The following is a 107,403-nucleotide window of genomic DNA, read 5'->3' on the forward strand; positions in this document are numbered from 1 at the left end:
CAAGAATAAATGAAAAGATAAAAATACTTGTTTCACTGAGAAACTGATTGGATTAATGAATTTCTCTCTGTGTTAGTTCTAGCTCAGGTGTATTTGATTCTTTTCCTTCCTTTTTTTTTTTAAACGAAGCCACATTTTAATAAATGAGCAGTTGGTAGTATAGGACCAGCAAGCTGCCATAACTTCCTTGTGATTTCTCTGATTCATTGCAACATCCTTCTACTACAAGTTATCACAATTCGTTATTATGGGGGAGGCCCTGCTCTTCCGCAGGGAATGCTAATTCTTTCAATGAAGTAGGAAGTAGCGAAGAATTTTTAAAAGTTTTTTTCTCTTTCCTCTTGGTGTCCAATCTTGTTTTCAAAGCAAGTTTTTATGAATTTCTTTTGGTTTTTAATATTAATTTTACATTTAAACCTTCGTGAAGGGAGAGACTTTGTATGTTTTGTTCACTTGTATTCCCAGGCTATATAGCAGGCATTCAATAATTACATGTTGAGTGAATTAATGAGTGATTGTATAAATAAGCAGCATTTTGGCACCAATAGAGAAAATGCTAATCTAATTTTATACTTTAGTGCTAGAGTAGAAAACGTCAAGCCACAACAGTGAAAAAAATAATAAGGATACTCCAAGAGATAGAGAGTATGAAGACACTGGGTAGAGCTGTTTTTTTAAAAAGAAAAAAAACAACACTAATTACATAAAATAGAAGAGCATCTATAGAAGCACTTCAAAACTATTAAGTGATATAACTATATTAGTAATACAATGTTTACATATGCACTTTTGCATCATATTGTTTATTGTTCGCAGGTGATTTTGTGCCTGAAGCCCCATGCCATGAGTGAAGGTCACGGGTGACATTTTTGAGTCTGTTAAGTAGGTGAAATTTCCGTAAATGTCGAGGTCTCCAATGTTTTCGGAAGAGGCAGAAGGTCGGTCACTGCGATAACGCAAACGGAGACTTTCACTGGTGGAGAGCCCCCCGGTGTGGGACCCCAGCAGGCGCAGAGCCGGCCTTGGGAACACGGCGGGACGCGCTCGCTCGTCCGTTTGGAGGGACTCAACAATCCAAGGGGGAGCTACGCAAGTAAAAACGTTTGATGTCCATCCAAGAAAGTGTCGTTTGAATGCTCTGTCCACTGGGAAAGGGAGAAGTCCCTGGGACTGCCCAACTTCCATGACAAAGCAGAGCCCGGAGAATTCCCGTCACCTCGGAAGAGGAGCCCCTTTGTGCTGAGCCGTCTGTCTGCGGGTCTCCTGGGTGTAAAAAGAGCTGGAAAGGTCATCAGATACTTAGGTAGATGAGCTGTGATCACCACAAGCGAGTCGAAGTACGGGGCAGAAAGCAAAAAGCTGTCTAGGGATAAAACTGGCCTGGTTTGTGGGTCTTTGATTTCAATGATTAATTCTTTTTTAATCCACCTATTAAAGTGCGGATAAATCCCAGCATTCTGCCATGCCTGGTCCTCGAAGCTCCAAATGCCTGATAGAGGAACAGCTGTAGCGTGAATCAGTTGTTCTGAGCTTTTGGGCTGCTTCCAACTTCGCTATTGCTCATGCCCCACAGGTCAGGCAAAGAAGTGATGTAATGCACTTAGCTGGGCCACTTTAATTACAAAGGAATGGAGAGGGGGAGGGGCTACAGGCGGTGACAAGTTTAGCACATGACTTGCCCTAGGGATGCAGGAAACAAAAACATCGACAGCCATTGGCTGCGCACACTTCCGACCCGGGTATCTAGCTCCCAGTCTGGAACCTTGAAACGCTCATTTCCTGGGAAGAGGGGTGGCGCTAGCCTACGGAGCGTCTACCATAAACACGCTCGGCGCACTCACTCCACCCGCCTTTGGAGGCTGGCAGTGGCGTCCTCCCAGCTGGGATGGGCGTGGGGCCGAGGGTTTGCCACTCGGTCCCCAGGAGGTTCCTCCAAAGCCAGCCGCAGCGGCAAGTCGCGGCGCGCAGAACCCACGGAGGACCCGCGCCCGAGGAAACTGGTGCCACCCCGGCTCGCTCCAAGTGAACCGCGCTGTCGCCATTCATTCGCAGTGTCCGGGGCGTCCTTCCAGCGAGGAGCTGGGCTTCGCCGCGGGTGCGAGTGGCCCCGACACGGAGTGTTAACGCTCAGTGGGCTCCGGGGCTCTGGGCTGCTCGGGACCGAGGCGGCCCGGAGCTTCGGTCGGTGCCGCGGGAGCAGCCGCGCCCCGGCCCAGCTCGGCCCACACCGCGGCGCCGAAGCAGTTCGCGCGGCCCGCAGCCCTGCCCGCCGCCCAGCCGGACTCCGGGACTGAGCCACACCGCTTCCCCCTCCTCCCGCCGCCCTGGGCCGCAGCAGCCGGGCTGCTGCCGGCGGGCCTGGGCGTCTGCGGCTGCGGGCTCGCGGGGGGAGGCGGCGGTGCGCGGGGAGGATGCTGCTCACGGTGCCCGCGCCCTCGCCGTCCACCTCGGCCGCCCGCGGGGGCTTTGTTGTGGCTGGGGCGCTGCGGCCCACCCGCTGCTGAGGTCCCTTTCCGCCGCCGCACCCAGCGGGCAGGCAGGCGAGCGTGTGCCGGGGGTGCGCGCCCGTGCGCGCAGGTGTGTGCAGGAGCCGACCCGCCACCCCATTGTGCGTCCGCCCGCGGCGCCCGGGAACATGTGGGTGAACCCGGAGGAGGTGCTGCTGGCCAACGCGCTGTGGATCACCGAGAGGGCTAACCCCTACTTCATCCTGCAGCGAAGGAAGGGGCACGCAGACGACGGAGGAGGCGGCGGCGGTGGCGGCGGACTGGCGGGTAAGGACCTGCGGCTGGTCCCTGCGGGAACCGTGGGGGACCCAGAGCGTTGCGGGGGGGGCAAGGCCCCGGCCTGCGGGCACCCCAGACGCTGCTGCCGGGTCCCCCGGGGCTCGGCCCCCCGCTCCACTTCGGTGCTGGGAAGGCATCCGGAGTCGTGATTTTCAGACTGTGCAAGAGCTGCTTATTTCCCGACCCTGCCAGGCTGTGGGCCCTTCGTGTACTGGGGCCTCCGAAGTGGGTGGTGTTGACGGGAATGGAAGTGAGTGGGTCCTGGGCGGGGGGTGTATCAGCCCTGATGAACTAAATGCGGTACTTCCTCCTGCCCGCTCCCCCCAGTAGAAAACAATATCGGTTTATATGTGGGCAAGAAAGGTGGAGCGCAGTTCATTTTTACTTCATTCTCGTCACTGGTAATGGCAGGATCGGGTATTAAATGCCCTTTTGTTTTAGCGGAGCCGTCAGTAAGGACCCGGTGTGGTCATTTCCTATAGCAGTTACCGCCTAAGAGAATGAATAAGGAAAAAGGAATTTTTGTTGTTGTTGTTGCACCAGATTGGACATAGGAAAGCCAGTTATGTGGTTGTAAAAGGAATTAGCAGTACAACTGCATTTTAACTGTTTTTAACTCAATCACTTCTTCCCGAACCCTCTCACAAGGTGTGATTAATATAGTACCCATTACTAAAACCATGCCGTATCACCCAGGATCACAAAATCAGACCTGTGTCCCAGTGCGGGCCATATCAGAAAGGTCTTCATTAACGAGCAAGTTTGCTTGGTGATAGGTTATACTTAATCTTAAACTCCTGCCGTACTAGAGGAAGGACTGCCATAGCTCTTCCTGTTGGTTAGAATGAACAGAACTGGATACTTTTACAATACAAGGAAAAAGTTAGCAGAAGAAGCAGGAGAGGTTCAACCAGGAAAGAGACTCCAGAAAAGGAAGACCCTTGGCCTTATCGGACTATGTTACCCTCCAGGAGCTTGCGCACAAGGTAGATTGTTGCTTTTAAGATACCCCTGGAAGGAATCTTTCCTGATACAGGAGGTATTTGGTTGTGATTACAATTTGTAAACTAGTTTCCTCAAGATTAAAATTCCGGTGTCACATGGTATGGCATACACTGGTGTGGCAGATCTTGGTTAGTGCATCAGAACGCCTGTAAGCCATCTGATTTTTCTGTACTTTTCCTCCCATAAAAGAAGAGAATCTGCAGAGTTGCAGACCCCGCTCAGGAAATGCTGATGAGTGGCCTAGAAGCAGAATTTTCCAGTTCGTTTTGCAGAAGTTATCTCACTGTGTCCATTAGTATGTAACTTAGCCTAATATTGGGATCGGCCCAGATGGTCTTTCACTCTAAGACAACAATGAGGAGTTGATAGTCCATTGGTGCTGGGAAGACATGGGAAGTTGTGCCTTCATTTCCTGCCTGTGGTTAACCCTCCTGATGCTTAGTAACAACTTAGTAGCACCCTATAACAACTCAGTAATTATTTCCTAGAGTTACCCGTCATAGGTTATGCAAAACTCAGAGACACAGAGCCTTCTTTACCCAGTGAATGTTTTTATTGCATTCTTGCCGACTCTTAGAGCTGTACCTGACTGCAGTACACATGGAATTCCATCACTGATGACTTATTTCAGGTAAAGTTATGTCTTTTGAATTGAGAAATCATAGCTTTTACATTTATTGCTAGAATAGTTGAAATTATTGTCATGAGTAAAATATTCCTGCCAACAAAGGCTGTTTTCAACCCACACAGGAAAAAAATGTTTGCTCTGATAGGCTGGTGGCACATCAAATGTAGCAGGGACATTTCAGGAGTCCTCGTTACTAGGTATAGTATATTCTGATTCGAATGCAAATGCATTCATGCATTTATTAACTCACTAAATCATTTTACAAATATTGGTTGGCACTTTCTGAAGGACCTGTGTCACAACGCTCACAGGCTAGTGGAAGAAGGCAAATGTTGATAAAAATAATCATACAAATAAAATGATATAAAATTGCCACTCTGCAGGGTCTCAGCAGAAAACAGAATCCAGCCTAGTTCCAGTGAAGGGAGTTTCGTGGGAGAATGGCTTAGATTCCTAGGGGCAAGGTTCCTGGAGCCAGGGAAGGGCACAGCTGGGGCATGGTCACCGCCCTGGGCGGCAGGACTGATGGAGCTGGGGGCCGTGTGGGCTGGAGCCGGGAAGGATGGGCGTGGGCCTCCGGAGAAGCAGCCACCCCTAGAAACACAGACCACAGCAAAACAGGAGTGAGGAGGGCGTGCTGGGCTTCTCTTCTCCCTCTCTCCAGCTTCTGCCACTGCCTCCCATCAGCGACACCCAACAGGTCAGCTGGGCAGGGTGTCCCGGTGATCTGGTCCCCAGGGATCAGCCTCCGAGCAGGGATCTGGCAGGTGGGGCCTGAAGGAGAATGACCAGCACTAACTCAAAAGGAGAGGCCCATGATGCTGGTCACCCCAGAGGAGGGGTGAGCGTGGGAATGGGGACAGGGAACGATGCCCTGAAAAAGTGACAGTTGCGTTGACAACAGAACAAAGAAAAGATCAACCTGTGAGGAGTGAAGGGAGGAGCAAGTGTTGGGTACCAGTGGCTGGAGGTTTTCTGGAAGATCTCAGGGCCTTTCTATAATGTGCATCACGTGGGCCAGGGCACCACGGTCTGCTCGTGAAGTGGATGAGCTGGCCAGCAGTGCTCCGTGACCCACGGTGCTTGGTAACACGTCAGTGCAAAAGCTGTCAAAAATGATGGGCCACAGTGAGGCCGCTTGCCGTTTTTTCTTTTTAATTAAGTCATTCTCTTCCCATTTTCCAGGCAGTATACATAGGTCCTGGTGGACACAATGATGTATTTTATCGTAGATGCATTTGATTTATTATTTAACCCCCTTTAACTGAGTTTTCATATTTATACGGAAAAGTTCACAAAATAAAGACGCATGTACAGTGAGTTATCACAGTGACACCTCGAAACCGAACACAACAGAGTATCGCCAACGCCCCAGAAGGCCCCTCTTCTAATCACTACTCACCCTCCCCTGAAGGTGAAAAAGAAACTCCTGATTTTTTTTTGTAAATACTTTCTTGATGTTCTTTATAGATTTTCAGCCAAAGAACTAACCCCTACACACAATATTTTGGTTTTGACTTGTGCCTTTTGAGCAAGGATGCAGGGCATCTTAGACCGTGGATTCCTTGCTCACCACTGTGTTTGTAGTATTCAGGAATGTCACTGCGTGTGGCTGTAGTTTGCTCATTTTTCTGTGCTGCACAGGAAGCTGTTTCCCAAGTACGCCTACCCCCCAACCGTGTGTCAGTGCTGTTGGTGGGCCTTCGGGTGGTCTGGCTGGGGCGCTACGGTGCAGTGGCTGTGACCGATCTTGTGTGTGTTTCTTGGTGCCCGTGGACGCGGGTTTCTTCTACTTGTCGGCACTCAGCAGGAGAGGAAGGCTAGCTTACAGGTAACAAGAACTCCAGTAAATACCATCAACCTGTTTTCCAGGGTGCTGGTACCAACATACTCCCATCAGCAGCGTACGGGAGCTTCCCTTGCTCTGTGCCCTTGCCAACATTGGCAGCCTTTGTGATTTCAGTCATTCTGGGGGTTTTGTAGTAATAGCACATTGTGGAGTTAATTTGCTTTATCCTGACTGGTAAGGTTGAGCACTTTTCATGTCCATTGGCAATTAGAAGTATTTTGCGACATGGTAGTTCACGTCTTTTGCCCACTTTTCAGTTGGGGTGTCTTTCTTACTGATTTGTAGGTATTTATAATATACTTTGAGTATGAGTTCATTGCTGATTATATTGTGGCAGAATATTCACTCTGTTGTTTGCTTGCGCTTGCTTTAGGATGAACAGAGGTTCTTAACTTGAATGTCTAACTCCTTTATTGAGTCCCTTTCCATTATGGTTAGTGTTTTATTGTGTCCTGTTCGGTGAGTCTTTTCCTACTCTAAATTATGAAGATGTTCTTCTATCTTGTGGAAGATTTTCAGTTTTAACACCCAAATGGACATTTACGATTCGCTGGGAATTAATTTTTGAACATTGTGTGAGATAGGGATCAGGTTTTATTTTTGAAAAACGTTTAAAGACAGTCAGTTGCCTCATCATGATCATTGGTAAATCCATTCCATTCCCACTGTTTTGTAGGGCGACTTTGGTCATAAACCAAGTGCTCGAATGTGTGTGAAGTGGTTTGCTATCCCTGTTCTATTCCTTTTGTCTATTAGAGTGTGTTTTTGCACCAGTCCCACACTGCGCTTTTACGAGAAGAGTTTACAGTTTACATTCATTAGCTGAAGCCTCTTACTTTGTTTTGTTGTTGTTGTTCTTTAGGAGTTTCTTGGTATTCTTTGTCTTTTCCATTTAACACAACATTTTCAAATCTGCTTATTAAGTTCCACCAAAACAAGGCAACAATAGCAACAGACTTTTGAACTGTTGGAATTTTGATGGAGGGTGAAGTCTCTAAATAAATTTGGGCAACACCGATATTTTTCTTGATGTTGAGACTTCTGGTCCATGAACATGGTATGTTCCTCTATTTATTTAGATCTTAAAATTTCCTTTAATGATGTTTCATAGTTTTCTGTGTGGAGGTCTTACACATCTTTTATTAAATTTATTCTTAGGTATTTCATATTTTTCCATGCTACTTCTAAAAATTTCATATTCTATTTCTTTCTGCTGACCTAGAGAAATATATTTATCTTATTTTTATTTTTATCTTGATCTGTATCCAGAACATAGCTAACTAGTGAAATGAATTCTAATGATCTATACAGTCTTTGGTATTTTCTTCATATGCAATCATAGCATCTTCAGAATATTGGCTGTTTTAGCTCTCCTTTCTAATCTTCATAAAATTTTTCTTTGTCTGTTTCCACAGGCAGATTATACAGTGTTGAATACTTGTGTTGATTTTTCCATATCCTTGTCCCTCCCCAGGTCTCAAAAGAAAGACTTCCAACATTTGTTCAACTACGGTGATAATTGTGGAAATAGTTTTGTTTTTTCATTTTAAGGGAGTTCTTACTCCTGGTGTGCCAAATGTTTCAAATTGTGTGCAGGTCCTGATTTTTTTTTTAATGCTCTTTATGTCTACTGAGGAAATTGTATGAGTTTTTCTTTTATTCTGTTAGTGTGGTGACTTACACTAACTGATTTTCCAAGTGTTTAACCAAACTTGCATATGTAAAATAATCACCTTGACTGTGCTATATTATTGTTTTTATATGTGCATTACTACTACTTGCTAAAATATTTTATTTAGGAATTTTGCCTTCTTATAAATGAGTAGGAGTTTTCATAGTCACCTGCCCCTGTTTGTCCCAAGACTTTACCTGACTTTTCAAAGAAGCTGTAAGAATGCATGCATGTAATTTCTGGAGGATTTTACATGGCTTTTGACGTCTTCTGGGTGCTCATAAACTGGTCTCAAGAAGTAGGAGAGAGAAAACGCACTTCAAGCCTCCTGTTAGAAGCTGGAGGGACTGTGGCCGACTTCCTGTTCTGGGCCACTCTGTACTTGCTGCTCTGCTGCCATTGTGCCCAGAGAGGATCCATCCACTTATGAAGAGATCCGGTTCTCACTGTGCTGGGCCCTCAGGCCTGCACACAAAAGCCTGTTTTGTAGTCGTGTACAAATCAGGCATGTGCAACTTGAGACTAGGTAGTTGGAAATGCTAACAGCTGTGGTAGGTGCCACCTTGATGTCTGGGTGTGTGTGTCCTAGTCAGCAGAGTGCAGGCAGTGCCACAGGCAAACTGGAGAGCCTCCAGGGCTGCTCTTGTCCCGGCTTGTGGCCTCCACCCCTCTTGGGCTCTGGTCTTTTTCAGCCCTTCCCCTAGGAATCTGACCACCCGCTTCAAACCCCAGCCCATCTGTTACCAAGAGGTGCGATCTGGGACGTTCCTTCCTTTCTGAGCTTGGGTTTTTAAATCTGTGTGTAAGATGGTTTAATCTGGGAGGCAAGTTCTGGAAAATACAGGAAGCAGAGAGAGCCATTTGGAAGGATGACACCGCATCCCTCCCCTCCCCTTGCTGACGGGCCTCCTGCAGGTGTTAGGAGGCAGCGCCTCCAACCAGCTCACACCCGTGTGGAAGCAGTTCCGGAGGCCTGCGGTTGACAGAGACATCACCTGGTTGAAAGGGTGCTGTTAAAGCAAATAGTGTCCATCTGCTATGTAGGCAGCTTAAAGAGTTAAGTCAAATATTCAGGCTTTTTGGAGAAGGTAATTTTTGATCAGCAGCTGTAAATTGTTTTTACATACCTGCCTTCTTTCTTCCCTCCCGCCCTCCCTTCCGGGAGTTGCACATTTTGAAAGCTCTGCCAGTAAACACAGTACAGGTGCTCCTCGACTTACCACCGGGTTATATCCCGGTGAACCGCTGGAAGTAGAAAACACCCTAAGCTGAAACTGCATTTAACACACTTAACCCACTTAACATTGTAGTCTAGCCCACATTAATGTGCCCAGAGCACTTAACATACAGCTGGGCAAAATCACCTAACACAAAGGCTGTTTTATGCGAAAGTGTTGAATATCTCATGTAATCTATTATGCACATCCCTTTCTCAGCATTGTAAAGTCAAAAAATCACAAGTCAAACCATCAAAAAGTCAGGGACTCTCTCTACTCTCTGTCCCTCCCTCCGTCTCCTCTTCTCTCTCTTCTCTCCTCCTCCCCCCCTCCCCGTCCTCTTTTTGCACAAATGACTCTCTGATCTCAGCAAACGGGACTGCCAGAGAGAGGACTTGGGTGGAGGACCCAGAGGGGCCCCCTTCTTTGTTTCCATACAGGTAAAGATGTAGATTTGGATAGAGACAGAGATGTGTAGCTACAGATAGATGGTTAATTAGCCGATTAGGGATGTGTCATTCAGAAGCATTGGTCGAGGACAGTAGTCCTCCCCTTATTTGCCGTTTCGCTTTCCTGGTTTTAGTTACCCACGGTCAACCTCAGTCAAAAATATGAAATGGAAAATTCCAGAAACAAACCATTCATGAGTTTTAAATTGTGTACCGTTCTGCCTAAGGTGATGAAGTCTCGAGTTATCCTGAGGTACCCTGCTTGGGATGCGAGTCACCCCTTTTTCCCACATCTCCACGCTGTGTGTGCTCCCATGTGAAGTCACTTAGCAGCTGTCTCCGTGATCGGATCCGCTGTCTGGCGTCACAGTGCTGGTGTTCCAGTCCCCCTTGCTTTCCTTCATGACCCCAGAGACATTCACGTAACTTTGCCACAGCATATCGTTATCATTGTTCTAGATTATTATTAGCTATTGTTAATTTCCTGCTGTGCCTAATTTATAAATTTAACTTTACCGTGGGTGTGTCTGTATGGGGAGTAGACAGAATGTATAGGGTCAGTCCTAGCCATGATTTTAGGCGTCCACTGGGGGTCTTGAACTATTTATCCCCCGTAGATGGGGTGGGGGGGGGGGCGGGGTCGCTACTGTAGTGAAACTAGAAAACCATGAAGACGTCATTAGCCCACTTTCCCCATGTCCTTGTTTTGTGTTTCTTTGTTTTCCTCTCAGGTGTGTGTTCTAGAAAGCTCAGGGGATACGCCAGCTGTCTTTTTGAGGTGTTCTGAAATTGTCAGCGGGCTTCTGGTTTGCTTCACAGGTCATCTCAGTTTGGATTTCCACACCCTTTCAGGGAGCTAGGTGTCGTCTCTGTGGGATCCATTAAGGTTCTCCCTCTGTCTCTCCATGGAAGGTCTGGTTGAGAGATGTTCATTTGGATGAATCAATTCTTCTCCCTTCTGCTTGGGTCCAGGCTGGGTTCACAAAGCTCGGTGGATAACTAGCCCAAGAGGTGAGGCCTGTGCAATGCGCCCCGCCCTTTCAGCTCCGGTGCTCCAAGGTTTGCCAGGCGAGTGTTTGCTAAAGGGAAGGTCAAGTAGAACACTGAGGACTTGAGCTCTGTTTACACGCAGAACAAAAAAGTCAACCTTGTTCATCTCACTGGGTGTTCTTACAGTGTGTTTAGTACTTACTCATATGGAAAAAAAATTCATTTCAGTAGTACAAATGAATTTTTAAAATCTTGTTTAGCCTAGGAACCAAGGCAGTCTCTAACAAAACTAAGCAGGACTTAATAAATGTACGTTTAGACTCTTTAATTAAAGCATGAAAAGAAGAAATCGTTACTTCATTTACACTTCTTCTACTCTATTGGCATCAGGTAATATTTACATATCTATTACTGTAGTGAGTCTAACTTGAAGAGACCACACAGGTAACAGGCCAAGCTTGGGTTTGGACTTGGCCGTGATGGACTATAGAAAGAGAAAGATAAAAAGCAAGACAAAAAGTAGAGAGGAGGATGAAATTGGAATGCATCCTTTGGGAAGCTAAGGAGACAGGCAAAGTGAACCCCAGCCTTAGAAATGCCGTCTTGAGTGTGGAAATGGAGGGAACAGGCAGAGAAAGGCTGCACCCTCTCCCATGTGGTGACGTCCTTGTTGTGATGTCACCGTTGTGATGTCATTGTCTCAGCACCTCACGGGTTACAGTAACATGATTGTGTATGCCAGGGTGGAAGTCTGAAAACTAACTCTAGGTTTTCCTAAAAGAGACTTCCAGACTTTCCCCACTTCCAGCCTTCTGGGGGAGCCGCCTTGGGGATCAGATATGGAACTGCTCCAAGGTACGCGGTGAAGAGGCACTGAGCCTTTGGATTTAGGACCAGACCGGGGAAGGGCCTGTTGGTATGGGCCTTCCCTGAAGAATGCAGATACCCGCATTTACTGTGAGGAAGGCCAGTCTCCAAACGGTTATGGCTGCCAAAGGAAAATGTGAACTTGACATGTAAGAGTGATTTATATTAATGTAGTTAATAATCTGTGTGGATATAAAAATATTATTGTGCTTCTTATGGGATCACTGCAGCAGTTTGGCTCCCCAAATTATTGAGTTGGTCGAGAAGTTCATTTAGGTGTATCCACACAATAGCTCTACGAGCGCTCAGTTGTCCTTTACTTCATTTGAAGCGATTTTGTTAGATTGTGCTATGACAGCTGTTCTATCAGCGTGCATTTTTAAAAAAACTTATCAAAATGGGCGATTTTTGTACAGCCATTGGAAGATGGAAGATGGAAGAAGATAAGTAACATTTTGAGTGTATCATGTTTTATTATTTCAAGAAAGGCAAGAATGCAACTGAAATGCAAAAAGAAACCTTTGTGCAGTGTGTGGAGAAGGTGCTGTGACTGATGGAACGTGTCATAGGTGGTTCGTGAAGTTTCTTGGCACTGCTGACATTTTGGCCAAGCAAATCTTTGCTGTGGGGCTGTCTCATGCATGGGAAGATGTTCAGCCTCTTCCTGGGCTCCACCCACTGGGAGCCAATAGTGGGAGACAGCCGGCACACTCAAAATATCCAAATCAGTGGTTACTGGTGAAAATGAAGACCGGGCCTTTCGTTTATGGAGAAAACTAAACAGACTTCTCGACCCACCCAGTATGGTTTCATTTAGGGACCTTAAATGGGTGGGATTTTCAGGAATTCGGGCCCCACGGCTCTCAGCAGCTCCTTAGAGTGTGACTCAAACACAGGAAGAGTCAATACCCCCAAGCCTTACTCCTCTCAGCTTCTCCACCCAAGAGGTTTTCAGGAATTTGTAGTTGCTTGCAACAGGATTACTACCTACCATTTCCAGGTAATTCTGTGATTCTTCCACCTAGTTAAAAATGTGCAGTGCGCTGTATCCTGTTTAAACAACAGGAATATATATACCACTGTCTTTGCATAAAAATTTCAGTGCTTCCTTCTTACTTTCACCCCGGTACCCAGATGTGGGGCCCTCAACTACAGGTGTTGTGGGGGAGACCGTACTGGCACAGGTGCATGCGTCCCTGCGTGTGTGTGTGTGTGTGTGTGTGTGTGTGCACGCGCGCGCATGCTGGAAAGATGCCCCGAGGTGGGGAGCAGAGGGCTCGGATTGACACCATGGGGAGACTGGCCTCAGTCGCAGACCTGATGTTGCCCTGGCTGCTTCCTTCCAGGCAGAGGCCCCCTTCAGGGAGTCCTGGGTGCCCCAGTGCTCTGTAATGCAGAGCACCCTGCTCTGACAGGTAGCTCCCCTGGCGGCCCCTGGTTAATGCGCCTTCCCTACAGGCAAATGGAGGGAAGACTGGGATCTGTGAGTGGGCATTTCCCCTTGGCAGTCTGAAGTTCAGCTACCGGCCTAATCAGTGTGCAGTTCTGATGGGATGGCGCCGCTAATCAGTGCAGACCAGCGCTGTGCTGCGCCTGGGCAGCCCTCAGGGCGTTGACCCTCAGGACGAGCGCGGCAGGCAGGCCCCTCCTTCTTCCCGTGCTCTGTTTCCCAGCTGGCCCAGCGCCAGTCTCCCAGAGACCTCCTGCCTGAGCCTGGCCTGTGGTCTTCAGGAAGAGCGTGCCCCGTGCCCTCTGACTTGAGCCATTTATCTGCAGTCGCCTGTTTATCTGAGCCTGCCGTCCCCTTCCTCCTCGCTCTCTCCCCGTAAAAGCTAGTTTTCCTCTCTTCTGAAAACCCCCATCTTCATGGCAAATTCCATGGAGCCTTCATGAAAGCATCAGATAGTTTTGTTTTTGAAAAGATTCATGAGTTTCTGTTTTTTGTTTTGTTTTGTTTTGTTTTTTTAAAGAAGCCCTGCTCGCCTCGGCTGTGTGACTCCAGTTCAGGGTGTTTGACTAGCCTGCACTCCATGACTTTTGCACAACTTAAGTACCTTAAGTCGGACCCTTGATAGACATGTCTGTAATGAGTTATGATCTTCCCCCCAGTAAACCTTTGTATCAGTAAAAACTCTGTTGGCCAGCGGAGGACACTTCTTACTCCTGCATTTTGTTTCTTTGTGTGTGTATGTGTGTGGACATTTCAGTTTGTCACAGTGACCGTGCACAATCGGGTGTGACAGCAGACTAAACTTCAGTGTGTGTGCTTTTAAAGGCGCTCACAGGTTTCTGTTGTGTTCTCTGTCTGAGGTGCTTCTGAGGGGGGACCCAGAAACTCCCGGAATTATCTTCTGGAGGGCAGGTCCCTTGTAGTAGAGGCTGCCCCTGCTGGGTGAGTGTTCTAGGAACACTCACCTGTATTAGTGGACCAGCTGGCGTTGTTATGAGAGGCTGCGTTCGGCTTCAGTGAATTTTTTTTTTAAGACTCTTTCAACACATTTACCCATTCCAGGATGGGTGATTTAGGAGCATAGCTGCCCACACCGTGCTGAGTGTCCAGCAGCTTTTGACCAAAAACGGCGTGACCCCCGGTGCCCCACCCTCCCTATTCACCTGATCTCGCACCAAGCGGCTTTTTTTCTGTTTTCCTGGGTGAAAGAAGTCCTCAAAGGGGAACACTTTGCCTATGTGGAAGAGGTGAAACAAAAAGCAGCAGAAGCACTAAAAGGCATCAAAATCAATGAGCTCAAAAACTGTTCAGAGCAGTGGAAAAAACAACCTGATGGGTGTATTGTGTCAAGTGGACAGTACTTTGAAATTTAAACATGTAAGTATAAAGACACAATTTTTAATAAATAAATTCCAGCTTTTGGGGGGTTCCCCCTTGTATAACCCACTTTTTTAAGGTTTAGATGATTCCAAGGATTTTAGTAAGTCCTGAATACTTTTTTCCTTGCGGTTACTCACCAACTAGATCTTTGTCTTAGAGGATCCATAATGCTTACACAAAATGGGAGAGGGTATTTTTATCTACTTTTTTAAAGATTTTATTTATTTATTTTTAGACAGAAGGGAATGGAGGGAGACATAGAGGGAGAAAACATCAATGTGTGGTTGCCTCTCACACGCCCTCTACTGGGGACCTGGCCCACAACTGAGGGATATGCCCTGACTGGGAATCAAACCAGCAACACTGGTCTCAGGCTGGCACTCAATCCACTGAGCCACACCAGCCAGGGCAAGGGAGAGAGTCTTTTTAAAAAGCTTAGTAAATGGGAATAATCATTTTTGAAAAGGCCTTGGAAATGTCCTTCCAATAAAGTGTAAATGTCAAAGAAGATGTCTGGGGTTTTTTTTTTTTTTTCATTATTTATGGCAGATAGAGTTTGATAGAAAGATTCTGTATTCATCTTTCATTGTCACGTGTATTTGCCGTGAAGGAGTTGAAACATGTTTGAGGGGTGCTGTCTTAAAGGACTTTCTGGAGTGGAAGGAGACCCAGCAATGTTGCCTTCTAAATACGTGACTGCAGTGCTTAACTTCCTTGAGCGTTTTCCACGTGGAAATGCAGATAGACCCCTGCCCACCGCCCACCTCCCATGATTGTTGTGAGGGTCAGGTGAGACGCCCTCAGGTGGCAGCACGGACAAAGTCAAAATAATGTATAAATAAAACAGCCTCGTCCCCAAGGAGCAGAAAGACATTAGGAAGAGGGAGGGAAAGGAAGGAAAGGAAGGACGGAGGGGAGGAGGAAGGAAGAAAAAAGAAAAGGGAAAAGAGAAGAGAGCAGAAAAGAAGAAAAATGGTTGGTTTAGTAACTGTCTGGGGTGGTAAATTTGTTTCTTAAATGTAGGTGAAACTGACTGTCCTTGATCTCTTTGGAAGTAGAATAATGCATTGTTTTTTATCACACAGTTAAACAGTGCCACGTACATTGGGACTTCCTGTACCTTAAGGTTCGGTGCACCTTGTTTCTGGCACAAAGTAGGAGGTGGAGAGAAAGCATTCTTAACTGTTGTCCAGGTTGCCAGGTGCAGTCAGGAAGTGGGTTTATGGAAATGAGTGTGTAAATGCAAGGAATAAGCATTCAGTGTTGTTTAGTGTGAAGTCGTAGGGCTCTTTACTAAAATTAATAGGGAAAATGAAGGTCTAGGCATTAAGAAGTATCAAACTTAGTCCCCCTAAACCCTGAAGGATCTAGAAAACACATTTCTCAGAAAGAGAGGTTTCTCTGGAAAGACTGTTTTCCTGGGCAAGTCCGGTCCTGACACCAGCTAACTAAAGAGGGATTAGCACCTGTATATTTAACAACTCCTGGCATTTTAAACTCAAATAATTATTTTTGAAGGGGAGTGAGGAAGGAGGGAATGGAGGGAAAAGGGATATTACTTATCTCTTAAAGGTCAAGTTTTTAAAATGTTAAACACTTTCTTGCACAAAGAAATATCTTTTCCCAAATATTTTGCAACACACGGTCCTCTCAGTTGGTGTGTTGCACCGACTTTTGTTTTCCCAGCTTCGACAGAGATGGAGTTAATGGTTATGGGGACACATTTCATGACTGTGCACAGTGATCGTCATTTTGGGGGGCGCAAGGTGATAAGTGGGAACTGACACTCAGCCCCAGCGTCAGAGAGACACTCGGGGTGATGGGACCAGGGCGGACTGGGGAGTCCGTGCTTATATAAGTAGTTAGTCACAGGCCGTTATTTACGCTGGCAGCTGTGCGGCACAGCGCCACCCTGATGCATTTTGCTATGATTTACAAATACACGCTGTTGGTTGGATTGTATCAGTAGTAATGTTCACTGTCTAATGCTCATCCAGCGTCTTTGAAATTAGCCCCACAGTGTTACTCATTCAAACAATCACGCCTTTGCCAGAAAACCTGGTTTCCTGGGAAGAGGGAGGGAGTCGTGGGGCCTCGGCACAAACAGCCCTGGAAAGACTGGAGTTTGATACTGAAGCGGCCAGTTCTCACTGGTGACGGTGTGGCTGCTGCGACCCGGCCCAGCCCGGATTTCCTCCCGGTTAACCCAGTGAACACTTCATGAGCTGAGATGAGGACCGAGCAGTGTTTTCTGTAGAACTTGGGGACATGGGCGAATGCACAGCAGCGATGTCCTCGTTGGAAGGGGTGTCCCGAGTCCCCAAAAGTCGTCTTGTTTTTGTCATTGAGATGTCGTACATTAGTATCTAGAGGTCAAGGCGGGGTGTGTTTGCCTATGTGAGTGTGTTTGCAACTGTACAAAGCCATCTGCTCGTGTGTGGCTTTCTTCCTGAACAAGGCGGATGACAGGTGACGGACAAGGACGAGCCGCAGCCCCTGGACACCTGCTGCCATCCTGGAAGTCGGGGAGGAGATCATGGTGTGGTCCGCCCGCTCTCTACATCCCCCTTCCCTTCAGTAACCGAGAACCCCTCTCACAGTATACATTATTCATACGTCCATCAGTACTCTTCTGAGTTTGTGTTTTCACCGGGTGCTACCTCTAGGGACAGCAGTCTAGTGTTTAAAACTGTGGACTTGTGGTCAAGAGCTTGGCTTTGGGGCCACTCCCTGAGCAGATCCGACTCAGGGCTTTGTGTTCTTAGGAAAAGGTGCCCCTTCAGAGCTGTGCCCCTGGGAAGGCACAGCCCCCGGCAGAGCTGGGGCTGGATGTCAGCACCACCGTCCCCTCTTGTCTGGGTACCTCTGTGCCAGGTGCACGCTGTGCAGAGGTGGAGCATAGCTCTGTACTGGAGTGGAAATCCACTTCGCACTTCCAGGCTGGTGTGATTTGGCGCAAATTGCATTTCCTTGTTTCAGTCTCCTCATCTTAAAGTGAGGGTCAGAGTAGTGCCTGTGTATTGGGGTTGTTTACATTTGAAACGGCAGGTATTGAGAACAGCCGTGGGAACCCAGCACAAACTCAGAGCCCTGACCGTTGCGATGAGGAGTTACAGGGGGAGCAGTAGGAAGGCTCAGCCTGTGGTCCTCGGGTTCCACTTGTATATTGATGGTTCCCGTGATGTGACCCAACTGACCGTACTTCTGACTGGCTCAGCTTTGAGGTCCAGAACACCAGGTAAGAGACATCTTCCCCTTCGTGGCAGAAGGGAGAGAGAAGAAGGCATGGAGTAGGAATGCTTGGCCTTGAGTCCCAATGCTGCCAGGTTCAACTTTTTCGCGTAGGAACCGGGATTTTCGCTAGGAGCAAGTGCACAGTGAATCCGGATGACTGAAGGGCTCGCAGATGTTTAGTTTTGTTTTGTTTTACCATGAAGTTGCATAGGATCTTGGGTCAAGAATCCATTCCACGAGACAGGTGCCGCTTGGCAAACCATCTGTTCTTTTGTGACCCAATCATTCTGGCGGTTCCAAAGACCTTTTTTTGTTGTTGTTTTAACGGGTTAGTCAGAAGGAAATTTCCGGATTTTGGCATTGAGACTCCTCATAATAAATAGTGGTTCTAATGAGACATGATTCCTGCCATTCACTAACACTGAGGTTTTTGGCCCCACAGAAGCCACCACTGAAAGTCTGGACAAGTCGGTGGTGATATCCCTCTGAAATGGAGTGTTTGCTCAGGTTCAAATGAAATAATTAGCCCAAAGATAGTTTTTGTTTTTATTTTTCTTAAACATCAATGTGTGGTTGTCTCTTGCATGCCCCCTACTGGGAACCTGGCTTACAACCCAGGCATGTGCCCTGACTGGGAATCGAACCCACAACTCTTTGCTTTGTGGGCTTGCACTGAAACCACTGAGCTACACCAGCCAGGGCTGTCTCTGTTTTTCATAGTATATGGCTGGATACCTTCTAGATAGACTAATACCTTCATGTAACCCAGAAACTGCTTGAACTTGAGAGAATTGCTTCCTTTCTCCTTATGTTGAGTGGTGGCCAACATTCCCGACTGTTGTTGAACATGGCATTGAAAGAATGTGCCTGCAGTGTGTAGCCAGTGACCTTCATAATCAGTGTCCACGTTTGTGGTTTGTGTTGTGTTCACCACAGTACATTCTTTCACTTCAATGGGGTCCACTTGTTTTTACTTCAGCCTCGGCAACAGGCCAAACAACACAGAGACCACCTACCCCACACCTGCAGATGCTTTAAAAATAAATGTGCATGTGAGAGCCCTCAGGTATTTTTTGGTAGACTCTGGTTTTTTAAGGAACGTTGTATCTGGAGAAAGATCATAAGGAGAAAGGGGTAGCATTGCTTCTGCAGGGCCGTGGGGCGATTGAAGAGAGATGCTGGAGACGCAGAGAGGCAGAGAGAAGCTCCCTGATGTCTCAGGTGGAGCCTGCCGGCATGTGGAGGCTGGATGAGTGACCTCTCTTCTTCCTCTTTTTTTTTTTTCCTGCCTTTTCTCTATTTTTACTCTCTGGCTAATTCATCATTCACTCACTGGCTCGTTCATTTATTCATCCGTTCTTCACCCATTCATCCATCAGACAGATATTAGGTATACTTTTCTTTTTTTACTGAAGATGCAAAAGTAGATGACATCATCCCTATATTTGAGAGACTGGGCTCAGCAAGAATCTGCACAGATGTTGGAGACTGAAATTAGTTTCTTGGTTTTGTTGGGACTTAATGAGAGAGGCTTTGAAATGCGGATCGAATCGTACGTGCCCTCTGTGGAGAGTTGTTAAATTTGTGTTAGACGGGGATTGTGTCATCGTGGGTTGTCCACTCTCTTCCCAGGCCGGAGGTGCTTGGGAGCTCTGCTGGGGTTTGAGAGTCGGGGAGCCAGCTGCTGGGTCCAGGGGCTCCAAACTGGGGTTTGGAGCGGGGCCAGGCCGCCCCGCGGGGGGCAGTGACAGCACGGGGACCCAAGGTGAAGGCAGACTCGGGGGCCGAAGAGTCCGACCCCTCCGAGACTCGAACATCAGGCTCCAGGCAGGGTCTTCACAGATGAACCGGAGCTGTGTTTTGTTCGCTAGGATCTGTGACTGCTGGGGGTCTGTGTATGCACTCCTCTGAGTTCTCCATAATTTTTAAATTTGATGTTTCATTTTACTACATTCATGATCAATAATATGAAAATGAAATAACCTTCATGCAAGTCACTCCGGGTTCCTGGAGTGAGCGCCGGGTGGCCGGCACCCAGTGTCAGTGCTCCAGGTGGCACCCACACCCGTGACTGTGGCGGCGGAGGCGGCTGGAAGCACAGGAGACGTGCCTGGCCAGAGGGAGGTCGGGTGACTCCACAGCCTGGCTCAGGAGGGTTTGTGAGTGGGAGCGGGGGAAACTGAGAGTCACCGGCTCCAGTCACCCAAGGTGCTGCGTGAGCCGGACCCCAGACCACCCGGCGGTGTCCTGATCCCAGCGACAGGGGGCCGTCCACGGAGCAACCTCGTCGGTCACCGTAAGGTCCTGAGGTGTTTCCAGACCGACTGGTTTCCTGATTTTGATGAATTTAACTTGGAAGTATATTCTGTTTTTCCAGCGGTAAAGGAGCTTCGCGCATAAGTTTAAATTCGGATTTATGTCTGTGTGTGTTTAAGGAACATCATTTCAAGAAAAGGTCACAGGAGGTGGGGTTGTGAGGCTGTTTCTGTCCTGAAGGTTCCCAGTTCACATCATGAGGGGAACTGCCAGAGAGAAGAGGCTGCAACAGATGAGCCTTAGCAGCCCCCGCTTTGAGCCTCCCCTAAATTCTTGAAGTCAATGATTAACGTTCTCAGCAGACAAAGCCTTTGACACAGTCACAAAGACACCTGAAAATGTAAATGTTTTGAATAATAATACATTTGTGTATATGGTGCAAAGATCCAATAGTGTTAAAAGGTAGACACTGGGGCCCTGGCTGGTGTAGCTCAGTGAATTGAGCACAGCCTGCGAACCAAAGCATCGCAGGTTCGATTCCCAGTCAGGGCACATGCCTGGGTTGCAGGCCACGGCCCCCAGCAACTGCACATTGATGTTTCTCTCTCTCTCTTTCTCCCTCCCCTCTCTAAGAATAAATAAATAAAATCTTTTTTTAAAAAAAAGGTAGACAGTAAGAAACGTCTCAGCCCTGTTACCCACTTTCGGTACCGCTGTGTTCATTCTTGGTGTGTCTTCCCCGGGCCCTCTTTGCACGTACCTACGAGCAAGCGCCAGAACTTGGCTTCGTCCCAGCCTCCCCCAACCCTCCGTACAGGCCTCTCTGCTCCGCAGTCTCTCCCGTGAGCTGCACGTCTTCCTCTATCAGGACATAGCATGTCGTCGTTGTTCTTCCACGTTATAGCTGCTGTTGGCCCATTACATGGCAATGCTGTGTATTTAACCACTTCCCTGTCAGTAGACACTTATGTCATGTTTATACCTTTACCATATGTTTTTTTACTATAAGATGCACCTTTTTTCCTCCTTCCCCAGATTTGGGAGTAATAATGATTGTTAATACTGCTGTTGAGTTCTGTTTACATTGACATTGGTAAAATACTATATTATTTATGTGATGAAATATTTTACCACATTTTTTTGCTCCCAAAATTTTTTTCCCTGTTTTCCTCCTCTAAAACCTAGGTGCATCTTATGGTCTGAAAAATAAGGTAGTATAAAACTGGTGCTGCCATCAATAACCTTGTGCCCGCCCTTTCGCCAAGTGAAACGTGTCTGTAGAATAAATACCCAAAGTGGACTCGCAGGGCCATGAGGTACAGACGTGCATTTGGAATTTGGGGAGGTATTGCCAAACCCCCCGCCCTTGGGATCTTAGCAAGTTCCATTCACAGCAGTGTGTGAGGACGGCGTTTTCCCAGTCTTGTCGGAGAGAATGCGTTCTCAAACTTCGGATTCTTGCCTTACTGATACGTGAAAATGGTATCTCAGTTTACTTTCAATTCACATTTCACGTATACGTGATGTTGGACATTTTTCATATGTTTCTCGGCCATTTCTGTTTCCCCTTCTGTAAACTGCCTGGTATTGTTCCTTGCCCACTTTTTATGGGGCGGCTGCTTTTTTTCTTACCAACCTTGAAGACCCATGGATATGTGAATTGCATCTTTGTTTCTTTGTCTGTCTTTTGAGTTCACTTCCGGTGTTTTTGCCCTGTAGGGATATGGGGGTTTTATGAAGAAGAACGTATCTTTTTTGATCCATGGTTTCGTGATTGTGAATCAGAGTTAGAAGCCTTTCCACTCTCGGTTTCAAAAGGGATTTTGAAAAGGCCTTTCAGAAACGTCTCCTCCCCGGTGCGGAGTAGATCGCGTTCCCGGGCTGCGTCATAGCCGCGTGGCGCTGGCAGGCGGTGGCTCGTCCTGCATGGTGCTCATCCGCAGCACGGCTCCCGGGAGCTGAAGCTGGACGGGGATCCTTGAGTTGCCTCCTGACCCAGTAGCGGACCAACTCTGTCCTTAGCCTGTACGTGGCTTCCTTTTCTTGGCACCTTTTTGGTAGAGTGGAAAGAGGGAAGGGTAGAGAGGGAATGACCAGCCGGCTCTGGGACCTGTACAGTGGCTTCGCATGAATCAGACCTTTCCTTACAGAGAGATCGTATCACTCGTCATTTTCGTGACTTTTATCATCTTGGATTTATTCAGAAAGCAGCGCTACCTGTATAGTTGAAAAGTAGCACTTGGATCATCAAACTGGACGTTGTTCTGGAGCCTATATTAACATTGTCTCATTTCAGCAATCCTAGGGGCCCTGTTTGGATTGGAAGGAAGCTGTCCGAGACTGGGAAACAGTGTTGTGAATCAGTGAGCTGGAGGCCGGGCCTGTTGGTGCTGCCCGTCGCATTAAACCCTTCGGGGAAGGCCGCACTGAGGAAGCTGTGTTCTGCGGACATCCTTTGTCCTTGCGCCAGCCCCCCGGGGTCTTGAGAAGAGAAGCTGAGCGTGTGCAGCCTATGCAGGGTAATTACTAGGAATTGTCAGGGTTTGTAATTCAAGATGCCACACTCACTCAGGCCCAGCAAGGCCTTTCTGATTGGAAAGGGCTCTAATGAGTAGGTAGGATGATTTCCATCATATGAAGTAATTTGATAGACTCAGAGAAAATGAAAAACTCACCCCCTTCCAAAGGGGGTTGGAAGAAATCAAGAAGAGGGAGGAAAGGAGGTGGGGGGAAAGGGAGGGAAGGAGAGATTCCGCGAGAGAACCCTGAAGAGTAATTAGCCGTATAGTTCAGTGCGCAGGGAGGAGCGTTGCAGGCAGAACCCAGAGTTCTGGGAAGGAGAGGAGGTGGGGGGAGGAGGCACACCCAGGGAGTGGGGACGCCAGTGGAGAGAGACGTTTCAGACGAAGGGCGCTGAGAGTCTGTTCGAAGTAAAATATAAATAAGTAGCAGCACGGAGAAGAAAATAACGGTTTACTTGTTTTAATAATAGTTGAAGAATGAAAGGCTCAGAATGGTATCATTTGTAAAAACTGTCAGAACCATAGTGTTATCTCTCACGTGTTATTTCCCAGACTAGTGACTCTCCACTAAACCACAGGTTTAAGATCAAGAGAACGTGGTCGCAGCCAGACCCCAGCTGTGTGGGAAGTCGCTATGCAAATGTTTGCTGGAGGGATGCACGAATGAATGTGTGAATGATAGATGAATGATCTCTTTGGGGCATGTACAGATCTCTGACCTAAGTTCAGACTGGGTGAAGATATTAATGGTCTTGGCTGTGTTGAACAGTGACTTACCTTGGCAAGCAATCTTTCTTCTAATACTGAGACTCTCCCCTGCAGTCCAAGCAGGTGGAAGTGTATGACCTAAAGCTTCTTGCTCTGAAATTAAACATTAAAAACAAAACAAAACAAAACTAGATACATTGCATGGCAAGACACTCCACAGTTCATGCAGCAATTCCATACCTAGTATGTCATCTGATTTTCCCAGCAACTCTGGGAAACTGGCAGAGAAGACAAATCATCCATCTCTGACACGAACTTTTGGCTCAGAGCGGCTAAGTGACTTGCCTGAAGTCACACAGCTCCCAAGCAGGGCAGGGGGAACTTGAACCCACCACTTGGCCCTGCCGTGTTAGAAACATCCCTGTTTCCATCAAGGAACTGGACCAGTGCAACCATCTGAATGTTAAAGATTAGTTTTTCTAGGGGCTTCCCTGATGGTCTTTTCGGAAATAATTTGAAATGTGCATGTCGGTAATTCCCAAGCGATTGGGCTTGCTCATTGTGAAAGTGTGCGGTTGTTGTGGTTTATCCACTGGGCTCTGGGAAGGACAGGGGCCTCAGGCACTGGGCATAGACTCTACGGGGTGGCCCTGTCCCGTTTGTCCTCAGGGTCCATTTAGGGAAATGAGAAGTAAGGATCAGAAGCCCTAAAACTTTTGCAAAAAGGGAGTTTTGCTGTTCTAAGGAAAATTTTTCAAGAACCAGCACAAAGGCAAGCAAAGATCAGGCAAATGTCACCCATTATCTCCTGACGTACATATTTATATTTTTTCTTATAAGAAAAAGAAAAAGCCCTGGCTGGTGTGGCTCAGTAGATTGAGTGCCGGCCTGTGAACCAAAGGGCCACAGGTTCAATTCCCAGTCAGGGCACTTGCCTGGGTTATGGGCCAGGTCCCCAGGTAGGGGAGCGTGCGAGAGGCAACTGCACATTGATGTTTCTCTCCCTCTCTTTCTCCCTCCCTCCCCCTCTCTAAAAATAAAAATAAATAAAATCTTTTAAGAAATAAAACATTAATTTTATTCTTTGTTCCTTTGTAACTGGAAAATCAAAAGCAAACAACAACTTAGGCTTTCCCTCGCCTCCCCTTCCCCAACCTTAACACAAGTCACAGGGAGGACGGCGGGGGCAGCTGTCTGCGTTGTCTGGGTTCAGAGAGCAGATGCTGTGGGGAGTGGGGGGATAGGGGGCGCTGAGCAGGGTCCGAGGGACAGAGCGAAACTCTGATGTTTATTCAGAGACTGCTGGGTGAGCAACACTGGCATACAAGGAATTCTTCGTGCAATTGTCTTTTTAAAAAGTGTTAAAGTACGACGTAATCTTATTTCTTGTTGCATCATTGTGTTTCATTACATCCCAAGAGAGGAACCAAAGTGTGAGGGTCTTTTTAGAGCCCCCACTACTGTACCCTGAGTTTAAATGAGGTGGCATGTTGTAGCATGTGTGTGTGCGCATATGTATGTATACACGTGTGTGCATGTTATTTTCCTTAGAGATTAAGGAGCTAGACACAGAAGATGTAATTCAAAGTGCAAGAAATATAACGAGATCTTCATTATTTCTGTGTCCCCCATTTGTTAATAAAATAATAATATAAAAGTAATTCACCACATATTTCATCTTGGCTCATCAGTCTCTAGCTGTAGGTCTATGAGTCAGCGCCATAGCTGTGGTCAGACCATAGGGTGTCACACTGCCCTCTGTCTGTGGCGCCCGGCATTGTCGCGGGGTGTCCAGCCTTTCGGCGTCTCCACACCACACTGGAAGAGGAAGAGTTGCCTTGGGCCACACGTTAAATCCACAAACGCCAACAAAAGCAAAAACAAATCTCATAATGTTTTAAGTAAGTTTACAATTTTGTGTTGGACCACATTCATCACCACCCTGGGCCTCATGCAGCCCATGGGCTGCAGGTTGGACACCCCTGGTAACATGAAAAAAGAACAGTTTTTTGGAAATGACTAGCCCCTGCCCCGGGGTACTGCTTTTGTTATCACCAGTGATCCTTTTCTCCATCCATCAGTGATTTTTTTTTTTTTTTTTTCAGAATAGTTCACAAGCTATTTCTAGGCCATCCCTGAACTATGTTTTAGGAAATCTCGATTGGATCTAATGTGTTACAGAAGGGACTCATCTGTGTTTGCAGAGTGTTTACCTGTATTGAGAAACACTTAACGTTTCTCAGTCTATGTAAATAACAGGCAACGGACAAAAACGAGGGCCTTCCCTGCCTCTGTGCACCTGCTGTTGCAGCCAAACCATCTTTGCCCTCTTGTTTGGCATCCGCCTCTTATTGGTGCCGCGCGACTCCTCTGTGCTGTGAGGTCCCCCCAGCTCCATTTCCCCTTTAAGGACCGGACCCGGCCCTCAGGTGAAGGCTGCTCTCCCTTCATCTGTTGCAGGGTTGACATGTCTCCGGGAAACATCCCGTCGTTTGATCCGGTGACTTCGGGCTAAGCTAGAACTGTGATTCTTCTGAAGGGGGGATGCGAGGGGAGTTTCATGCTCTCCAAGTGGGGTAAGGTCAGGCGAGACTCCCAGGAATCCAGCCGGGCTGCTGCTGAGTCTCTCCCTTGTAAATAGCACGGTTGTCTTAATTACAGTTCTGCAGCCGCTATTTATATCCGTTCTGGAATATTTGGATGCCAGGCTGGAAAGCATATTATTAAACTGTTGTTAATGCCTTGGTGCTTCGTTATATAACACGTGTCTCCCTGTCCTCCAAAAGGGGGTGTTTACTCAGAGCCCCTCTTAGGTGGAGCCAAAGGGGTCAGTTAGGATGTTAACGGGAAGCTGCTTTTTTGTTTTGTTTTGCTTTTTTTTTTTTTGGAAGGAACAGAGACTCAAGGGCCTGGTTTGGGGGCTAAGATCTGGGGGAGCTGGAACTGGGCCTGGGAAGCTGGCAGGAAGCAAGGCAGCCCAGGGAGGTGGCTCCCGCCATCCCCTCTCAGCCCCTGCGGCCCCCGCGGTCGCTCCTCAGCCCTGCACATTCCTGCCTCTGTCTGTTGCCCGTGACGGGCTCTACTAACCCGTGGTTATCTGAAGGGAAGCATCAGCTTTGGTGTAAACACAGTAGCTATCTGTTTACTCCATGGCACGCTGTCTCCCTGAGTCGAGAAAGTGCAAAGTAGAAGATTGAATGTCCGTTGGAGAAATTTTTGAGAACGCAGAAGAAAATAAAATTAACATTTTGGATTTTGGGGTATGCCAGTCATTAAGAATACACCGAATATGTTAATTTTTAAAGATTTTATTTATTTTTAGAGAGGGAAGGGAAGGGGGGGGAGAGAGAGAGAGAGAGAGAAACATCAATGTGCGGTTGCTGGGGGCCGTGGCCTGCAACCCAGGCATGTGCCCTGACTGGGAATCAAACCTGTGATGCTTTGGTTCGCAGCCCATGCTCAATCCACTGAGCTACGCCAGCCAGGGCAATTTTTATACTCTTTAAAAATAATACATATATTATAATTTGTAATATAGCTACATTACACTTATATTTTGGCAGATTGTGATCACATAGAAGTTATAGTTTTGTGCATTTGTCACATAACATCCTACATGCATTTTGCCACATCATTAAATGATTATTCGAGGACATGATTATAAATGTCTACGTATCATTATAGAGATGTGCTCTAATTCACTTAGACATTCTAGGTCATTTCCTAAATGTAATTTAAAGTTCACAGTTGTTTCTGTTCCATACTATTATTCCATTGTGGAGAAGGTTCCATGAGTTAGAGGGCAGAAAGGAGACTTCCCCAGCTGTGGGCAGCACGCGGCTCCTGCAAACACTGACCCACAGAGGGGGTCTGAGGGCGTCCAGGTTTACCTCTGGGGGAAGGTGGTGGGCTTCACTACCCCGACCAGCGCCGCAAGGGCTCCTCCACCCGCCCCATCCAGGCTGACCTTGGCCGGCCCTGAGCCGTCAGTGTCGTCTGGTTTTCAGACCTGCACGTGGAGACAAGATCAGAATCATAGCCTTCCTGTAACTTAAATGGCAGCAGCGGTAAATGTAACAAAAACACGTCTACCTTCCTCTTCCCGAAGAGGGCTTGTTTGAGGATTTGGATCACACAGGTGCTTGGAGTGTTCTTTGAATATATTCAGTCCGGTGTCCTTATTGGTCTGTTTCAGAGCAGACCTGAATTCCTGACCAAGGTCTGAAAACAACAGCTTGTCTGTGGGGGTGACGTCACCGTGGCACTGCTGGGCTCAAGGTCAGCCTGCTGGGTGTGTGACCCAGCCTGTTGCACAGGGGCCTGCGCTTTGTGGAAGGGCCCCAGACTTAGTGGAGTGTTCTGTGGCTGTCCTGAAATTCTTAACGAGTTTTTGACGACCTGCGTTTTCATGTTGTACAGAGTCTTGCAAATTGTGTAGCTGGTCCTACCTGGGGTACAAGAGAAAGAAAATATTTTAATGGTTCTTCCTCAGACACTGGCCCAGAGAGAAACGTCAATCCCAGCTGCCCCCTCCCCTTTGCAGGAGGAGGTGTGTGTGTGACTTTAAGGGCCTGGCCCACAGGGTAACCCGGGCAGCTCCTGGGCCTGCGGTGGGGAGCCTGGGAGAGATCTGAGCCGCACTGATTGGCTGCATGACAAAAGCTCAGCAGACAGAATGTTCTTCAGATTTCAGTCTTCTGTTTGCTTAGCAGTAAATCCAGCCAGTGCTTATCTTTTGGGATGGAAAATAGAAAGGAACGTTATGGCCTCTTCTGTCCTTTCTGGCTCCAGCTGTCTGGGTCCTTACAGAAGAAGCATGAACAGCAGCGACCCCTGAGCAGACACTGGTCTGCAGTGCTGCAGAAGGGAGCGTGTTGGGGCTGGTCGGCTCCCTGCGCAGTGGTAGTGGAGGAACCACTTCTAGAGAAACGTGGTCCAGGGGGTGGAGGATGTGCTTCCCGTCTCCCAGTCTCCCCGTCTGTTCTGCACTGAAGGGAGAACCTCGCTGTTGGGAGCGGCCTCTGCCCACGAGGCCCGTAGTCCCCATACCGGAGAATGACTGAGAGAGACTCCGTGCTGGCAGCCCCAGGCCCACCACCTCTCCCCACAAGCCTCCCGCGCCTGCACCTCCTCCTCACGCAGGGCGCAGCCATTGCCCGTGCCTCTCCTGCGCACGGTGGCGCCGTGGCTGGCCTGCAGTAGCCCGTGGGTGCCTTCACTTTGTTCGTGGTGACACTGCAACTCCGTGCATTCACAGGGACACGGCTAGCCCTCGCCCGGCAACCCCAGCACGCCCCTCATGGCTGTGCCCATGAGACAGTTTCTGGAACCTCCTGCCTGGTCCTCTGGCCGGCGGTGTGCAAACTGGTTTACCGAACTGTGTCTGGGACGTACGGATTTAAATTGGTTAATTAAACCTGCGGGTTTTCTTGTTTTGTTTTTTTGACAATTGCAGATCACTATACTGATAAATGACTTCTGAAACTAGAGAAGTTGGTTTCCCACAGCGCGAAGTTCCACGTGTGAGTTTGGTCTGAATTACCTCTGAGTCTCTGAGGTGGGGTTTTCCAACCTTCTTCTCAGGTCTTGGTCTCCATTCATTGTGAGATTCTTACACAATTTTAACATGTAAGGCCAGTTCGCTAGGACTTACTGTGGTATGCTGGGTCCTGTGGCGCGAGGATGAATAAGCTGCGTCTGCCCTCAAGGAGCTCATAGACTGGCGGGAGGAAACTGCCCCTGTTGCTCCAGAAGGAAATGATGTGATAGTGTGTGTGTGTGTGTGTGTGTGTGTAGTGCAAAGTGGCAGACAGATCACAGAGAGGGGAGCGGTTAATTGACAGGTGATTGGAAGGTTGAATGTTGAGAGGATGGGAAGAGTGTTGGAATTAAGTGGAACAAATACATTAGGTGACCTTAACCTTGACATTGAGGGGCATAGACATTTGCCAGAAGGAGAAGAAAGGAAGAACATTTCCAATCAAGTGCAATAGGAAAGACAATAGCTCACAGAACAGGAAACTGCAATGGCCCATAAACAAGAAATGGACACTCAAACTCATGAATAATTAGAGAAATGCAAATTCAAACAACAAGTAGATAACATTTCCCGCTCTGGAGATTGGCAAAAACAAAATTGGCACTACTAAGTGCTGGAGACAGGGAGAAACAGATTCTCTCGCTCGCCTGGTAAGCATGTACGTTGCCACAATCCCTTTGGAGAGCAGCTTTGTCGTATCTAATGAGGTTTAAAAATGTACTCACCCTGTGGCCCACTCATTCTGTTCTAAAGAAACATGCTCACTTGCTTAAGGACCAGTTATAAAGGAGATACTTGGAGATAAACCCAAATGTCCTTTTTTAGAAAAACAGAGAAGTAACAGTCTATTTGTACTGTGAAATACTACACAACATTTAAAATGAATAAATCAGCTTGGGTAAATTTTGCACACTTGTTAACTGGGTAAGGAAAATAGGTTGTGGAACAGAATCTACTCTTTGTCATTAATGTAAGCTTTAAAATACACATCAGTGTTTGTTAAATCTACATTCGTACACATACGCTGAGTCAGTGGAAGGATAAGGACCCGGGTGGGAAGAACACGAAACCACTTGAGAATGGGGAAGGGAGAGAGGGAAGCGAGTTGAGGAGGAGGAGGAGGTGGGGGGGTGGTAAGACCAGCTGTTAAAGTTAGAGGAGGGGGTACGTATGTTTTGTAATTTCCAATATTTCCCCGTGGTTTTCATTAAACAGTAACGCATGGCACGCAACCAAGCCGTCTCTGAGAGGCTCTGTTATTGCTTCCATGTCAGTCTGGGCCAAGGCCAAGGCCACTCCCTGGGCCGCCCTGGCTTCACCTCTGTACATCGGGCCTCATCTCCCACCGGCTGCAAGGCCGAGGGAACGGAGGGAGGTCAGGAGACCTCCAGGATTCTGTCCGCTGCAGCCTGACTTACTCCAGAACCATCAGTAGATGGGTTGGCCTTTGTCATGGGCACGCTCCCATGTGTCCAACCCTCTCCTGACGTGCCCCCCCACCCCCGACGGTGCTGCCCAGGATGGAGACGTGGCTCCCTGTGCACCACACACTCCCTGGGGCCCCCGGCCGGGTGGCCAGCCGCGCTGTGCGAGTGCTGCGGAGCGTTTTCTGAACCTCGCTGGAAACAGCGCTTCTATGTTGCAAGATGCCCCCAAACTAATGTAATAGGTAGCTGCAGAGAAGAGTGCTGTGGAAGGCCGTAATTTGATTTAGTTATCTCCAGCAATCAGAGATTGTTGAACACCCGAAATAGCTGATTAGAACAGCTGCTACAACAACACTCTGTGTGGGAGCGATGCAAGATGCGGTATTTTGACAGCCGTTTCAGACGTATGAGTAATAGGACTTCTAAGAAAATCCCGATCGCGGCCTCTTTTTGGAGTCTCCCAGCCAGATTTCCCCTCTCCTGGTGCTGGGTGTGCAGAGGACGTGGGGGGGGGGCACCTCCTCCTCCCCAGCGTTCTGACCTCTTGCATTCCTAGAGGTTGGGTGGCACAGCAATAAAGAATTATTTTGGTTTTCAAAAAATATCTAACTTCTACAAACTGGTAGCTACAGAATAGTCCCGGGGATGTCGAGTGTAGCCTAGGGAATGTAATCACTAATATTCTAATAACTGCCTCTGGTGCCAGGTGGGTACTAGACCTATCGGGGGGACCTCGTAAATCATATGTCTAACCACTCTTCTGTACACCTGAACTAAATCAATGAATGTTGACGGTCAACGGTCACTGAAAAATAATAGCTAACTCCTGCATTCATCAAACATGGGATCAGAACTCACCGTGCTCCGAGCCAAGTTCGGGGCTCGGGAGTGGGCGTGGCCAGCCCATTCTGAGTCCCCGCCCCTCCTGTCCGTCTCAGTGTGGCGCCTTCTCTGCGTCCTGGCCTGTAGGGCTTCCCTTCTGCCCCATTCCAGGCGGTTCTCAAGGGTGGCGGTTCTGCAGTTCAGCTGTGGTTGTGGGAGGAGGCGAGTGCCGTGCTTGCCCGTGCCACCACGCTGGCCGGAAGCCCCTGAAGGTGGACTTTAATGGGGGACATTTGTGGTGATCAAGATGTGCAGGTCGACTGGACCTTTTCGGAGGTCTTCCCTCGTCGGTGTTACGGAGTACAGGAGCCCAGTGAGGCATTCGGGAGGGAAAAGCTGCGGCTCGGGGAGCTGGGCTTGAAAGGTGGGCCGTGGCAGAGGCGAGGGTGGAGAATTCTGGCGCCAGGTCTGCCTCTGTCGGTTGCTGCGCCCAGAGAGCCGCACTTTCCCTTGGACGACCTGTATCTCCCAGGACGCCATCCTCCGAGGCTCATTGAATCACCTAAGCCAATCCTCAGCGGCACCTCCCTGATCCCAGACTGAAGTCTGTGCCTCTTAGAACCGGCCCATGGGACACTTCCAGTGTGGGGGGCACGTTATTCCCCCCGTGTGGTTGAAGCAGAAGTGGGAAGTGTTAGAAACACCCAGGTACCGTGGGGGATGCATGTGTACTTCTAGCCGACACAAGAGGAAGTCCGGTTCCGCTGGCACTCACCTGCTTTTCCTGGAACACACTTTTCCGCCTGTAGGTAAGCGAAGTGTCACTAGAGGTCTTTGCAGAAAACCTGAGTCACAGAAAACAGAGATGCCCACGTGGGTGGCCTTGTGTGGAAATCTGTCTCTCGGAAGCCTCTGCAGGCTCTAGGGATTTTATTCTTCGTGTACTTCATACAGTCCAGCGCAAACCAATGCCTTTGCTTCCACTTCGGCCGAAAGTTGTTTTTGCTGGTGTGCTTCGGTCAGGTCACGGTCACTGTGGTTGGGAGTAAACCTAAGTGGGTTCCTGTCCTTGGACGAAGACCAGGGACAACTGTAGGACCTCCCCCTGTTAACCGCCTTCGGGGTTCTTGATTAACAAGCGTGGTTCCGAAAGGCAAGTGCTCCTACGGTCACCCTTCACAACCGAGGCAGTGCAAGCAGCGAGAAGTTAAATGGCCTGTCCACACCACAGAGCTGGTTGCAACAGAGTCCGAGCCGGAACTGAGCTCTTCTGGACTCTGGTGGACGCATCCGTAGCTCTGTCCCTGACCGCAGACTGCCACCAGAAGGTGGTGAATTGCAATGGCATGGTGCATTTCAAGGTGTCATTCGGTGTGGTCAGAACCAACCCTCAACAGGACACATCAAGAGATGGTGGTGGTGACAGTTTCAGAAAAACGTGTGGTTCGGATTCAGCAGACCTTCTCGAAAAGCCTGCTAGGGGGGCAGGCGCTGAGCTGGGCGCCCCGGGCTGCGCCGTTTATTTCCCGTGGGGCCAAGCCAGGGAGGCCGGGGGCCTTCCGCCCTCCCTGCCGCACCTCAGGCACCACCAGTTCCGTCCCCAGGGCACCCTTCGTACGCATGCACTCCAAGTGGAGGTCAGAGTGGAGTGCCCACCCTGCCCCCGGAACGGGAAGGCACTGAGCACCCTTACCCATCTCTCCCTCCTTCCTGCCCCTAGGCCTCCTGGTGGGTACCCTGGATGTCGTGTTGGACTCCAGCGCCCGGGTCGCTCCCTTCCGAATCCTGTACCAGACTCCAGACTCTCTGGTCTACTGGACCATCGCCTGTGGTAAGTAGCAGTGCTTGGGATTACAGAGACACGTTGCCATGAACGATGTTCCATTAAGAGGGAAGGAGCGTTTATTGGTGGAACGCAGTCCCTTGGTTTTTTAGGGCAGGTGACCATCGCTATTTCAACAGATGCACCCCCAAATCTCAATGGCTTAACACCAGAAGCGGGGGTTTCTTTCTCACTCTGACCAAGTCTTGTTTGGGTCCTGTGGCTTCTTCCCTCGGTCGTGACACCCTCTGGGGCACAAAGCCTCCAGGGCCAGCCCACAGGGGACAAGTGGGAGGTGGAGGCGCACCTGTGTTTACCTCCCTTGGCCCAGAGGTGTCACTGCATTGTCACTCCACTGGCTAGAACGAGCCCCGTGGCCCCAAGGTCACTTCAGAGGAAGCTGGGAAAGGAGGAGGAACACACAGAATATTTGGGCGGGACTAAGTAAGGCTTATGCTCCTAGCACAGGACTTCCTCCTGAGGAGGGATTGGTGCCTTCCCCTGCTGATACTCTGTGACACTGCGCTGTGCTCGACAGGGTGGCAAACGATCGTGCTGCCATCGGATCTCTTCCCGGGAACGGCTACCCCGAAGTGGCCAGGATTGTCTTCGTCATTTGTTTGCGTGTGGCTTTCCAAATAACTATAGAAAAAGCAATGGCATGGAACGAACTTTCTTTTTTTTTCTCCACTTCATTTTTTGTTATTAATAGTTTTTATTATTTTTAGAGCACTTTGAGATTTACAGAAACGTTGAACGGGTAGCTTGCAGAGCTCTCCCGAGTCCCCTCCCCATCCATACCTGGCTTCCCGTATTATTCACACCTGAGTATGGAGCGCTTGTTCCAGTGAATGAGCTGATAGGGAGACACTGTTACTACGTCCATCGTTTATTTAGGTTTCCTTAGTTTCTACCTGAAGTCTTTTTTTCTGTTCGAGGAGCTCATCGGGCACGCTAATTGTCTCTCTTTAGGCTCCTCTAGGCTGTGGAAGTCTTTCAGATTTTCCTCGTTTCTGACGACCCCGCCAGGATGCTGGTCAGGTGTAGTGGAGAATGTTGTTTCACTGGAATTCTATGTTTATTGCGGGATTAGGCTGGGGGTGGGTTCTCGTGAGGACGATCACAGGCCCCATACTATCGACTTGATTTACGACTGATCAAGATCATGTCCTCCCTGGCCTGCTTGATGTAGTGTTATTTGAGTTTCTTTACTGTCAAGTTATTTTTTTCTTCTCTTCCCATATTGTCCTCTTTGGGAGGAAGTCACTGTGCACAGCCCACACTTAAAGAGTGGGGAGTTTTAGTTTATTCAGCTATTTTTGTCACTGTGGAATCATGAACATTTGTTCTGTACTTGAGCGGGGGCTCCTAGTACAACTTTATGTATTTTGTTGCTCAAATCATTGCAGCTTTGGCCACTGGGAGCTCTTTTAGTTGACTTCATTCAATTTTTAGATTGATCTCTGCTTGGTAGGAGGTGCTATGCTGGTATCTAAAGATGTGAAGGTAATTAGATCCGGTCTTGGCTCTTGAGAACAAGAGTAAGTGCTCAGCCGAGGCCCAGTGGGGGCAAGATCCGTGCAGTGCCATTTGATTGTGGGGCTCCTGGCCACACCCCAGAACCTTGGCCGGCCTTCTGCATAGGTAGGGGGAGTTATCTGGCTGTGATTTCAGGCTGCTGGAGGGCTCGAGTGTCCTAGTAGTGTCCCCTTGAGGATTCCACAGCACCCGAAATTAGTCGTATCCCGTATTTAATGTTATCCTGGCTGAGATGCCAAGAGCCCCACGAGAAACAGTGGGTATATCAGTCACTGTGCTTCCTGGTGAATGGAGGGATGACATCGGGGTTCGGGGCAGGGAGAAAAACACCTGGAGTGAAGGGTAGGGACTGGGGCGAGAGGGAGGGGCAAAGGCAGAGGGGAGCTGGGACCCCGAACGAGACAGCCTTGGCTGTGTGCCAGCCCTCTGCACGGTTCCTTCCGTTCACAAAGTGAAACACTTGGTTGCTACTGTGCAAGGGAAAGCACCCTGTGCTGGTTGGTTGGGAAAAGTATCCCATTTAGTTGGCAAGCTATCTAGAATAGTGTTAGACTAGACATTGTAGCCAGCAAGTGAAGACATGAAAAGAAAGGAAATTAGAAATCAGAGCCACTAAATCGCTCGGTGGCTCAACAGGGGTGTGGAAGGGACACTGATACATTGTTGCTCTCCATCCACCACTTGTGCCCAGAGGTTTTCGAGGTCCTCTGGGCTCTGGAGCTGCCCTGATTTCCCCGCCCTCCTCTCAGCTCCTGGCTGCCCCTGGCGAGTGTACACGGACGAGGATGTCACAGCTGGTTTGTGCCTCTGGGACTGCCGTTCTTCTAGCCCCTCAGCCCTCACCTTCCTTCCCCCCTGCTGCCTGACGTTACTACTCCTCCGCCCACTTCTGGGACTTCGCCGTTCTGCAAAGCCGACCCTGCGTGCGCTCCCTTGGGAAGGAGCCCAGAGCTCCAAAGCTGAGTTACTCCTCCGTGGTTTGCTGAGCTGAGGCTCAGGAGCACAAGGCAGTAAAGGCAGATGGCATAATTTATGCCACCAAGAGATGCACTTTGGTTTTCACATTAAGTACCGCCTGTCATAACTGCATGATCTCATTATAATAAACCCAGAACCGGTTTCGCTTCTGAATCTATCGATTGCCCATACGCATAGCTCCAGAATTTCCTGTGGAAGGCTCCACGGAAGTGACGGCCGTTGTGAAAGTCCCGTTCACCCATTAGTTGTTATCGATTTCCGTTTCAGCCCCGATTGCTGGCTCCCTTTCCTGAGAAGGTTTTAAGAGCGGAAGCTGTTACCTCAAAGAGTTCGTTGATGTGCTGACCCTTCGGCTTGTCGCTTTCACGTTGTTTTTCTCATGAACTACACAGTTAGCATTTGGTGGGGCACTCTATGGGGAGCTTTATGTATTTTCTTGAATTGCACGACTCATCGTAGGAGAGGCCCTCAGCACAGAAGCGGTGAGTCTCACCCACTGCCCCGTGGGACACAGAGGGCTCCCCAGCCTGGTTCCCTGCCGCGTTTTCTGAACCCTCCGCAGGTGGGAACTGAGTTAAAGGGGGCGCCTGGGAGCAGTGTCCTCACTGAGACCACGTTCTGGAGAAGAACCTCGTGGCCTTCGTGGGGAACCCTAGGCACGTGGTTTGACTTAGACCCGAGCCTCGGGGAGACGAGGAGGTGGAGGCCTGTGGACCTGCCTCTCTCGCCGCTCATGGAATAACGGGCCGACCCTGGGCGATGTGAGCGGTACAGAACAGGAGTGGGGAGAGCAAGCTATGTGGTGAGACATTCTTTTCCTGTGCTTCTTCGTGTTACCTTCTGACTGCCTGTGCCCGGATGAGTTTGAAGAAGTTGATTGTTTGCATTTCCTCGACACGGAGACCTTCCTGTGTCGTAATGACTCTTTTCCCCACTGCCCCAAAGGAGGCCTCGTGAACTGTAGCGTGCTCAGTGGTTTGTGCAGCAAATGATCCTTCTCACCGTGAAGAGCATGGAGGAAGCTGCACTGCAGGACTTTGTGCAGCCCGCTTCGTGGAGCTGGTCCTGCGCCGACAGTCCCACCCCTCCCCCGAGACTCAGTGGCCTGACAGCTTTGCACCTGGGGCGGGAGGTTCACCAGAGAACCGAACAGCTGCAGGTCTCCCCCGGCGGCCGGTGTTTGGGACTCAAAGCCCCGGAGGCAGGAGAGAGCCCGTCCTTCACCCTCCTCGGCCTTTAGTAGGCTGAAGTGAAAGGCAGCCCCCTTGGCTGTCCCCGTTAGGAGGACTAGAGGTCCTACCAGAGAGCGGACGGAGTGAGGAGTGTTACGCAGCCTCAGTGAACACGTGGGCACACGCCCATTGTCTGAAGAGGTGCCCTGGGACAGCTGGGGAGGGAGGTACGAACAGAAGGACAGAGGAGCTGTTGACAGTTCCCTCTGGGGACGTCTGGCCTTCCCACGGGCCTGGTCAGGAAATGGCATCGTGGGGACGTGTTTGGCGGACACCTCACTGACCACACAGCGGGGCCTTGGCTGCCCTCTGATTCAGTTCCCCTCCTCTTTCCCGTGCCAGAGGCTCCTCTGGGCCCGGGCGGTGGTTGGTCTCAGAGCTGTCAGTCACGTCAGCCTCCACCCCACTCCCTGCCCTTAGCTGAGCAGGGCCCAGGTCAGCCTGAGCTGCCCAGGTTCTCACAGGCAGGTGGCCACGGGCAGGGTGCTGCTCGGGGCTGAGACCACTCTCTCGAGCTCCCCTGCTCCAGCCAGCGCGTTTTGAGCAGCACCAAGCTGGTAGTGTTCAAGATTAAACACCCTTTCACTCAGCAGCTGGTCAGGCCCAGGACTTAATTAAAGGCTGCTCATTGGCTCCGCTTCTGCTGTTCCTCTACAGCAAGGGGGTCACACTCATGTCCACGGGGGGCCACGTCAGCCTCGCGGTTGCCTTCCAAGGGCTGCATGTAATTTCAACTCCTTCACAGTTAAGGAGCAGTTACAGTTATACACAGTCCTAAAATTATTTCAGCCCTTGGAAGGCAACCGCGAGGCTGATGTGGCCCCCCGCCCCGTGAACATGAGTTCGACACCCCTGCTCTGCTGTAGCTGGAGAAAACGTGGGGCGGTTCAGTTGCCTCCCGTCTGAGATGCACGATGTGAAGCGTGGTCAGTATTCGATCACCCTTCCTCGGTCTGTGGGCCTCAAGAGCTAGTCCTGGATCCTTTAAGGAGCAGCTTAAAAAAAACAAAAAAAAGGAACTTGCCTTTTCTCTTTAAGCAGTACATGCTCTTTGCAGAAAATTAGAAAATATAGATAAAAAGAATAAAAAATGAAGAAATAATACCACATTACAAATCACATTCCAGACTTTATATTATATAAAATGTATCTATACACTCAGGTTTGGGCAAAAGTAGGTTTGCAGTTATGAGTACATGAAACAGTTTATTCGTGTATTATTCCGTATTAATTATTACATCATTTTCACACGAACAACTGCAAACCTGCTTTTGCACCGTCCTGTACGCATAGATACATTTTATCTTTCCATGTCAGTAAAATATGTTTCTATAGTGTCAACTTTAATAGGTAGATAATATTTTATTGTGTATTATTTGACTAAATAATACACCATTGTTGGAAATCTAGGGGTTTCCCCCCGATTGAGCTGCATCTTGAACGACTTAGTGAATATCCTGTTAACACAGTCCTTCCCCAGTTATCCCCTTGGGACGCACTTACAGAGGCAGGGCTGCTGAGTCACTGCGCACGCGCACGTGTAAGGTGTGGAGGGTTTCCCACGAGGTTGCACCCCGAGGAAGAGAGGCATTTGCATTCTGCCCTTCAGGGTGGGGCCGCAGGTGGGGTGGGGTGGGGGGAAGGGGGCGGGCCTTGGCACGTAAGTGAAATAAGGAAAATGAGCACATCACCCACTGTAGCCAGATGAGCTGCCCGGGCCTGTCTTTTCTCAGAGTGCCCATAAAGCTATCAGCGGTTGGTGGTGACCCGTGAGAGAGTACAAGCAGAGTTACGTGAGACGCTTGTCATAATAGTCACCCAAGGAGTTAGTTGTTGCAGGCCCGCCCTTCTCAGTTACCGCGGCGCTTGCAGTGCAGTCCGCACACCGTGGGGCCTGGCCTTGCCCCCGTGCGGGTTTCTGCTGGTGTGTGTGTGTGTGTGTGTGTGTGTGTGTGTGTGTGTGTGTGTGAAACAGCTGACTTCTGAGTGTGCTGCCCTCACAAGTAGAGACTTTCTGCGTGACGTTTTAAGAGGAGATCTTTGTGTTCTGTTGTTTATGATAATGGAATAACAAAAGTAACTGTTTATTTAGTGGCTTTGTACGTGCTAGGCCTGTGCCAAGGACTTGGCCTGTGTTGTTCTTCTTTAACCCCCAGCACGAACCAGCGTGGTAGGTGTTGTTACCTCTGTATTAGGGATGAGGAATCGGAAGCCCAGAGAGGTGAAGTGACTTGCCCCCAGTCACAAAGCTAGGATGTGGCAGGGTGGGGACTGGAAACCAGCCGTACCTTTTGGACAAAGTCTGCGGTCTGAGCCATTCTGTGATACTAACCGTCTTCCTGATACCCGGGCCCTGAATCAATAATGTGTATAAAGTGAAAGCATGGTGCCTGGTCTTGATGAGCGCAGATAAGTAATAGACAGCATTACCATGGCCGTGATCTGTAACCTGCGTATAATCATAGCTTTCATTAAATTTAAATTTAATTTACATATTTAAAACACAGCTCCCTGTTGTTTCTAAAAATGTTTTAAATCACCAGTTTGTTTTTGGGTTTTATCTCGTGCCCTCTCCACGTACAAGTCTGTCATTTTTCTGGGCGTAGGGAGTACCTGGTGGCTTTGTGGCTACTTTGGGGACATTGGCTGTTACACTAGTGTATGGGGTGTCACTCTTGCCTTCACTGGGCATAAAACTTAAAAAGGATCATTCCTGTGATTAAGGTCATTTTTGGGTAGGGCCATAGGATACCCGAGTCCTTCATTTGGTTCCCTTCATTGAAGCAGCTTCAAGTGCTGTTCTCTGGAGAACTGGATCAGCTCTGGGGTCCAGGCAGCCTGTCATGACGCCGAAAAATACTAGGTGGGTGGCTCTGTCATCCCTGGGAGGTTTAGGGGATTGGTTTTGCTGTGTTTCGTTTCCTGCTGTGTCGCGAGGGGCTTTTCATTTTGCAGGTGCACGCAAGTACCTACCTGCACGTGTGCGCACACACATTCTTGCCCGATGAGAACTTGCCGTCTAAGTGACCCTGGAATTCAGCTTCGTAACTCAGTGCTGCAGTCACAGAACCAAAACATAATTCATCATGCATCACCAAGAAATGCCCACCGACCACCCATGAGCGGGGCCTTTCGCCTGTGTTCTTCATCCTCAGGGGCCCCGCTGATAGAACCAGTTCACGGGTCCGTCTCAGTACTTCTCCTTTTCATTTCCGGTACAGTTTATGTGATTTAACATTCATTTCAAACTGGTTGACACATAAGACTCAGGGCAATTTAGTACCTTTCATTATCATAGAAAATGTGGAAATTTTGCCCAGAATCATGCTCAAGGCCTCTGGCTAGTATTCTTAAAAAAGAAGGAGCAGGGGAAGGAGGTGGAAGAGGAGAAGGGGGAGGGGAGGAGAAAAGGAAAAGGAAAAGGGAAAAAAAAACCCCACTCCCAATGGTACTTGGATTCTCGTTTTTCCAAAACTGATTTCTAAACAACCTCAAGTTCATCCCGGGCTGGTCTAGCTGTGGCCCCAGCAGGTAGGTGCTTGGCCTCGGACTTCCCGAAGGCACTGGTGCCCGGGGCCAGCTCACCCTGTTGTTCCGGCGGATGGCGCAGCCGGGCCGCTGTGTTTCCCGCTGTGTCTCCCTGTGCATGAGCCCTTTCCAGAAAGGCCACAGCCAAGCCCTTCCCTCTCTTCCGAGCGCCCAACACATTTTGCTCAAACTTCAGGTGAAATAAACCTACCCCTTTTCAGAGTCAGGGCGAAAGAGCTTCCTGGCATCTCACTCAAAGCAGTAACAAAATAAGGGTTCTAGGACCTGAAGTACTGCTGCACTCGGCTTGTTTTCTGGAGAAATGAAAGAGCCGTTTCCAAGGGACACTTAGGATTCCACCATGTCTCCGTTAGAGCCTCGCTGGTTCCTAAAGAAAGTGACAGCTAGCCCCACACTGTCACTAGGACATTGGCTCTGTGGCTCCCAGGTAATGTGGACCCTTTGTTCTGGGGTGAGAAACAGACAGAAATGGAGACCCACTTTCGGAAATTAAAGTCTTCAGAACTTGGCCCGTCTGCTGGGGGAGGGGGCCGGCTCTGCCTCACGCGTGTGCTCGGACTTCAGACTCCAGGACCTGGTGCCACAAACACTAGTCCCCCTTTACACTCTGTGCACTTCGGGGAGCGTTCAGAAGATACAGTGCCTTCGCACAGTGAATATCAGTGTAGAAGGCACATTCCCGTGACTCTCCCTGGAACTACCTCTTGGGCATAGATGGGAATCCGTAGTTAATTCCTGAAACTACCATTGGCCGATGACATTTATGTCATTTTCTTTCCTCAAACGCTATGTGGGGATGATGATATTCTACAATGGTGCACAAAATGCTTCCTTATCTGGAAACCAGTTTTCTGGGACGTTGGGGTCTTAGGTCTGGATGTAGCCAGACTCTTCGATGTTCCAGCTACAGGCCCAGAGTTAAGAGAGTTGCAGACGGGCAGATGCTGAGACATGCATCGCCAGTCCGTGCCCTCCGCCTGGGGCAGTGAGCAGCCAGTGATAGCTCCAAAAGGCCAGCCTTTTCATGTGATGCCGGCGGGTATGGGAGAAGCAGCAGGGGACAGAGGACAGAGGAGAAACAGCACAGCAGCGGTGGTTGGAGGGGGAGCAGTGGTGGGGATTGAAGGTGGAAGTGTGGGGGTTTACGTCTGCGGCAGCGAGAAGTAGACCGAAGAGCTCGTGGTGCATGCGGTGCTGGGTGACAGAAGGTGGGGATTGTGGAGATGAGGGCAGTGGGGCAGGGACAGGATGTCCCTGGGGCCACAGGGAAGGCGACAGGTCAGGAACAGTGTGGACAGTAAAGTTGAACTCCAGTACAAGATCAGCCATGTCAACCTTACAGTGCCATGAAAAGTGAGTGATACAGGCACATGTTTGTTGAATGAATACATACACGCATGTACTGTTTCTACCGGGGTGTGTGTTGGGGGGCGTGTACTTTCATGAATGTGTGCATGAGGAAAACTGAGGGCAGCCTGTACAGAGCTGAAGGCACGCCTGTTCTGCACGAGAACTTACAGCTGGTGTGCATGTCCATCCAGGACAACGGAGGAACAGTGAGGTCGAACTGTGCATGGTTGGATTCCACAACCCGTGGAACAGGGACTTAAAAGTCAAGTGCCTGGTGTGACTGCCTGGCAAAGGGCAGAGCATGGTGACATACCACCAGTAACAGCCAGGCTGCCCGGCTGGGCCAGGGCAGCTGTGAAAACCAGCTCCGGAAGGCGCCTCTGGGAGCTGTGCCGGCAGGTCTGCAGAAGCGCAGCTGCCCTGTGAGCCCCCAGGAGGGCCCCCGTCCTAAGGTGCACACATCTGACGGTGCCACCAAGTACGGTTGGGGCAGCGGGGCACATGGGGGGCACATGGCGGCACTCGCCCTGGGCACGACTCCACCTGTCAATCACAGCCGTTCACAGCTGCTGACAATAGTGAGTTTACAGACAAGGAAGGGTGCACTCTGTTTTAAAATGTTTTAAATAAGCATCAAAAACGTTTAAAAGCATACTGCACCCTTCCTTGTCTATAAACAAAGTTTTCCCCATGGCTATTTAAAATGTTACAGCCTAAAAGGTTCAAAGCTCTCTGGCAAATTCCAAAATGACTCATCCCCTAAACATTCCAAATGAGCATTGTCCTTTGCATCCGAAAAGTGCCTTCCACTTTCCGAAATGTGTCTGCAGACATTATTCCTTGCGATTTTTACTGCATTGTTCTGGGTGATGTATGGGCTCTTTGGTTTGTGTGTTTTTCATTTACTGCCAGTTTGCATATAAAGAATTTGAGGCAGAGAGAGATGTAAACAAAATATTTCAAGTCAGCCCACTGGGTGGTGGCAGAAGGGGAGGGGGCCCGGCGCGCTGATTTCCAGCTCTTGCCCTGACCTGCAGCCCAGAGTCTCTGACTGCTTTTCCGTGTGGCTGACTGTGGCCCGAACGGGTGAAAAACACCCAGGGGAGCTGCAGATAGCCTCCTGTTCAGCGTGTTCACAGGGCTGCTCTGCACTCAGGGATACACTTTTCATCCTCTCCACAAACAGGCAGTTTTGGTGTTTGGGCTTCAAGAACAAGAAAATGAACTGGGCTTCTGTTTGGTTTGGGGTCTCCTCGTACAGAGTGGGCCCGAAACCCCTCATTCTCTGAGAGACCTCAGTTCTCTCCCACAGCTCGGAGGGAGCGCCACTGGAGACACAGCTGCGTCTCCCACCTTTCTCTGTCGGGCATCAGTGAGGTTCTGAGAGATACTGAATTACTGGTAACCAAGAACCGAGAGAAGCCATTTTGAAGAATCAATAAAAAGATAAGTCGGAAATCTAAGGAGCGGCCTAAAGGGTGCATCGGCGGAATCACAAAATCATTCTTTAATTCTGCGTGCAGTGAATGGTGCATGCAATTTCTATCTGTGATACAATGACTATGATATCTGTACAGTTTGTATCTGTGAAAGCTGACTTATTTTAAGACACTCTTTCTGCAAGGTCATTGATAATCCCAGAAAAGGGAAGGCAGTTCACCCCAGGGTCCATACGGCCTCATCCGAGAGCGCCCTCCTCACGCGCAGCAGGGGCAGGCGGGAGGGCACGCTGGTGCCACGCGAGGCACGGCCAGGGGGGTTCAGTTCGGAGGTGGCCCGGCGAGTTGACTTAGGCTGCTTATTGCTGGCCCAAGTGTAGTGACGTGGTGGGCAGCTGTGGGGATGACCTCATCCCATTACATCTCAAAGCAGCTGTGCCCATGAGAGCCGGGCTGCTGCTCCCCAGCAATCGTCCATCTTCACTTCTCATTCATAATTGAAAGGGAGCGAGGATCGTTTTTTGCCCACTGCAGGAGGTTACGTCAGAGCCCCGGCGGCACACCAAAGCGCTCTCGTGCCGTCGCAGCTTCACTGCTGTAACCTGCTGTCCTGACGGGATCTGCGTGACCCTGTGAGGTGCGTGTTGTAGGAAGGAGAGCGGAGACGGGGAGGGCTGAACTCTCCATCCAGGATGGGAATGGGGGCGTGCTGCTGCCTTCTGGTCTGGGAGTGTCCCAGATGTCTCTGCACTCGCCGCCTCAGACTGGACCGAAACCCAGCACAGCAGGTCCTCCTCGGGCAGCATCGTTCCAGCACTGATGAGATGCCATAGGATCTTCCCTCTCGTTTACGTCAGTTAGCCTATGATGCAGCTGGTTTCATTATGCACCATTTCACGTGAAGTCTCAGAACCTGTTGATGGCATTAAGTGAGGACTTCCTGTCCTTCCTCCTGGGTTACCACCCCCTTAAGTGTCCTGGTGCGTCTCTGGAGGAGAGGAAGCCTTTAAATTAGGCAGAGCTGTTGGAACAATATTCTCCGTTGGCTGCATTGAATATTGATGGTGTGAGCCTGGCTTTTTAGGGATCTTTTAAAACCTGACGTTTAATATTATCATGTTTACACTCACACAGGTGGTTTCAGAAAAGAAATCACCGAGCACTGGGAGTGGCTGGAGCAGAATCTCCTGCAGACCCTGTCCATCTTTGAAAACGAGAACGACATCACCACGTTTGTGAGAGGCAAAATACAGGTAGGGCGTGTTTTGTTTCGCTGTTAAACTTTTCTGTTGGAAATCACGTAGAGCTTACGGAAAAGTCGTACAAATACTCAGGTACGTGTACTTTTCTTACTTCCTTAACTCCTGCACGCGAGGCTCTACGGGCATGCTGTTCTGCATTTGCTTCTCTCACTCAGTTACTCCTGGACAACTCTCTGCAGAGAATGTCCATGCAGTGGTTGTTAACTTTGATAGTGCTGTTTTTTAGTTGGAAGTTATTTTGAGGTTTGCAGAAGAGGGCAGAGACAGAGCAAAGAATTCCCATAGACCCTGAGCTCAGCTTCCCTGAATGTTGACCTCGTACACGACCACGGCACATTTACCGACACCGACACAGTAACAGTGATGCGACATTGTTACCCAGTCTACAGATTTTACTTGGGTTTTACCAGTTTTCCCACTCTGTGGCCTTTTATTTTTTATTTTTAGTTCCATGGTCCAATGCAGGGGCCTAGGTTGCCTTTAGTTCTTTATTTTTTATTTATTTTTTAAAAAGATTTAATTAATTTATTTTTTTAGAGAGGGAAGGGAGGGAGAGAGAGAGAGAGAGAGAAACATCAATGTGCGGTTGCTGGGGGCCGTGGCCTGCAACCCAGGCATGTGCCCTGACTGGGAATCGAACCTGCGATGCTTTGGTTCGCAGCCCGCGCTCAATCCACTGAGCTACGCCAGCCAAGGCAGTTCTTTATTTTTTTTTAAAGCTGCGTATGATGTGTGCATGCACCATAGTTAATGCAGCCAGTCTCCTGTGCTTGGTCATGTAAGCGTTTCCTGGCACTGGGGACCGGAGCTTTATGGGGACTGCCGTGCTCACCGGGTGAAAGCGGTCCGCAAGGCCTGGTCCATTCGTGTGAGTGATTCGGCCCCAGGGTATTTCAGAGTGCTGTTGCTCAGTGCTCCGCTCTCTTAAATCTTCTCATATTTAAAAACATTTTCCTCTTTAAATGTAAATGACCGTTCTTGAATGTGCTATTTCCTAGACCTTTGGATATCAGAGTCGGAACTTAATGTTTTCCACTGAAAACTCATGGGCATCATTTGTGTGTGACACATCGCTCCCTTCCCTATTCCCCTTATTCTGCCTTCAGGTAGGGGCCTAGCAGTGGACCCCAGATGCGGATGGTGTAGACTTTTGGAGTTTAGACTGGTAGCAGTGGGGAACCACTCTGGACTTTCTCCCTAAGAATTTTGTAGTCAGAAAAAGCGTTAGGAAGACACATGTGTAGGGGCGTCCCGGATGGACCGGAAGCAGGAGAGCCCGGAGGCAGGGGTTCCGGGGACGAGGGGACGAGGCAGTCGCAGTTTTCTGTTGGTGGCACGTGGAGGGTTCGTCACGTCAGGGAGAGCCCAGCGGTTACCCAGCTTCTGCGCTTGAGCGCCTGCGCCCTGCTGTGCTGCCCTGAGACCGGAGCGAGCGAAGAGGAGCAGAGAGGGGTCCGGAGATCGCGCGGTCAAAGGGGGACGTCCAGGGAGCACTTGTACGCAGAGCTGCATGTAGGAGCCAGTTTCCTGGGAAGTGCGAGGAATCGGTGATGGCGAAGTGGCTTCTCGAGCTGCTGACAGGACCGAACAGCCGCTCGTTCCTTCCCCCCAGGGTCCCTGGTGCTGTGCACGGCCCTGAGACGGCGGGGTTTGGGCCGAGGGTCCGTTAGTGACATGCCTTCTGGTCTGTCTGTCCGTCCTTCCTTGTCCGCTCATGATAAATGTTTGTTGATTTTTTGAGAAGGGCAGAAATTGACCTTTCAGACGACTATCATGATAAGCTGGGAAAATCAATAGAACTAGCAAAACCTTTACATTTCCTCATTTGTAAAATAAATTTCTGGGCTCTGTCCTAAGTGAACTTAATAAAACAATGAGCACCAATGAACAGATAATAAAATCTGTATTGTTATTTTGAAGGTCTTTTTATACACAAATGCTACTTGTTCATTGGCTTAGAATTGGGGGGGTTGCCTTTGAAAACAATCCTTCCATTTTTAAAAAAAAAACTTCTAGCCTTAGAAACTGTTCCTTTCCTTTGCAACATGGACAGCACGCAGGAAAAAGCCGCTGTCGCCATAGTGACCCCAGGTGTGTGCTTCCTGTCCCCTCCCCGCCAGGGCATCATTGCCGAGTACAACAAAATCAACGACGTCAAGGAGGACGACGACACGGAGAAGTTTAAGGAGGCCATCGTGAAGTTCCACCGGCTGTTCGGGATGCCCGAGGAGGAGAAGCTGGTCAACTACTACTCCTGCAGCTACTGGAAGGGGAAGGTCCCCCGCCAGGGCTGGATGTACCTCAGCATCAACCACCTTTGCTTTTACTCTTTTCTCATGGGCAGGGAAGGTAAGTCATCTCGAATTCCAGAGGGCAGCTTCGGAGAGTCTCCCGAGGTTCGCCCTGAGCTCATACACCACGTCAAAAATAGCAAAAATAAATCTATAGTGGCCCTGGCTGGCGTAGCTCAGTGGATTGAGCACGGGCTGCGAACCAAAGTGTCGCAGGTTCAATTCCCGCTCAGGGTACATGCCTAGGTTGCAGGCCATGACCCCCAGCAACCGCACATTGATGTTTCTCTCTATCTCCCTCCCTTCCCCTCTCTAAAAATAAATAAATAAAATCTTAAAAAAAAAACAACAACACAAAGACAACTCTTAAAAAAAATAAATCTATAGTTATGGCTGGGTCAGCTTTGTCTTTTAACTATTCAACAAGTGAATTTCTTTAGTTCAATATATGTAAAAACTATGGCCATCCAGTAGTAAAGATTCACCGAAGGTGTGACTGATGTAGTAGACGTGGACGTAAACGGATGATGATGATGATGCACTCAGGATTCACGTGGTCTGAATTTGTCCCGTAATGAGCAAACGCAATGACGACAGACGTGGGCACCCGGACGCGAAGCTGTTCAGCGCCACCGGGAGTTGGGGGTGTGAGGTCTCGCAGTGTCTCGGAGGGATTTTCAGGGGCCAGGGGCTGACCAAGCCTTGTCCCCCGCATGCGCAGCCAAGCTGGTCATCCGCTGGGTGGACATCACTCAGCTGGAGAAGAACGCCACGCTGCTGCTGCCCGACGTGATCAAGGTGAGCACGCGCTCCAGCGAGCACTTCTTCTCCGTCTTCCTCAACATCAATGAGACCTTCAAGCTCATGGAGCAGCTTGCCAACATAGCCATGCGGCAGCTCCTGGACAACGAGGGCTTCGAGCAGGACCGGTCCCTGCCCAAGCTGAAGAAGAAGTCTCCTAAAAAAGTGTCCGCTCTTAAACGGTAGGTGACAGGGGCGGGGTCTTTCAGACTTTGGAAACAAGAAACCCATCTATGCGCTTTATGAAACGTGATGGTTTCTGAACACCTCAAGGGTGCCGAACACTTTCCAGGGCATAGACACAAACATGGGAAAGGTGCTCTGTGGCCCTCACAGCACAGTGAGTGGGGCAGGCGTGGCCGGTCCTCCTGGCCCCGTGAGCAGCATGCCGAGGGCACACACACATGGGGAGATGGGGCAGAGGGTGGGCAAGGCCTCTCAGGGGAGGCTTCTGGGAGCTGGAGTCTCGGGGGTAGTAGACGCTGCCTTCAGGTTCGGCAGGTGGCTGTTGCCAGCAGAAGGAACAGCACGAGGGGGAAGCTCAGAGGGAGGGAAGCCCAGAGACCGCGGAGCAGCCTGGATGTGTGGCTGTGGAGGAGGAGTGAGAGAAAGTGCGGGGAACGGTGAGACTCCGCAGTGTGACCGTAAGCCTGCAGCTGCCCTAAGCTGAGGTGGGGAGTGAGAGGGATGAGCACGTCCAGGGATGTGAGAGCTCAGTCTTGTCCTGTCCGGGTGTGTCACCCACAGGACAGCCAGGTGGAGACTGGACAGGTAGCCTGGGGAACTGGAAATCTCTGGCCTATGGCCGGTAGTAGGAACCCAACAAAGGTCACCACCGCAGGGAAGGTGTCTTTGGCGACTGCAGACGTGTCTCAGCAGAGTGGTGGAGGATGAATGGGGTTGCTGCAGGGGATTAAATAGCGAATGAAGGCAGGGGAACGAGGCAAGGGCGGGCTGGTTTTTGAAGAAATCCAGTGGTGCAGGTGGGGCGCTGCTCTTTTCAGAATGGGGAAGATTGGAACACAGGACAGGATGGGAAGAGTGTGTTGATGAAGGTGGGTGCAGGGACAGGAGATAAAAGTCCACCTGGAGATAAAAGTATAAGGAAACAACTTGAAAGGGGACATCTTACAGGGCATAGAAGAGGGCGCTTCTGTGTGCAGCCATCTGTCCTGCTGAGACAGGGAGAGGAAGTAAGAGGAGCGGGGATGGAGGTAATTTTGGAGACAGAGGGAGAGAGCTCCTGCTGGGCGCTCTGCGCTGGGAAGCCGGGAGCTAGACCACCAAGAGGCCAGGGCCGGGCAGAGCTGAGAGGAGAGGCTGTAATGACCTGCAGGATGAACAGGACAGAGGAAGTCGGGGACAGGGTGCAGCTGGCAGGGGCCCCAGCCGAGGCTGGGAATGGGAGGTGTCCCTCGGGAGGGTTGTTCCTGAACCGCATGCCATTTCCTTGCCTATGTCGGGTGGACGGGGACACCAGCAGGCTCAGGAGGCTCATTTGCATTCTCACCAGGACTTTCTTAGAGGCCAAGCCTACCCTCTCCCCTCCCCAAATGGCTCTGGAGAAGTATAAATGTAAACATCTCTGTAGAAATAAATTGTTGTTATTCCTTTAGAAAAAGAATGAATTTCTGTCCAGGCCTAGTTTCCCTCAGATTCTTGAACATTTGCACATAGTGACCGTAAACTGACTACACAAGAGACCTAACTGTATTAAAATAATTTTATTGCACTTTTGGGTCCTAGGTAGGTATTAGCACCAGCAGAAAGCCAAGAAAGTAGGGCCAAGCCCTGCAGGATGGAGGCGGGGAGGGGTAGGCGGGGACCCCCCTCATGGCCATGCCATCTGGAAAGCAGGGAGACACTTCTTCCTCGAGAGGTGAGTGGTTGTCACTCTTTTCCAGCGACCTGGACGCCAGGGCCAAGAGCGAGAGGTACCGAGCCCTCTTCCGGCTGCCCAAGGACGAGAAGTTGGACGGCCACACGGACTGCACGCTCTGGACCCCGTTTAACAAAATGCACATTTTGGGGCAAATGTTCGTGTCCACAAACTACATCTGCTTTACCAGCAAGGAGGAACACCTGTGCAGCCTCATCATCCCGCTGCGGGAGGTAAGCGTTGGGCGAAAGTGGATATTTCACGTTTCATCGGTAGTACTTTTCCATGTGGACCAGGAATATCCTTACCAGACACTGGCTGGCCTTTAACCAAAGTGAGTGCTCGTGGTGATTTGGTGACACCTGCCACCCTTCCGTGTGTAGCCAATGATCGGAGGGAGGGTGGGACCTGCGAGGGTTCTCCTTCCAGTGGCAGCCTCGTGTGTACAGTGGAGATTCCATTATTGTTCAGGTATGGGGAAGCCGGCAGGTGACTGCCACCAGATCGTTCCCTTGGAACAGTAAGCCCACAACACCGTATACGGGTGATACATTACAGAATTGTACAACTGAAACCTATATAATTTTATTAACCAATGTCACCCCAGTAAAGTGAATGAATGAATGAAATAGTAAAATCAAAAAAGGAAGAAGGAAAAGACAGATCGTTAGACTCACAGATCCTACAGGGAGGAGCGCTGGGGCTCCCTGGGGTCGGCAGCACCAGGGCCGGTCGGCAGACAGACACTGGGTCAGAGTATGTATTGCGGTTCCCAAGGGAAGGAACAACAGAGGCAGGTAAACAGGCACGGTACCGACTGGCCTGGATAATTTCAGTGGGCTCTGGGGCATAGGGGCTGTTCCTAGTGATCTGGTCTGCAGCCCTGGGGTTTAGGGCAGGTGGACAGTGGTCCTGACTGGAGTGGGAGAGCTGGACAAAGGAGGTGGCCGGGGTGAGGGTTCTGGAGGGGCTGGTTTGCTTGTGAAAGGCCTGCTCCCCAGGGAGTCTGTAGGAGTGTGTAACTCTGGAAGAGTGGTCCTGCTGGGGTCTGCAAGGTGTCAAAGCATCAAATACAGAACCTAGAAAATGCCGTTATTATACCTGGCTCACAGCCCAAGAGCAGCTGGGTTTAAAGGAGACGGTTGTGAATCAGGAAGCCCCGTGTTGTTTCCATATGGCCCTCCGGTGCCCAGCACAGTGTCCACCAGGGCCACGGACCACAGGGCAGACTCCTGCGCCCACCCCAGAGCTGCCGAGTCTGAGTCCCGGCAAGTTCTAGAATCTGGGTTTTAATAAAGTCCTGGGCCAACTGTCATGTGCACTAAGACCAAGAAGCATTTGCGTTGTGTCTGGGGCGGGCGAAGCTTCCATCACGCCTTCCCAGTGGTGCTTGAGTGGAAGCCCTGCTGGGGGGTGGGGGGAGAGGGGACTCCCGGCGGGGATGTCAGGGGCTGGCCGTCCTGCGGCTTCGGACCTGGGGACTTTCAGCCTACCCCGGTCCTTTTCTGGAAGTGAAAAAGCTTTGGTGGTTCCGATGGGCCCTTGGCTAGGATTCCCGGTAGTAAAGGATTCAAGTGTCTCTCAGCCTTCTTTTCTTTTTTTAAAAAAAATCATTTATGTAAGCAATTTTTCTTCTTTGTTTTTGTTTTAAGAATAATGCAGCACTGCCACAGAAAATGTGTAGAAGTGCAGAGAAATAAAAAGAGAACAAAGTTCACCCCTCATCCCACCATCAGAGCCCACCCCCGGAAACATTCAGATGAGCTGATTTCTGTGTATATGTTACCGATGTCATTTAGTTTGAAACAAAGGGAATTTTTAACTTTTGCTTATTTCCTTTGACAGAGAGCATGTATTTAAACTTCCCTAGATCACTAAATAATCTTCTGTGATGTAATTTCTAATTACTACACACTATTTCATTAAATAGATATATACTTGATAGGTTCAGTTACCTATGACTGGACCTTTGCATTACTTTTAGTTTTCTCCCAATTATATGTACACTTTTCTTTAAATTATAAACTCCTAGAAGCTGAATTGGTGGACTAAAAAGAATGGAAAATGTCAAGCAAGTGACACATCTAGTTTCTCTGAACAGGAGGAGCTCACTGGTACGACAGCACTTTCAGAGGCCAAGGTGCTTTGCTGGTGGTGAGTTCTGAGGTGGGAAATTCGACAGCATTTACATTTGACTCTGAAATGGATTTCAGAGCTTTTCCACCTAACTTACCTTTTTTGCCGTAACCTGCCCCTAACCTAATTTTCCTCGTCGAGTACTACCTGAGTGTCATAGGGCAGAGCCACCTGGAACAGGTAGGGAATCCAGCATCTTGGCATCAGCCGTGTATCGTGGACGCGCTGTTCATGAACCTGAGCGAGCCCTTGCTTCTCGTCCCAGAGGGAGACGGGTCACGAGGGCCCGCAGGTGCAGGCAGGACGTCTGCTCTCCTGCTCACCCCCGGCCGAGGGTGTGGGGCCAGCAGCTGAGTTTACGTCTCAGTGCAGTCACAGTGCCGTGGTGAGCACCGGGCGGGCGGGCGGGCGGGCTGGCGAGTGAGCAGGGAGGGCGGGGATGGGTAGTCCCGGCCCACCTTCCGCCTCCGGGTTTCCTGGCGGGTGGCGGGGCGGAGATGACTCCATCCGCGGTGAGTCAGAGCAGGGGCAGCAGTGGAGTGGCCTGTAGAGAGAGAGCGTGTTTTAGTTGGAGGACGCAGCTTTGAAGAAACACCCAGCAAACCCGCAGGGCCCTCCCCGTCACCTGGCGAGTCTCTGAGCCGTATTCACAGTGGGGCCCTCACCCGACTAATGGAAGAAACGAAGGACTTAATGTACTTTTTATTGCCTTTCGGTAATGGTAATCCTACGGCCCAGGGGTGGGCCCCACCTCCTTCCGGGATCTGTTGGAGAGTGGCTTCTCTGTGGCCTGGGCACCTTGAGGGTCTGAGTTGAGCCAACAAGTCAGCAGGGGCCCCCATGGGAAGGTTATATTCTATTTAGCATGGCCATTTTTAGCCTTAGATAGACTAGGAATTGTTTAATTTTTGACAACTAAACAGAAATACTGACTGGAGATTATTAACACATATTGCACATCTACACTAACAGTAGACCAAATCGACAGACGGTGAACGATTACACAGATTCCCGTTGCTACAGATTTTGGAGAAATTTCCGAGGCAGCAAAGCTGGGCGATGAAGTGAACTAATCAGGTTCCTCATTAGATAGAGATTCCAGATGAAGCCTTTTTTTTAAAAAAAAAAAATCATAAATCACTTTGTAAATGTTCCATATTAAACTCCGAGACTTGATTAAGTTCCAGCCCATCTTATAATCCAAGGTAATGAAAATGGGTTTCATTAAACCATAGAATACAAGCACGCAGCTGTCACTGTTTCCCAGGCACAAAGCTTACGCGTTACAAATCCAGTAGAACCCATTTGTTAGTGACAGATCTTTTCTAACCTGTGTGAGCATTCATATATTTTATGTGGGAGGTCGCTGGTTACTTCTACATTGATGATCCAGCCAGATCAAGACTTTCCACTTGGACTTTATCAAGATCCACTTGGCCCAAGGGTTTTGAGTCCAGAACTTGGACCCTTAATCCCCTTGGCGGTCTGTCATTGAGTCCTGACGCCTGGGGGCCAAAAGAATCAGAAAAAAATTTGTTGTGAGAAAAGGAGCTTTTATTTATGTATTTATTTTTGTGTGTATGTTCTGCAAGTGGGACTGCTCTTAGAAAAGGAGCTTTTAAGAATAAGCATTATTTAACATGCCCTAAGAGTCATGGGAAAATCTGTTCGTGAGAAAGAGGAGTTTTACCCCCATTTCCCTAGCTTCGTTTTTTGCATCAGGGAGAAAATGAGAGCCTTGTGTGCAGCTCCATCCAAGCATTCCAGAGGAGTCCTTTAAAATACATATCTAACTGTATGTACTTATAAAACCCGAGAGCAGAAGTCGGGTCCTGCAACTTGTCCCTTTGTGGGTTCCAGACTCGGCCCCTTTGCACGAGGGCCCTGAAAGGCAACGCCCAACAGGCTCCTTAGCCTTTAGAGGGAGAGAAAAGTTGTAAAAACTCTGCCTTGAAGGAATGTATTTCACAGGAACATGCTGGTGAAGGGGTTGGAGTGGGACCTGTCTAGACTGCTCGCAGGCAGAAATCAAGAGGGGGGCGAAAGCTTTAATTATATCACCAGAGCCGCTGCAAATACACCATTTATCTAGGGCTTGCCTTGAGGTTTTCTTTTTCCCTAATGTGCTAGGGCAAAAAGTTTTAATGCACTCATCCTAGTTTCCAGTTGATGAAAATCCTATTATAAACCACCAAATGTGTGTCTTCAGAGCTAAAACACATGTCTCCCTTTTGTTCAGTACCTCTCCTGATGTGGTTGACTTCTCTCTCTCTCTCTCTCTCTCTCTCTCTCACACACACACACACACAGTCCCCTAGTGCAGATGGGGTTGCAGTGAAGCTGTTTACATCCTGTCCAGACTCAAGCCTTGAAAACACTGAAGGGGTAGGGGGTGAAGGCGGCAAAGCCCCGGGGTCCAAATGAGATGTTTGAAGGATGGCCAGTGTTTTCAAAACCATCCCAACGTTCAGCTTGGTAAAATGAATCAGGATCAGGACTGTTTTCTGTCTCATATGCATAATGCAGCAGCCAGGAGTCCTCTCCTTTATGGCACCATGAAACTTTAATGAAAATCAAAGCATTCTTTCACAACCAGGTTTCTCAGCCCTGGCCCTGTGGACGTCCTGGGCTGGACCTGGTTGGGGGCAGGCTGTCCTGTGCATGGTACGTTGCCTAGCAGCATCCTGGCCTCTCTCTACGAGATGCCAGCTGCACCCTCCACTGTGACAACCAAGGATGCCTCCAGATGTGCCCAGTGTCTCCTGGGGCATAACATCTCTCTCAGTGTGGAGGTAATGGCTTAGAAAAACAAGCAAGATGATCCTAGCTTCTGGTATGAGCTGCAGTTTGATTTGCTGTTGGATTGGTTGGAACAGAGTCAGAGAATGTCAGTTCGCTTCAGAAAGGTCTGAGTGGTTCCTACAGAAGGTGAAAGAGCTGCGAGGCTCCCTTAGTGCTGGTCAGGGGCTGCTGCTGGGCAGTCCCTGCAAAGTGACGCTTTCTGTTTCCCGTCTCTGTTCAGGTGACAATTGTAGAAAAGGCGGACAGCTCCAGTGTGCTCCCCAGTCCCTTATCCATCAGCACCAGGAACCGGATGACTTTCCTGTTCGCCAATTTGAAAGACAGAGACTTTCTGGTGCAGAGGATCTCCGACTTCCTGCAACAGACGACCTCCAAAATATACTCAGACAAAGAGTTTGCGGGGAGCTACAACAGTTCGGACGACGAGGTCCGTGGAAGTTTGGGTTCGCCCTGTTCCTGAAGGGTTCACCTCCTGGCCCGTTTTGCTTGACCTTCAGGCTTGGCCACTGAGCTAGGATTACACCACCTGCACTCGTGCCAAGAGCAGCGTGTCATTTAAATCCCGTGGAGCGTGTACTGGGGACCGTAGAGCTGAGCAGAACCTCACAGATCATCTGATCTAAACTTCTTATTTTGTGGTGGAAGAGTTATTAAGTCCTTTGTCCTGGCTATACAACAAGTGGCTCTGGCCCATGTAGCAACATTGTCAGGAACGGGACCTGGAAGATAATGTCACTAGCTCAAGTCACAGAGCAAGTTACTGGCAGCTAAAACATGTTGTAAAAATAATGAGCTGACAAGTAACATTCCTGTCCCTGGGCCCCTGCCCCCGGCGTCTGTGGGCATTTTGCAGGCACTGGCAACTGGAGAGGAGGGGAGGGAGGTGGTCCCATGAGCAGCTGACTCAACCACAGCATGCTTTGCATACATGCCAATCAGATAGACAAATGGCCAACTGATTCATTGCAAAAATGCTGCTGAAATCCAGGGAAAACCTCCTTTGAGGACAGAAGTTCTCTAGCCTGTGGCCCATGTGCCTGTCTAATTTCCACCAAAACGCTGGCTTGCGGCCATCCTTCCATTCTTTGCAAAGCAAGAAACATCCTGGGAACCGTGACATAGCCCTTGTTATCTGTAGGGCACACCACAGGGCTGCTGGCCAAACCCGCCCTGTCTGCAGTGTCTTGTTCCTGTCTGCAGTGTCTTGTTCCTGTCTGCGTCTGCAGGTGTATTCCCGGCCCAGCAGCCTCGTGTCCTCCAGCCCCCAGAAAAACTCGAGCTCTGATGCCGAGGGGGAGCGCCAGTTTAACCTGAACGGCAACAGCGTCCCCACGGCCACGCAGACCCTGATGACCATGTATCGGCGGCGGTCCCCCGAGGAATTCAACCCGAAATTGGTGGGTCCCCCCTGCTTTCCCCAAAGCTCTCATTAGATATGCATGTGAATAGACATTTTCCTATATGGACACCAGATCCTGTCTCAATGAGTCATTAGGTTTCAGAGTGGCTTTTCATGGGTAGAGTCATAGAGGGTACGGGCGACATTTTTGTGTCTTGATTTCACAGTTGTTTAAGTCGACCAACAGAGAAGTTCCCAGCGCACATTTAAAAAACATAACTTACTCTGGCTTGGAGACATAGACATGAAAGCATTAACGTAACTTGCATTCTGCTGACCTGCCTCGGGGGAGAGGAGTCTGACTCGGGGCCAGAAAGCTTCGTGGCAGACCCGCAGGACGTGATCGATGGGTCAGATGAGGGGAGGACGCCCCAAGAGCTGAGCGCTTTGTTCTCAGGGGATCTGTCCCGACCTTCGCCGCTCCAGTCGCTAGGGAGAGTGTCCCGACTTTGCATCGAACTTCCCTGTGTCCTCGAAGTACTTTGGGATGTAGTCACGCGTCACTATCCCTTTCAGGCCAAGGAGTTTTTGAAGGAGCAAGCCTGGAAGATTCACTTCGCCGAGTACGGGCAGGGGATCTGCATGTACCGCACGGAGAAGACGCGGGAGCTGGTGTTGAAGGGCATCCCAGAGAGCATGCGCGGCGAGCTCTGGCTGCTGCTGTCAGGTACGGCCGCGCTGGGACCGGGCAGCGCCGGCCCCGGGTCTGCGGGACCATGGGGCTCCCCCTCACCCCCAGTCACACGCGAGGGCTCTTTCAGACATGCAACCCCAGTGCAGAGCTAAATCTCCTTTCCTGGCCAGAGTGTTGGAGTCCCTTGGTGAAAATCCAGGACGCATATTCAGTGATCCAAATATCGAAGCCTCCTCCACCCTTGAGTCCTGATAGCCTCTTCTATTTCTTCACTAACATTATTTAGGAAAATAAAAAGAACTCAGAAGGGATAGAGTATCATCCTCTGTGATTTGGGGCATCCTTTTTCCTGTCCCAGCTGTGCCAACATCATCGATCATGTTCAAGTGTGTGGCACGTGGTCAGGGCCGTCACTGGGGTGGAGAGAGGGAGGAAATGGGAGGAGTCAGGAAACCTTGTCCTTGACTTTGGCCACCGCCTGAGTTTATGGTTATCACTGGAGACGAAGGGGGCACCAGAGTCTGCGCCAGAACTGAAAGCCCTCACAAACCATACTCAGGCTCCCAGCGGGAGATGTCAGGAAGGGCAGAGCGGACGAGTCGTGGCCCTGTGGGAAAGATGTGGCCCCTTTCGCTGGTCCACCAGCCATGCTGTTGCCGGAACGGGACCCTGCAGGTCAGCCCTGGAGCGCTGCAGCCTGCAGGTCCTCCGGGCCCCTTCCTCCCAGCCCAGTCTGTCCCAGAGCCCGGGGCTTCCTGCAGCTGTCATCGTCTTTAATGTGTGAGTCAGTTGCTCTGCTGGGGCAGAGGCTTGACATGTAATCATCCCAAACAGGGGGATGTGAATATTTTAATTTGAACCCAAGGTGGTCTGACTCTAGTGCTGTTAGCAAAGCCTTTCATTTTAAAAGTGACATTAAAATCAGAAGAGTTTCCCAACTTACAGGAAAAACTTACCAAAAAAAAAAAAATTCCTCACCGCGCCTCCTAAAAGCAGATGTCAATGGTAATTGCCCATAATGAGATGTAGTATCATCTCAGAAGTAGTGCGACAGAATCCTGAAAAATAATTGGCTTTACGTGTTCCATGTAGAACCAGTCTGTTCTGTCTTCGCTGGCAGGTCTCGCTTTTCATTTCCTGGAGTAGAGCAGCCACAGCCCCTCGCTTAGAACCCAAACCCGATCCTCACTGTCCCGCCCCGTGTCTTCCCAGGTTCGCAGAGCCAGTCACCCCAAACCCCTGATCCAGATCGCTGACAGAGAGAACAAAACATTCCCTTTTCATTTTCCTTATTCAAATTGGAAGTTATATTTAGCTCATTGTAGACCAAAAAAAAAACCCTTGAAACGAGCACTAGGAAACAGCATGCAACAGCACATTGCCGCAGAGACGCGGAGTTAGACCCAGTGTCTGTTCTCTGACTGATGAGCTTCGAGAGGCCGCCAGAGGCTGAGTGGTCCACACGCCGCCTTGACTGGGCAGATAACCAGCCCGGCTCCTGTTTCCAGCCTGTTCCCAGGGAGAAGGGGAGGCGACACGTGGAAGCCAGCTTGCTCCTCCAGAGAACCAACTCCCTATAGGGGCGCCCCACCTGGGTCCTGCCCTGCTTCCCACGGCCCTTAGGGCCCAGTGTTTGCCCAGCCCTGTGTCCCCACTGAGGGGACGTGCAGGCCAGACAGCAGCGAACCCTCGCAGATCTCCCGGGAGAACAGCCGGAGCCAGTGTTGAGTGTCTGTCGGCCAGACGGCCTCATCCAGGGCAAACGTGAGAGGCAGTGCCGGCTCTCTGGGTGACCTTCAGGGACAAGGACAATGGGACAGCCCAGGGACTCTAATTTCTAATCGGGGAAATGTGAATGAGTATATAGGTGTATGTTTTCACACGCACACATATATACACATGTTATATAACATAAATATGTGTGTATATTTTGTATATATATGTATGCATATGTAGTTTATACTTTATATAAATTATATAACTTACAGAAAAGTATAATTTATACTTACATAAATTACATATAATTATATTTGGGTTTAGAAATTTGTGTACAGGGCTTTTCTCTCTCTCTCTTTTTGATTTTATTTATTTATTTTTAGAGAGGGAAGTGAGGGAGATAGAAAGAGAGGGAGAAACATCAATGTGCGGTTGCTGGGGGTCATGGCCTGCAACCCAGGCATGTGCCCTGACTGGGAATCGAACCTGAGACACTTTGGTTTGCAGCCCAAGCTCAATCCACTGAGCTACGCCAGCCAGGAGGCTTTTCTCTCTTGAAGAATCTGAAACGGACATCTCTCCGCCCCCCCCCCCCAGGGCTCCCTCCCAAGCAGTGGCTCACTGCTGCTAGAAATCCCCGCACCCCGCAATCTAACAATCCCTCCACCTATCCCGTCACCTCCCCTCCATACAGCTTCATACTCCTCAGTAGGGCTATTTAAGGTCTTCAGAGCTTACATTTGGCAGTTTTCAGACTTGTTCTGAGGAGCAAAATCTCCCTTTTCAAGCGAGCGCTTACGGGAAACCCCACTAAGGAAAGAGAGGGGGAAGGGAGGGCTGAGGCCCCTAGCTCAGCTTGCTCCGCGGGCACCTTGCTCTGCTGCTCGGCAGCGCCCCCTCGGGGTGGTCTGCGGAAGTGGCTCGGACACCGCTGCTCAGCTGGGAGACCTCCGCCTGCAAGAGGTTTTTAAACAGCCAGCTTGCTGTGGAGCTGAGACGAGAGGGGCCCCATCCAAGTGTCCGCGTGAGCCGGGGTTGCAGCGCACCACGTTACCCGTGGGGCTGCATTGGCCTTTCGCACGTGTCCTCCGAATGGTCTGGAAAGTGAAGAGGTCCCTTGGGTAAGCTGAGGCTGTAGACCAAGGACAGGACTCCCGCTTTTTGATGTGGTGTCTGTTGGGTGTTTCCCAGGGGCCATCAATGAGAAGGCCACGCACCCTGGGTACTACGGGGACCTGGTGGAGAAGTCCATGGGGAAGTACAACCTGGCCACAGAGGAGATCGAGAGGGACTTACACCGCTCCCTCCCAGAACACCCTGCTTTCCAGAACGAGATGGGCATCGCTGCTCTGCGGAGGGTCTTAACGGCTTACGCTTTTCGAAACCCGAACATAGGGTACTGCCAGGTAAACGGCTCAGACGGTCTGCACTGGTGATTGTTGTACTGGCTCCTGAGTGATAGGGGAGGCTGGGTGGTCGTGAGCATTGTCACTTCACTGCAGCCGGCGTTCTCGGCCTCGGCACTGCTGGCGTGGTGGGCTGCGTCATTCTTTGTGCGGGGCCGTCCTGTGCTTTGTGGGATGTTGAATGACATGCCTGTGCACTAACATGTTGAGCAGCATCTACCCACTAAATGCCAGTAGAGCCTCCCGTGGACACTGCCAGACGCCCCCTGCAGGGCAGCGTCTTCCGGCGGAGAACCACTGCGCCCGAGCAGAGGAGCCGGGAGACGCGAGCGCCCTCACTAGACTCACTGCGGTACAGCAGGGTGACCTCAGAAAACCCCTTGCGGGCTCTCTGACCCAGACTCCCCTCCCCACCCCACCGGGTCTCGGCGATCCCGCCCGAGCGAGCGCCGGGCCTTTCATCGTGCACCCTAGCTCCCGTGGCGCTCCTGCTCTGCTCCCCGCCCCCCCCCCCCCGGCAGTCCTGTCCTGAAGAATATAGCTCGTATGTGCTGTGGTTACAGTTTAGCACACAGCAAATTTAAAAAACTGAAAGAAAACAAACACTAAATTTGATGTAAAAACTGTGTCGCCCCACATTCCAACCAGAAGTATGTCTTGCACTAGCACAGATCCCACAACCGAGAAAGCTCCGAGACAACGTGGCCTTTACAAAGGCCTTCCCTGGCCGTCTGGAGAAACGCTGAAGGTTTATCCCTCTGCACACACACAGGCGTGCCAGGTCCCCACGCTGTTCTCTCGGTTGGAGAGTGCAGTTTATACACACCCCCAAGGTGATCAGCTAACTTCTGCATCTTATTTCCTCTCTCTGACTCCAACATTTAAGCCCTGTGAGAAGTGCCACCACTGTGGTCCCCGCCCCCCGCCCCCACCCCCCCAATACCTAGTCCAGAATCTGTTACAAAGTAGAACCGTAAGAAAACTTACCTGGACCGAATGACTGAGGAGCCAGCCAGGGCCACAGTCAGGTCACGGAGCAGAACGGCCTGGTTAGTTTTCAAGTGGAATTCTAGTAATGACTTCATCTGGGAAAACACTTGAGTAAGACCTACTACAGGAAAGTGCCTATTAGGACCAACGCTCCTTTTTTGACATTTGCATTGTAGAAACCTGATGAACCGTTACTGGTTTCTAGGAGATCAAAGAAGTCCAGGAGTTAGTTGGCTTCTGATGTAATGGAGTTCATATTTATCTTTTGATCTGCCTTTTTTCATTAAGAGGACTATTAAAGTACGTGAGCCTTATGACTCCTTCTGAGCTATCTGATAATACCTTTTAATAAAGTAGGCTACTCTAGAATTTAAGTCACAGCACTTATCACCGTCTTCTTGGTCCAGATGGAAAGAATGGGCCAGGGCTCTGAGTTTAAATGGTTTCATTGTTCTCCGAGGAGAGCCTTAAGGCAGGTGTACCTGGTTATAGAAATTATTACTATGGTTGAAAAGAAAGTCTGTACCTCACTGAATTAAGGATTAAAACTCTGAGAGTTTAGCAAGTTAAAAGCTTTGTCAAATAGCCTTTGGGCAAAGGTTTTGAATGAGGGTTTTGCTGTCTCCCTGAAGGACCCCAAATGGTTACAGGGCAAGGACTGAAGCAGGTTTACATTTTTAAAGGGTTGTGAACAAAACAAACCTCAAAAGACTCTGTGTGTGTGTGTGTGTGTGTGTGTGTGTAGTTCACAAAGTCCTTAGATATTTTTGTACCTGGGCTTTTACAGAAAGAGCCTGCTGGCCCCTGTGAGACTAAGTCAGTGATGGTTTAGGTTAACAAACCGCTCATCTGGTGGCATGTGTTTGATGACCTCCCTTGCCTTCTGGCAGGCCATGAATATTGTCACATCGGTGCTGCTGCTCTACGCCAAAGAGGAGGAGGCGTTCTGGCTGCTGGTGGCTCTGTGCGAGCGCATGCTCCCCGATTACTACAACACCAGAGTGGTCGGTACGTGGGCATGGGCCCAACGTCTTAATGCGGGTCTCACCAAGAAGCTGTTTCTGGGGCCGGTACTGGCTGGAACATAGTTTCCAGGCACCAGCAGCCAAGGGCGCCAGACTACCCCAGTTCCCAAAGTGGGGATGAGAGGCTTGGTCCGTACGGGTTGTATGTACAGCAGCCCCTCGGAACTTAAGAGAATACATACCCATCTCTGTTATGAAAATTCTTTTAAAACCTAGTTGATGTGGGTGTCACTCTGTGACCCAGGACCAACCTCACTGACCATCAACCCAAAAGGTCTGGCAAAAAGTTTTTCACGCAGAGGATAGAATCTGTGGAAAGTGGAAGTGTCCAGAAAGGGCTCTCTGGAGTGGACAAACGAGCCTATAACAGCTTGTCCAGAAACCGAGTTTCCGAGGTGTTTCTTCAGAACCGGTTTCACTGCGGAGCAAACGACACCCGTGAGCATTCACACAACATGTGGCGGCTGCTCTGCTCCTCCCCGCAAGTGTTAGACGTTCGTGCTGGCAGGACTGGCTTTTTGCGGGCGGCGTAGTCCAGTGCAGGCTTTGAGCTTTCCCCTCATGTTCTGTCTTCGCTCATAAACCTGTGCGCCCTCATTGGATTCACTGAAACTATTCTCCAGAAATGTAAGTGGATCATGAATGTGTACAGCTGGCATGCATTTACATTTTTTTTAAAAAGTCAGTTAGAAAATAATTTGTATGTGGTGGCCATACATCCAGAAATGCAATTTAAAAAATAAAAATAAGAGTTTGCTGAGACATGGAACCACTCAGATATACATTTCATGCCCAACCAAAAATGTTGCAACAAAGTAACTGATTGTCCTGCAGTCTTTGTAAACTGACTTTCTCAGCAACCCTCCTAGTGGTCATATTATTGCTTTTTATGGTGAGGAAAGCGGGGCATCAAGACCCAGAAAGAGGAGATGCAGCCAGAACCAAGCTGGTGACTGGGCTGTGTTGACACTTTGGTCTTAACATAGTAACATAGTAACTAGTAACATAGAAACATTGCAACATAGTAACTACTAACAAAAACATAGTAACATGTAACATAGTAACTAGTAACATGCAGTAACACCAGGACAGTTACAGGAGGGAGCAGAGTTCTGTCAGCAGCAAGCATGAACTGGACTATTTTAGTCCAGCCATTTTCTGGGGTGCATAAGAAAGGGTAGGGGGTTCACTCAGCGTCCTCGTGCCCACCCTGCTGCAGGTGCGCTGGTGGACCAGGGTGTCTTCGAGGAACTGGCTCGCGACTACGTCCCCCAGCTCTATGACTGCATGCAGGACCTGGGCGTGATTTCCACCATCTCCCTGTCTTGGTTCCTCACCCTGTTTCTCAGCGTGATGCCCTTTGAGAGCGCCGTTGTGGTTGTTGACTGTTTCTTCTATGAAGGAATCAAGGTGATATTCCAGCTGGCGCTGGCTGTGCTGGATGCCAATGTGGACAAACTGCTGAACTGTAAGGACGACGGGGAGGCCATGACCGTTTTGGGAAGGTAGCGTACTAAGGCTCCTTGAAAACCACATCTGGTTCTTCCTTGTATTGGGTTGGCCAAAAAGTCTGTTTAGTTTTTAGCATAAAATAAAAGATGCATTTTTCATTTTCACCAATACATTTATTGATTTGGATATTTTGAGTATGTCAGCTCTCTCCCGCGTGGTATAACATTGATTGTTCTCAATTAATGTCTCAATTTGATCGCCATCAACTTCAACTGGTCTGCCCATCCTTGGAGTATCATCCAGCAAGAAACCTCCAGCACAAGAGTTTGCAAACCGCTTTTGACATGTTGGATCAGCCACAGCACCTTCTCCATCCTCTGCACACATCTTTTCTTTTGTGTTTCAGTTGGAGTTTTACCTTTCTTGAAATAATAAAGCATGATATGCAAAAATATCGTATATCTTCTTCCATCTTCAGTATTAAAAAGGCTACAGAAAAATCCACCAATTTTGATAAGTTCTTTTAAATGCACACTGATATGACAGCTGTCACAGTACAATCTAACAAAATTGTTTCGAATGAAGTTAAAGACAACGAAATGCTACTAGAGCCGTCATATGGAAAAAAAGCAAATGAACTTTTTGGCCAACCCAGTATTTCCAGGGGTGTCTAACTCCCGGCCCCCAGGCCCCGTGCAGCCCAAGAAAGCTAGGAATTCGGCCCAACACAAAATTGTAAATTTACTTAAAACTTTTTTTTTTTTGCTTATCAGTTGTCATTAGTGTTTGTGTATTAAATGTGTGGCCCAAGACTCTCACATTTTCCCAGCGTGGCCCAGGGACACCCAAGGTTGGACATCCCCGCTGGTCTGTGTTCTGGGTGTCACAAGTCTTACCTGGCTTGGTTCCCACTTCCCTTGGTGACTGAGGATTTATTTTCATATGCGTTGTTTTTTTTTTTTTTAAATTGAGATAATTTCACTCTGTTCTTAAGGACATTCTAGTCTTTTTTTTTAAGATTTTATTTATTTATTTTTAGAGAGGGAAGGTGAGGGGGAGAGAGAGAGAGAGAGAGAGAGAGAGAGAGAGACATCAATGTGCGGTTGCTGGGGGTCATGGCCTGCAACCCAGGCATGTGCCCTGACTGAGAATCGAACCTGCGACACTTTGGTTCGCAGCCTGCGCTCAATCCACTGAGCTACGTCAGCCAGGGCTGACATTCTAGTCCTTTGTGCGGTCGGAGTTTGCAGGAAATGCGTGGAGAACTGTAATGGGAGAATTCCGGCTCGGCCACCCAGTGACGCCCCGTGCGTTTCCTCTTCCAGGTACCTGGACAGCGTGACCAATAAAGACAGCACGCTGCCCCCCATCCCTCACCTCCACTCCCTGCTCAGCGACGACGTGGAGCCCTACCCCGAGGTGGACATCTTCCGGCTCATCAGAACTTCCTACGAGGTGGGTCCGCTCTCCTGGCTCGGCGTCTCGGCGCTCCGAGTGCTGCCGGGAGGGGGTCAGCTGGACGTGTGCCGCACGCTTCACGGCTGACCCTTGGGGTGGGGGGTGTCTGGGTCCTGTGACCTGCTGAGAACTAGTTGCTGCAGCAGGTAGCTACCCTCCGGCTGGCAGCTTTGAGCTGCAGAGGTGGAGGACTCCGAACGGGGCCTGTGACTTCTGCTGGGTGTCAGGCCAGGGAGCAAATGGCACGACAAGCTCTCGCTCTCCGGTCCTTTGCTATGCCCACCCTGGAACCTCTGGGTGGTCTGATGTGGTCTCAGGAGGTTGGCCTGCACAAACCGGTTTACTTCTTGTTCTCCGGCCAAGCTCTTGGGCCTCCCTGGAGTAGATAAACCAGTCCTCATCCGTGTAAGGCTCGCAGAACACCTGCACCATCATCCTATGGAAGAGCCTGCCCTACGACTCCTCTGGAACCCGTTTCAGAAACACTAATGTTTCTCTCCCTCTCTTTCTCCCTTCCTTTCCCCTGTAAAAAAAAATAAATAAGTAAAATCTTTTTAAAAAAATCATTTCCCTGGGACTTTCAGAAATTTTGGATGATTATTCCTTCCAGAAAAAGAGCCCAAGTGATTAAAGGCCATAGTTTTTATACCTGCAGGGTTTTGGGGTTTTTTTTCTAAAGGAATCCCCTGAAACCTTTGTTGTTAAGAGAATTCTGGGCCAAAGTAATAAAGCTGAGTACATGGAAACTCAGCTTCACTCCTGACAGCAGATAAGCTGATGTCACGCTGAAATCAGCGCTGGGCCTGGGTTTACTGGGACAGAGAAGAGAATGGAGACAAGGCCAAGGGCAGGTTTCCAGTTCCGTCCTCTCTGGCTGACCCCTCACAGTGGCCCTGGGGCTGCCCAACATCCTGTCACCGGACTCTGCGGTTTCCCCCCTCTGCCCGGGAGGACAGCCCCTTTCACGTCCGTCAGCGCCTGTGTGACCTCGTCTTTCTGCACGTGGTGCGTCCTTCTACTTCCCCTCCCCTGCGGCTAGTGCCACCCCTGCGCACCCCTGCGCTTGCAGGGGCTTCCCCGTGCCTGCCTTACAGGTTGCCCTGCAAAGAGCATCCTAAACCCTTGCTTACTTTTTTCCCTCCTGACCTTTGAATTTGTGGCTCTCAGTTTTTTTTAACAAATTTTTTAAAAGATTTTATTTATTTATTTATTTGTAGAGAGGGAAGGGGGAGGGAGAGAGAGAAGGAGAGAGGGAGAGAGAGAGGAACATCAACATGCGGTTGCTGAGGGCCGTGGCCTGCAACCCAGGCATGTGCCCCGACTGGGAATCGAACCTGCAATGCTTTGGTTCGCAGCCCGTGCTCAATCCACTGAGCTATACCACCAGGGCGTGGTTCTCAGTTTTTAAAAATCACTTTAAAAACTTTTATGCCCCTCTTTTAAAAATATGAATTCCCAGGCTCCATGGCAGACGACGTCAGCCCAAATGTCTGGGATGAGGCCCAAGAATAAGTATTTTCTGAAAGTCCCCCAGCTGACTCCAGCGCCCGGGGAGGGCTGGGCGCCGCTGCCCTAGTTGCAGAACGGGGCCGCTCGGCACGGAGCGGCGATAACCTGGTTTGGACTGACGCCTGCCACCAGCGTGTTTGGAGGTTCGCGCCACGTGTCTTTCTGTGCTTCAGGATGATTAGCCTGGAGAGTAGAAAAGTAGGAAAAATACTGGAAGCACCTTCAGCTTTGAGAGCCAGTGACGTGCTCCCCAGTCGTTGGTAGGTTGCCCTGACACACTGACCCAGTTTCTCCTGGTGAGTGGAGATGATCGCTACTTAATGCCTCCAGGGGAAAATCCTCGCCCGCCCGCGCTCTGCCCGCCCCGGCCCCTTCCAGAGAGGACTGTAGCGACAGCAGGTTGACGGACAGTTTTCCTCTGTGCGGGAGCGGCGGCCGAGGCCCTGCAGTCCTGCAGAGAGAGTTACCCAGAGGTAAAGACCGCGTCCCAGCCTCAAGGTGGGTGCAGACACCCAGATGACCTTCCTGAAAGGCACAGGGACACCTTACAGCCGGCTTGTGTCCACCACGGAGGTTCCTAAAGTTCGAGGTGACTCCGTCCGGCGGGTTTCATCTGAGAAGCGTGAGGCAGGGAAAGGATGAGGCTGATAAAGCGCAGGGAGGACTTTGTGCAGAAGGACAGGCAGTTACGCGAGCTGACGGGGTGCTGGGTTTATGAGTGATGACCGTGACCGCTACCCCTCGGTGGGAGCCTGCCCTGCGTGGGGCAGGGTGCCGGGGGCTTCCACACAGCCCCGCCGGCGCAGTGTTAGCCCTTTTCCAGGGCAAAGGTAAGTGGAGAGCTGTTGAGCTAGCTTTTCTAAGGCGCACAGCTCGACCGTGGCCGTGGGAGGATCCAAATAAGAGCTCCCAGGCGCTCGAGGCAGAGCAAGGGCGTTTGTCACGACCGGAGGGGATGGGCAGAGATCTCAAGACTCAGCCCCGACGCTCTCCGAGGGTCAGAGGAGGAGGAAGAGACTGCAGAGAGACAGGAAAGAAGTGGCCGGTGACGTATACAGAGAACCAGGACAAGGAGATGCCGTGGAATTAATTGTTGTAGTGATTATGCCAATCACTATGATAAGCAGTTTATACGTTTTCGCTCTTTTATTAGGTGAAGTCCAGGCTAGATTGTTGCAATAATGGACCCCAGGCTGGAGGGAAACGAGATACAGATTTGGTTTTTTCTCTCACTGTTCAGTCCTGCGTAGGCAGTTCAGGCCTGTTAGGGAGCTCAGCAGCATCGGGCCCGGGCCCCTTCTCATCCACTCTTGAAACACGTCCGGTCCCTACAGGCCGGGGGCAGCGTGGCTGTGCTCCTTTCCCTCTGAGGGCCATTGTCACAAAACTTCCGCTCACATCCTATTGGCCAGAATCAAGTTTCCTGGTCCCAGTGGGCTGCAAGAGGGGCTGGACATTTCTCCCATGTCTCAGAATTGCGTCTCTGTTGATCCTGCAGACAGGACTGTGTGAGTTAGCAGGTGTCTCAGAGATGCCAACCTCCCCATGGAGGGTCAGCAACAGTGGGGGAGTGGGAGCAGGAGAGAGGGGGAAAAGGTACAGAGAATAAGCAGCATAGATGGTAGGTAGAAAACAGACAGGGGGAGGGCAAGAATAGTATGGGAAGTGTAGAAGCTAAAGAACTTATGACACATGGACATGAACTAAAGGCGGGGGAATGTGGGTGGGAGAGAGTGTGCAAGGTGGAGGGGAATGAAGGGGGAAATGGGACAACTGTAATAGCATAATCAATAAAATATATTTTAAAAAAGGGGGAAAAAAAGAAGTGCCAACCTTACTGTCTTCCAGAAATTTGGGACTATCCGGGCAGATCTGATCGAGCAGATGAGGTTCAAGCAGAGACTGAAGGTGATCCAGACCCTGGAGGACACCACGAAACGGAACGTGGTGAGTCCTTCCAGAGGCGGCGTGCGGCCTGCTCTCCCCTCAGCCTCCTCGCTCTCCTGCGGCTCCCAAATCCCTGCTTGGCGCACAGACGGCGACTTAGAAGAGCAGGAACTCCCCCAGTGTGGGATGTTCGAGTTGGTGAAAGTCACTGTATTTATTCTCTTTCCAGGTACGAACCATCGTGACAGAAACGTCTTTTACCATCGATGAGCTAGAGGAACTCTATGCTCTTTTCAAGGTGAGTTTCGAAGTAAATTCATGGGCATCCAGGGGCATAATGAAGTTCACTGTAACAATTCAGTTCTAGATTGTTCTGTTAATTTTTTAAAAGATTGCTCAGATTATAACACGCGTAAATAGGAAGATGGAGCTGAGAATATAAACATGTGAAAATGCAGCCCCCTTTTCCTGCCCCTGCCCACCCACCACCTACCGTCCAGAGCTAACGTAAATGTGGGGGAGGGGCTGTTCACCCCGTGCACTCTCTATGTTTCATCTTTCCGGCCTTCCTGGCCCGGGCTACCTTGTTTCCAAGGACAGAAACAGGGAGCTTTTAGCTGGGTCCAACTTCTCTTCTCCTCACGCACAGTGGCTCCTACGCATACTTTCCTAGAGCTATTTTCAGACGTGTGAAATACGAGGACCACACGCTTATAGCGTGAATACCATATGGCCAGGGCGATACTTCTGTGACTTTGGTGCCCCAGAGGCACGGGGTTCGTGGGACGCTGCACGATGAATCGGGGAGGTCAGGATTTCACCGTGATCTGCTCTCTGGCGCTCGGGTTGGATGACCTGCGTAGGCCGCTCGACCCCTGGGCTCTACCATCCTCCCCTAGAGAACCAGGTGGTCACGTGGCCCGAATTACATCCTTTTCAGGTCAACATGCTCTTTATTTCTTTCAAATTAAAAAAATGTGTTTATAGGAGTTAGTTCTTAAAGTTCTCGTGAGGGTGTGCGTAAGAGGAAGAAGATGGGGGTGGGGGTTCCCTTCCTTCCCTCACCTACTTCAGTAGCCAAACCAGGTCTTTCGCGCCCGAGGTGAACTGCAGAGGCAGTTGCGGTGGAGCTGGTGGGACAAGAGCAGGAGGAGGAGACGGGGCCGGAGAGCACCGCAGGGCCCCGGGGAATGCACGAGGGTTGACCAGAAGCCTATTTCCAAGCTTGAGGGTGGGCCTTTTCTCCTGCTCTCTGTCCCGGGACCAGGTCCCCAGTACCAGCCCGCTCTCTGTTTTTTTCAGGCAGAACATCTCACCAGCTGCTACTGGGGCGGGAGCAGCAACGCGCTGGACCGGCACGACCCCAGCCTGCCCTACCTCGAACAGTATCGCATCGACTTCGAGCAGTTCAAGGGGATGTTCGCCCTTCTCTTTCCCTGGGCCTGTGGGACTCACTCGGACGTGCTGGCCTCCCGCTTGTTCCAGCTATTAGACGAAAACGGAGACTCTCTGATTAACTTCCGAGAGTTTGTCTCTGGGCTCAGTAAGGATGTGGCGGGATTGCACGGTGTGGGCGGGGCCGCTGGGGTGGGTGCCCCGTCGTGGTCAGCGCAGCCCCCGGAGACTGGGGTTAGGGGGCAGAGCAGCACATTTTAGGGTTTGCAAACCTTGTGAAATTCACTTTTTGCTAATGGATATATTATATGATTAATTCATTGCCTTGTACATTAGATAGTCCCCAACACTGGTTAAAATACATTACCAGAGAATTCATAAGATGATAATATGCCAACCTAAACACAGACCATGCAAACTCCACAGGAGAAAAAGAAATGTTTTGGTGGATTGCTTTTCTTTGAATATATATATATATATATATATATATATATACACACACACACACATTTTACATATACATACACACATATATATATGAAGTATATATAAGGTATTTCACAAAACTTTATAAAACCATTTTGTGGTGTCTTTAAGAAAGGGCTGAGAAGACCCCGACAGCTCAGCGGTGTGCAGGGAAGTCTTTTCTCTCTGTCGTACGGGAGGAGGGGCCGCCCCTCCAGAGCGCACACCCACACTGTGTTCTAGTGCCTTCTTGTCCCTTTATAACTGAGGGAGAGGAGCTGCCTTGTGGGTCGAGCTTGGCCCACTGATGATGAGTTGTGCATGTAGCAGGCATTAGGTCAGGCTGCCAGGATGAGATAAGAAGGAAAAATGTGTTTATTCTGATTGTGCCCCTCTGTGACCTTGGGCCACGTACTTTAAAATGACCTGCCCTCGGAGAGATGAAGGTGTCACACATGGAGCCACTGATGATTCCAGCTCGTGCGCTGAGTCTTTAAGAATCGTGGCAGGAAGACTTAAAGGCCAGAGAAAGCTGATGGTTTTTTAAAAAGCAAAGGGATGTGGAAGAGGTTCTCTTAAGTAGGATAAAAATGGCTTGTGTAAAGAACTTATAAATATGCTTATAAAGGGGGACCCGGAGGGGCTGGCCTTTGTTAGGTGCAGGTGCTGTTCTGATGCTTTAGAATTTGTGCTTAATCGTGTGACCCGGACAGCAGCCCTTTGAGGTGACTAATGGCGATGCAGCACTTACTCTGTGCCGGGCACGGCCCCAGGGCTGCCTGCGCATTGCTGAGCCTACAGGCATGGGGCTGCCAAGCGGGAGGTTGGACCCAGGCGTCCTGGAGGCACGGTTTGTGCGGTTACTACTATCCTTCATTACCGACCTGCTTGTTAGCATCGTCCCCATTTTCAGTTAAAGGAACGGGAGCTCAGAAAAGTGAAGTCACTTGCCGGGACATTGGTTTTCAGAAAGTCAACACGTATCTGTTACTGGACAACTCCGTTAGCACATGCTGGGCCCAGGATTCTGATGAGTCTGGAAAGCTCATTTTTTTCCTAATTACTTAATGCCGAGGACAGCAAACAAAATGTGTGTGTGTGTGTTTTGGAGGGGAGTGGGGGGAGAAGGCGCTATTAATTTTTAAGTACATAAGGAATACCTAAGCTCATTCTGCTTTTTTAGAAAGTGAGACAAGGTAAATACTGGTGTCTATAAAAAGGGTTTTTTTTTAAATTGTCTTTGTGCAAGAACAAGGAAGAGGGAAAAGAGGCAGGTTCTGCATGTAGAAAGTGATAGAAATAAATATAAGTATTTAACTTACTTAGTTCTGTTAACTCCAACAAAAAGAAATACTTTTCAAAATCTTCAAGAAAGGGAAGAGCAGTCCAAGATAGTGCAAACACAGAACGAGACTACGTAAGCATCCTCAAATGCAGTGGGGTTCCTGAGCGGAGTAAGCTGCACCCCAGACGCCAGGAGAACTCCGAGTCCTTGTCAGACTGTGGGCCACGGGCACTTACGGAGATAGGCGAGTCGACCAGGGAAGAGAAATTCTTTTCACATCTTTAAAAATTAAAAAATGAATTTTGGTAAAGACTGGATCAGTAATTTTAATATCAATCCCCAGAAAGATTCTTCTAGAAATCGGGGACCAAATAGATGGTCTGTATGGAATTAGAAATAAGGAGTTACCCTCAGGAACCGTAAGGTAGCTATGTCTCCTTCTCCAGTCACGTTTAGAGACTCTGAACGTGACTGGAGTCACGTTCTCTAAACACGTCACAGTGGCCGAGGCTCAGCTGGCCCTTTGGCAGATGACTCATTATACATGGAAAAGGCGGAAGGGTGTGGGAGACAAGGATTGCGTGACCGGCTGAACTCTGCCCCCAAAGGGCAGTAGTTCACGAGTCATTTTCAACTGAGAGTTCTCGAGCACCTTGGGCTTCGTATTAGCCTCTGTGACTGTTTCCTGATTTAAAAGGAGAGTTATTGTCATGACTAAATGGGATAATCCAAGTAAAGTTTCTAGAACAGAGCCTGGCTCAAAAGGGTTAGCTACCATTGTCACTGCGATTACTAGTTACCCTCCTCTCCTTGACTCAGCAACTTAAAACAACGAAATCCGAGAGAGCCTTGCAACTAGGAGAGACAAAGCTGGGAGACACGGCCATGTTGCATGACAAAAAGAAATTTAAAAAAATAGGAGGAAGACTGGCAAAAACAAATCGACGGGGGTATATCAGAAATCCTAAATTTGAACAAATGATGATGTGAATTGAAACCAAGCATCCTGATTTCAGAACTCTTAGCCTACACACGCCCTGGCCGGGCCTTCTGTCACCCAGAGTCTCGGTTTCTGTTGGCCGGAAGTGGGGGTTTCAGGGGAATGTTAAGCCTGGGGGTTCTTGCTACACACGGTGCATTTCATGTTTTTGGTGCTTTTGGGTTTCCAGATGCCGCCTGCCATGGGGACCTCACAGAGAAGCTCAAGCTCCTGTACAAAATGCACGTGTTGCCTGGTGAGTGAGCCACGCACAGCAGCACAGCACACCTGGCTGGAAAGTGTGTGTGTGTGTGTGTGTGTGTGTGTGTGTGTGTGTGTGTGAGGAGGGGGTGAGCTGTTTGCCTCTCTTTGATTTACAAAATCACTCATTGGTCACTACGAATGAGCCGAATGACGACTCTTCGCCTAACTTCCGAGTCCGTGTGTCCCCAAGCCTGTGGTCACCGGCCTGTCCAAAGCACGAGTTGGGTTAATGGTGAAGCGCAGACCTCTGCCAGAGAAGGGACGGCTGGCACTCGGCGACACACGGGGTCCCGGGGAGTCTGAGATTCCGAGTCATGGGGAGTGGATCTAACGCTCACAGAAACCAGTATGAAAGAGGGAGAGAATTTACGTTTTGAACAGGGTTAGCCTCCAGCTGGGATCTATCTGACAAAACTAAAAATGTTTTTAAAAAGAGGGCGACTTGGCACCAGGATAGAGACGGGATAAAAGTGTAGATTGGGACCCTGTGCGGCCTCCTCCCCATCCCCGGTCACTCCTTTACCAAGTAAAGCACGTGGCCGGGAGCCATCGTCCTGCCTGTACGAGAATTCTCTCTCCTGCCCCCTCTAGAGCCCTCCTCTGATCAAGACGAGCCAGACTCTGCTTTTGAAGCGACTCAGTATTTCTTTGAAGATATCACCCCAGAGTGCACACACGGTAAGTGACTCTCCTCCTCACGGCGCACTGTGTTTCTTTTCCACAGAGCCCTCTGTTTTTGGGAAAAGTTGCTTCCAAAGCTACTCAGTCAAAGAAGTGTATGGCTATGATTATGTGATATGTTACTTTCTGGTTTTTTTTTTTTAATTTCTAAAATTATAGTTTATCTTCAATATTATTTTGTATTAGGTTCAGGTGTACAGCATAGTGGTTGGACCGTCCCATGCTCTACAGACTGGTCCCCCTGACATTGCCAGCACCCACCTGGCACCACACGCAGTCATTACAATGTTACGGACTGCACCCCCTCCGCTGTACTTCACCTCTGCGTGACTGTTCTGTCCCTGCCATCTGCACTTCTTAATCCCCTCACCTGTTCACCCAGTCCCCTAACCCCCCTCCCCTCTGGCAACCATCGGTCTGTTCTCTGTGTCTATGAGTCTGTTTCTGTTTTCTGCGTTCCTTTATATCATCCTTTAGATTCCACGGATAAGTGAAATCACGTGGTATTTGTCTTTCTTTTCACATTTTTGAGTTGGATACTATTGGGGAGCAGGCACGTCAGCCCCCTGAAGGGACCGTGGCCATTGTGTCCCCCTAGCTGGGACAAGACATGCCCTGCCAGGCGGTAGGCTTTGCTCCCCCCTCCCCCCCACCAGGCTCACTTGTTAACAAGGTCATTCTGTTAAAAGTGGTTTCCCTGAAAGTCATAGTTTTGAAATGCCAGGTTATAAATCTGAAGGAATTTTATAACAGACAGCATTTGTTTCCCTTTATCAACAAAGGTTTTAATGTCTCTTTAGAAAGTGAGTTTTTGGTCTTTTGTGGGGCCTGAAAGAAAATCAGTTGCGTGTACATGAAGTTAGGATGACAGCATAGCAGAGCGGGGATGACACCCACGGGGCGGGCAGGCCTCACCCTTCTTCCAGTAGTGGAGACGACATCCCTTTGTTTCCTGATTGTACATTAAACCCCAGTCGTGACAAAACATTCTGGGGGAGTTGTTTCTTCACTTAGAAATCAGGTTGTCACATAAATTATGGGACAGCCTGTAAACTTTGATTCCAGGGAAGCAAACAATAATTTGTCCAGCAGAAGTGGGTCCCAGGCATTACTTGGGACACATGTACACCCAAAAATGATCTGTTATTGATCGTAGGTTCGAATGGCACTTGGCGTGCTGGGTTTTCGTTTTTGTTTTTTTGCTAAGTCAGGCCACTCTACCTGGTGGTCTCTCTGTTTTCTACTACAAATGCTAAGTGTGGGTTCGCTGCACACAGTCCGATTTTTCGCCCATTTCTTGGCAGTGGTTGGTTTGGACGGCAGAAGCAAACACAGCGCGGACGACGGCTTTGTGACCGTGAGCCTGAAGCCGGACAGAGGTACAGACTCCCCCGTGCGCTGCCTGCCTGCTGGTCGGACAGTGTTTCTTGACCTTGGAACACTGACTTTTTCACATTTGGGTTTTAGGGAAAAGGGCAAATTCTCAAGAAAATCGCATTTATCTGAGGCTCTGGACTGCAGAAAATAAGTCAAAATCAAAGAATGCAAAGGATTTACCAAAACTGAGCCAGGTAAGTGCTCCACAGTTCTGTCTCTTCATTTCAAACCCAAAAACTGTTTTCCAGTCATAGATCCGTGTAAAATAAGTACCCCTCAAAGGCAGTGGTGACTCGGGGCAGTTAGTACCTATTTACATCTATTTTGTGCATCAAAAATATGTTGTGAGAGAAATGTGAATCTGGAAACCGTCAATTTTGAGAGCGCACGTCTCATCCCAGTCATTAGAAATACCCTCAGAGACTCAACAAAATGTGAGTGTGTGCTCTTTTCAACCCACTGAGCTCAGCTGTGAAGGTAGCAGACAGATTTTTCTCTTTAAAATGCAGAAATGTAATGACAGACTTAAAAAAAGAAAGTATAGGTAATTATAAGACCGCATGGAAATGCTAACTGTCCTGACAGGAAGCAGATAAATCCTCTGGATGGGGTGGGAGGGCACGTCTTCTGTCCAGGGCGCCCAGCGGACGTGCGTGGGAGAGCTGGCCTGGGAAAAGCTGCGGTGCCCCCTGCAGTGTGTAGGTGTTAGACGAGCCGAGGTCCCGGGTTTACTTAGGACACTTCAGCAGAGGACAAGCACATTAACACAACTGTGCAGTGCGGTGGGCCTTAACTCGAGGAGACGGATGGGTGCACGGAGTTCCATTATTTCATTCTCTCTACTTGCACGGATGCTGGAAGTTTTTCAAACTGTAAAAAATGGAACCATCCATTGAGAGACTTTCAGTAAGGCTTCCACCCACCCTACGCGCAGGCCTTGCAGGGGACCTTCCGTTGTCCTAACGGGAAATGGCCTGGCTGGCCGCTTCAGCCCTGCCCCTGAGCTCTCCCCGGGCGGTGACGATCTTTGTGCTATTTATTCGACATCCGTTTTCAGGGGCAGTTCATTGAGCTCTGTAAGACGATGTATAACATGTTCAGCGAGGACCCCAACGAGCAGGAGCTGTACCACGCCACGGCGGCCGTGACCAGCCTGCTGCTGGAGATCGGGGAGGTGGGCAAGCTCTTCGTCACCCAGCCCGGCAAGGAGGCGGGCAGCGGGCCCTGCAGCCAGGGCATCCCCGGCGTGCCCTTCCCCAAGAAAGGGCCTGGCGGCGGCGGCGCACCCTTCGGAGTGGAGCCGGTGGAGCCCCACGCGGCCAGCTTGGCGGGCGACGCCGAGGACCACTCTCTGGGCGGACAGATGGAGGACATAAAGCTGGAGGACTCGTCCCCGCGAGACAATGGCGCCTGCTCCTCCATGCTCATCTCCGACGACGACACCAAGGACGACAGCTCCATGTCCTCGTACTCGGTGCTGAGCGCCGGCTCCCACGAGGAGGACAAGCTGCACTGCGAGGACATCGGGGAGGACACGGTGCTGGTGCGCAGCGGCCAGGGCACCGCCGCGCTGCCCGGGAGCGCCAGCCTGGACCGGGACTGGGCCATCACCTTCGAGCAGTTCCTGGCCTCGCTGCTCACGGAGCCCGCGCTGGTGCGGTACTTCGACAAGCCCGTGTGCATGATGGCCAGGATCACCAGCGCCAAGAACATCCGCATGATGGGCAGGGCCCTCGCCTCGGCCAGTGACTACGAGATCTCCGCCCTGTCCGGCTGACGCGCTCCTCCCTCCGCCGGCCGGGAGGGGCGGGGCGGGGTCTTTTTTATGTTCTCTGTTGGGGTTTCTTTCTTTTACATGAAATATTTATTAGGGCCCGGCTTGGAACCTAGCGTTTTCATAATATCATACAGTGAAGACTGTTGGAGAAATATTTAACACCTCGCTGTAGGTACAGTGCACTCTTGTTGGGGAAGGGGGGTTACCAGAATACAGTTTATTCAGTGAATTCCAAAAAAAAAGATGAATCTGTTCGTGATATGTGTGTATTATAACTTCTTAGTCTTGCTGTTGAGCTATATACATGGTTTAAAAAAAATAGTGCTGCTTAATGCTAAACAAGGCAGCAGCCATTTGCGTGTTGGGGCGTTTTAAAAAAATCAGAGCTGGAAGGAAAATGAAGTGGGAAAATGAAATGACCTTAAATGGGACAGGCGCTGTCAGCTAGGGTAAATCCTATACCACTTTGGGGAGCATTAAAACTATTTTTTAAGATTTAAAATATATTTCATAAAAAGTCCTGTATTCAAAAATTATATTCAACAGAAATTCCCCTGCAAGGGAAAACATTTGAGATTCTAAACCATTATGAAAGTGTGATTTTTATGCGATGCCAGAATAATGGTTCTATTTGGTCAATTGAGACAAACAGCAGACCAGTTTCGCATTAAAAAAAAACAGTTGTTATTTGTGTCAGCTGCCAGAATTCAGTGGAAATGAAGTCTTGTTATAGAGTCAAAGTGGACGTGAGGGTGACAGAGGGCTCGGGAATTTTTTTCTCTTTTTAGAAAGACTGATGCTTCTGATACTGGATTTTCAGCTTCTTATTACTCATTACAAAGAAAGCAAAAAAATAAATAAACTTTACCATCTCCATAGTCTCCATAGATTCCAGAAACTATACCATGTATCATATATGACCATCTTTCCAATTACATCAATGTCGTGATAATGTCAGCTGAAACAACAACAAAAAAAAAACCCTGCAAGGTCACGTAACTGAATGTTTTAAAGCAGAACTGTGTCACTTTATACAGAAGGATAGTATGCTCTGTTTCCCGAGTGGACGTGGAAATGGAGACTAGCACACCTGCACTTTGGAGTCCTGCTTCTGTGTCTCCGCCGTTCTCGTCGCAGACGTTGGGGGTGGTTTTCCCTCCCACCGTTCGGTTCACAGCCCTGGTCTCCGTTCCTTTGCTTCTTCGGAATATTCCTTTCGACCCATTCCTTTATTTTATTACACACTGTGTCCTTATTTTAGCTGTTACTGCTGGAGTTTGTTTTTTTTTTATTTTGTTTACAGAATGATTTTTAAACTGTCAAATGAAGTAGTGTTAACCTCAAATAAGATAATGTGAACAAATAAAATACATCAGATACTCAGATACGGCTTTCGTCTCAGTGACTGAGTTCCTGCCTAAGGCAGTCGCATTATTCTTTGGACGCCTTTGCAGGGGGAATTATATTAGGCAATCGTTTGGACTGAGTAAATATTTCTATCGTCAAGTATTTTGAGATGATAAATATAATATGTAGTGATGTGCATATAATACATGTATTTAAAATAAGGGAATTTATATCAGTTATCTGATTATTTAACTTATCCTACCTACATTAGCGATTAAAGGTTGAAATTCCTGTTTCATCCCTATTAGTGCGCTGTGATACCATTTGTTAATGTGTTTAATCGAGTGATTGGATTTGATTCTGAGATTGTTACACATTCCTTCATGTGCTTCTGTCTCTAAAGTCACTTGAAAGATGCCTCAGGAAATAACCTTAAAATCTGACACTGTCAGGCTTTGGGAGGGGAATACCATGTGTATAAATGTTAGCCCTACGTTAGCAAGAGGCCGGAATTTTCCGCTGTCACAGAGAAAGGGGCCCTGACAGCAGATGCCTCTCTTGATGCTACGGAAATAGTGCCCTTAGCATCCTGGGGCATTCTGTCACAGCAGCCACATACTCTGTGAGGCAAGTGTCACCTGTGTTTGCTTCTCCGGGAGTCCTGAGCCTCCAGGCTGATTATTTCCAGCATGGTCTAGGAGAGAAAGGAGTGGGCGCCTCAGCTCCCTCCTAAGGCAGTCAGTGCCTTCCAAGCAACATTTCCTGTCTTGTTTTTGATGATTGGGGTATGTTTTTTTAGTATCTTTGTGGATTTTTCTCTTTGATCTCAAACTATGGTGATTTACCATCTCCTTCTCCGAATGGTCACTTTTCACCCAGCTCTGTGATGATTTGTTTCCCGAGCTGACGACCGTTCTGCCACCACAGAGGGTGGGCTCGATGTCTCTGTCCCCAGAGACCGGAGCTCCAGCAGCAGAGCACTGGGCACCGGCCTCAGGGGAGCTTTCAGATAGGAGCATGGGAGGGAGAGGGCGAGGAGACCTCTCTCTGGGAAGGAAGCGAGCCCACCGGCGCCCGCCGTGCAGGGAAGTGGGCGAGCGGGGGACCACAGCTCCAACCGCACCATCCAACTGGGGTCGGGGGTGGGGGGAGGGGGAGGGATGGAGCAAAACGGAAAAAGGACCACAGGCATGGACAACAGTGTGCGGATTGCTGCGGGGAGGGGGTATAAGGGGACTAAATGGTAATGGGGAAAAATACAATAAAGATAAGTTTAAAACAAGAAAAGCATTGTTTCATGAACACAAATGACTTAAATAAAGGGATGGGAGGGTGGGAGGAGAACAGAAGTGCAAACAGCAAGGCTTATAGAAGTTTCAACGATTTTTATTTGCTCACAGCATTCCTAACAATATGACATCACATCTCAGCTATTGCTTTTACATAGGAAATTAATTGCTTTATCCAAAGTAGACAAAAATCTGTTTAAGTTGCCAGCCAGCACTTTACCCCGCCCCCCCAGGGACAGCTACTGCTTAAATATTTGTTGAATACTTAAATAGAAACATAGAATCGCCCTATTATACATAGTAGTGTAATACTGGGGTCTCACCTGCACTAACTACATTTGAATTTCTTCTTATCAAAGGCCGAAGACGGGGAAAAAAAGGAAGAAAAAGGTCACTCATGACATTTCCTTTCTGATTTTTAACAAGTCCATTAATTTTTATGAAAAATTCGCTGATGTGGAGAGGTTCATAGACAGGAAAACAGAAATTGAGCCCCCCCGGACTGGTCCACAGAGAAGGCGGGGGGGCCATGTGTCCCGAGGAAACAGCTGCTGGCCCCTCGTTAGTTCCAGAAGGATAATGAGCAGTGTCACCCCCCCAAGCCAAACCTCTTCTCTTCGGGGCCGTGACAACATGTGAGCCTTCCTGCCCTGGCCACAAGCCTTTCCACTTTTCACACTCACGTAATGAGCAAAGCTTTGCGCAAGTTCTACCTCGCTGAACGCACAGGAGAGAAACGTACATAAACCGTTGTGGACACTGGAATAAGAATGAAGAGTCCATATGTTTTGACTCAGAAAAATATATACAAATCCAAGTAGCTCTTAAAAGAGAAAAAATTCAGGGTGGGCATTCTCAGGAAAAAGGCCGTTTCCTAGACTCTGAGTGGGGCCAGTAGGACACCGACTCTTCCGTCTGTGTCACCGGATTCATACACAAAGGGAGGGTGGTCTCAGTTCACTGACATCCTCTGACCTCCCCCACCCTGCACCGTCCGAACACAGTACGCAAACTACAATGGTTTGACTGTTTTTAGACTGTCCTTGTCACTGGCACATGCTCTTCAGCCTGGCGCACACAACATCTCATTTCAACACTGACTCACTTTTCTGATGCTAAAGCAAACGTAACTTTCCTGGTACTTAAGTTCTATCACTACTTTGGTACTTATTCATTATTATAGAAACAGGAAAGGTTCTCAACATGGATTTTAAGACTACATAAAATTCTAACATAACGTGGAGAGCAAGGAAAAGTAGGAAGGCAGACACAATTATATTTCTCTTTTCATCTATGTCACTATCACATAAAAGTCAGAAGGCGCATGTTACACTCTAATTTACAACTGGTGACATTGCGCTTGGCTTTCAGATTCAAACCTTAGAATCTGTCGGTGGCTTAGACCAGTTTGCCATAGAACTATGTGAAATGGTTACTGATTATTTAAGCAAAAACAGAACACTATCTGTACTGTACAAACAGAGGTGGAACTAAAGAACATATTAGAGCAAATTTTCTAATGACATTTAAAAAATACTACGGTTTTTTTCTCCCTAGAAAGGGAAAAAACTTAATTACTCAAAAAGCACCCCCCCCCAATACTTGAGTTGTTCTTTTATTAGGCATAATGACAAAGGTTTAAATCAGTTCAAGATCTCAGCTATGGAAAAATTAAAATACAAGTGTTTTCAGCACAAAAATTCAAAGACAATTGCTTTCCCATACTAGGGAGCACCTTGACCAGAGCAAACCACTGAATGATCAACACCTGATCCTCAGCAGGGCGCTGCTACAGCTCACAGAACTCCAGCGGGACGACACAGCACTGAAAAACATGCTAAAAAATGAAATACTCCCAAGGTTCAGTCCCCTACAAGAAACCACATTTGTAAACTCCTCTAATACAGAATGAACAGGTAAACTGCCAGGACTGCAATAAAGTGAACCCAATTTTTAAAATAGTTTCTTCGTGAGAAAATTGTGACTCGAATGCACGCACTTTTAATGTGCCGTACAACGCCACAGCTGTTACGTTACAATGGAGTATTATCTTACCACTCTTCTCTGGCAAGTTTGAAGAGAGGTTTGTTAATAAACATGAACAAATACTTTAAAGTCTCAGGTCTTTGTGTTTTAGATTAAATTATGTCTTTGACAGGCTGGTTTCTGTAGGATTTAAGGAAAACATGAACTTATCTTCAAACTAGAGTTCTGCTATGAGAACTAATGTCTAAAGGAGAAACTGTTCACTTTAGAATCTCATCACCGTATAATCCTGAACACACCTGCTGCCGCCCTGAGATTGTAGAAGAACAAAGCTATTCAGAATGCATAATCATCCTCCTCAGGCTACTTGAGAATCCCACACTGTTAACTCAAAGAACACCCATAAAGTCTACACATCAACTACATACACTACGGAGTCAGAGCAGAGACTGAGAGTTAACAGTAAATAAAATAAACCAATGGTGTTTAACCAAGTTTATAAAAATGCTTTAAGTCTTCTTCCTGTCTAAGTTCAAAGACAGCTTTATTGAAACAGCAACTGTCCTTTGAACACAGTCAAGGTGTTCCCAGCAAACACCTCTCTTTTCCTAAGTACACGCAGGTAGGGCCGACCCCATAAAAGGCCCTCACGCCAAGCACCGACTCAGGTCCCTTTCCCCCACTAACAAAAAGCAAAGACTGACAAGGAGGAACTGTCTCTAAGCTTTAAAAGAACATCGTAATATTTGAAAGTATGGTGTTTAAAAAACAAAAAAGCTAGTCGCCAACACTGTGGTTCTAACATGATCTGTGATGCTAAGTAATCAGACAAACCACCACGGAGGCCAGGCGTGTTCATCCCCTCTGCTATACCTGTGCTCTCGCTGCTGCCGACGAGGCCACACTGGCATCTGCGTGAGATTCAAACAAAAACCATGAAGAACCACTCCCCCTCCCTCCCAAGTAACCTACAAATAAGAAAAAGAAAATAAAGAACTAGCATGTCCAAACCCAACAAAAAAATTTTAAGAGCTTTGCAAAGATAGCAACTTGATAGCTACACATAAAGTGAAAACTGATATTCACACATTTTAATCAACCAGTTTAATACAAATGCAGTACCTGGCTTGTACTTTTACACTAAATGGGCTAAGTCCCAAGTTCCGAACTGTAGTTCCCATGACTCTACAGAGGGGTCTTTGGAAGGAAAAGGTTCCTTTGGAGGACAGTGTATAAACAACTGTAAACATACACTGATTGTCCAGTAGCTTTCTTAAATAGAATTTCTGAAAAACTTTTGTAGGAAATTACATATAAGCAGTGTATTTGATCAGATAATTTCTATTACAACATATAAATTCTGCTGTGTGTGCAAAATGTGGTAGAAATAGAAGATACTACGGATGATTCATATTTTTAAAGTGAGTGACACATTATAATCCAGTAGGAGTCCTTTAATCTTTTCATGAAACTTCTCTCTATATATGTTGAAATACATAATGCTTTCTGGCTTTTCTTCAAACCAAAACTTGTCAAATTCATAGACAAGGTAACCTGTAGTTAAAAAAAAAATACAGGGCTCAATAATGGTATCACATCCAAACCATCTCATTTTAAAAGTATATGACCATCCTTTAAGTTCCATATTAGGGTATAATAATTTATCTTAAAGTACTAGAAACCTGAGGAACATTATAAGAAATGTTTTCGTACGTTCAAAGTAAACAGCAATTTCAACAAAACCCCTCAAACTTAAGAGACATAATACTATCAAAAAGATACCTTGGGAATAGGAAACAAGGTTATTATTACCGGGGACCCCTGAAACGCAAAAATGGAAATAACAAGAAAATGTTGGACAAGGATAATTTAAAAGAAAGCTGTTTTCTACTTAATTTCTAAATCTCAGAGATATTTCCATTTTTTTTTTCAATGAACTATCAGCAACTTCTCTTTAAAAAAAAAAAAAGAAATTAAACTCTAACCAACTGAGCTAACCAGCCAGGGCCGAAAAATAGATACACTCAAAATAAGCTGGACTTAGTGACAAAGGCCCCAGATCACACAGTCACAACGGGGATGGGAAACAGCGGGCAAATGCAAGAGGAATTTAAGAAGCAGGCGAACCTGGAGTTACGTAAGGACAGGGGAGATTATGGGCAGAGACCTGGATGACACTGTCAGTCACGGAGTTGAGTAAGTTATGATCTGGCCATTTATTACCTAAGTAGTTTCCTATCTCCTGCTGACAGCAAATGACATTCTAAAGACTCAAAATGATCAAGAAAAGTACAGCATAAAAGTACAGCATTCAGTACAGCTAAGCTGGATTTGAATTCTTTGCTTCTGAGCAGTAACTTCAGAAGATGGGTGCATTCAATTAAACCTTCCGTGTTCAAATATCATCAGAATAAAAGTTAAGGAAACAGCCGTAATAGACTGACTGCTTTATGGAAAGTGACTAAGTAGCTCACCCACACACGAGACCACCGGAACTTGAAACAAGGAGCAGGGGCGAAAATTTTTTTTAAATAAATTTCACAAAATAATCTGTAAGTTGTCTGTCTTTGACTCAATAGCATTTATTGACCAGGATTCAACAGAAAAAACTCATCTTACAGACTGAAAAATGGATACCTACAGAAAAACTGAATAAATACTAAATTTGTGTACATGTGAAAAAACTGCCTCACTGAATTTTTTTAAATCAACAATCATAAAAACCACAGCGCAAAATACCCTTGGGAGTCCATCTTCCATTATTTTCCATTTTTCCAAAGATCCAAAATAATCAAATGACAAGCATAAGTCATATACTTGCTAGTGATGTTCCATCTTCCTAACGATTTCAAACTTCTCCTAGAAACACTGAGTTTTAACTCCTCTTGATACTCACAATAAAACTGGTGGAAGTGCTCTATCGCTGGCACACCAGGAACAAAGTTGTAGAGATGGAATTTCAGCGCTTCACTCTTCAGCAAGCTGTAAGCCATCTCTGTCAGGTTGATCCCAACTATTGCATAAGAATACCTATGTCAGAAACATGACTAGTTACACCAGCTAGCCAAGTGGTGTGCAAAATAAACTTGAAATCAGTCAAGGAATTAGCAAAAAGCTACCTGACCCATTTTTAACACAGCATTGACTTCATGATATCTCTACATATTAAGAATAATAAGCCAGAGTAGATTTTTAAAAATTGTTCTTTAGAGGCTGTTTATTTTCTGGATATAATCTAAGACATAAAAACAAAGCTCTGGTCCCATGAATTTCTAAAACGAAAACCCTTTAAAAAACTAAAAGGAGTATGACACACATATTCTCATTGATTTCTAAAATACACTGGGTAACCTAACATTTTCTCTTCTATCATCAGGGTACTTATTTTTATGATGTAATATTGTTGTATTTTTCCAAATATAGGTGTCATTGGAATACAAACATAAAATAATATCATATGATAAAGCTAATAATATAACCTCAATTTGCATTTTATGCCACAACTCTCAAATATTAAAATACAAAACTGGCTTATGATCATATTGAGCCTTAAAAATGATGTTATCATGCAATATCCTTTAAAGTTCTTATTAATTAAAATCATCCCATTTAAGAAATACCTGGACATACTCTCAAAGTCAGATCCCCCCACCAACTTAAATCCAAGGGCCTGCAGTCTCTTCCCTGCGCCCGGCTTACCCTAAGCTAGGATGATTGGAGCGGGAAAGAATCTGATGAGCTTCCCTGGTATAATTCTCACTGAAATACCTTCAAACGGTGAAGAAAAAGAATGTCGTCAACATAAGTCATTCCCAGCGAAGCTACAGAAGCAATTTAAAGAGTTACCGACAAAATGAGAGTCCTCGCGTGACCACAAGCACCCGATCAACCCCCATCTCAGTCGAAGTTTCAATCTGAGCGATCGGCCTTTGGCAAGACTTTAAGGTATTTTAACAAATAAGCGAACTACCTGCATTTAAAAAGACCTAGAGTTCTCTTTCTTTGTTTATTCTAAATTTTCTACAAAACAGCCACCTGTTAGGAGGACGCTCTCCCCTTCTCCTGGGCCCGTTCCTTCCAGGGCAACTGCAGTCCGCTCTGTTTAATGCCATGTTCAGTGCGCACAGAAGACAGTCAACCACCTTCATTCTGCACTAAAAACCACCCCCAGTGATCAGGGCTGTAACTAAAACACTGGCCACAACACTGAAGTATCAGGAGAAATAGAGGATAAAGCTATTTATTTGTAGGCTCATACATCCTGTTGCCTTGAACTCCTGCAGTCTCTTTGAGTTCCAAGACAGGGACCAAATCTTCTCTTCAACCTTCTAAGCATTTCTAGTACATCACCGGCAATCAAATAATTATCAAAACATACCTGTGAATCTTCACAGTTCTTCAAATTAGTAGATACTAGCTCTACATAGCATTAAAATATCTATCTGTAAGTCATTTAAAAGTGTGTCCAACCAAATCCCTTACCATAGTCATGAATCAAATTCTATTAAATTATTTAAGCCCTGGCTGGTGTGGCTTAGTGGACTGAGTGCCGGCTTCTGAACCAAATCCTAGTAAATTATTTAAATTTTCGGCTAAATTGGAAAACACTGAAAAACCCGATTTCTGAGGAAGACAGTCAGAAGCAAGGTTACTCGGAAAAAGGTCACCCAGAAAACACCACCGTGTGTAGCCACCCGACTGAGGGCGGCTGCTTCGCGAGTCCGCGCAGCTTACGGGTACTGAGAGTACAGGCGGCCTTGGAAGGGTACAGACAAAACATCCACGTGTTTTCAAAAATATTAAATTTTAAAATATTTCATAAGTTTCCAAGCAAAAACAAAGTGCACTTTTTTCTACTTAAATTCCAAACAGAAGTTTCTGCTTATCAAAGTAGAAAACAGGTGTCTCATTTCTGTGGTTATTATTTTTAAAATAATACTGTGTTTTGCTTATTTCGGAGAGGTAGAATTATAGGAAATTTTAATACTCCTAAAATTTAGGTATTATAGAAAATTAAATACTTTGGAATTGGGAAAAAGTTACATACTGAAACCTACTGTGTCTCTATTTTCTCACCAAATATCCTCATCCATACTGACCTAGATATTTTTTTCTCACTATTAACATAATTTAGGTCAATTTCAGGACTAATTTTTTTACAGTAACTATCTAACTCTTGTTAATGGTTAGGGTTCCCATTCCAGGTATTCTGTAGTCAATAAATCACAATCCAAGGATACCTCAAACACTACAACTTCTTCATTTGCATGTCCTTTACTTTCTAAAATAGTTTTGGCTATCAACTGATTTTAGCTACATATTTTACAACTTCATACATGTGCTCAAGCACAAGTGTTGAAGAAGAAAAGCAGAGGGAGCCCACACAGGCTGCGAAAAGTCTGAGATTTAGATCCCTTGCCACACATGGCAAAGAATCAGCGTGAAGGGACTTGCTTGTTGTCTTGTCTGGTCACATTTCCCAGAATGGAATCAGAGAGCCAAGAGAAGAGACAAGAGGATAAAAAAAAAAAAGTAAGAAAAAAGTGTAAATAATTCCTTCACAAGTATCAGAGGGGAGGTCAGGAAGAGGAAGGAAGAGGAAAGGTACTGGCAAGCTCAGAAACCACACACACACACACACACGCGGGCACATTCCCAATGTCTTCACGTTGTCGCCACCACATCAGTAAACAGGGTCAGCGCTGCAGCTATTCCAGTTCACAGGCGGTATGCAACTAGGTGGGAGATGACATGTAATTTCATTTTAGAGAAGAAAATAAAGTTTATTTTCACTTACACAAGGTTGATTAATCCAAGTATGCCCATGCCTCTGAAGTCTGTTTTGGGGTCATCACCCTGGAAACCGATGTCAGCCCACTGCTTGGAGATTCTGGCCTTCAGCTTTTTTGTGGGCATTAGAAGACTCCAAAGCTGTACAAACATGCTTCCATTTTACAAATAATAGTGACGTTCTCAAGTTTCCAGGGCTTTTTTCCCTTCTCATAACTGATATAACTAGTAAGTTGAATGCTTTCAAATGAATAATTTTGTAGACAAATTATAGGTTCAACGAAAATGATGCCTAGAGAACTTTTCAATTACCATAAAAAATGTAGCCTATTTATTCCAGTTAAAAGACTTAGCCAAAAAATAGACTTTGAAAAGATGACCAATGCACAGACATCTAAAGCAATGTGATGTCCTCACCTACTAGGTCACACACACATGAACACCAGAGTTGGCAAACTACTTCCTGGAGGACAGTGTTAGGTGTGTGGCCCTCGCCCCTGATCCTATGTACTCAGGTGGGCTCTAAGAGTGGGGGATTTGTCCCTGATGACAAGAAGGAGAACAGGTCTGGGTCAGGGAGGGGATCATGAGGAAATAATACGGGTTCATTCCAACCCATATGATGATTATTTTACAAATTTTCATGGTTTTAAAGGAAGAAAAACAACTCAGTTTTAACTAAATATATTCCGTAAGACTGAGATCAAATATCAGATGGCTATCATAAGACAGCTATCAAGTATTAGATAGCAACAAACTAATCAATGCAAAATAAAGTTTAAAAATTTAATCATTTTCTAAATTTGACACCACACATCAATCCAGACAGGCTCACAAAAGTTAATAAGAAAGTTTATGAAATTTGTGAAACAAAAATACTTGCATTTTCCCATTTCACTACCATCTCAGGCACTGTTGAATAAAGGACTTCTCATAAAAGGAGTATCCCGCTACCCAAAATAAAACATGAAGACTAGTGATCCTACTTTAAAGCAGGGTCAAGACTTTGCTGGTCCTGAAGCCAAATCCAGTACTTAGATTGGATTTTATCTGGCCCCTTCTTTTATTAGTAGATTTCCCTTTATATGTTATCTATTCCAGAATTAAAAGCATTTAAAATAAAATTTATTTGAATATATTTTAATGATACTTATCAGAATACTATAAAAAGAGTTAACTAAAAATCTTTCACCAACATAATACAATTTTCTAAGGGGCAAAGAAACTGGATGGCTGTTTAAGCCTCGAGAATTTGCACCAAGACCTCACTAGCTCAGGCCTGATTCATTTGCCCAGTGTTCAGGAACATCGAATGCAGAAAACGAACCGTACCTTGAGCAGCAGCTTTTCGTGTTGCGGGTTATCAGAATCATACGGTCTTTTTCTCACACCTTCTACGTCCAAATAGAGCTGCTTATAACCAGATATCTGCAGTAAGCATGCCTTCATGCAGATTTTAAAACTGAAAATAACAGAATTATTATTTTTTAAAAAGTCATTCTTTATCACAATAAAGTAATACCTTCCACAGCTTGTGGTTTATATGGCTATTTAGAAACCATTTCCTAACTTTCGGTTTAATACAATAAGCAGCAAAGGTCTCCTTAAACACACAACTTTTTATAAGAGGAGTATCAAGTATCAGGAAGGACGTGATAAATCAGGGTCTGGAAAGAGGACAAGACATGGTAGGAGGGGCAAGCTTTGCAGCTGTCCCTTCTTTTCATGTTTTCCTTGGGCAGCCTCATACACCCCTAAATCTTCACGACCAGTCACCACCAGTGGACCTAATTTTCCAAGAATGTATATATACAAGGAGGGACCCTTAAAAACAGAATTATCTTCTGGAGGGCGGGCACCTTGTAGTACAGGCTTCCCCCACCAGGTGAGTGTTCTAGGAACCCATCTGTATCAGTGGACCAGCTGGTGGTGTTGTGAGAGGCTGCAACTGGCTTCAGTGAAAATTGTTTGAAGGCTCTTTCCACACGTTTGCCCATTCCGTGACGGGTGATTGGTGAGCGCACCTGCCCACACCGTGCTGAGTGTCCAGCAGTTTTTGACCTGAAACAACATGACCCCTGTGCCCCACCCTTTCTGTTCACCTGATGTCACCTCAAGTGACTTTTTTTTTGTTTCCAGGGATGAAAAAAGTCCTCAAAGGGAAACATTTTGCTGATGTGGAAGAGGTGAAACAAAAACCAGCAGAAACACTAAAAGGCATCAAAATCGACAAGCTCAGAAACTGTTGTGAGTAGTGGAAGAAAGTCGCGATAGGTGTATTGCATCAAATGGTAAGTACTTTGAAGGTGACTGGTGTTTAAACATGTAAGAATACACGATTTTTTATAAATAAATTCTGGTTTTTTGGGTCTCCCCTTGTATATATAACCAACAAGTCCAGGACAGGTTATCTCAGTTTCCCCAAATACGACTGTCTGTCTTCCCTGAAGAAACATGCTTTTCCTTAGTAAGTCGCTAAACCTATTATCGACACCAGTAGTCAATCATTAGTTCTCCAAGCCAGAACCATCCGAGTGCTGACTTCCCACTCTCGACCACCAGCACATCGACAGACCCCCAAACCCCCATCCCGTCCTCCTCTGCAAGGCCCCTCGAAGCAATCACCATGTATGCATTTGTGCTGATGTGTTGTTCATGGCTTTGTCCTCTCCTGCCGGAAGGACTGTTTCCCAACTGTTCTGTCTTTATTCCTTCTGCCGGCCTCCCTACCCCCCCAGTTTACCCTCCATTTTCTGATAATACAGCTTGTTTGCTTGAAAAGAAAGAAAGAGAGCAAGGGGCAAACTTTGTAGCTCCCTCTTCTTTTCATGATTCGTTCTCAGAAGACAGCGAAAGGCAGGCAGGCAGGAAGGAAGGAGGAAACCGAGAGGACGACACCTGTCCCTCGGTGTGACGTGCAGCCCAGCACTGCACTCACCTCTCGGAGCCCTGCTCTGCAGGGCCCCAGGGCCCCAGCCACAAAGGCCCCTGTCACTCCCAGGTCCGCAGCGCTGGCGCCGTGCTGGCATTCCTCCTCCACACAGCGTGCCCTCCCTGCCCACTCCACAAGGCCCGGCTGAAATGTCACCTCTTCTGTGGAACTACCTCACAGCTCTCTCCTGTGCCCCTCCCTGTTCCAGCCAAAATACATTGCTCCTTCCTCTATGTTTACACAGAAAATGCTGGAAAAGAACAAATTGCTAAACACTTACAAGTCAACCTCCTGGTCCTGAGAACTCAAAAATGGAGCAAGTCAAGTCCTCCTCTTACAGAATTTGCAACTCATTGCAATACGAGGGGAAGGACAAGAGCAGACGGACAGTCACAGTACAATGGTTATGCTACGGTGGAGGGAGAGCTCTGTGGGGCCCTACCTCGGGCTGCAGGAGCCAGGGAGACCCTCCTGCAGGAGGGCAGAGGGCCTGCATTTTGAAGGAGGAGAAGGACACAGTAACCACAGTTATTCAGCTCCAGGAAAGGCATGGTAAGTTACCCTAAAACAGGCCGATGGTCGACTAGCAACAGTACTGGGCTAGGGACCCGCGAGCACTGGCTTCCTTCGGCTCCCACCGCTCCCCTGTCTGGACCTCAGCTCCTCACACGCGGAAGGGGAAGGGTGGACTCAGACCACAGCCCCTGCAGCCCCGGTGTGGGCCGGCTGGGGGGCGTCGCCGCAGTCCACAGGGTGTGGGCGCACAGCCACAGAGGGGACCGCCACAGCAGCGCACCTGACATCCTTCTCGGTGTTAATATTCTTCTCTTTCATTATGTCGTCTACGCATTTGTCCACTTCACTCTGAGCAGCAAATGTGGCTTCCTGTAAAACCTGTTGACGTGGCAAAAAGCTGATTGAGAAAAATCCCTTACAGCTGAAAAAGGACAGTAAGTTTTAAGGTATTTAGTCAGCTCTACAAGCAGATATTAAAATGCAAAATGAAACCAAATTTGTTTCAAATTTTCACTACTAATTAAATTCAAGCAATTATTTAATTAATTAATTAATGGAAAGAGAAGCAACATGTTTCAGATGAAGTCTTCCTTAACTGAGAATCAACAGGATCTCTTAGCAAATGAGCTACTACCATAGTGTGCTTATGAAGCAGACACTTTTTATAAAATTCAAAAATTACATAATAAAAATGTATGTACAAAAAATCTGAATGCAGGAATCAAGAGAAATTTAAATGCAGAAGAGCACAAAGAGAAAGACACAAATAATTTTGTCATCTTACCACCAGTGAAAACCACCGGTAACAGATTAGCATGTTACATTTGAGGCTATACAGACAGACAACTAAAATTAACATTTCATGAAAGAACATTTAATTTTATTATGACGAGTGTTTTCTAGTTATTTTCTATTCCATCCTTTGGTGGTGGTGGCTGTTTAATGCTGGCCGTGATCTATGATGGCATTTCAAACAATGGTCCAGGTGACCCATGCTCTGCCTTTGTCACGCCACATGTATACATAGGAAAAAAATGTGAACTACTGCAGGGAAGTACAGCATGTAGTAGACTAAAGTATTGGTCCCAATTTTCCACTCCCCTGTAATTGAATTATATGTCCATTGCCTACTATGGCCTTACGGTGGGCACCATGTATTTCTCTATCTTTTCTAGGGCTTGGCCACATCAATTACTTTAGCCAATGGAAGGGTAACGGATATGACACCAGGAAACTTAAAATATGTCTGTGTGGTTAGGGCCTCCATGGTCCACTGTGAGAACATTCCCCAGGGGCCCACTACCTTTCCAACCTGGGTCCCAGAATGACACCGTGACCACAGACCTGAACTTGGCACCAGCTAAAAGAAGAGTCTCTAGATGGCCAACAGACACATGAGCGAGAAATAAATAACATATTGTTATATGCTCCTGAGATTGTGTAAGTTCGTTACCCAGCGAAAGCTGACTAATAAATAACATGAGGTATGACGTATTTTGGATCAAAAGTTACATGACCCAGGGTGCTCTATAAAAGGTTTTCCCCCAGGACCCTGCTTCCCCCAAAACCAGCAAGGAATCAGGCAAAATAAATAAGCAAAACCTCAGAACAGGACAAATTATTCAAATACCTTCTTTGTCCATAACAGCACACATTTGGAGAAAATATTTTAAAACTAAAATATTACTTCTAAAGTGGGAAAATTCCACTCAATTCTTTTTACAGCAAAGACTCTTCTGGGAGGATGTTAATCATTAATTCTAAAATTGAGGCATTCTTCTAAACAAAACATATTTTCCAGTTAAGTTTCCTGGAATTATCACCTTGATATGATCCTACCTTATTCTTGGAATACATCAAGGAATTTTCTGAAATTAAAAACAAAACAACAAAAATGTTATTACATGTTGTTTGTGAATTATTCCATAAACAAAGAGTATAAATATCTGGCCAATTATAAATTACTTTCAAAGTTCTAGAAGATACAATTTTTACATGAATAACTTATTGGACACTTAAAAATTTCAGCCTTTCAGTACACAACACTAGATATGATTCCAAAATCCTCAACCCACCCTAACAAACCACAGCCAAAGAGATGGAGTCCACCCAATCTCCCCAGAGTCATCTGTTTCTGTGCAGACCCCAAGCGCCTCCTGGCCCCTGCAGATTCACACATGGCTGGCTCTCTTGGATTAGCTTCTGCCCCAGAAACTCATCTTAAGACTCCAGGAAGAGTGCTCTCTACTACATTTTCTCCACGTGTTACCCTTAAGGAGTAAGAGTGTCATTTCAGGAGCTAGCAACTGAATGGATCATACAACACAGGGCTAAAATGCAAAGACTTCCGATTATTTGCCTAACCACCTCTAACCAGACAAACAGCAAAGCAGCTTCTCCTTTCTGTTTCAAGAATGACTAGAACATTTTCACCGGTTTATTTAAAAAATTTTTCTGGCACATTAACTTAAAGTCTTTTTCTCAGCAACTTGAAAAATTTGAAAAAATGTTTCTGCCACAAAATAAGGCCTTAACATATGTCCCCCCCTCCCCCGCCCACGCTCTATAAAACACCAAGGCTGCCAAGATTTCTTATCAAGAGGTACTTTGTTCTTCTCAAAACAGTCAAAAGGGCAAATCTAAAGAGCAGGCAATAATTTAAGTCAGGCACAAAGTTGTGAGAAAACTAGGGAAGTAATTAAATTTCAATCATCCAGCTGCCCTGAGGCTTACTCTCTCCTGGTCTGTCATCCTTTCACGTTGCCTTGGATACCAACAGTAACTTCCCAGATCTTCCGGGGTGGATTTCTTAGTTGAAGCACACTTGTTTGATGCAAAAGAAGGCCTGATTTCCCATTTAACACAGTGAGCATGAACTGCAGTTAATCCCTGGTTTTCTTTACCCTGGCCTAAGAGAAATGACCTCCCCCACGTCTGTCCCTCATTTGCATTCCAATTTAAGGCAGTATTTTCAATTATGCATTGCAAGCTGATGGATTTCAGAAGGTAAATAGACCAGTATTGTTACAGAAATATAATGCAAGCCAAAATGCACACTACAAGCGTAATTTAAAGTTTTCTAATAGCCACATTAGAGTAAAAGAAACAGATACAATTACTTTTACTATTTTAAACCAATACATCTAAAATATATTAAAGCAACATACCCAAAATATTCCATATATAATGAACACGAACAATTACTAATGAGATAGTTTTACATCCTTTGTTCATATCAACTGTTAAAACCCAGTGTATATTTTATACTTCCACATATCACGATTCCTAATAACACATTTCATGTGCTCAACAGCCACATGGGCTACTGGCTCACGAGTGAGTATTGGACAGTGCTGACTTTGAGTCTAATAATCTTCCCTAGGGATCACTAGATACCTATTGCTGTCTTTTCATGAATTTACACAAGAGATGAAAAGATTCATGGAAGATGCTGAGTATAAAAAGGAATCTATGGAATAGATCCAGACACCCACTTTTCCATCACTTGGGTGAAAATTTCAAAGAGCTTATAGAATTAAAGATTTTCTTCTAAAATATACTTCACAACTATAACCTAAGGAACAACAGATAAATTTCAGGAGCCAGAGAAAATAACTGTTCGCACAGACGGGGAATTAAATAATAATCCTTTTTTCTTTTTCAATAAAATCATACAGTTTTGGGAATTCAATGCTAGATTCCACAGATTATGAAACTGAGTGTAAGTGACTTGATCAGGTTACACAATGAGTGCATGTCACTGTGAATATTGAGGAAAAAATATTCATTCAGAATTAAAATTTTATTAGTTTTTAATTATTCTCTTTCAGATAACATTACCTATCCTGTGTGTCCTCTGGGCACCTACATAGGTATCAAAAATTCGCTGCAATTCACACTTTCCAGTCATCTGTCGTAAGAGCCATTTCATCCAAAACCGAAAAAAGTGCCCATAGAAGAAGTCCCACAAAGAAATAAACATTTTTTTTTCCTGGAGAAGGAAATATATGACAGGTTTAATGACCTTAAATTGGATTTTAAAAAGGAAAAAAATTAGTTTATTCAATTCATCAAGTCTCAAGTTACATTAATATCTATTCCACTATTCCACTGTGTCTGTTTGTAGTATTGTTTAAGGAATCTAAGAAAAACAATGATAGGTGTAATATATACTATTTAGATTAAATTATGGCTGGTCAAATGGTCAATTTTTCACTTTTTACAAATTAACTGTAAAATTCAAAATTACTTACTTAAAATTTAAGCTCTTGGTTCCCTTTTTAAAATTTTTCACTCTTTGAGAATTGGGGCCCAACAGTTGACAAAGGGAACCCAACTAAGCAACAATTAAATAAAAAAAAACACGTATCAGAATTGTTATTATAAGGAATAGCTCTTCTTAATCTCTTATGAATGGTTCCAGTTACATGTATCCCATAGTAAGGTGTTGCCAGCAAATAAAAACACTACATATGGTTTACAAACTGAAGTACACAGGCTGAACACTGAGTAGATCACATCCTGGCTAAGTCTTGTTTTTCCACTCAACAGGTAAAAGACTGAAATCCTGAGGACAATGAACTACACCTTCAATAAAGCTGAATCTTTACGTCGTAAGAAAAACCTTCAGTTCCTAAACGAAGAGCGATGGGGGCAATGCGAGTGAGTAATTACTTAAAATCCAACAAAAATGTTCATCTTCTTCCTGCCTTAAACATTCCCACCTATATATCATCTCTAGACGAAGGTCTGCCAGACTGTCAATTTTGAAATCCCCGCACATCAGCGCAGAAATGGTGCACGACAGCGATGGGCTAAACTGTAACGTGAAAAAGAACCCATCTAGTACACGCTCCTCCTGACAAAAGAACTGCCCAGCGGAGGGAACACAAGCCTCGCTGCGCGTGAGCTCCCCAGACAGCGGGGAGTCGCTGCGCCCAGTCCCCGTTTCGGAGCCCGGAGGAGCCCAGCTCTCTTGCTGCCCGCGAGTGGGAGGGAACGGCTCGCACAAAGCCCCACCGTCCCGGCGTCCAGCAGATCTGCCGTGGGACACCGCGGGGCTCGCGCACCCCGCGCGCTCTCAGTGCACCCGCAGGGAAGCCGCACGGGGCGAGAGGAAAAGAAACAGCAGCCACCTCACAGGAGCGGAAGAGCTAAGGGGAGCTGGAGTCTGCCTCGGTTTCCCCAACTGCAAACAGCCGGCAACGGAAACGACGCTACTAGCACAGGGTTCCCCGCAATCACCGTGACCCGGAAGTTGGGGAGCAAGGCCACGGGAGAGCCTTCTCTTGGACACGGCCTGCCCCGCCCCTCCGGCCTCCTCCGATTGGTCCACGCTCCACCAATTGCTAATGCAGCAAGAAGGTCGAGCAGAGTTGCTTTGGCGCGTGCTCGCATTCTAGGGACGGGAGACGCGTTCCCTAGCAACGGTACTAGGAGGCACGCCCCAAGCGCCCAAGATCTGTCTACCCAGCGTCTCCGTGAAGACTTCCCTCGCAGACTTTTGCGCAAGTTGACCCCGTGTCCTGCTTCTACACTTCAAGCGCAGAAAAAGAGGTGTACTTTTGGTAACTACCATAGCGTTTTCACCCACATTTAATCTTAATTCCGTGTATTTTCCTCCCGCCGTTGGGAATCCACAAATACGCTGGGCAGATTTAAATGATACGCGGATTTTCTAAAGTGTTGGACCGCAACCCCGCGGTGTTCAAGGGTCAACTGTAATGATTAATAGTCTCACTTTATGGACGAGGAAACGGAATTTGCGTTTAATAACGTTCTCGTGACTGATCAGTGGCAGGTAAGAGCCATATATGTTGAGGAAAGAAGTTTGGACTTAGTTCTGTAATTACAAGCATCTAACAATTCCTCAAACATTTATTCCTTAAGTGGTTGTTTTTCTTGAAAAAGAAACTTAAGTATATGATTTTTTTTAGAAGTTCCATCTGAAACAGTACATCAATGCAAGTATTGGTTGTTTCCCTGTTATATGCCAGTCGGAGCTCCAAAAGGGAGTCTGCACAGTAAGCAAACGCAAATATTGAGTGTGCCGGGTGGTGCTAAAATAAGGCGTAGGGGGAGGGGGGAGATTTTACACACAGGTAGGTGGGGGAGTCTCTGTATTAAGGCGACATTTGAGCAGTGTCCAGGATGAAGCAAGGCAGGAAACCTTCCGAGTGTGTGGACAAAGAGCATCCCAGGCACGTAGAAAGGCAAGTGCAAGGGCCTTGAATCAGGAGCGTACTTCATAAATTGGAGGAATTCCAAGAAGGCCAGTGTGGCTGGAGGAGAAAGAGCAAGGGAAACGCAGAATGTAAGTACAAAGGACAACCTTCATATAAGTATGAAAAATAAGTCCCCTGCACCCCCATGCAAACTGCTGGTCCCTCAGCCCCCTTGCTCAAAAGCAACCAATATTAGTTTTCTGGTTTGTATCTCCAGGAATATTCTATGTAAATATGTAGATGTATATTTCCTCCATCCCCTTGTTAACACAAATTGAAGGCAGCAATGCACACCTTTCCACACCTCAACCAACATTTTTTAAAAGATGCTAATTGCAAAAAAACGCTAAACAGGTGAAGGGTGCATACGCCATCATCCCTGCCCCACAGAGACATCCAACAGTCAACTTGGTAATGAGATCTGGACATAGAATAATAAAACTATACAATCTTAGATGTTGAAGGAAACTTAAAGATCACTTCACTGAATATTTTTTTATTGCACATAAGAAGATTCAGAAAGGCAAAGTACACAGCCAATTTGGCAAATTAAGAAGTAGACACTAACTTCTGTTTCAGAGATCTCTCCATGCACAAGACCTTCGTAAAGTAGAAAGTGAGATAATCCTGTACTACAATGATAGACTCCTTCTATCTTTTCATTGTGCTGTACTGACAGTAGGGAGTGAAGAGAGCTCCTCTCGTCTCCATGCTGCCTATTGGTCCACTTCAATCATGGTTTTCTCCAAGAGAAGAGAATTCTAACCTCCTTGGTCAGCACCTGAGAAGGGAACTGAATGTCACTTATTGGAAGCAGGAATGTCATGCACATATGAATTCCTTTCTCCCCCCTGCACTAGTTCATTTGCATGTAACTGACATATATTAAACCAGAACTGTTCCTTGGGGAAGGCTGACTTTCTCTCTGTCTCTATTATTCTCTGATTTTCTTTTTCCATGTGGCTGGCGTAATGGTGGTTAAGCCCCAAGATCAGAGTTCTGGCTTCAAGGAGAAGATGGGACCTACTTAGGTCTCTAGACTAAGCTGTGTGCTTTTACTTGGCCTTATGGAAAAACCAAGACTATAATAGCATAATGGAGTTTAGTCACGTTTTCAAAAAAGATTTTATTTACTTTTAGAGAGAGAGGAAGGGAAGGAAAAAGAGAGGGAGAGAAACATCAATGTGTGGTTGTCTCTCATGTACCCCCCACCAGGGACCTGGCCAGCAACCTAGGCATGTGTCCTGACCAGGAATTGAATCAGTGACCCCTTGGTTTGTAGGCTTGCACTCAGTCTACTGAGCTACACCAGCCAGGGCTGGTCACATTTTTGAGGAGTCTCTGCTTTCTTGGATTCCCAGGCTAAACAGTGAAGACACTTTGTTTAAGACACTGCTTAGTAGAAAGAGTTGATTAGTATGCCTGTTAGGCAGCAGCTTGTTGCAGGGTTCAGCATCTGATCGACATCAGCACCCACTTTTGGAGCGTGTAAGACATGGAATGCAGTGAATTTATACTGAGAAGGAAAATCGTATAGTCTTTTTACTAAGAGTGAAATGGGTTTGTCTTGGGGGAAGTATTACAGATATTATGGACAGTGGCAACCCTGATTAGTTTTTGCTGATTTGTGTTGCACTTTCCTGAAATCGTGTTAGACACTGATTAGGGGGAACTCCTCATATTTGCATACCACATGATTCTTTTAATGGGAGAACAGCAAAATATACAGATTTGTTCTCACAGCTACTACTAATGGGCTTTACCAACAAAAAGAAAGTTTACGCTATTCAGAATTAAGTTATGGCCCTGGCTGGTGTGGCTCATTGGATTGAGTGCTGGTCTGCAAACCAAAGATTCACTGGTTCAATTCCCAGTCAGGGCACACGTCCGGGTTGAGAGCCAGGTCCCTTCAATAGGGGGTGGGGGAGAGACAACCACACATTGATGTTTCTCTCCCTCTCTTTCTCCTTCCCTTCCCCTCTCTCTAAGAATAAATAAATAAAATCTTTTTGGAAAAAAATAATTAAGTTATGGGCTGGGGTGGAAATGGTAATCAGAACAAAGACAATAAGCATTGAATCAAATATATATATATATATTTGATATATATATATATATATATTTATATACGTATATATGGGGGGGAATTTTTTAAAGACAGGGAATGAAGGGGAATAGAGAAGCAGAAAAATTGACAGAACCCCTACCAAGGGTTTGGTGGCACATTAACTATAGCTGAGACTATAGCTGAGATGAGAAAAAACCACTTCACTTAAGTAAACTTATCAGATCTGTTCCAATTATCCCAGCTGGATAAGTTTAAAGCCACTGATGGTAAAGGAAAATAAGGTGTGTTTAGCACAGGGTAGTGATTTTAATTCCTCTATTAATGTTGTGGGAGAGAAGGACAATCAACTCGAGAGTCAAGAAATCTTCATGTGACCCCATGTAAGAGGTCCAAGATTGCGTGGTATCATCAATGTTGAGAGGCAGAGGAGAGTGGAAAACCTCTTCGGGATTATCAAATGAAGATGTGAGATGCACCATAATACCTGAAGGGTAATGGAAAGTCAATATTAAGGTATGAAAATGGAATTTTGGGGCATATGAAAATGTTATGGTGGTTACACCAGAATCATTGTGGAGCCGAAGAGGAAGAAATAAGAAAGAGCTAGTTCTTGCCTTTACCTGAGTGTGTAATTAAAATGCATGTGACAGGACTTCTGGTCAAGATGGTGGCACAGGCAGATATAGCTTGTGTTTTTGCACAAGCACATCAAAATTTTAACTAAAATATAGAACAACCATCACTCAGAACTGTCAGAAATCAAGCTGAATGCAAGTCTGACAACTACGGAATTAAAGAAACCACATCCATCCAGACCGGTAGGAGGGGCACAGACATGGAGTGGTCTGGTCCCTCACCCACATGTGGTGGATAAAAATTTGAGAGCAAGGAGTGCCAGCCCCACATTGGCTCCCTAGCCCAGGATTCCAATGCCAGAATAAGTCCCCACAACTTCTGGCTACAAAAACCAGCGAGGATTGAGTTGGTGAAAGAAACTGCTGGATCCCCAAGCAGGTCCTCTTAAAGAACCCACACACAGTCACCTAATCAGACTCACTCCCTCTGAGCTCTAGCATGGGGTGGCAGCTTGAAAGGCACCAATGGCATACAGGGAGAAACTGCAGTGTCTGGCATCAAGGCAAGCAGAGGCCATGGCCCCTTTTCTAAACACTCCCCCGACAGAGCTGGCAAGCTGCTTCCATATCTGAGACTCCATTAACCTGGCTAACACTGTTTGACCTGCCTTGGAGATCCCCAGTGACTGCCCCACCCAATCTACAGGCCCACCCAAGCTCCTTTTCCAGATGAATGGCTGGTCTTGGATCATGCTTCACAACTTTCAAAATCCTATTGAACAAGCAGCAGCCACCCTTATTGAGTCCCCAGCCCCTGCACCTCTTGCTAAGTGGCCCCAGGCCCGGCACTAGCAGCAGCCAGTAGATTCACAGCTGGACTACACCTGGGAATCTCCAATCCCAGCGCAAGTATCAGCCATCTCAGATTGCTTTATAGCTCAGGCATGATGGCACCGGGCATAACACAGAGTTGACCTTGGCCAGAACCACCTGGGAAACCCTAGGGCCAGTGTACCCAGCGGACAGCTACAGACCATGTTAGAGCACTGCCATCCTGCTCCTGCACAGCTGAATCATCCATGGAGGGTGGAGATTAGTGGTCAGTGGTCAAAGCCAGTCCTTGCCGCTGACTGGCTTAGGTAAATCCCTCCCATTGACTTGCCAACAGCAGCCAAAGCTCAACTACAAGAGGAGGGTGTGCTCAGCCCACACAAAGGGCACACATCGATTACCCAGCTTGGGTGACAGGGGAGGCTGTGCCACTGGATCCTACAGGACACCTACTACATTAGGCCACACCACCAAGACAGAGTCAAAGCAGCTCTACCTAATACACAGAAATAAACACAGGGAGGCTGCCAAAACAAGGTGACAAAGAAACATGGCCCAAATGAAAGAACAGGTCAAAATTCCGGAAAAAGAGCTAAATGAAATGGAGATAAGCAATCTATCAGATGCAGAGTTCAAAACACTGGTTATAAGGATACTCAAGGAACATTAGTGAGGACCTCAGCAGCATAAAAAAGATCCAGTCAGAAACAAAGGATACATTAATTTAAATAAAGAACAATTTACAGGGAAACAGCAGTGGAGTGGATGAAACCAAGAATCAAATCAATGATTTGGAACATAAGGAAGCAAAAAAAAAAAACCCAAAAAACAAAAAAAAACAACCAATCAGAACAACAAGAAGAAAAAAGAACCCCCCGAAAATGAGGATAGTATAAACATCATTTGGGACAACTTCAATAGGTCCAACATTTGCATCAAAGGACTGCCAGAAGGAAAAGGGAAAGAGCAAGAAAATAGTGAAAGAAAACTTTCTTAATTTGGTGGAGGAAATAGACATGCAAGTCCAGGAAGCACAGAGAGTCCCAATTATGATGGATTCAAAGAGGCCCACTCCAAGACATATCATAATTAAAATGCCAAAGGTTAAGGATAAAGAGAGAATCTTAAAAGCAGCAAGAGGAGAAGTTGGTTATCTACAAGGGAGTTCCCATAGGCTGTCAGCTGATTTCTCAGAAGAAACTTTGCAGGCTGGAAGGGATTGGCAAAAAATGTTCAAAGTCATGAAAAGAAGGACCTACAGCCAAGATTGCTCTTCCCCAGCAAAGATAACATTCAGAGTCAAAGGGCAGATAAAGAGCTTCCCAGGCAAAAAACTAAAGGAGTCCAACATCACCAAACCATTATTATGTGAAATATTAAAGGGGCATATTTATGAAAAAGAAGATTGAACTATGTACAATAAAATGGCAAAAAGGACACATCTATCAACAATTGAATCTAAAAAACAAACTAAGCAAACAAGAACACAGACAGAATCATGGATACAGAGAGCATTTTGATGGCTGCCAGGTGGGGGAGGGAGGGCATGAGGGAAATGGGTAAAGAGGTGAGGGGATTAAGAAGTACAAATAGGTAGTTACAGAATAGCCATGGGGGTGTAAAGTCCAGTACAGGAAATGGGGTAGCCAAAGAACCTGTACACATGATCCATTGTTATGCCAATGATCGTGTGTATGGGTTATAAACAATGGTGGGGGGATTGCCTGAGGGAGCGGGGGTGCTGAGTAGAGGGGGAAGTTGGGGGAAGATAAGGACAACTATAATCACATAATCAATAAAATATAATTCAGAATAAATAAAATGGATGTGATGGAGGTCCTTGTCACTACCAGTTTGAAGCAAAATGTCTTTAAGAGACAGGGAAATCTTCCCTTCTTATAATTTTTTTTAATCATCACCCACAAAATGTTTTTTAATAATTTTATTAGAAGATTTTTAAAAATTTTTATTTATTTATTTTTAGAGAGAGAAGGGAGGGAGAAAGAGAGAGAGAGAGAGAAACATCAATGTGCGGTTGCTGGGGGTCATGGCCTGCAACCCAGGCATGTACCCTGACTGGGAATCAAACCTGCGACACTTTGGTTCACAGCCCGCGCTCAATCCACTGAGCTACGCCAGCCAGGGATAACCCACAAAGTATTTTTATTGAATTTTACAAAGAGAAGAAGGGAGAGACAGAGAAAAAGAAACATCATCCATTGCCTCCCATACATGCCCCAACTGGGGATGGAACCTACAACCTAGGTACGTGTCCTGACTCAGTATTGAACTCACAACCTTTTGGTTCTCAGGACAACTCTCCAACCACCTGAGCACCCAGCCAGGGCTGCTATTCATGTAGTTCTAATTGGACATACAAAATGGAAGCCCTGAGAAGTGTTCAAAACTTCCTTTGTAGTAAAAGTCAGACAGTGCCAGACTCTGGAAGAACACAGGAAATGTTATCGTTCATTAGGAAGCACTGGGAGCAGAAGTGCTGATCTCCATCTGTCAATCCTCTGTGGCCCAGAAGAAAGCAAGGCTCTTAAAGCTGTTAACTGGCATGTTTTTACAGGGCAGTTCCCACGATTTAAACAAGTGTCTGTTGTTCCAGGCATTGTAGAAACTAAGAAGTTCAATAAGCCAGCTGTGACTAGGATTTTTTATTTTTTTGCGGGGAGGGGAGTCGCCGATAAATTTGGCAAATGCTATCTTCTTGATCACACTCTCAAAGAGAAGTTAAGCACAGTTTGCTTGTACAGGAGAAGGAATGTGTTATATGTTCATGGTCTTCCAAAAGGATATCTTGGGCCCCTCCAGTTTCCACAATTTAGTGAGATTGACTTTAGGCATAATCACCGTAAAAATTAAGTAAATTCATTATATTGATGACATTTTGATCCTTGCCCTCTTGGAAGGAGAAACTCAAAAGATTTGACAGCTGTAGGTGTCCATACGACTAGTTGAATAATTAGTCAGTCCAGCTAGGATTGGGAACTTAGCACAGTCAGTGAAATTTCTAAAATAACTTTGGGTCACCAGGGGTATTCTATAAGCAGTAAATAATAAATTGCTCTCTCCCAAGACCGTTAAATAAAAAGGAGGCACAACATTTTAAAGGAAGATTTGGCAAGCTATAAAAATATATAATGAGCAGTGGGCCACGTATGCTGCTGAGACTCTACCATTCGAACACATTCATACTTAATTTGAGAAGTTTCCGGCCCTGGAATACATGCAAATCAGACTTTGACTAAAACATACTATTGCCACCTTGTGGTGACCACTGGGATTTTTGCACTCACAAAATTCCTGATGATGGTGCTAGAGAGCTAGTTTGCCAGCTTGCCGTTAGGCTCTCAGGAAAACAATTCCTATAACTTAGAACAGTACATTGTATTAAGATCTTAACTACCTGTGCTAAAGCAGAAGCTACACAACAAATCTCTCAAATAAAATGGAATTCACGTCATGAGAGGTGGCTCTGAGGTGTTACAACACCCACGTGAGCAGGTGGCGTCTCTGCTGCTGAAGTAACCGATGCGCAGGTGACTGCTGTCGCTGAATGCTCTAAACCCCGCAACTCTTTTTCCAGCAAAATAAAACACGTTTCTTGGTTTATCCGTGAAAGTTGGTGTACGGTGAAACTCCATTATCAAAGTCAGCTACTGTTTGCTCTGTGGGCAGTAAAAGCCCAGTCAAATACGTTCATGCAGTGGACCAGGTTGAGAGCAATATACGTAACACTGGAGGAAAAACTTAGTTTTGGACATTTAAAGGGCCATAGGCAGTGAGCAATATGAGAATCTTGGTGAGCAAACCTGAAGAATAGCCCCAGTGTAGGGGGTGCATTGTGAAAAGCCCTAAGGAACATCAAGGGAGGGTTATAGTGGGTCACAGAGATGCCTACATCAAGTATTGAGTCGGTTCAGGAAAGGAAGGGACCATCAGGATGATGCCCTGCCATTCCCTAGGAGTAGGCACCCAGGTCATTTCAGTGGGCACCATGGTGCCAAAGCTGTATGGTGGTGCTGGAGCTACTAATGAGGTAAGACACTGTTGAATGCTAATACAACAACGAAAAAAGTAGCCAGTTAAAGATGGCACTTGGAAAAATCTCCAGGACACAGGAATCCAAGCATATAAACTATATGCTTGGACTATATGCAGTGAACTATATAGGATTACTATTTGCAATCAAGTCTAGAAGATTCAAATGAGCCTGGCATTTATTCCGTCTTGGGCTGAGGCCCAAACCCTGTCAAGATCTCACTGGTTCCCGGTCATCTATCTCTCTGAACCAAAGAATGCATTCTACACTCCAGTGTGCAGAAGTGGACCCCCAAATCCCAGTGTGGTGTGGACATACTGTGTTTCTTGCCATCTATGAGGGAGCTGTGAAATTGACACTAGAACTGGCCATTGAAACACTCTTGGAAACACAGCGTAAAGATAGGGAGGGCTGGCTGGATCAGTTAGGTGAACGTGTGATTTGTTCAAATATAAGAAGTAAAGGGGGAACAGTTTTTAAAAAGGTCTTGCTGGTGTGGGATATAAAACCAGCTGTTTCCAATTTTATGGCTTAAAACAATACCTTGCTATTTCTTGGGATTCTGCAGGTTGCCTGGCTTCAGCCGGGCAGTTCTGCCGGTTTCATTAGGGTCCCCACACAGCTGCCGCCATTTGGAGCTTGGCTGGCGCTGGAACGCCCCAGCTGGCCTCTCATCCAGTGTTCCTCTCCACGTAGTCTCTGAGCATTCGGTAACTTGGGCTGGACTTCTTAACAGCATGGCGCGTGGGCTCCAAGAGCTCCGGAGGAGGCAAAAGTTGCCAGTCCTCTTAAATAAAGCCTGGCTCAAGAGTCCCAGAATATTACTCCACTGATTTCTATTGGTCACAATAAGTTATAATGTGAGCCCTAGAGGCTCCTCTGCTGGTGAGGAGCCGCGGGCACAGAAGAAAGAATTGTTGGTGAAATACCACAGTTTCCCTAAGGAACACCGGAGAGACCGCTCGGTCCTTGTTGATCTGTGTCGAACCCTCTGCTGCACACTCCTAGTCTGTACCACATTCCTGTCTCTGTTCATCTAGTTGTTGGGTTGTAAGCTCTGCCTGCTGGAAGGGACATCCTCGACTTGTCTGCAGAAGGGCCTTTCAATTTAGGGGACCCTTTTCCCACTAATCAGGCCAGTCTTGGTACATCCATGAATATGAGACATACTTGTGTACTTGGTGTTAACTTCTAGAATGTGACGGCCAAGGGGCGTAATTCAGTCCCTTGCACAGGTGGTGGAGGATGTGGCATCTTTATTACACAAGTATGTGGGGATGCTTTGGGCATTTTTCTAAGTGTAACTGATGGTTCTCTGCACTGCTGTTACGCAGTGATTCTCAAAGCGTGCTTCCTTGGGCCAGCAGCATCAGTATGATGTAGGTCTTGTTGGAAATGCAAAATGGGGGGTCCCAGCCTTAACCTACTGAATCAGAAACTCTGAGGGGGTGGCCAGCAACCTGTGTGTAACAAGGTTTCCAGATGATTTTGTGCATGCTGAAGTTTAAGAACAGCTGCCCTAGATGGTCCATAAAAGCCCCTTTCAGGACCTCCACTTTCCTGAATTGTGCTGAGCAGATGGCACTCATTCCGGGTGCAGATGACTTATTTCTGAGTAACTTGAAACATATGAAATAGGGGCCAAAACAAGTGACATTTTGTCAACAGCTCTTGTCTTTCAGATGGTTTTCACCTTCAGGATTCTACCTACTTACGAGACTAGAAAAGTCTGTCCCCATGGCTTACTTTTCTGTGCTAATAATAGTTGTGAGACTGGTGTAGCCCAGGTTAACTAAAGAAGCCTTGAGGGCCGTGGTGCTGGTAACATCCCCAGAGGCTACTCCTCCCTTTCCTGTTAGTTTAGCAAATATTTATCTTTAGCCTGGTAATTTTCTACTTCCCTTGGTCTGAAGGGGACTGAAAAACAAGTCACAAGAGGGAAGTCTGACGGGGTGTGAGAATGCCGCTATTCTTTTATCTACTGGATTTCCCGGCGTGATATTTAGTGTTGCTTTAAATGGTACTGGGCAGTGGCTGCAGGTGATTAGCTGTGACTGCAGCTCTGCTGCGTTTCACAGGCTTGCGTTTCAGCCAGTACCTTTGATCTGTGTTGCACCCTGAAATGCGCAGTGGGGAATATAATATAAAGATGTGTGTCAGACACGATCTTCATCTCCTGAGAGTCACAGAATGTGTGCATAACCACTAAATGTGATGCAGATTGAGTGCCCCGAGAGAGGATCTAAGTTACAAGAGATCAAAGAAGGTAGAGATTCCTTTGTGGACGGTGACCAATAAAGGCCGCATGGAGCAAGTGGCATTTCAGCTGAGTCTTGGCTCCCTTTGACAGGGAGGAATGTGAGTGTGTGGGGGTGCGGTCCGTGTCCGAGCATGAAGAAGAAGGTGGAGCCACGAACCCGCAGGTGACTGTTCGTATCTGTAGCACCTATTCAGTGCCTGGCACAGAGGAGGTGTTCAATAAATATGTGTTCTGACTCATGACCATCAACTGACTGGCGGGTTTTGGTTTTCCTTTCTCTGGAGAAAAGACAGAAGAAGATATACAACAGGGAACCTCCCAAAACTGGAATTATCTTCTAGAGGGTGAGCCCTTTGTAGTACGGGCTTCCCCTGCGAGGCGAGTGTTCTAGGAACCCATCTGTAGCAGAGTACCAGCTGGCGTTGTTGTGAGAGGCTGTGTTCAGCTTCAGTGAATTTGTTTTGAAGACTTTTTCAATGCATTTGCCCATTTCATGATGAGTGATTTCTGGGAGCACCTGCCCACACCGCACAGAGTGCTCAGCAGTTTTTGACCCCAAACAGCAGGACCCCCGCCCCACCCTCCCTATTCACACAATCTCACCCTGAGTAACTTTCTGTTTCCTGGGATAAAAAAAGTCCTCAAAGGGAAACATTTTGCCAATGTGGAAGAAGTGAAACAAAACAACAGAAGCATTAAAAAGCATCAAGGTCAATGAGTTCAAAAAATGTTTAGAGTGGTGGAAAAACCATCTCAACGGGGGTATTGCACAAAATGGAGAATACGTTGAAGGCTACTGAAGTTCAAACATACGAGAATAAATACACAGTTTTTTATAAATTCTGGGGTTTTTGGGTCCCCCTCATAATTTTATACAATGTAACAATCGATTGGAAGACACATGCTGATTTCAGAAACATTAAAATGTGAGCGCAAAGTCCTGTTTTGGAATCCTAAAGGCAGCTGAAAATGTCAAACTGGAGCTCGAGTGAGAGAACACTGAGATACTGATTTTGCAGACACCTTTGTGCTGAATAGCTTCCTTCCCCCACCTCAGTCCAGCCTACGTCTTTTTCTCCTCTGCTCCGCACCCCAGGAGGCCCGTTCGTGTGATCTAGTACATCAAGCTGGACTTCCGTGCTTTCTGGCTTCCCGTAGAGCTTAGCCAAGTGAAGACTGGCACCAGACTAACAGGATGAGGGAGAATGAAGCTGAGTCTTTATTCTTCCCAGTCCCCTGTTTTAGGAGTGGCTGGGTCACTGCTCAGCTGAAGGCCACACTCCTGGCCATTAGCTCATGAGAAAACAGCTTATAATGGCATCATCATGCTGGCATGTGTTCAGCTCCCTCTCCCTCTAAAAGGGCCAGAAACCAGCCCGGGGTGCAGTGCGAGTTTGAAGGAGAACCCGCATCACTAGGCACTGCCAGTGAGTCCCAAATAAGAGTGAGTCATCAGCGTGGCGAACCCGAACAGAAAGCCACATTCAAGGAGACTAGAGAGTCTCACCCTACTGAAGTTCAGCTAGTGTCTCCCAACCGGGGCTGAAGGTCTGAGACACTGATACCTTGAAGTTGGCAAAGCTCAGCAAATGTCCTTAGGGCTGCTGCTCATGGTATACATAACTTCCTCTTGCACAAAAGTTGACTCCTTGCTCCTTTCCGGGGTTAGAGGGTACTGACAAAAGGTAAAATAAGGCCATTGAACTAAAGGCCTGGGGCTGGCCACTTCCCACACAAAACTCGGAGCTACATGATGGCTGCCAGTAGAGGCTGATAATCTCCAAGTAAAGATACATATTTTTTCTTGAGGAATTTTTACAAATCTATCTGCAAGGTTTGAGGAACCATCTCCAGCTGAGCAACCTGAGGCAAATTGCTGGATTTCACTAGGGCTCAATTTTTTTCCAAGCTCAAATGAAGATGATGATACCACATTAGGTAGATGCGGTTGCTA

General features: G+C 47.5%; 2 protein-coding genes across 5 annotated transcripts; one reads left to right on the forward strand and one right to left on the reverse strand.

Annotated features, from left to right (window-relative positions):
* Positions 1-1,733: 1,733 nt before the first annotated feature.
* TBC1D9 (TBC1 domain family member 9) lies at positions 1,734-76,967 on the forward strand. The gene is made up of 21 exons (XM_045830992.1): positions 1,734-2,774; positions 32,522-32,632; positions 43,845-43,963; positions 46,093-46,321; positions 46,985-47,246; positions 48,969-49,176; positions 54,102-54,308; positions 55,108-55,278; positions 55,797-55,947; positions 58,822-59,036; positions 60,917-61,034; positions 62,271-62,556; positions 63,829-63,958; positions 67,319-67,417; positions 67,587-67,655; positions 68,660-68,900; positions 71,672-71,737; positions 72,337-72,423; positions 73,731-73,805; positions 73,894-73,997; positions 74,861-76,967. Exons 1-21 carry the CDS (start codon positions 2,636-2,638, stop codon positions 75,578-75,580), a joined length of 3,807 nt encoding a protein of 1,268 aa, XP_045686948.1. The 5' UTR covers positions 1,734-2,635; the 3' UTR covers positions 75,581-76,967.
* Positions 76,968-78,297: 1,330 nt separating this feature from the next.
* On the reverse strand, positions 78,298-94,710 carry ELMOD2 (ELMO domain containing 2). 4 transcript variants are annotated; one of them, XM_045831677.1, is made up of 10 exons: positions 94,576-94,686; positions 93,694-93,776; positions 93,281-93,431; positions 91,280-91,308; positions 89,721-89,818; positions 87,325-87,454; positions 86,000-86,133; positions 83,902-83,970; positions 83,099-83,232; positions 78,298-81,756 (listed from the first exon to the last, which is right to left on the reverse strand). In XM_045831677.1, exons 3-10 carry the CDS (start codon positions 93,420-93,422, stop codon positions 81,611-81,613), a joined length of 882 nt encoding a protein of 293 aa, XP_045687633.1. In that variant the 5' UTR covers positions 93,423-93,431; positions 93,694-93,776; positions 94,576-94,686; the 3' UTR covers positions 78,298-81,610. The 4 variants fall into 4 exon arrangements, with proteins under 4 accessions (XP_045687633.1, XP_045687634.1, XP_045687635.1 ...); XM_045831678.1 differs by lacking the exon at positions 93,694-93,776 and having other exon boundaries at positions 94,576-94,710; XM_045831679.1 differs by lacking the exon at positions 83,902-83,970.
* Positions 94,711-107,403: the final 12,693 nt, after the last annotated feature.

The sequence above is a fragment of the Phyllostomus hastatus genome, unplaced genomic scaffold (genome assembly GCF_019186645.2).
Source record: "Phyllostomus hastatus isolate PE091 unplaced genomic scaffold, TTU_PhHast_1.1 phas_contig_159, whole genome shotgun sequence".
Classification (NCBI taxonomy): Eukaryota; Metazoa; Chordata; class Mammalia; order Chiroptera; family Phyllostomidae; genus Phyllostomus; species Phyllostomus hastatus.

Coding starts and splice junctions, on each gene's coding strand:
- TBC1D9 (XM_045830992.1), top strand. CDS start 2,636: ATGTGGGTGAACCCGGAGGAGGTGCTGCTGGCCAACGCGCTGTGGATC. Junction 59,037..60,916: donor CGAACATAGGGTACTGCCAG/GTAAACGGCTCA, acceptor GCCTTCTGGCAG/GCCATGAATATTGTCACATC. Junction 68,901..71,671: donor AGAGTTTGTCTCTGGGCTCA/GTAAGGATGTGG, acceptor TTGGGTTTCCAG/ATGCCGCCTGCCATGGGGAC.
- ELMOD2 (XM_045831678.1), bottom strand. CDS start 93,422: ATGTTTATTTCTTTGTGGGACTTCTTCTATGGGCACTTTTTTCGGTTT. Junction 91,309..93,280: donor CCAGAGGACACACAGGATAG/GTAATGTTATCT, acceptor TTTTAATTTCAG/AAAATTCCTTGATGTATTCC. Junction 83,971..85,999: donor CTTGGATTAATCAACCTTGT/GTAAGTGAAAAT, acceptor CACCGTTTGAAG/GTATTTCAGTGAGAATTATA.